This window comes from Notolepis coatsorum, assembly GCF_963971535.1.
Source record: "Notolepis coatsorum genome assembly, chromosome: 13".
Taxonomy (NCBI): Eukaryota; Metazoa; Chordata; class Actinopteri; order Aulopiformes; family Paralepididae; genus Notolepis; species Notolepis coatsorum.
In genome coordinates, this window is record NC_140177.1 from 67319828 (window position 1) to 67464006 (window position 144179).

The 144179-nt window shown below is 42.5% G+C and overlaps 3 protein-coding genes and 1 long non-coding RNA gene across 5 annotated transcripts; 2 read left to right on the top strand and 2 right to left on the bottom strand.

The window, feature by feature from the left end:
- Window positions 1-5867: 5867 nt before the first annotated feature.
- Window positions 5868-101864, bottom strand: LOC311238924 (cilia- and flagella-associated protein 20). Of its 2 annotated transcripts, none has more exons than XM_084327123.1 (6): window positions 101720-101864; window positions 80253-80332; window positions 77902-78013; window positions 64840-65028; window positions 52509-52619; window positions 5868-6005 (listed from the first exon to the last, which is right to left on the bottom strand). In XM_084327123.1, exons 1-6 carry the CDS (start codon window positions 101801-101803, stop codon window positions 6003-6005), a joined length of 579 nt encoding a protein of 192 aa, XP_084183249.1. In that variant the 5' UTR covers window positions 101804-101864; the 3' UTR covers window positions 5868-6002. The 2 variants fall into 2 exon arrangements, with proteins under 2 accessions (XP_084183249.1, XP_084183248.1); XM_084327122.1 differs by having other exon boundaries at window positions 5868-6008.
- Window positions 66557-69390, top strand: LOC311238835 (uncharacterized protein; the record flags this gene model as incomplete). Its single annotated transcript, XM_084327036.1, has 4 exons — window positions 66557-66561; window positions 68279-68462; window positions 68662-68794; window positions 69014-69390. 4 exons carry the CDS (start codon window positions 66557-66559, stop codon window positions 69388-69390), a joined length of 699 nt encoding a protein of 232 aa, XP_084183162.1.
- LOC311239016 lies at window positions 80744-83400 on the top strand. Its single transcript, XR_014620408.1, has 4 exons — window positions 80744-80867; window positions 81099-81168; window positions 81512-81666; window positions 83261-83400. It is a non-coding gene; the product is annotated as an uncharacterized lncRNA (long non-coding RNA).
- On the bottom strand, window positions 83292-87049 carry LOC311239015 (uncharacterized protein). Its single transcript, XM_084327237.1, has 8 exons — window positions 86984-87049; window positions 86807-86883; window positions 85321-85501; window positions 84906-85154; window positions 84605-84776; window positions 84329-84477; window positions 83598-83818; window positions 83292-83422 (listed from the first exon to the last, which is right to left on the bottom strand). Exons 1-7 carry the CDS (start codon window positions 87000-87002, stop codon window positions 83640-83642), a joined length of 1026 nt encoding a protein of 341 aa, XP_084183363.1. The 5' UTR covers window positions 87003-87049; the 3' UTR covers window positions 83292-83422; window positions 83598-83639.
- Window positions 101865-144179: the final 42315 nt, after the last annotated feature.

The following is a 144179-nucleotide window of genomic DNA, read 5'->3' on the forward strand; positions in this document are numbered from 1 at the left end:
TCTTAAAACCGTGATTTCTGTCTTTTCTTTACCAAGTTTTCTTTTTCTTTTAAATGGGTTTTTGTATGAGACAATGACAGCCACAAGGGATACTGGCCACCTCCCATGGTCACTTTACCCCCTTCTGACCATTATTACCTGTTGAATGCTATATAATGATGTAACACCTGCCCAAGATGAGCTAAACCCAGGCAAATGGAGTTCAGTAGATAGAGATAGATAGATACTTTATTAATCCCCTTGGGGAAATTCAGGTATCCAGTAGCAGCTCAGGCAGACAATAGAGAGCGATAAAAAAGGACAACCAATACAACAAACAAACAATGAAGGTCAGCGCTGATGTACAAAGTTACAATGAATTAAAATAATAAATGGTGAGCACTATTGCAGTGTTAAGTCAAATAAAATCAAATTGCTATATAAAATTACAGTATACAATTTTTTTATAAATTGCACATTGTCCCAATGGGGGGGGGGGGGGGCGCCCAGGTCATGAGAGAGAGAGAGAGAGAGAGAGAGAGAGAGAGAGCGTGGGGGGGTCATATGGTGTTGAACAGCTTTCCAAGCAAGGACTCTAAAATATGACCACTTCACTCTACACTCTCTTAAAAAACTGTCTTAGGGACATAAAAAGCTGGATGGCCCTCAACTTCCTACAGCTAAATGAAAATAAAACAGAGATCATTTTGTTTGGCCCCCCCTCTTCCACCAAAACACTCTCCAACAGCCTAGGACAACTCTCCACCCACCTCAAACCCCACGTCAAGAGCCTGGGTGTAATCTTTGACCCAGAGCTCAAATTCGACCGGCAGGTAAATGCCGTAGTCAAGTCATGCTTCTTCCAACTCTGCAACATCAGTAAAATAAAAACAATCCTTTCACCTGTCGACCTCGAAACAGTAGTCAATGCATTCATCACATCACGCCTTGACTACTGCAATGCCCTCTACACCGGCATCAGTCAGGCAGCCATGTCCCGCCTCAAAATGGTCCAGCACTCTGCAGCTAGGTTCCTTACCGGCACCAGAAAAAGAGAGCACATCACACCAGTCCTAGCCTCCCTACACTGGCTCCCAGTCCCACTTAGAATAGATTTCAAAATCCTCCTCCTCACCTTCAATGCACTATCGGGTGCAGCACCCCTATACATCACCGAGCTCATCACCCCCTACGCAGCACCAAGGTCACTAAGATCCTCCAACCAGGCTCGGCTGGTCCCCCCCGCACCAGACTAAAAAAGAGAGGCGATCGCTCCTTCAAGGCCGTAGCCCCCAAACTATGGAACCAGCTTCCCCTGGAGATTCGATCTGCCCCTACGCTGGAGACATTTAAGGCCCGTTTAAAAACCCACTTTTATTCCCTAGCCTTCGATTAATCCTGATTCTCCCACACCCTAACCCACACACTCCCATGCAATTTTATCCTGCCCCCTCCTTCTTGTATCTCTTCTTGTGCTCCTCTGTCCCCGGTGTGCTATACTGTACTTTGTGCTCCCCTATCCGCTTGTCCTATTTTTTTAATGTACTGTCCTGTCCTTTTGTGCCTTTTTGTATTTGTGTATTTTATAGGACATTGATTTTATGCTTTGACTGTACTGTACAGCACTTTGGTTGGCTCTCGAGCTTTTAAATGTGCTCTATAAATAAATTACTTGACTTGTTTTGTACGTCCATGTGAGAAATAGTTCCTTTCATTTCATTTGAAAATGGCAACATTAGCTAAAATAAACCTAGTCAAAGTACCTTTGACAAAGAAAAATATAATACATGGAATAATATTGGTGCATAGTTTTGTTTATCAGAAGTATTGTATTTAGACTTTAAAGTCCTCAAAATGAATGGAAGTGAATGAGGAGCCTGACACCTGGGAGGACTGGTGGTGAGAGTAGACCACAGGGATAGTGGTTGCTAGCTTACTGTAGATTACTTTATAGATGACCTTAGATAGAGGTAAAGAGGAGGGATATCAGTGTTTACCAGGTCTCAGTTTTGAGTAGAGAACTTAAAGTTGTGCATGACTGGGTAGTATGTAATAGACTTGTCCTTAATATCTCCAAGACTAAATGTATTGTGCTGGGAACAAAGCACAGGTTATCTACAAATCAAAAGCTTAATTTAAACTTGTGTAATTCGGCAGTTCAACAAGTTGAAAGTACTAAACTCCTTGGAGTGATGCTGGATTGCACTCTGTCTTGGTCTCAGCATATTAATTATATTGTTTTAAAAATGGGAAGAGCAATTGGTATTTCCAGGAAATGTGCTTCTTTTGTTGCCCGTCCCCTTTTATGTCAGATAGTGCAAAGTTTAGTTTTATGTCATCTTGACTATTGCTCTGCGATGTGGTCATCTGCTGCCAGTGGTGACCTCAGGAAGCTCCAGGTGGTCCAGAACAGGGCAGCACGGTTGGTACTGGGCTGCTCACTAAGGTCTAATGTGAGCCGTATGCATGCCCGCCTCTCTTGGCTTAACGTTGAAAATAGATTGTCTTTTAATATACTTGTGCTGTTCAAGTTGGTCATGAGCAGTAAAACTCCTGTTTTTATACATAATCAGATTGTTTTTGGTAATACTGTGCACGAGCATTACACTAGACGCAGGGCTATTCAACTGGCGGCCCGCGGGCCAGATCCGGCCCGCGGGATGATTCTGACCGGCCTGCCAAAGATTACATGATAATACATTTTTTTTTTTTTTTTTTTACTTTTTTCTTTTCATGTCAACGTTAACACGCACAATTGAGCAAAAAGTCACTCAATTAATGACATATTTCATTGATAAATTGAGGGAAAACTTTGCAAGTCGATTTGATGAATTTGACATGTCCAGAGAATTGATGCATTTTGTGAGCAACCCATTTGCCAATGTAGCTGCTATTTCCACAAAAGGACAAGAGTTCCTTGCATCACTTCACATTGATGAAGGTCTCCTGCAACTTGAAATAATTGACATGCAAGCATCATCTGCTCTGAAGCAGGCAATTGAGAATGAATCCACCACAACATTTTGGATAAAGTGTATTCATGTCAAGACATTCCCCAAAATAAAAACGCTGGCAATATCTGTGCTAACAATGTTTGGCTCAACATACACCTGTGAATCCAGTTTCTCTCACATGAATGCCATTAAAACAAGCAACGTGCCTCCTTGACAAATGAGCATTTGCATCACTGTTTGCGGGTAGCCCTCACTTCCTATGAACCCTCTTTCTCTGCCATTGCCCAGTCAAATAAGTGCAATCGCTCTCATTAGATGTGTGTATAGGCTAGGCCTGTCTGCCCCCCACCCCCCTGATGTTTGAGAGTTAAGAGTGGACAATAAGTGCTAATAAGATGCTGTGATTTGCTGTTGTTGCACAGACATGAAGCACTTTTTCATAAGCTCAGCTGCACTATAAATGTGTTTTTTTGTTCAAGTGTTGATGTTAGAATGTTCAGATGCACATCATGCACTTGTTTGTTTTTTATTTTATTTTTATATTGAAATGTTGAAGAGGAGATGTTGCAGTTGTTGCACAGTCATAAATGAAGCACTTTCTGCAGGAGATGTTGCAGATGTGGCACATAAATGAAGCCCTTTTTTTGAAAAGTATACTACTTTTGCAATGTAGTTAAATAAAAGTTGTTAAAATGTGGTTGCGTGTTGTGTCAAGTGTACATATATTCATAGCACGGGGAGGCGCCGTGGCAGTCCGGCCCCTGGCGCCTTGGGTTTCTGACAATGTGGCCCCCTGAACAATTTAGTTGAATAGCCCTGCACTAGAGGTTCCAGTAGTGGGCAGCTTGAATTGCCAGGTCCTAGAACCAGCGCTTTGGGGAGATATTTTATTTTTAGAGCATTAACTCTTTGGAATGGCCTGCCTCGGAACCTCTGCTGCATTTACAGTAGATTCACCTTTAAAAAGATTCTTAAATAGTTTTTAACACTGTAAAGTAATTTTTTGTTTTTGTTTTACACTAATGTAATTTTAACTATCTTAATTGTTACAGTAGGTTCATTATGCATTGTGTGTACTGACTTTTAATCATTTTGATTTTGCAATAGTGATAGTTTTTGTATGTTTTTTTGTGTGTGGACCCCAGTAAGACTAGCTGGTTGCTATCACACCAGCTAATGGGGATCCCTAATAAAATAAAATCAGACAGGGATATCGGTGTTTATCAGGTCTCATACAGGGATATAGAGGGATATCGGTGTTTATCAGGTCTCAGACAGGGATATAGAGGGATATCAGTGTTTACCAGGTCTCAGAGACAGGAATGAGGAGGGATATCAGTGTTTATCAGGTCTCAGAGACAGGAATGAGGAGGGATATCAGTGTTTATCAGGTCTCAGAGACAGGAATGAGGAGGGATATCAGTGTTTATCAGGTCCCAGACGCGTGAATACTTTACCCAAGGCAGTTGTCCTTCCGCGTTCGGTCCTGATTGGCCTCTCAGCGCCCAATCGCGTTAGCCCTACTACTCGCTCAATATCACTTCCGTTCCACAGCCCCATTTCCTCGTATTGTCGCTCCGCCGTGCATCATAATAGTAAAACTAACTATCACTCAACTCCTCGTATTGTTGCAAACTAACTATCACTCAACTTCCTCGTATTGTTTTCGCCTCCGCCGTGCATCATATACTAAAACTACCGCCGTGCATCATATACTAAAACTAACTATCACTCAACTAACTATCGCCTAACGCGCTACCGCTGAAGAGTCTTGATTGATTGAAAAGTTTATTAACAGATTGCAGAATGGGTACAAAATAGTACAGTACAGCTCAATACATACAATTGTTAAGGCGATGCAGACCAGAGAAAGACTTTCGTCTTGTTTACATCAGGGTCCCCCATTTTCAATTCATCATAACATATATGACACACACGACATACAGATAGACAGTACTGCTACATCTATACATTTATGACATACCAGATTTGCAAACACAGTACTGTTTGTGATACAAAGTGTCCAGAAAAAGAGTGTATATACATTTGACGTAGAAACTGTACATTGGAGGAGGCTGGGTTGATGTGATGTCGATTGATATGAATAGCACGTTACGTTAATAGAGAGATGAAAACAATACGTTATTTATATTGATGTGAGAGATAATACGACGTTAACTGAAAGCTGATGCACGGCGCTTGAGTGATAGTAGTATATTGAGCGAGTAGTTAGGCGATAGTAAACAATGATGCATATATTAACGTTACTGTGTGTTGTTGTAGCTATGTTAATATAATAGCGATTTTGTATTGGTTTGTCATGACAAACCAATTACATAATCCAACATATTCCAGTTAACGGTATATTTTTTTAATGATTCGTTACGGCAAAATCAATACTTCCATTTGTATAAATTAGGATAGTATTCCTCCGTGCTGCGATAGTAGGGCTAACGCGATTGGGCGCTGAGAGGCCAATCAGGGCGCGCAAACCGAACGCGGAAGGACAACTGCCTTGGGTAAAGTATTCACGCGTCCCAGACAGGGATATAGAGGGATATCAGTGTTTTATCAGGTCTCAGACAGGGATATCAGGGTTTACCAGGTCTCAGACAGGAATGAGGAGGGATATCAGTGTTTATCAGGTCTCAGAGACAGGAATGAGGAGGGATATCAGTGTTTATCAGGTCTCAGAGACAGGAATGAGGAGGGATATCAGTGTTTATCAGGTCTCAGAGACAGGAATGAGGAGGGATATCAGTGTTTATCAGGTCTCAGAGACAGGAATGAGGAGGGATATCAGTGTTTATCAGGTCTCAGAGACAGGAATGAGGAGGGATATCAGTGTTTATCAGGTCTCAGAGACAGGAATGAGGAGGGATATCAGTGTTTATCAGGTCTCAGACAGGAATGAGAAAGGATATCAGTGCATACACATTTTTATTGGGCAGAAAGAAGAAACAAAGTCAATGTTCAAACAGAACAATGTTAACAGAACAACAATGGTATGACATTTTAACATCATCTTCCTCTTCGACATAGAAATGTCTGGAATGGTGGTGGGAGGGGCTACTGCTGCAGGAAGACACACACACACATGCACACACACACACAACGCACACACACACACGTGCACACACAGAAGTTATTAACAGCTTATTCACATTAACAGTAAGATAAAATAGCTAAATAAACAGTTACAACAACATAAAAATGAACAATATTCCTCTTTGACGGTAGAACAGTATTTTACTGTATTTAGTTTCCAGTACCCATGGCATGAAGTAACCCTTCTATCTGTCTCTATGAAGTAACTCTTCTATCTGTGTCTCTATGAAGTAACTCTTCTATCTGTGTCTCTATGAAGTAACTCTTCTATCTGTGTCTCTATGAAGTAACTCTTCTATCTGTGTCTCTATGAAGTAACTCTTCTATCTGTGTCTCTGTGAAGTAACTCTTCTATCTGTGTCTCTATGAAGTAACTCTTCTATCTGTGTCTCTATGAAGTAACTCTTCTATCTGTGTCTCTATGAAGTAACTCTTCTATCTGTGTCTCTGTGAAGTAACTCTTCTATCTGTGTCTCTGTGAAGTAACTCTTCTATCTGTGTCTCTGTGAAGTAACTCTTCTATCTGTGTATCTGTGAAGTAACTCTTCTATCTGTGTCTCTGTGAAGTAACTCTTCTATCTGTGTTGTGAAGGGCCAGATTAAACCGAATATATATATTTATTTATATATATATATTTAATTGTATTTGTATATTCTCTAATATTCCCTGATATCCCTTGTATATTCCTTGTACAATATGCATTGAATATCCATTCTAGCCTACTGAACATCCCATAATAGTCTCCATTCTACTATTGGTCGAGACCTTGGTGCCAGGCTGCCATACCCCTCAGACCCAGTTCAAACGTACCGCTCGACATGTACGAACAAGTCCTAGTTCCGCGTAGGAATTTGGCTACCGCACCACTAATGGGACTATTTGTTCATAGTGCGTATATATACTGCGCTACTAAAGTAGGACTTTCTTTTCAGTCCAGTTTCTTACCCTCCAATAGAGTCACAGACGTAAAGCCTCCCCGCGACGCCACGTGTGGGAGTAAGGCCAAGTTCGCCTACCATCGGTATTGAGACATCGTGTATATTAATATTTGAATAGTCATATTTGGCACTATATCGTCGAGTTGGACGTAGTCTATTAAGCTAATAATAGTCTGTTAATATATAGTGCTTCGTGCGGTGAGAATACTACCGTAGTCAGTACCCCATCGTTTCGGGCAGAGAACTGGCTGCTTACCCAGGGTGGTTGACCCTACGTGAAGCTGCACCCGAGGAGCCCCAGAGCCGACGAGCGAGTGGACCTGTATACCGGATTATTCTACCGACGACAGCCCGCCTTCCCAGGCACGGATTATGCTTTGGATACTTTGATTATTCCATGGATAAAGACCCCCGACACTGCCGTGTGTTGGAACCCCCCCCCCTGGAGAGGACGCAAGGTGAGGAGACGCTCTGCAAGACGAGGTCTCTTCACGTCTCTCCCCCGTGGACCGGAGAGAGCCGGCCCACAAAGAGTCCACCTGCTTTCATCTGTGGTCCAAGGATCGCCGGCGCATTGAACAGCACTACAGTGGGTTCACCTGGGATACCCTTGGCCAGACGAGGCAGCCGGATTCTACCCCCCCCGCCCTCCTACTCCTGTCGGCTTACAAGCGACCGGATTAACCCCCTCTAGTGTATCTAGTATAATCATTAAAGTATCATTGCTGTTATTCCTTAACTATTCCAGGTCGTATATTTACCACCTACGCCTTCAGAGATTGGACATTCTCTATTGATATACCGACGAATACTCCTTGCCATAAAAGTGCATACTATTTCAATTCATAAATGTAATTAAGTGATTAAGTGTTTATTCTACACACCATCGCTGTGTAGGAAATAAAGACCTGTTTCTAATTCGTACATTTGTGTTGGATCCGTTTCATCTACGTGAGAGTGTTCATGATAATATATTTATGCCGTGTACTGGGTGGCCGAATATTAAGTACAAAGGTAGTGGTAGTAAGTATCATATCTAGTAATACAGTCAGGGAATTGTACCCCTCAGTTACAATTGGTCCTTCGAGCCGGATGGTAATTAGTGTAATATTAATATAGTGTTATTAATATTGAAATGGCCTATGATGAACACTCCACAAAACGATCCTCCTAACCAACGCCCGCAGCGCGAACGACGGCTCCCTCAGTACTTAGAGGCTTACGCTGTCAGTCAACAACCTAGTCTTCTACTAACAGTAAACGCGGTAAAACTAGAAAGTAAAAGTATGTCTAACCCCAACGCCCAGACTACCCCGACCATAGAGGCCCCTACGGGCTCTAATGTAACTGACCAAGTTCACGGTGGGGACCAGTGGGAACCAGACATGACTTCACACCCCGCCAGTACTGAAGAAGTAGTCCCCGATGAGTCCCGGGAGGAATACAACGCTACCGAGAGAGAACTCGGCACGGAAGAAGACGGGGAGAGCACCGTGGAGATAGAGCTCCAAGGCTCCGCAAGGAGTACCCCGAGGGAAGGCTCCCCTATACAACCGCCTTCTCCCAGCGAGGCAGAGAGGACCCTACAGCAGGCATTCCTCGTCAGCCTGAAAGCCTCTACTGAACGCGATAGACTCCAGGGTGAACGCGATTGATTGCAGCTACAGCAACGGAGCGAAGAAGAGCACATACGCCTGGAAATAAGACGCATTCAGATGGAAGAGAATGTGGCCCGAGACCGAGCAGACAGCCAGCGAGCAGCTGCTGGTGCTCAACGGGACGCAGCGCGCGACAGACAGCAGTCGCAACTAATAGAACAGCTGATCAGACGGACAACACCCTCTCCCTCCGCCAGAGGCTCCAGGAACTCGTCTAGACACACCTCCAGGGCGGCATCCCCTAGCCGAGTAAACAACCCTGAACTTGACCAACAGACGAGGTCTATACCCCCCACAGACCACCTCCCCCCACCGGTCCAAGCGAGACCTAGCAACCGGGAAGGAGCAGCATATCCTGTGGAGAGGCTAAACCAGAGACTACAAGCACTGGATGACCTAACTGAAGACGAAGAGGAAGAGGAGGAGAACCACGCCCGAAGACAGCACAGTACTCTACCGGACCAGGAGGTCCGGTACAGCCCAGGCTATACTCCCGCGGAGCTGCGCTACAGACCCCCGACTCTATACACGGGTGAGCACGACGCACGACCCGCACCGAGGAACAGCACCTGGACAAGCGGGCCATGGTACACTGCCGGTACCAGCCCATACCAAGGAGAGGGAGGAGACTCGCCTAGGAGGCCTCTCCCCCAACGCTCGCCGATGTATCCACAGTCAGCGTCATACATTGGCACGCCTATGGTACCCCACTTCACCCAAGAGAACCGGGCCCAGTATACAGAACTCCGCATGTGTCTGGAGACCATGTTGGTGGATGTATTGGATGAACGCCACAAATACGCCATCCTACTGCAGCACTTAAAGGTGCCCCGCGCACATAATATAGCGCTCGCCTACGCGACTTCCACCACCCCATACACAGCAGCGCTGGTAGCACTGGACCAGAGGTATGGGCGCATATGGGATTACGTGATCCAGGAGATCCGACACATCGACCGCTTACCCCCAGCAATAGACAATCGAGCACTGGACGACCTGTCCATCAGAGTGCAGTCCCTGGTAGGGATGTTGGGAGCGCAAAGAGAGAAGGGGAAGTATGAACTTTACGCCAACTCAAATGTGGAAAGGATTCTGGAGAAGCTGCCGCCCGCTCGTCAGGAGCGCTTTAGGCGGCAGAGGGACCACAGAGACCCGAATGGCCCCGAACCGAACCTCCTCGATCTAGCAGACTTCCTGGCGAAAGAAGTCAGCAGCCTACGGCTAGATACATTCGGACGGAGCACCCCTGGCTCCAGAGAAGGAACCAGACGACTAAATGATGGAAGAAGATCGGTGACTGTGATGCACCAATCGGAGTCAGTACCGAGCAGCAGGAGCCACAGTACCCCCTCCAGAACGGAGAAGTGGAAGATAGTGTGCCCCTACTGTGAGAAAGAACACTGGCTAGCGCAATGTGACTCCTTCCCCAAGCTGAACGCGGAGGAAGCAGGTCAATGGATAAAGTCCAACAAGCGCTGTTTTCGCTGTGCGCGCTCACACATGGCAGCCGAATGCCGCTTAAAGAAAAGGTGCACCAAGTGCGATGGAGCCCATCTGGACATACTTCACGACAGTAACAGACGGCGCCCTTCACCTGCACCATCCAGCCGCAAAGCGAGCGTCATGTACATCGATCCCGCCAGCAGCAGTGGAGCCCGAGTACTCCTAAAAGTAGTGCGTGTGACACTAAGCTACCAGAATAAAGTCCTGGACACTTACGCCGTCCTCGATGACGGGTCAGAGAAGACCCTGCTGCTCGCCTCCGCTGCGGCCCAGCTAGGGCTGCGGGGAAGCGAAACCCAAATGACAATTCGGACAATAAGACGAGATTTGAAGACGATAAAGGGCGAGAATGTCTCATTCTCTATCGCAGCAAGCGGCCAGCCTGAGCGACGGTACCAGATTGCAGACGCTTTCACCAGCCAAGAAATAGGACTGTCGCGGTACACATACCCCGTCGCCAAGCTGATGGAGAAATATGCACATCTGCGCAAGTTACCGATCCCGCTCATAGACAATGCTATGCCGACCCTGTTGATAGGCTCCGACCATGCAGACCTCATTGTCCCGATAGACCGGGTTCATACCGGACCCCGAGGCTGCCCTGCAGCAGTCGAGACCCGTTTGGGATGGACTCTCCAAGGCCCGCTCGCCAAATCTCTCAACCGAAGTACAGCCACTAGATGTCTCCACTCCCGAGTCACAGAGGGAGAAACCGCACTCCTGCAACACGTAGAGCGGCTATGGACCCTAGAACAAATGCCCTTTAAGAACGGAAAGAAAGACATTGGCTCTAAAGATGACATTTACGCAATTCACCTCCTCGAGACAGGGACCAAGAGAGTCCCGGTCAACGGCGTGTTGAGATACGCCACGCCACTCCTGCGGCGAGAAGGAATGCCTACTTTCCACGCCAAGACAGACGCCACAGAACGGTACCTGCTGAACACGGAGCGGCGCTTAGCCAAGAACCCCGCCCAAGAGAGTGTATACCGCGCTGAGATTGAGAAGCTCATCACAGCGGGACACGTCACAAAGATGGACATTAAAGAGGCTGACCAGACCACTGAATCGTGGTACGTGCCCCACCACAAGGTCCATCACAACGGTAAAGACCGCATAGTATTTAACTGCAGCTACCAGATCGGATCCCAAAATCTGAATAAAGAGTTACTGCCCGGTCCCACACTCGGCCCCTCCCTACTCGGCGTTCTACTCCGCTTCCGCCAGGAAAAGGTGGCCATCAGCGGGGACATTAAAGGAATGTTCCTGCAGGTGAGATTAGTAGAGGCGGACAAGCCCCTGTTACGGTTCCTATGGAGAGAGAAGCCAGGAGATGAGCACCCAGCCATCTACCAATGAGAAGTCCTCCCCTTCGGAACAACGTGCAGCCCCTGCTGTGCGACATTTGCACTACAGAAACATGTAGCAGAGGACCCAGCAGCGGACGAAGAGGTCCGACACAGCGTAAAGAACAGCTTCTACGTAGACAACTGTCTACAAAGCCTTTCAACCCAGGAAGAAGCCGAGGCTCTCCTGATTAAACTCCGCGCCTCATTGATCAAAGGCGGCTTTGATCTCAGGCAGTGGGCCAGCAGCGATCCGCAAGTACTGCGCAGCCTCTCCTCCGAGGACAAGGCAGCCAGCAGCGAGACCTGGATGGCTACAATCCCGGGAGAAGCCCAGGAGATGACCCTGGGATTGGTGTGGCGATTCAAAACAGATTCGCTTCACTACAGACACAAGCCCCTGACTACGGAGCAGGGAAGGCCGGCGGCGGCGCCGACCACCAGACGGAGTGTGTACACAACACTCGCCCGACAATATGACCCGCTAGGATGTATTCTACCGTACACCACCAGGGCAAAAATGATTGTACGAGCATTGTGGGACAAGGACCAGGGCTGGGACGACCCCATTCCCGCACACTTGCATCCACCTGGAGAGAGTGGGAGATGGAGCTCCACTCACTCCCAGGCGTTAATATGCGCCGAAGCTACTTCCCACCCACGGTGAGGCCAGAGACATGTAAAATGGACTTACACGTCTTCAGTGACGCCTCAGAGGTCGCATACGGATCAGTAGCCTACTTGCGGGCCCAAGACCAGGGGGGAGAGATCTACACAGCATTTGTCCTCGCCCGCTCGAGAATAGCCCCACGCAAGCAACAATCTATCCCACGTCTAGAGCTCTGCGCAGCCCTAGCCGGAGCGCACCTAGCCACGCTCATCCAACGTGAGCTCACCATACCGGTGTCTAGAACAATCCTGTGGTCAGATTCCACGACGGTACTCGCCTGGATCAAATCGGACTCATGCAAGTACAAAGTCTTCGTGGGAGTCAGAGTCACCGAGATTCAAGACTTAACCGAAGAGTTAACCGGAGAAACAGAGTGGCGCTACGTTGATACAAAACAGAACCCAGCTGACGTCATCACCCGGGGGATGCCCCTGGATGACCTCACCCGTCGCAATGTCTACAGTGACGGCCCCGCATTCCTAAGACTCCCGGAAGGACAGTGGCCCATGCCTATCCCGAGGGAAGCAAGTCCAGAGGAGGTGGAAATTAAGAAGTCTGTGTTCTGTGGATTGAGCACCGTAGCCTCCACCGACCCTAACATAAACGATTGCACGTCCATAGAGAGTGCACAACAAAGAACATTCCTGCGGTACCACCCGGAGTGCAAGTCCCCCGCTGATATGTCAGCAGCTAACTACGAGGAAGCAGAATTGCTTCTACTGCAGCGAGCCCAGAGAGACTCGTTCCCCGATGAATTGGCCTGTCTACAGGGAGGAAAGCCCGTCCCATCCGACAGCAGATTAATTCATCTGGCCCCCGAGAGCGACGCTCATACCCTCATCAGAGTGGGTGGTCGCCTACGCAGAGCCCCCAATCTACCGGATGACATTAAATACCCGATCGTATTGAACAGCCGACACAAGGTCACAGAGCTGATTATAAAGAAATACGATGAGGATGTACATCACGCAGGAGCAGAAAGAGTCTTCGCGGAAATCAGACGTCGTTACTGGATCCTACAAGGAAGAGAGGCGGTACGACGCTTCCAACGAACATGTCTAGACTGCCGCAAGTGGCGCGCGCAGCCCAGCATACCAAGGATGGCTGACCTTCCTCCATGTCGCCTCCGAATCGGTGACAAGCCATTCCACTCAACGGGTATGGACTGCTTTGGCCCGCTGCACATAAAGAAAGGAAGAGGAACCGAGAAGCGGTGGGGTATTGTATTCAAATGCATGACCACCAGAGCGATACACATCGAGCTTCTCCCGACCATGAGCACAGACTCATTCCTTATGGCCTTCCGTAGATTCACATCACGGAAGGGAAGACCGTCTACCCTATTGTCCGATCATGGGACAAACTTCAAAGGCGGCGAAAGAGAGCTGAGAGAGAGCTTCCAAGCTATGGGCCCAGAACTTAAGACCCACCTCGCTCCAGCACAGGTTGATTTCCAATTCAACCCCCCAAACGCACCCCACTTCGGTGGCACTTGGGAACGAGAAGTGCGCTCCATAAAGACAGCCCTGTACGCAGTACTTGGGGCCCAGACTGTGGCGGAAGAAGTCCTACTGACAGTCCTCACGGAGATTGAGGGAGTACTTAACTCGAAGCCCCTCGGATATGTCTCCAGTGATGTGGCGGATATCGACCCAGTTACCCCCAACACACTCCTGATGAGGCGGCTAGATCCTGCATTACCACAGACAATGTACCGGCCTGAAGAAGCGAACGGCCGACGAATGTGGAGGTACAGCCAAGTATTAGCCGACAAGTTTTGGAACAGTTTCCTACTGCACTACCTACCGTCTCTACAGACCCGCCAGAAGTGGGTAAAGGAGAGAGACAATTTGACAGAAGGAACAGTCGTCATGATTATTGATCAATCACTGCCCAGAGCTATGTGGCCGGCCGGCCGCGTAAGCAAAGTGATCACCGGTGCCGACGGCAAGGTCCGAGCAGCTGAAGTGCTCGTCCAGGGTCGCACTTACACCCGTCCCGTGGCAAGGCTCATAGAACTGCCTCGACTCCCAGACACAATCGATGATGACCATGACCCTACAACCCTATGACTTTGTGAAGTTGACTGACCCCTACAGCAAACCCTTATGTGTAAATAGACAACGCGATTAATCTGTCTCTGTTTAACTGATTAGGTCTGGGACCTATTCAGGGGGTGGCTGTTGTGAAGGGCCAGATTAAACCGAATATATATATTTATTTATATATATATATTTAATTGTATTTGTATATTCTCTAATATTCCCTGATATCCCTTGTATATTCCTTGTACAATATGCATTGAATATCCATTCTAGCCTACTGAACATCCCATAATAGTCTCCATTCTACTATTGGTCGAGACCTTGGTGCCAGGCTGCCATACCCCTCAGACCCAGTTCAAACGTACCGCTCGACATGTACGAACAAGTCCTAGTTCCGCGTAGGAATTCGGCTACCGCACCACTAATGGGACTATTTGTTCATAGTGCGTATATATACTGCGCTACTAAAGTAGGACTTTCTTTTCAGTCCAGTTTCTTACCCTCCAATAGAGTCACAGACGTAAAGCCTCCCCGCGACGCCACGTGTGGGAGTAAGGCCAAGTTCGCCTACCATCGGTATTGAGACATCGTGTATATTAATATTTGAATAGTCATATTTGGCACTATATCGTCGAGTTGGACGTAGTCTATTAAGCTAATAATAGTCTGTTAATATATAGTGCTTCGTGCGGTGAGAATACTACCGTAGTCAGTACCCCATCGTTTCGGGCAGAGAACTGGCTGCTTACCCAGGGTGGTTGACCCTACGTGAAGCTGCACCCGAGGAGCCCCAGAGCCGACGAGCGAGTGGACCTGTATACCGGATTATTCTACCGACGACAGCCCGCCTTCCCAGGCACGGATTATGCTTTGGATACTTTGATTATTCCATGGATAAAGACCCCCGACACTGCCGTGTGTTGGAACCCCCCCCCCCTGGAGAGGACGCAAGGTGAGGAGACGCTCTGCAAGACGAGGTCTCTTCACGTCTCTCCCCCGTGGACCGGAGAGAGCCGGCCCACAAAGAGTCCACCTGCTTTCATCTGTGGTCCAAGGATCGCCGGCGCATTGAACAGCACTACAGTGGGTTCACCTGGGATACCCTTGGCCAGACGAGGCAGCCGGATTCTACCCCCCCCCCCCCTCCTACTCCTGTCGGCTTACAAGCGACCGGATTAACCCCCTCTAGTGTATCTAGTATAATCATTAAAGTATCATTGCTGTTATTCCTTAACTATTCCAGGTCGTATATTTACCACCTACGCCTTCAGAGATTGGACATTCTCTATTGATATACCGACGAATACTCCTTGCCATAAAAGTGCATACTATTTCAATTCATAAATGTAATTAAGTGATTAAGTGTTTATTCTACACACCATCGCTGTGTAGGAAATAAAGACCTGTTTCTAATTCGTACATTTGTGTTGGATCCGTTTCATCTACGTGAGAGTGTTCATGATAATATATGTATGCCGTGTACTGGGTGGCCGAATATTAAGTACAAAGGTAGTGGTAGTAAGTATCATATCTAGTAATACAGTCAGGGAATTGTACCCCTCAGTTACAATCTGTGTCTCTATGAAGTAACTATTCTATCTGTGTCTCTGTGAAGTAACTCTTCTATCTGTGTCTCTATGAAGTAACTCTTCTATCTGTGTCTCTGTGAAGTAACTCTTCTATCTGTGTCTCTGTGAAGTAACTCTTCTATCTGTGTCTCTGTGAAGTAACTCTTCTATCTGTGTCTCTATGAAGTAACTCTTCTATCTGTGTCTCTATGAAGTAACTCTTCTATCTGTGTCTCTGTGAAGTAACTCTTCTATCTGTGTCTCTATGAAGTAACTCTTCTATCTGTGTCTCTATGAAGTAACTCTTCTATCTGTGTCTCTATGAAGTAACTCTTCTATCTGTGTATCTGTGAAGTAACCCTTCTATCTGTGTATCTATGAAGTAACTCTTCTATCTGTCTCTATGAAGTAACTCTTCTATCTGTCTCTGTGAAGTAACTCTTCTATCTGTGTCTCTGTGAAGTAACTCTTCTATCTGTGTCTCTATGAAGTAACTCTTCTATCTGTGTCTCTATGAAGTAACTCTTCTATCTGTGTCTCTGTGAAGTAACTCTTCTATCTGTGTCTCTGTGAAGTAACTCTTCTATCTGTGTCTCTATGAAGTAACTCTTCTATCTGTGTCTCTATGAAGTAACTCTTCTATCTGTGTCTCTGTGAAGTAACTCTTCTATCTGTGTCTCTGTGAAGTAACTCTTCTATCTGTGTCTCTGTGAAGTAACCCTTCTATCTGTGTATCTGTGAAGTAACCCTTCTATCTGTGTCTCTATGAAGTAACTCTTCTATCTGTGTCTCTATGAAGTAACTCTTCTATCTGTGTCTCTATGAAGTAACTCTTCTATCTGTGTCTCTATGAAGTAACTCTTCTATCTGTGTCTCTATGAAGTAACTCTTCTATCTGTGTCTCTATGAAGTAACTCTTCTATCTGTGTCTCTATGAAGTAACTCTTCTATCTGTGTATCTGTGAAGTAACTCTTCTATCTGTGTCTCTATGAAGTAACTCTTCTATCTGTGTCTCTGTGAAGTAACTCTTCTATCTGTGTCTCTATGAAGTAACTCTTCTATCTGTGTCTCTATGAAGTAACTCTTCTATCTGTGTCTCTGTGAAGTAACTCTTCTATCTGTGTCTCTGTGAAGTAACTCTTCTATCTGTGTCTCTGTGAAGTAACTCTTCTATCTGTGTCTCTGTGAAGTAACTCTTCTATCTGTGTATCTGTGAAGTAACTCTTCTATCTGTGTCTCTGTGAAGTAACTATTCTATCTGTGTCTCTGTGAAGTAACTCTTCTATCTGTGTATCTGTGAAGTAACTCTTCTATCTGTGTCTCTATGAAGTAACTCTTCTATCTGTGTCTCTATGAAGTAACTCTTCTATCTGTGTATCTGTGAAGTAACTCTTCTATCTGTGTCTCTGTGAAGTAACTCTTCTATCTGTGTCTCTGTGAAGTAACTCTTCTATCTGTGTCTCTGTGAAGTAACTCTTCTATCTGTGTCTCTGTGAAGTAACTCTTCTATCTGTGTCTCTATGAAGTAACTCTTCTATCTGTGTCTCTATGAAGTAACTCTTCTATCTGTGTCTCTGTGAAGTAACTCTTCTATCTGTGTCTCTATGAAGTAACTCTTCTATCTGTGTATCTGTGAAGTAACTCTTCTATCTGTGTCTCTATGAAGTAACTCTTCTATCTGTGTCTCTGTGAAGTAACTCTTCTATCTGTGTCTCTATGAAGTAACTCTTCTATCTGTGTCTCTATGAAGTAACTCTTCTATCTGTGTCTCTGTGAAGTAACTCTTCTATCTGTGTCTCTGTGAAGTAACTCTTCTATCTGTGTCTCTGTGAAGTAACTCTTCTATCTGTGTCTCTGTGAAGTAACTCTTCTATCTGTGTATCTGTGAAGTAACTCTTCTATCTGTGTCTCTGTGAAGTAACTATTCTATCTGTGTCTCTGTGAAGTAACTCTTCTATCTGTGTATCTGTGAAGTAACTCTTCTATCTGTGTCTCTATGAAGTAACTCTTCTATCTGTGTCTCTATGAAGTAACTCTTCTATCTGTGTATCTGTGAAGTAACTCTTCTATCTGTGTCTCTGTGAAGTAACTCTTCTATCTGTGTCTCTGTGAAGTAACTCTTCTATCTGTGTCTCTGTGAAGTAACTCTTCTATCTGTGTCTCTGTGAAGTAACTCTTCTATCTGTGTCTCTATGAAGTAACTCTTCTATCTGTGTCTCTATGAAGTAACTCTTCTATCTGTGTCTCTGTGAAGTAACTCTTCTATCTGTGTCTCTATGAAGTAACTCTTCTATCTGTGTCTCTATGAAGTAACTCTTCTATCTGTGTCTCTGTGAAGTAACTCTTCTATCTGTGTCTCTGTGAAGTAACTCTTCTATCTGTGTCTCTGTGAAGTAACTCTTCTATCTGTGTCTCTGTGAAGTAACTCTTCTATCTGTGTATCTGTGAAGTAACTCTTCTATCTGTGTCTCTGTGAAGTAACTATTCTATCTGTGTCTCTGTGAAGTAACTCTTCTATCTGTGTATCTGTGAAGTAACTCTTCTATCTGTGTCTCTATGAAGTAACTCTTCTATCTGTGTCTCTATGAAGTAACTCTTCTATCTGTGTATCTGTGAAGTAACTCTTCTATCTGTGTCTCTGTGAAGTAACTCTTCTATCTGTGTCTCTGTGAAGTAACTCTTCTATCTGTGTCTCTGTGAAGTAACTCTTCTATCTGTGTCTCTGTGAAGTAACTCTTCTATATGTGTCTCTATGAAGTAACTCTTCTATCTGTGTCTCTATGAAGTAACTCTTCTATCTGTGTCTCTGTGAAGTAACTCTTCTATCTGTGTCTCTATGAAGTAACTCTTCTATCTGTGTCTCTATGAAGTAACTCTTCTATCTGTGTCTCTGTGAAGTAACTCTTCTATCTGTGTCTCTATGAAGTAACTCTTCTATCTGTGTCTCTATGAAGTAACTCTTCTATCTGTGTCTCTATGAAGTAACTCTTCTATCTGTGTCTCTATGAAGTAACTCTTCTATCTGTGTCTCTATGAAGTAACTCTTCTATCTGTGTCTCTATGAAGTAACTCTTCTATCTGTGTATCTGTGAAGTAACTCTTCTATCTGTGTCTCTGTGAAGTAACTCTTCTATCTGTGTCTCTGTGAAGTAACTCTTCTGTCTGTGTCTCTATGAAGTAACTCTTCTATCTGTGTCTCTGTGAAGTAACTCTTCTATCTGTGTCTCTGTGAAGTAACTCTTCTATCTGTGTCTCTATGAAGTAACTATTCTATCTGTGTCTCTGTGAAGTAACTCTTCTATCTGTGTCTCTATGAAGTAACTCTTCTATCTGTCTCTATGAAGTAACTCTTCTATCTGTGTCTCTGTGAAGTAACTCTTCTATCTGTGTCTCTATGAAGTAACTCTTCTATCTGTGTCTCTGTGAAGTAACTCTTCTATCTGTGTCTCTATGAAGTAACTCTTCTATCTGTGTCTCTGTGAAGTAACTCTTCTATCTGTGTCTCTATGAAGTAACTTTTCTATCTGTGTCTCTATGAAGTAACTCTTCTATCTGTGTCTCTGTGAAGTAACTCTTCTATCTGTGTCTCTATGAAGTAACTCTTCTCTCTTCTATCTGTGTCTCTATGAAGTAACTCTTCTATCTGTCTCTATGAAGTAACTCTTCTATCTGTGTCTCTATGAAGTAACTCTTCTATCTGTGTCTCTGTGAAGTAACTCTTCTATCTGTGTCTCTATGAAGTAACTCTTCTATCTGTGTCTCTATGAAGTAACTCTTCTATCTGTGTATCTGTGAAGTAACTCTTCTATCTGTGTCTCTATGAAGTAACTCTTCTATCTGTGTCTCTGTGAAGTAACTCTTCTATCTGTGTCTCTATGAAGTAACTCTTCTATCTGTGTCTCTGTGAAGTAACTCTTCTATCTGTGTATCTGTGAAGTAACTCTTCTATCTGTGTCTCTGTGAAGTAACTCTTCTATCTGTGTCTCTGTGAAGTAACTCTTCTATCTGTGTATCTGTGAAGTAACTCTTCTATCTGTGTCTCTATGAAGTAACTCTTCTATCTGTGTCTCTGTGAAGTAACTCTTCTATCTGTGTCTCTATGAAGTAACTCTTCTATCTGTGTCTCTATGAAGTAACTCTTCTATCTGTGTCTCTGTGAAGTAACTCTTCTATCTGTGTCTCTATGAAGTAACTATTCTATCTGTGTCTCTATGAAGTAACTCTTCTATCTGTGTATCTGTGACGTAACTCTTCTATCTGTGTCTCTGTGAAGTAACTCTTCTATCTGTGTCTCTGTGAAGTAACCCTTCTATCTGTGTCTCTGTGAAGTAACTCTTCTATCTGTGTCTCTGTGAAGTAACCCTTCTATCTGTGTATCTGTGAAGTAACTCTTCTATCTGTGTCTCTATGAAGTAACTCTTCTATCTGTGTCTCTGTGAAGTAACTCTTCTATCTGTGTCTCTATGAAGTAACTCTTCTATCTGTGTCTCTATGAAGTAACTCTTCTATCTGTGTCTCTGAAGTAACTCTTCTATCTGTGTCTCTATGAAGTAACTCTTCTATCTGTGTCTCTATGAAGTAACTCTTCTATCTGTGTCTCTATGAAGTAACTCTTCTATCTGTGTCTCTATGAAGTAACTCTTCTATCTGTGTCTCTATGAAGTAACTCTTCTATCTGTGTCTCTATGAAGTAACTCTTCTATCTGTGTATCTGTGAAGTAACTCTTCTATCTGTGTCTCTATGAAGTAACTCTTCTATCTGTGTCTCTATGAAGTAACTCTTCTATCTGTGTCTCTATGAAGTAACTCTTCTATCTGTGTCTCTATGAAGTAACTCTTCTATCTGTGTCTCTGTGAAGTAACTCTTCTATCTGTGTCTCTATGAAGTAACTATTCTATCTGTGTCTCTATGAAGTAACTCTTCTATCTGTGTCTCTATGAAGTAACTCTTCTATCTGTGTCTCTGTGAAGTAACTATTCTATCTGTGTCTCTATGAAGTAACTCTTCTATCTGTGTCTCTATGAAGTAACTCTTCTATCTGTGTCTCTGTGAAGTAACTCTTCTATCTGTGTCTCTATGAAGTAACTCTTCTATCTGTGTCTCTATGAAGTAACTCTTCTATCTGTGTCTCTGTGAAGTAACTCTTCTATCTGTGTCTCTATGAAGTAACTCTTCTATCTGTGTCTCTATGAAGTAACTCTTCTATCTGTGTCTCTATGAAGTAACTCTTCTATCTGTGTCTCTATGAAGTAACTCTTCTATCTGTGTCTCTGTGAAGTAACTCTTCTATCTGTGTCTCTATGAAGTAACTATTCTATCTGTGTCTCTATGAAGTAACTCTTCTATCTGTGTCTCTATGAAGTAACTCTTCTATCTGTGTCTCTGTGAAGTAACTATTCTATCTCTGTCTCTATGAAGTAACTCTTCTATCTGTGTCTCTATGAAGTAACTCTTCTATCTGTGTCTCTGTGAAGTAACTCTTCTATCTGTGTCTCTATGAAGTAACTCTTCTGTGTCTCTATGAAGTAACTCTTCTATCTGTGTCTCTGTGAAGTAACTCTTCTATCTGTGTCTCTATGAAGTAACTCTTCTATCTGTGTCTCTATGAAGTAACTCTTCTATCTGTGTCTCTATGAAGTAACTCATCTATCTGTGTCTCTGTGAAGTAACTCTTCTATCTGTGTATATGTGAAGTAACTCTTCTATCTGTGTATCTATGAAGTAACTCTTCTATCTGTCTCTATGAAGTAACTCTTCTATCTGTGTCTCTGTGAAGTAACTCTTCTATCTGTGTCTCTATGAAGTAACCCTTCTATCTGTGTCTCTATGAAGTAACTCTTCTATCTGTGTCTCTGTGAAGTAACTATTCTATCTGTGTCTCTATGAAGTAACTCTTCTATCTGTGTCTCTATGAAGTAACTCTTCTATATGTGTCTCTGTGAAGTAACTCTTCTATCTGTGTCTCTGTGAAGTAACTCTTCTATCTGTGTCTCTATGAAGTAACTCTTCTATCTGTGTCTCTGTGAAGTAACTCTTATATCTGTGTCTCTGTGAAGTAACTCTTCTATCTGTGTCTCTATGAAGTAACTCTTCTATCTGTGTCTCTATGAAGTAACTCTTCTATCTGTGTCTCTATGAAGTAACTCTTCTATCTGTGTATCTGTGAAGTAACTCTTCTATCTGTCTCTATGAAGTAACTCTTCTATCTGTCTCTGTGAAGTAACTCTTCTATCTGTGTCTCTGTGAAGTAACTCTTCTATCTGTGTCTCTATGAAGTAACTCTTCTATCTGTCTCTATGAAGTAACTCTTCTATCTGTCTCTGTGAAGTAACTCTTCTATCTGTGTCTCTGTGAAGTAACTCTTCTATCTGTGTCTCTATGAAGTAACTCTTCTATCTGTGTCTCTATGAAGTAACTCTTCTATCTGTGTCTCTGTGAAGTAACTCTTCTATCTGTGTCTCTGTGAAGTAACTCTTCTATCTGTGTCTCTATGAAGTAACTCTTCTATCTGTGTCTCTATGAAGTAACTCTTCTATCTGTGTCTCTATGAAGTAACTCTTCTATCTGTGTCTCTGTGAAGTAACTCTTCTATCTGTGTCTCTGTGAAGTAACTCTTCTATCTGTGTATCTGTGAAGTAACCCTTCTATCTGTGTCTCTATGAAGTAACCCTTCTATCTGTGTCTCTATGAAGTAACTCTTCTATCTGTGTCTCTATGAAGTAACTCTTCTATCTGTGTCTCTATGAAGTAACTCTTCTATCTGTGTATCTGTGAAGTAACTCTTCTATCTGTGTCTCTATGAAGTAACTCTTCTATCTGTGTCTCTGTGAAGTAACTCTTCTATCTGTGTCTCTATGAAGTAACTCTTCTATCTGTGTCTCTATGAAGTAACTCTTCTATCTGTGTCTCTGTGAAGTAACTCTTCTATCTGTGTCTCTATGAAGTAACTCTTCTATCTGTGTCTCTATGAAGTAACTCTTCTATCTGTGTATCTGTGAAGTAACTCTTCTATCTGTGTCTCTATGAAGTAACTCTTCTATCTGTGTCTCTGTGAAGTAACTCTTCTATCTGTGTCTCTATGAAGTAACTCTTCTATCTGTGTCTCTGTGAAGTAACTCTTCTATCTGTGTATCTGTGAAGTAACTCTTCTATCTGTGTCTCTGTGAAGTAACTCTTCTATCTGTGTCTCTGTGAAGTAACTCTTCTATCTGTGTATCTGTGAAGTAACTCTTCTATCTGTGTCTCTATGAAGTAACTCTTCTATCTGTGTCTCTGTGAAGTAACTCTTCTATCTGTGTCTCTATGAAGTAACTCTTCTATCTGTGTCTCTATGAAGTAACTCTTCTATCTGTGTCTCTGTGAAGTAACTCTTCTATCTGTGTCTCTATGAAGTAACTATTCTATCTGTGTCTCTATGAAGTAACTCTTCTATCTGTGTATCTGTGACGTAACTCTTCTATCTGTGTCTCTGTGAAGTAACTCTTCTATCTGTGTCTCTGTGAAGTAACCCTTCTATCTGTGTCTCTGTGAAGTAACTCTTCTATCTGTGTCTCTGTGAAGTAACCCTTCTATCTGTGTATCTGTGAAGTAACTCTTCTATCTGTGTCTCTATGAAGTAACTCTTCTATCTGTGTCTCTGTGAAGTAACTCTTCTATCTGTGTCTCTATGAAGTAACTCTTCTATCTGTGTCTCTATGAAGTAACTCTTCTATCTGTGTCTCTGAAGTAACTCTTCTATCTGTGTCTCTATGAAGTAACTCTTCTATCTGTGTCTCTATGAAGTAACTCTTCTATCTGTGTCTCTATGAAGTAACTCTTCTATCTGTGTCTCTATGAAGTAACTCTTCTATCTGTGTCTCTATGAAGTAACTCTTCTATCTGTGTCTCTATGAAGTAACTCTTCTATCTGTGTATCTGTGAAGTAACTCTTCTATCTGTGTCTCTATGAAGTAACTCTTCTATCTGTGTCTCTATGAAGTAACTCTTCTATCTGTGTCTCTATGAAGTAACTCTTATATCTGTGTCTCTATGAAGTAACTCTTCTATCTGTGTCTCTGTGAAGTAACTCTTCTATCTGTGTCTCTATGAAGTAACTATTCTATCTGTGTCTCTATGAAGTAACTCTTCTATCTGTGTCTCTATGAAGTAACTCTTCTATCTGTGTCTCTGTGAAGTAACTATTCTATCTGTGTCTCTATGAAGTAACTCTTCTATCTGTGTCTCTATGAAGTAACTCTTCTATCTGTGTCTCTGTGAAGTAACTCTTCTATCTGTGTCTCTATGAAGTAACTCTTCTATCTGTGTCTCTATGAAGTAACTCTTCTATCTGTGTCTCTGTGAAGTAACTCTTCTATCTGTGTCTCTATGAAGTAACTCTTCTATCTGTGTCTCTATGAAGTAACTCTTCTATCTGTGTCTCTATGAAGTAACTCTTCTATCTGTGTCTCTATGAAGTAACTCTTCTATCTGTGTCTCTGTGAAGTAACTCTTCTATCTGTGTCTCTATGAAGTAACTATTCTATCTGTGTCTCTATGAAGTAACTCTTCTATCTGTGTCTCTATGAAGTAACTCTTCTATCTGTGTCTCTGTGAAGTAACTATTCTATCTCTGTCTCTATGAAGTAACTCTTCTATCTGTGTCTCTATGAAGTAACTCTTCTATCTGTGTCTCTGTGAAGTAACTCTTCTATCTGTGTCTCTATGAAGTAACTCTTCTGTGTCTCTATGAAGTAACTCTTCTATCTGTGTCTCTGTGAAGTAACTCTTCTATCTGTGTCTCTATGAAGTAACTCTTCTATCTGTGTCTCTATGAAGTAACTCTTCTATCTGTGTCTCTATGAAGTAACTCTTCTATCTGTGTCTCTGTGAAGTAACTCTTCTATCTGTGTATATGTGAAGTAACTCTTCTATCTGTGTATCTATGAAGTAACTCTTCTATCTGTCTCTATGAAGTAACTCTTCTATCTGTGTCTCTGTGAAGTAACTCTTCTATCTGTGTCTCTATGAAGTAACCCTTCTATCTGTGTCTCTATGAAGTAACTCTTCTATCTGTGTCTCTGTGAAGTAACTATTCTATCTGTGTCTCTATGAAGTAACTCTTCTATCTGTGTCTCTATGAAGTAACTCTTCTATATGTGTCTCTGTGAAGTAACTCTTCTATCTGTGTCTCTGTGAAGTAACTCTTCTATCTGTGTCTCTATGAAGTAACTCTTCTATCTGTGTCTCTGTGAAGTAACTCTTATATCTGTGTCTCTGTGAAGTAACTCTTCTATCTGTGTCTCTATGAAGTAACTCTTCTATCTGTGTCTCTATGAAGTAACTCTTCTATCTGTGTCTCTATGAAGTAACTCTTCTATCTGTGTATCTGTGAAGTAACTCTTCTATCTGTGTATCTATGAAGTAACTCTTCTATCTGTCTCTATGAAGTAACTCTTCTATCTGTCTCTGTGAAGTAACTCTTCTATCTGTGTCTCTGTGAAGTAACTCTTCTATCTGTGTCTCTATTAAGTAACTCTTCTATCTGTCTCTATGAAGTAACTCTTCTATCTGTCTCTGTGAAGTAACTCTTCTATCTGTGTCTCTGTGAAGTAACTCTTCTATCTGTGTCTCTATGAAGTAACTCTTCTATCTGTGTCTCTATGAAGTAACTCTTCTATCTGTGTCTCTGTGAAGTAACTCTTCTATCTGTGTCTCTGTGAAGTAACTCTTCTATCTGTGTCTCTATGAAGTAACTCTTCTATCTGTGTCTCTATGAAGTAACTCTTCTATCTGTGTCTCTATGAAGTAACTCTTCTATCTGTGTCTCTATGAAGTAACTCTTCTATCTGTGTCTCTATGAAGTAACTCTTCTATCTGTGTCTCTATGAAGTAACTCTTCTATCTGTGTCTCTATGAAGTAACTCTTCTATCTGTGTCTCTGTGAAGTAACTCTTCTATCTGTGTCTCTATGAAGTAACTATTCTATCTGTGTCTCTATGAAGTAACTCTTCTATCTGTGTCTCTATGAAGTAACTCTTCTATCTGTGTCTCTGTGAAGTAACTATTCTATCTGTGTCTCTATGAAGTAACTCTTCTATCTGTGTCTCTATGAAGTAACTCTTCTATCTGTGTCTCTGTGAAGTAACTCTTCTATCTGTGTCTCTATGAAGTAACTCTTCTATCTGTGTCTCTATGAAGTAACTCTTCTATCTGTGTCTCTGTGAAGTAACTCTTCTATCTGTGTCTCTATGAAGTAACTCTTCTATCTGTGTCTCTATGAAGTAACTCTTCTATCTGTGTCTCTATGAAGTAACTCTTCTATCTGTGTCTCTATGAAGTAACTCTTCTATCTGTGTCTCTGTGAAGTAACTCTTCTATCTGTGTCTCTATGAAGTAACTATTCTATCTGTGTCTCTATGAAGTAACTCTTCTATCTGTGTCTCTATGAAGTAACTCTTCTATCTGTGTCTCTGTGAAGTAACTATTCTATCTCTGTCTCTATGAAGTAACTCTTCTATCTGTGTCTCTATGAAGTAACTCTTCTATCTGTGTCTCTGTGAAGTAACTCTTCTATCTGTGTCTCTATGAAGTAACTCTTCTGTGTCTCTATGAAGTAACTCTTCTATCTGTGTCTCTGTGAAGTAACTCTTCTATCTGTGTCTCTATGAAGTAACTCTTCTATCTGTGTCTCTATGAAGTAACTCTTCTATCTGTGTCTCTATGAAGTAACTCTTCTATCTGTGTCTCTGTGAAGTAACTCTTCTATCTGTGTATATGTGAAGTAACTCTTCTATCTGTGTATCTATGAAGTAACTCTTCTATCTGTCTCTATGAAGTAACTCTTCTATCTGTGTCTCTGTGAAGTAACTCTTCTATCTGTGTCTCTATGAAGTAACCCTTCTATCTGTGTCTCTATGAAGTAACTCTTCTATCTGTGTCTCTGTGAAGTAACTATTCTATCTGTGTCTCTATGAAGTAACTCTTCTATCTGTGTCTCTATGAAGTAACTCTTCTATATGTGTCTCTGTGAAGTAACTCTTCTATCTGTGTCTCTGTGAAGTAACTCTTCTATCTGTGTCTCTATGAAGTAACTCTTCTATCTGTGTCTCTGTGAAGTAACTCTTATATCTGTGTCTCTGTGAAGTAACTCTTCTATCTGTGTCTCTATGAAGTAACTCTTCTATCTGTGTCTCTATGAAGTAACTCTTCTATCTGTGTCTCTATGAAGTAACTCTTCTATCTGTGTATCTGTGAAGTAACTCTTCTATCTGTGTATCTATGAAGTAACTCTTCTATCTGTCTCTATGAAGTAACTCTTCTATCTGTCTCTGTGAAGTAACTCTTCTATCTGTGTCTCTGTGAAGTAACTCTTCTATCTGTGTCTCTATGAAGTAACTCTTCTATCTGTCTCTATGAAGTAACTCTTCTATCTGTCTCTGTGAAGTAACTCTTCTATCTGTGTCTCTGTGAAGTAACTCTTCTATCTGTGTCTCTATGAAGTAACTCTTCTATCTGTGTCTCTATGAAGTAACTCTTCTATCTGTGTCTCTGTGAAGTAACTCTTCTATCTGTGTCTCTGTGAAGTAACTCTTCTATCTGTGTCTCTATGAAGTAACTCTTCTATCTGTGTCTCTATGAAGTAACTCTTCTATCTGTGTCTCTATGAAGTAACTCTTCTATCTGTGTCTCTGTGAAGTAACTCTTCTATCTGTGTCTCTGTGAAGTAACTCTTCTATCTGTGTATCTGTGAAGTAACCCTTCTATCTGTGTCTCTATGAAGTAACCCTTCTATCTGTGTCTCTATGAAGTAACTCTTCTATCTGTGTCTCTATGAAGTAACTCTTCTATCTGTGTCTCTATGAAGTAACTCTTCTATCTGTGTATCTGTGAAGTAACTCTTCTATCTGTGTCTCTATGAAGTAACTCTTCTATCTGTGTCTCTGTGAAGTAACTCTTCTATCTGTGTCTCTATGAAGTAACTCTTCTATCTGTGTCTCTATGAAGTAACTCTTCTATCTGTGTCTCTGTGAAGTAACTCTTCTATCTGTGTCTCTATGAAGTAACTCTTCTATCTGTGTCTCTATGAAGTAACTCTTCTATCTGTGTATCTGTGAAGTAACTCTTCTATCTGTGTCTCTATGAAGTAACTCTTCTATCTGTGTCTCTGTGAAGTAACTCTTCTATCTGTGTCTCTATGAAGTAACTCTTCTATCTGTGTCTCTGTGAAGTAACTCTTCTATCTGTGTATCTGTGAAGTAACTCTTCTATCTGTGTCTCTGTGAAGTAACTCTTCTATCTGTGTCTCTGTGAAGTAACTCTTCTATCTGTGTATCTGTGAAGTAACTCTTCTATCTGTGTCTCTATGAAGTAACTCTTCTATCTGTGTCTCTGTGAAGTAACTCTTCTATCTGTGTCTCTATGAAGTAACTCTTCTATCTGTGTCTCTATGAAGTAACTCTTCTATCTGTGTCTCTGTGAAGTAACTCTTCTATCTGTGTCTCTATGAAGTAACTATTCTATCTGTGTCTCTATGAAGTAACTCTTCTATCTGTGTATCTGTGACGTAACTCTTCTATCTGTGTCTCTGTGAAGTAACTCTTCTATCTGTGTCTCTGTGAAGTAACCCTTCTATCTGTGTCTCTGTGAAGTAACTCTTCTATCTGTGTCTCTGTGAAGTAACCCTTCTATCTGTGTATCTGTGAAGTAACTCTTCTATCTGTGTCTCTATGAAGTAACTCTTCTATCTGTGTCTCTGTGAAGTAACTCTTCTATCTGTGTCTCTATGAAGTAACTCTTCTATCTGTGTCTCTATGAAGTAACTCTTCTATCTGTGTCTCTGAAGTAACTCTTCTATCTGTGTCTCTATGAAGTAACTCTTCTATCTGTGTCTCTATGAAGTAACTCTTCTATCTGTGTCTCTATGAAGTAACTCTTCTATCTGTGTCTCTATGAAGTAACTCTTCTATCTGTGTCTCTATGAAGTAACTCTTCTATCTGTGTCTCTATGAAGTAACTCTTCTATCTGTGTATCTGTGAAGTAACTCTTCTATCTGTGTCTCTATGAAGCAACTCTTCTATCTGTGTCTCTATGAAGTAACTCTTCTATCTGTGTCTCTATGAAGTAACTCTTATATCTGTGTCTCTATGAAGTAACTCTTCTATCTGTGTCTCTGTGAAGTAACTCTTCTATCTGTGTCTCTATGAAGTAACTATTCTATCTGTGTCTCTATGAAGTAACTCTTCTATCTGTGTCTCTATGAAGTAACTCTTCTATCTGTGTCTCTGTGAAGTAACTATTCTATCTGTGTCTCTATGAAGTAACTCTTCTATCTGTGTCTCTATGAAGTAACTCTTCTATCTGTGTCTCTGTGAAGTAACTCTTCTATCTGTGTCTCTATGAAGTAACTCTTCTATCTGTGTCTCTATGAAGTAACTCTTCTATCTGTGTCTCTGTGAAGTAACTCTTCTATCTGTGTCTCTATGAAGTAACTCTTCTATCTGTGTCTCTATGAAGTAACTCTTCTATCTGTGTCTCTATGAAGTAACTCTTCTATCTGTGTCTCTATGAAGTAACTCTTCTATCTGTGTCTCTGTGAAGTAACTCTTCTATCTGTGTCTCTATGAAGTAACTATTCTATCTGTGTCTCTATGAAGTAACTCTTCTATCTGTGTCTCTATGAAGTAACTCTTCTATCTGTGTCTCTGTGAAGTAACTATTCTATCTCTGTCTCTATGAAGTAACTCTTCTATCTGTGTCTCTATGAAGTAACTCTTCTATCTGTGTCTCTGTGAAGTAACTCTTCTATCTGTGTCTCTATGAAGTAACTCTTCTGTGTCTCTATGAAGTAACTCTTCTATCTGTGTCTCTGTGAAGTAACTCTTCTATCTGTGTCTCTATGAAGTAACTCTTCTATCTGTGTCTCTATGAAGTAACTCTTCTATCTGTGTCTCTATGAAGTAACTCTTCTATCTGTGTCTCTATGAAGTAACTCTTCTATCTGTGTCTCTATGAAGTAACTCTTCTATCTGTGTCTCTGTGAAGTAACTCTTCTATCTGTGTATATGTGAAGTAACTCTTCTATCTGTGTATCTATGAAGTAACTCTTCTATCTGTCTCTATGAAGTAACTCTTCTATCTGTGTCTCTGTGAAGTAACTCTTCTATCTGTGTCTCTATGAAGTAACCCTTCTATCTGTGTCTCTATGAAGTAACTCTTCTATCTGTGTCTCTGTGAAGTAACTATTCTATCTGTGTCTCTATGAAGTAACTCTTCTATCTGTGTCTCTATGAAGTAACTCTTCTATATGTGTCTCTGTGAAGTAACTCTTCTATCTGTGTCTCTGTGAAGTAACTCTTCTATCTGTGTCTCTATGAAGTAACTCTTCTATCTGTGTCTCTGTGAAGTAACTCTTATATCTGTGTCTCTGTGAAGTAACTCTTCTATCTGTGTCTCTATGAAGTAACTCTTCTATCTGTGTCTCTATGAAGTAACTCTTCTATCTGTGTCTCTATGAAGTAACTCTTCTATCTGTGTATCTGTGAAGTAACTCTTCTATCTGTGTATCTATGAAGTAACTCTTCTATCTGTCTCTATGAAGTAACTCTTCTATCTGTCTCTGTGAAGTAACTCTTCTATCTGTGTCTCTGTGAAGTAACTCTTCTATCTGTGTCTCTATTAAGTAACTCTTCTATCTGTCTCTATGAAGTAACTCTTCTATCTGTCTCTGTGAAGTAACTCTTCTATCTGTGTCTCTGTGAAGTAACTCTTCTATCTGTGTCTCTATGAAGTAACTCTTCTATCTGTGTCTCTATGAAGTAACTCTTCTATCTGTGTCTCTGTGAAGTAACTCTTCTATCTGTGTCTCTGTGAAGTAACTCTTCTATCTGTGTCTCTATGAAGTAACTCTTCTATCTGTGTCTCTATGAAGTAACTCTTCTATCTGTGTCTCTATGAAGTAACTCTTCTATCTGTGTCTCTATGAAGTAACTCTTCTATCTGTGTCTCTATGAAGTAACTCTTCTATCTGTGTCTCTATGAAGTAACTCTTCTATCTGTGTCTCTATGAAGTAACTCTTCTATCTGTGTCTCTGTGAAGTAACTCTTCTATCTGTGTCTCTATGAAGTAACTATTCTATCTGTGTCTCTATGAAGTAACTCTTCTATCTGTGTCTCTATGAAGTAACTCTTCTATCTGTGTCTCTGTGAAGTAACTATTCTATCTGTGTCTCTATGAAGTAACTCTTCTATCTGTGTCTCTATGAAGTAACTCTTCTATCTGTGTCTCTGTGAAGTAACTCTTCTATCTGTGTCTCTATGAAGTAACTCTTCTATCTGTGTCTCTATGAAGTAACTCTTCTATCTGTGTCTCTGTGAAGTAACTCTTCTATCTGTGTCTCTATGAAGTAACTCTTCTATCTGTGTCTCTATGAAGTAACTCTTCTATCTGTGTCTCTATGAAGTAACTCTTCTATCTGTGTCTCTATGAAGTAACTCTTCTATCTGTGTCTCTGTGAAGTAACTCTTCTATCTGTGTCTCTATGAAGTAACTATTCTATCTGTGTCTCTATGAAGTAACTCTTCTATCTGTGTCTCTATGAAGTAACTCTTCTATCTGTGTCTCTGTGAAGTAACTATTCTATCTCTGTCTCTATGAAGTAACTCTTCTATCTGTGTCTCTATGAAGTAACTCTTCTATCTGTGTCTCTGTGAAGTAACTCTTCTATCTGTGTCTCTATGAAGTAACTCTTCTGTGTCTCTATGAAGTAACTCTTCTATCTGTGTCTCTGTGAAGTAACTCTTCTATCTGTGTCTCTATGAAGTAACTCTTCTATCTGTGTCTCTATGAAGTAACTCTTCTATCTGTGTCTCTATGAAGTAACTCTTCTATCTGTGTCTCTGTGAAGTAACTCTTCTATCTGTGTATATGTGAAGTAACTCTTCTATCTGTGTATCTATGAAGTAACTCTTCTATCTGTCTCTATGAAGTAACTCTTCTATCTGTGTCTCTGTGAAGTAACTCTTCTATCTGTGTCTCTATGAAGTAACCCTTCTATCTGTGTCTCTATGAAGTAACTCTTCTATCTGTGTCTCTGTGAAGTAACTATTCTATCTGTGTCTCTATGAAGTAACTCTTCTATCTGTGTCTCTATGAAGTAACTCTTCTATATGTGTCTCTGTGAAGTAACTCTTCTATCTGTGTCTCTGTGAAGTAACTCTTCTATCTGTGTCTCTATGAAGTAACTCTTCTATCTGTGTCTCTGTGAAGTAACTCTTATATCTGTGTCTCTGTGAAGTAACTCTTCTATCTGTGTCTCTATGAAGTAACTCTTCTATCTGTGTCTCTATGAAGTAACTCTTCTATCTGTGTCTCTATGAAGTAACTCTTCTATCTGTGTATCTGTGAAGTAACTCTTCTATCTGTGTATCTATGAAGTAACTCTTCTATCTGTCTCTATGAAGTAACTCTTCTATCTGTCTCTGTGAAGTAACTCTTCTATCTGTGTCTCTGTGAAGTAACTCTTCTATCTGTGTCTCTATGAAGTAACTCTTCTATCTGTCTCTATGAAGTAACTCTTCTATCTGTCTCTGTGAAGTAACTCTTCTATCTGTGTCTCTGTGAAGTAACTCTTCTATCTGTGTCTCTATGAAGTAACTCTTCTATCTGTGTCTCTATGAAGTAACTCTTCTATCTGTGTCTCTGTGAAGTAACTCTTCTATCTGTGTCTCTGTGAAGTAACTCTTCTATCTGTGTCTCTATGAAGTAACTCTTCTATCTGTGTCTCTATGAAGTAACTCTTCTATCTGTGTCTCTATGAAGTAACTCTTCTATCTGTGTCTCTGTGAAGTAACTCTTCTATCTGTGTCTCTGTGAAGTAACTCTTCTATCTGTGTATCTGTGAAGTAACCCTTCTATCTGTGTCTCTATGAAGTAACCCTTCTATCTGTGTCTCTATGAAGTAACTCTTCTATCTGTGTCTCTATGAAGTAACTCTTCTATCTGTGTCTCTATGAAGTAACTCTTCTATCTGTGTATCTGTGAAGTAACTCTTCTATCTGTGTCTCTATGAAGTAACTCTTCTATCTGTGTCTCTGTGAAGTAACTCTTCTATCTGTGTCTCTATGAAGTAACTCTTCTATCTGTGTCTCTATGAAGTAACTCTTCTATCTGTGTCTCTGTGAAGTAACTCTTCTATCTGTGTCTCTATGAAGTAACTCTTCTATCTGTGTCTCTATGAAGTAACTCTTCTATCTGTGTATCTGTGAAGTAACTCTTCTATCTGTGTCTCTATGAAGTAACTCTTCTATCTGTGTCTCTGTGAAGTAACTCTTCTATCTGTGTCTCTATGAAGTAACTCTTCTATCTGTGTCTCTGTGAAGTAACTCTTCTATCTGTGTATCTGTGAAGTAACTCTTCTATCTGTGTCTCTGTGAAGTAACTCTTCTATCTGTGTCTCTGTGAAGTAACTCTTCTATCTGTGTATCTGTGAAGTAACTCTTCTATCTGTGTCTCTATGAAGTAACTCTTCTATCTGTGTCTCTGTGAAGTAACTCTTCTATCTGTGTCTCTATGAAGTAACTCTTCTATCTGTGTCTCTATGAAGTAACTCTTCTATCTGTGTCTCTGTGAAGTAACTCTTCTATCTGTGTCTCTATGAAGTAACTATTCTATCTGTGTCTCTATGAAGTAACTCTTCTATCTGTGTATCTGTGACGTAACTCTTCTATCTGTGTCTCTGTGAAGTAACTCTTCTATCTGTGTCTCTGTGAAGTAACCCTTCTATCTGTGTCTCTGTGAAGTAACTCTTCTATCTGTGTCTCTGTGAAGTAACCCTTCTATCTGTGTATCTGTGAAGTAACTCTTCTATCTGTGTCTCTATGAAGTAACTCTTCTATCTGTGTCTCTGTGAAGTAACTCTTCTATCTGTGTCTCTATGAAGTAACTCTTCTATCTGTGTCTCTATGAAGTAACTCTTCTATCTGTGTCTCTGAAGTAACTCTTCTATCTGTGTCTCTATGAAGTAACTCTTCTATCTGTGTCTCTATGAAGTAACTCTTCTATCTGTGTCTCTATGAAGTAACTCTTCTATCTGTGTCTCTATGAAGTAACTCTTCTATCTGTGTCTCTATGAAGTAACTCTTCTATCTGTGTCTCTATGAAGTAACTCTTCTATCTGTGTATCTGTGAAGTAACTCTTCTATCTGTGTCTCTATGAAGCAACTCTTCTATCTGTGTCTCTATGAAGTAACTCTTCTATCTGTGTCTCTATGAAGTAACTCTTATATCTGTGTCTCTATGAAGTAACTCTTCTATCTGTGTCTCTGTGAAGTAACTCTTCTATCTGTGTCTCTATGAAGTAACTATTCTATCTGTGTCTCTATGAAGTAACTCTTCTATCTGTGTCTCTATGAAGTAACTCTTCTATCTGTGTCTCTGTGAAGTAACTATTCTATCTGTGTCTCTATGAAGTAACTCTTCTATCTGTGTCTCTATGAAGTAACTCTTCTATCTGTGTCTCTGTGAAGTAACTCTTCTATCTGTGTCTCTATGAAGTAACTCTTCTATCTGTGTCTCTATGAAGTAACTCTTCTATCTGTGTCTCTGTGAAGTAACTCTTCTATCTGTGTCTCTATGAAGTAACTCTTCTATCTGTGTCTCTATGAAGTAACTCTTCTATCTGTGTCTCTATGAAGTAACTCTTCTATCTGTGTCTCTATGAAGTAACTCTTCTATCTGTGTCTCTGTGAAGTAACTCTTCTATCTGTGTCTCTATGAAGTAACTATTCTATCTGTGTCTCTATGAAGTAACTCTTCTATCTGTGTCTCTATGAAGTAACTCTTCTATCTGTGTCTCTGTGAAGTAACTATTCTATCTCTGTCTCTATGAAGTAACTCTTCTATCTGTGTCTCTATGAAGTAACTCTTCTATCTGTGTCTCTGTGAAGTAACTCTTCTATCTGTGTCTCTATGAAGTAACTCTTCTGTGTCTCTATGAAGTAACTCTTCTATCTGTGTCTCTGTGAAGTAACTCTTCTATCTGTGTCTCTATGAAGTAACTCTTCTATCTGTGTCTCTATGAAGTAACTCTTCTATCTGTGTCTCTATGAAGTAACTCTTCTATCTGTGTCTCTGTGAAGTAACTCTTCTATCTGTGTATATGTGAAGTAACTCTTCTATCTGTGTATCTATGAAGTAACTCTTCTATCTGTCTCTATGAAGTAACTCTTCTATCTGTGTCTCTGTGAAGTAACTCTTCTATCTGTGTCTCTATGAAGTAACCCTTCTATCTGTGTCTCTATGAAGTAACTCTTCTATCTGTGTCTCTGTGAAGTAACTATTCTATCTGTGTCTCTATGAAGTAACTCTTCTATCTGTGTCTCTATGAAGTAACTCTTCTATATGTGTCTCTGTGAAGTAACTCTTCTATCTGTGTCTCTGTGAAGTAACTCTTCTATCTGTGTCTCTATGAAGTAACTCTTCTATCTGTGTCTCTGTGAAGTAACTCTTATATCTGTGTCTCTGTGAAGTAACTCTTCTATCTGTGTCTCTATGAAGTAACTCTTCTATCTGTGTCTCTATGAAGTAACTCTTCTATCTGTGTCTCTATGAAGTAACTCTTCTATCTGTGTATCTGTGAAGTAACTCTTCTATCTGTGTATCTATGAAGTAACTCTTCTATCTGTCTCTATGAAGTAACTCTTCTATCTGTCTCTGTGAAGTAACTCTTCTATCTGTGTCTCTGTGAAGTAACTCTTCTATCTGTGTCTCTATGAAGTAACTCTTCTATCTGTCTCTATGAAGTAACTCTTCTATCTGTCTCTGTGAAGTAACTCTTCTATCTGTGTCTCTGTGAAGTAACTCTTCTATCTGTGTCTCTATGAAGTAACTCTTCTATCTGTGTCTCTATGAAGTAACTCTTCTATCTGTGTCTCTGTGAAGTAACTCTTCTATCTGTGTCTCTGTGAAGTAACTCTTCTATCTGTGTCTCTATGAAGTAACTCTTCTATCTGTGTCTCTATGAAGTAACTCTTCTATCTGTGTCTCTATGAAGTAACTCTTCTATCTGTGTCTCTGTGAAGTAACTCTTCTATCTGTGTCTCTGTGAAGTAACTCTTCTATCTGTGTATCTGTGAAGTAACCCTTCTATCTGTGTCTCTATGAAGTAACCCTTCTATCTGTGTCTCTATGAAGTAACTCTTCTATCTGTGTCTCTATGAAGTAACTCTTCTATCTGTGTCTCTATGAAGTAACTCTTCTATCTGTGTATCTGTGAAGTAACTCTTCTATCTGTGTCTCTATGAAGTAACTCTTCTATCTGTGTCTCTGTGAAGTAACTCTTCTATCTGTGTCTCTATGAAGTAACTCTTCTATCTGTGTCTCTATGAAGTAACTCTTCTATCTGTGTATCTGTGAAGTAACTCTTCTATCTGTGTCTCTGTGAAGTAACTCTTCTATCTGTGTCTCTATGAAGTAACTCTTCTATCTGTGTCTCTGTGAAGTAACTCTTCTATCTGTGTATCTGTGAAGTAACTCTTCTATCTGTGTCTCTGTGAAGTAACTCTTCTATCTGTGTCTCTGTGAAGTAACTCTTCTATCTGTGTATCTGTGAAGTAACTCTTCTATCTGTGTCTCTATGAAGTAACTCTTCTATCTGTGTCTCTATGAAGTAACTCTTCTATCTGTGTATCTGTGAAGTAACTCTTCTATCTGTGTATCTGTGAAGTAACTCTTCTATCTGTGTCTCTGTGAAGTAACTCTTCTATCTGTGTCTCTGTGAAGTAACTCTTCTATCTGTGTCTCTGTGAAGTAACACTTCTATCTGTGTCTCTGTGAAGTAACTCTTCTATCTGTGTCTCTATGAAGTAACTCTTCTATCTGTGTCTCTATGAAGTAACTCTTCTATCTGTGTCTCTGTGAAGTAACTCTTCTATCTGTGTCTCTATGAAGTAACTCTTCTATCTGTGTCTCTATGAAGTAACTCTTCTATCTGTGTCTCTATGAAGTAACTCTTCTATCTGTGTCTCTATGAAGTAACTCTTCTATCTGTGTCTTTATGAAGTAACTTTTCTATCTGTGTCTCTGTGAAGTAACTCTTCTATCTGTGTCTCTATGAAGTAACTCTTCTATCTGTGTCTCTGTGAAGTAACTCTTCTATCTGTGTCTCTATGAAGTAACTCTTCTATCTGTGTCTCTATGAAGTAACTCTTCTATCTGTGTCTCTATGAAGTAACTCTTCTATCTGTGTCTCTATGAAGTAACTCTTCTATCTGTGTCTCTGTGAAGTAACTCTTCTATCTGTGTCTCTGTGAAGTAACTCTTCTATCTGTGTCTCTATGAAGTAACTCTTCTATCTGTGTCTCTATGAAGTAACTCTTCTATCTGTGTCTCTGTGAAGTAACTCTTCTATCTGTGTATCTGTGAAGTAACTCTTCTATCTGTGTCTCTGTGAAGTAACTCTTCTATCTGTGTCTCTGTGAAGTAACTCTTCTATCTGTGTCTCTATGAAGTAACTCTTCTATCTGTGTCTCTATGAAGTAACTATTCTATCTGTGTCTCTATGAAGTAACTCTTCTATCTGTGTCTCTGTGAAGTAACTCTTCTATCTGTGTCTCTGTGAAGTAACTCTTCTATCTGTGTCTCTATGAAGTAACTCTTCTATCTGTGTCTCTATGAAGTAACTCTTCTATATGTGTCTCTATGAAGTAACTCTTCTATCTGTGTCTCTGTGAAGTAACTCTTCTATCTGTGTCTCTATGAAGTAACTCTTCTATCTGTGTCTCTGTGAAGTAACTCTTCTATCTGTGTCTCTATGAAGTAACTCTTCTATCTGTCTCTATGAAGTAACTCTTCTATCTGTGTCTCTGTGAAGTAACTCTTCTATCTGTGTCTCTATGAAGTAACTCTTCTATCTGTGTCTCTGTGAAGTAACTCTTCTATCTGTGTCTCTATGAAGTAACTCTTCTATCTGTGTATCTGTGAAGTAACTCTTCTATCTGTGTCTCTATGAAGTAACTATTCTATCTGTGTCTCTATGAAGTAACTCTTCTATCTGTGTCTCTGTGAAGTAACTCTTCTATCTGTGTCTCTATGAAGTAACCCTTCTATCTGTGTCTCTATGAAGTAACTCTTCTATCTGTGTCTCTATGAAGTAACTCTTCTATCTGTGTCTCTATGAAGTAACTCTTCTATCTGTGTCTCTATGAAGTAACTCTTCTATCTGTGTCTCTATGAAGTAACTCTTCTATCTGTGTATCTGTGAAGTAACTCTTCTATCTGTGTCTCTGTGAAGTAACTCTTCTATCTGTGTCTCTGTGAAGTAACTCTTCTATCTGTGTCTCTATGAAGTAACTCTTCTATCTGTGTCTCTGTGAAGTAACTCTTCTATCTGTGTATCTGTGAAGTAACTCTTCTATCTGTGTCTCTGTGAAGTAACTCTTCTATCTGTGTCTCTGTGAAGTAACTCTTCTATCTGTGTATCTGTGAAGTAACTCTTCTATCTGTGTCTCTATGAAGTAACTCTTCTATCTGTGTCTCTATGAAGTAACTCTTCTATCTGTGTCTCTGTGAAGTAACTCTTCTATCTGTGTATCTGTGAAGTAACTCTTCTATCTGTGTCTCTGTGAAGTAACTCTTCTATCCGTGTCTCTGTGAAGTAACTCTTCTATCTGTGTCTCTGTGAAGTAACTCTTCTATCTGTGTCTCTATGAAGTAACTCTTCTATCTGTGTCTCTATGAAGTAACTCTTCTATCTGTGTCTCTGTGAAGTAACTCTTCTATCTGTGTCTCTGTGAAGTAACTCTTCTATCTGTGTCTCTATGAAGTAACTCTTCTATCTGTGTCTCTATGAAGTAACTCTTCTATCTGTGTCTCTGTGAAGTAACCCTTCTAGCTGTGTCTCTATGAAGTAACTCTTCTATCTGTGTCTCTATGAAGTAACTCTTCTATCTGTGTCTCTATGAAGTAACTCTTCTATCTGTGTCTCTATGAAGTAACTATTCTATCTGTGTCTCTATGAAGTAACTCTTCTATCTGTGTCTCTGTGAAGTAACTCTTCTATCTGTGTCTCTGTGAAGTAACTCTTCTATCTGTGTCTCTATGAAGTAACTCTTCTATCTGTGTCTCTATGAAGTAACTTTTCTATCTGTGTCTCTATGAAGTAACTCTTCTATCTGTGTCTCTATGAAGTAACTCTTCTATCTGTGTCTCTGTGAAGTAACTCTTCTATCTGTGTCTCTATGAAGTAACTCTTCTATCTGTGTCTCTATGAAGTAACTCTTCTATCTGTGTCTCTGTGAAGTAACTCTTCTATCTGTGTCTCTATGAAGTAACTCTTCTATCTGTGTCTCTGTGAAGTAACTCTTCTATCTGTGTCTCTATGAAGTAACTCTTCTATCTGTGTCTCTATGAAGTAACTCTTCTATCTGTGTCTCTATGAAGTAACTCTTCTATCTGTGTCTCTATGAAGTAACTCTTCTATCTGTGTCTCTGTGAAGTAACTCTTCTATCTGTGTCTCTATGAAGTAACTATTCTATCTGTGTCTCTATGAAGTAACTCTTCTATCTGTGTCTCTATGAAGTAACTCTTCTATCTGTGTCTCTGTGAAGTAACTATTCTATCTCTGTCTCTATGAAGTAACTCTTCTATCTGTGTCTCTATGAAGTAACTCTTCTATCTGTGTCTCTGTGAAGTAACTCTTCTATCTGTGTCTCTATGAAGTAACTCTTCTGTGTCTCTATGAAGTAACTCTTCTATCTGTGTCTCTGTGAAGTAACTCTTCTATCTGTGTCTCTATGAAGTAACTCTTCTATCTGTGTCTCTATGAAGTAACTCTTCTATCTGTGTCTCTATGAAGTAACTCTTCTATCTGTGTCTCTGTGAAGTAACTCTTCTATCTGTGTATATGTGAAGTAACTCTTCTATCTGTGTATCTATGAAGTAACTCTTCTATCTGTCTCTATGAAGTAACTCTTCTATCTGTGTCTCTGTGAAGTAACTCTTCTATCTGTGTCTCTATGAAGTAACCCTTCTATCTGTGTCTCTATGAAGTAACTCTTCTATCTGTGTCTCTGTGAAGTAACTCTTCTATCTGTGTCTCTATGAAGTAACTCTTCTATCTGTGTCTCTATGAAGTAACTCTTCTATATGTGTCTCTGTGAAGTAACTCTTCTATCTGTGTCTCTGTGAAGTAACTCTTCTATCTGTGTCTCTATGAAGTAACTCTTCTATCTGTGTCTCTGTGAAGTAACTCTTATATCTGTGTCTCTGTGAAGTAACTCTTCTATCTGTGTCTCTATGAAGTAACTCTTCTATCTGTGTCTCTATGAAGTAACTCTTCTATCTGTGTCTCTATGAAGTAACTCTTCTATCTGTGTATCTGTGAAGTAACTCTTCTATCTGTGTATCTATGAAGTAACTCTTCTATCTGTCTCTATGAAGTAACTCTTCTATCTGTCTCTGTGAAGTAACTCTTCTATCTGTGTCTCTGTGAAGTAACTCTTCTATCTGTGTCTCTATGAAGTAACTCTTCTATCTGTCTCTATGAAGTAACTCTTCTATCTGTCTCTGTGAAGTAACTCTTCTATCTGTGTCTCTGTGAAGTAACTCTTCTATCTGTGTCTCTATGAAGTAACTCTTCTATCTGTGTCTCTATGAAGTAACTCTTCTATCTGTGTCTCTGTGAAGTAACTCTTCTATCTGTGTCTCTGTGAAGTAACTCTTCTATCTGTGTCTCTATGAAGTAACTCTTCTATCTGTGTCTCTATGAAGTAACTCTTCTATCTGTGTCTCTATGAAGTAACTCTTCTATCTGTGTCTCTGTGAAGTAACTCTTCTATCTGTGTCTCTGTGAAGTAACTCTTCTATCTGTGTATCTGTGAAGTAACCCTTCTATCTGTGTCTCTATGAAGTAACCCTTCTATCTGTGTCTCTATGAAGTAACTCTTCTATCTGTGTCTCTATGAAGTAACTCTTCTATCTGTGTCTCTATGAAGTAACTCTTCTATCTGTGTATCTGTGAAGTAACTCTTCTATCTGTGTCTCTATGAAGTAACTCTTCTATCTGTGTCTCTGTGAAGTAACTCTTCTATCTGTGTCTCTATGAAGTAACTCTTCTATCTGTGTCTCTATGAAGTAACTCTTCTATCTGTGTCTCTGTGAAGTAACTCTTCTATCTGTGTCTCTATGAAGTAACTCTTCTATCTGTGTCTCTATGAAGTAACTCTTCTATCTGTGTATCTGTGAAGTAACTCTTCTATCTGTGTCTCTATGAAGTAACTCTTCTATCTGTGTCTCTGTGAAGTAACTCTTCTATCTGTGTCTCTATGAAGTAACTCTTCTATCTGTGTCTCTGTGAAGTAACTCTTCTATCTGTGTATCTGTGAAGTAACTCTTCTATCTGTGTCTCTGTGAAGTAACTCTTCTATCTGTGTCTCTGTGAAGTAACTCTTCTATCTGTGTATCTGTGAAGTAACTCTTCTATCTGTGTCTCTATGAAGTAACTCTTCTATCTGTGTCTCTGTGAAGTAACTCTTCTATCTGTGTCTCTATGAAGTAACTCTTCTATCTGTGTCTCTATGAAGTAACTCTTCTATCTGTGTCTCTGTGAAGTAACTCTTCTATCTGTGTCTCTATGAAGTAACTATTCTATCTGTGTCTCTATGAAGTAACTCTTCTATCTGTGTATCTGTGACGTAACTCTTCTATCTGTGTCTCTGTGAAGTAACTCTTCTATCTGTGTCTCTGTGAAGTAACCCTTCTATCTGTGTCTCTGTGAAGTAACTCTTCTATCTGTGTCTCTGTGAAGTAACCCTTCTATCTGTGTATCTGTGAAGTAACTCTTCTATCTGTGTCTCTATGAAGTAACTCTTCTATCTGTGTCTCTGTGAAGTAACTCTTCTATCTGTGTCTCTATGAAGTAACTCTTCTATCTGTGTCTCTATGAAGTAACTCTTCTATCTGTGTCTCTGAAGTAACTCTTCTATCTGTGTCTCTATGAAGTAACTCTTCTATCTGTGTCTCTATGAAGTAACTCTTCTATCTGTGTCTCTATGAAGTAACTCTTCTATCTGTGTCTCTATGAAGTAACTCTTCTATCTGTGTCTCTATGAAGTAACTCTTCTATCTGTGTCTCTATGAAGTAACTCTTCTATCTGTGTATCTGTGAAGTAACTCTTCTATCTGTGTCTCTATGAAGTAACTCTTCTATCTGTGTCTCTATGAAGTAACTCTTCTATCTGTGTCTCTATGAAGTAACTCTTATATCTGTGTCTCTATGAAGTAACTCTTCTATCTGTGTCTCTGTGAAGTAACTCTTCTATCTGTGTCTCTATGAAGTAACTATTCTATCTGTGTCTCTATGAAGTAACTCTTCTATCTGTGTCTCTATGAAGTAACTCTTCTATCTGTGTCTCTGTGAAGTAACTATTCTATCTGTGTCTCTATGAAGTAACTCTTCTATCTGTGTCTCTATGAAGTAACTCTTCTATCTGTGTCTCTGTGAAGTAACTCTTCTATCTGTGTCTCTATGAAGTAACTCTTCTATCTGTGTCTCTATGAAGTAACTCTTCTATCTGTGTCTCTGTGAAGTAACTCTTCTATCTGTGTCTCTATGAAGTAACTCTTCTATCTGTGTCTCTATGAAGTAACTCTTCTATCTGTGTCTCTATGAAGTAACTCTTCTATCTGTGTCTCTATGAAGTAACTCTTCTATCTGTGTCTCTGTGAAGTAACTCTTCTATCTGTGTCTCTATGAAGTAACTATTCTATCTGTGTCTCTATGAAGTAACTCTTCTATCTGTGTCTCTATGAAGTAACTCTTCTATCTGTGTCTCTGTGAAGTAACTATTCTATCTCTGTCTCTATGAAGTAACTCTTCTATCTGTGTCTCTATGAAGTAACTCTTCTATCTGTGTCTCTGTGAAGTAACTCTTCTATCTGTGTCTCTATGAAGTAACTCTTCTGTGTCTCTATGAAGTAACTCTTCTATCTGTGTCTCTGTGAAGTAACTCTTCTATCTGTGTCTCTATGAAGTAACTCTTCTATCTGTGTCTCTATGAAGTAACTCTTCTATCTGTGTCTCTATGAAGTAACTCTTCTATCTGTGTCTCTGTGAAGTAACTCTTCTATCTGTGTATATGTGAAGTAACTCTTCTATCTGTGTATCTATGAAGTAACTCTTCTATCTGTCTCTATGAAGTAACTCTTCTATCTGTGTCTCTGTGAAGTAACTCTTCTATCTGTGTCTCTATGAAGTAACCCTTCTATCTGTGTCTCTATGAAGTAACTCTTCTATCTGTGTCTCTGTGAAGTAACTATTCTATCTGTGTCTCTATGAAGTAACTCTTCTATCTGTGTCTCTATGAAGTAACTCTTCTATATGTGTCTCTGTGAAGTAACTCTTCTATCTGTGTCTCTGTGAAGTAACTCTTCTATCTGTGTCTCTATGAAGTAACTCTTCTATCTGTGTCTCTGTGAAGTAACTCTTATATCTGTGTCTCTGTGAAGTAACTCTTCTATCTGTGTCTCTATGAAGTAACTCTTCTATCTGTGTCTCTATGAAGTAACTCTTCTATCTGTGTCTCTATGAAGTAACTCTTCTATCTGTGTATCTGTGAAGTAACTCTTCTATCTGTGTATCTATGAAGTAACTCTTCTATCTGTCTCTATGAAGTAACTCTTCTATCTGTCTCTGTGAAGTAACTCTTCTATCTGTGTCTCTGTGAAGTAACTCTTCTATCTGTGTCTCTATGAAGTAACTCTTCTATCTGTCTCTATGAAGTAACTCTTCTATCTGTCTCTGTGAAGTAACTCTTCTATCTGTGTCTCTGTGAAGTAACTCTTCTATCTGTGTCTCTATGAAGTAACTCTTCTATCTGTGTCTCTATGAAGTAACTCTTCTATCTGTGTCTCTGTGAAGTAACTCTTCTATCTGTGTCTCTGTGAAGTAACTCTTCTATCTGTGTCTCTATGAAGTAACTCTTCTATCTGTGTCTCTATGAAGTAACTCTTCTATCTGTGTCTCTATGAAGTAACTCTTCTATCTGTGTCTCTGTGAAGTAACTCTTCTATCTGTGTCTCTGTGAAGTAACTCTTCTATCTGTGTATCTGTGAAGTAACCCTTCTATCTGTGTCTCTATGAAGTAACCCTTCTATCTGTGTCTCTATGAAGTAACTCTTCTATCTGTGTCTCTATGAAGTAACTCTTCTATCTGTGTCTCTATGAAGTAACTCTTCTATCTGTGTATCTGTGAAGTAACTCTTCTATCTGTGTCTCTATGAAGTAACTCTTCTATCTGTGTCTCTGTGAAGTAACTCTTCTATCTGTGTCTCTATGAAGTAACTCTTCTATCTGTGTCTCTATGAAGTAACTCTTCTATCTGTGTATCTGTGAAGTAACTCTTCTATCTGTGTCTCTGTGAAGTAACTCTTCTATCTGTGTCTCTATGAAGTAACTCTTCTATCTGTGTCTCTGTGAAGTAACTCTTCTATCTGTGTATCTGTGAAGTAACTCTTCTATCTGTGTCTCTGTGAAGTAACTCTTCTATCTGTGTCTCTGTGAAGTAACTCTTCTATCTGTGTATCTGTGAAGTAACTCTTCTATCTGTGTCTCTATGAAGTAACTCTTCTATCTGTGTCTCTATGAAGTAACTCTTCTATCTGTGTATCTGTGAAGTAACTCTTCTATCTGTGTATCTGTGAAGTAACTCTTCTATCTGTGTCTCTGTGAAGTAACTCTTCTATCTGTGTCTCTGTGAAGTAACTCTTCTATCTGTGTCTCTGTGAAGTAACACTTCTATCTGTGTCTCTGTGAAGTAACTCTTCTATCTGTGTCTCTATGAAGTAACTCTTCTATCTGTGTCTCTATGAAGTAACTCTTCTATCTGTGTCTCTGTGAAGTAACTCTTCTATCTGTGTCTCTATGAAGTAACTCTTCTATCTGTGTCTCTATGAAGTAACTCTTCTATCTGTGTCTCTATGAAGTAACTCTTCTATCTGTGTCTCTATGAAGTAACTCTTCTATCTGTGTCTTTATGAAGTAACTTTTCTATCTGTGTCTCTGTGAAGTAACTCTTCTATCTGTGTCTCTATGAAGTAACTCTTCTATCTGTGTCTCTGTGAAGTAACTCTTCTATCTGTGTCTCTATGAAGTAACTCTTCTATCTGTGTCTCTATGAAGTAACTCTTCTATCTGTGTCTCTATGAAGTAACTCTTCTATCTGTGTCTCTATGAAGTAACTCTTCTATCTGTGTCTCTGTGAAGTAACTCTTCTATCTGTGTCTCTGTGAAGTAACTCTTCTATCTGTGTCTCTATGAAGTAACTCTTCTATCTGTGTCTCTATGAAGTAACTCTTCTATCTGTGTCTCTGTGAAGTAACTCTTCTATCTGTGTATCTGTGAAGTAACTCTTCTATCTGTGTCTCTGTGAAGTAACTCTTCTATCTGTGTCTCTGTGAAGTAACTCTTCTATCTGTGTCTCTATGAAGTAACTCTTCTATCTGTGTCTCTATGAAGTAACTATTCTATCTGTGTCTCTATGAAGTAACTCTTCTATCTGTGTCTCTGTGAAGTAACTCTTCTATCTGTGTCTCTGTGAAGTAACTCTTCTATCTGTGTCTCTATGAAGTAACTCTTCTATCTGTGTCTCTATGAAGTAACTCTTCTATATGTGTCTCTATGAAGTAACTCTTCTATCTGTGTCTCTGTGAAGTAACTCTTCTATCTGTGTCTCTATGAAGTAACTCTTCTATCTGTGTCTCTGTGAAGTAACTCTTCTATCTGTGTCTCTATGAAGTAACTCTTCTATCTGTCTCTATGAAGTAACTCTTCTATCTGTGTCTCTGTGAAGTAACTCTTCTATCTGTGTCTCTATGAAGTAACTCTTCTATCTGTGTCTCTGTGAAGTAACTCTTCTATCTGTGTCTCTATGAAGTAACTCTTCTATCTGTGTATCTGTGAAGTAACTCTTCTATCTGTGTCTCTATGAAGTAACTATTCTATCTGTGTCTCTATGAAGTAACTCTTCTATCTGTGTCTCTGTGAAGTAACTCTTCTATCTGTGTCTCTATGAAGTAACCCTTCTATCTGTGTCTCTATGAAGTAACTCTTCTATCTGTGTCTCTATGAAGTAACTCTTCTATCTGTGTCTCTATGAAGTAACTCTTCTATCTGTGTCTCTATGAAGTAACTCTTCTATCTGTGTCTCTATGAAGTAACTCTTCTATCTGTGTATCTGTGAAGTAACTCTTCTATCTGTGTCTCTGTGAAGTAACTCTTCTATCTGTGTCTCTGTGAAGTAACTCTTCTATCTGTGTCTCTATGAAGTAACTCTTCTATCTGTGTCTCTGTGAAGTAACTCTTCTATCTGTGTATCTGTGAAGTAACTCTTCTATCTGTGTCTCTGTGAAGTAACTCTTCTATCTGTGTCTCTGTGAAGTAACTCTTCTATCTGTGTATCTGTGAAGTAACTCTTCTATCTGTGTCTCTATGAAGTAACTCTTCTATCTGTGTCTCTATGAAGTAACTCTTCTATCTGTGTCTCTGTGAAGTAACTCTTCTATCCGTGTATCTGTGAAGTAACTCTTCTATCTGTGTCTCTGTGAAGTAACTCTTCTATCCGTGTCTCTGTGAAGTAACTCTTCTATCTGTGTCTCTATGAAGTAACTCTTCTATCTGTGTCTCTGTGAAGTAACTCTTCTATCTGTGTCTCTATGAAGTAACTCTTCTATCTGTGTCTCTGTGAAGTAACTCTTCTATCTGTGTCTCTGTGAAGTAACTCTTCTATCTGTGTCTCTATGAAGTAACTCTTCTATCTGTGTCTCTATGAAGTAACTCTTCTATCTGTGTCTCTGTGAAGTAACCCTTCTAGCTGTGTCTCTATGAAGTAACTCTTCTATCTGTGTCTCTATGAAGTAACTCTTCTATCTGTGTCTCTATGAAGTAACTCTTCTATCTGTGTCTCTATGAAGTAACTATTCTATCTGTGTCTCTATGAAGTAACTCTTCTATCTGTGTCTCTGTGAAGTAACTCTTCTATCTGTGTCTCTGTGAAGTAACTCTTCTATCTGTGTCTCTATGAAGTAACTCTTCTATCTGTGTCTCTATGAAGTAACTTTTCTATCTGTGTCTCTATGAAGTAACTCTTCTATCTGTGTCTCTATGAAGTAACTCTTCTATCTGTGTCTCTGTGAAGTAACTCTTCTATCTGTGTCTCTGTGAAGTAACTCTTCTATCTGTGTCTCTGTGAAGTAACTCTTCTATCTGTGTCTCTGTGAAGTAACTCTTCTATCTGTGTCTCTGTGAAGTAACTCTTCTATCTGTGTCTCTGTGAAGTAACTCTTCTATCTGTGTCTCTATGAAGTAACTCTTCTATCTGTGTCTCTGTGAAGTAACTCTTCTATCTGTGTATCTGTGAAGTAACTCTTCTATCTGTGTCTCTGTGAAGTAACTCTTCTATCTGTGTCTCTGTGAAGTAACTCTTCTATCTGTGTCTCTATGAAGTAACTCTTCTATCTGTGTCTCTATGAAGTAACTATTCTATCTGTGTCTCTATGAAGTAACTCTTCTATCTGTGTCTCTGTGAAGTAACTCTTCTATCTGTGTCTCTGTGAAGTAACTCTTCTATCTGTGTCTCTATGAAGTAACTCTTCTATCTGTGTCTCTATGAAGTAACTCTTCTATCTGTGTCTCTATGAAGTAACTCTTCTATCTGTGTCTCTGTGAAGTAACTCTTCTATCTGTGTCTCTATGAAGTAACTCTTCTATCTGTGTCTCTGTGAAGTAACTCTTCTATCTGTGTCTCTATGAAGTAACTCTTCTATCTGTCTCTATGAAGTAACTCTTCTATCTGTGTCTCTGTGAAGTAACTCTTCTATCTGTGTCTCTATGAAGTAACTCTTCTATCTGTGTCTCTGTGAAGTAACTCTTCTATCTGTGTCTCTATGAAGTAACTCTTCTATCTGTGTATCTGTGAAGTAACTCTTCTATCTGTGTCTCTATGAAGTAACTATTCTATCTGTGTCTCTATGAAGTAACTCTTCTATCTGTGTCTCTGTGAAGTAACTCTTCTATCTGTGTCTCTATGAAGTAACCCTTCTATCTGTGTCTCTATGAAGTAACTCTTCTATCTGTGTCTCTATGAAGTAACTCTTCTATCTGTGTCTCTATGAAGTAACTCTTCTATCTGTGTCTCTATGAAGTAACTCTTCTATCTGTGTCTCTATGAAGTAACTCTTCTATCTGTGTATCTGTGAAGTAACTCTTCTATCTGTGTCTCTGTGAAGTAACTCTTCTATCTGTGTCTCTGTGAAGTAACTCTTCTATCTGTGTCTCTATGAAGTAACTCTTCTATCTGTGTCTCTGTGAAGTAACTCTTCTATCTGTGTATCTGTGAAGTAACTCTTCTATCTGTGTCTCTGTGAAGTAACTCTTCTATCTGTGTCTCTGTGAAGTAACTCTTCTATCTGTGTATCTGTGAAGTAACTCTTCTATCTGTGTCTCTATGAAGTAACTCTTCTATCTGTGTCTCTATGAAGTAACTCTTCTATCTGTGTCTCTGTGAAGTAACTCTTCTATCTGTGTATCTGTGAAGTAACTCTTCTATCTGTGTCTCTGTGAAGTAACTCTTCTATCCGTGTCTCTGTGAAGTAACTCTTCTATCTGTGTCTCTGTGAAGTAACTCTTCTATCTGTGTCTCTATGAAGTAACTCTTCTATCTGTGTCTCTATGAAGTAACTCTTCTATCTGTGTCTCTGTGAAGTAACTCTTCTATCTGTGTCTCTGTGAAGTAACTCTTCTATCTGTGTCTCTATGAAGTAACTCTTCTATCTGTGTCTCTATGAAGTAACTCTTCTATCTGTGTCTCTGTGAAGTAACCCTTCTAGCTGTGTCTCTATGAAGTAACTCTTCTATCTGTGTCTCTATGAAGTAACTCTTCTATCTGTGTCTCTATGAAGTAACTCTTCTATCTGTGTCTCTATGAAGTAACTCTTCTATCTGTGTATCTGTGAAGTAACTCTTCTATCTGTGTCTCTATGAAGTAACTCTTCTATATGTGTCTCTGTGAAGTAACGCTTCTGTCTGTGTCTCTATGAAGTAACTCTTCTATCTGTGTCTCTATGAAGTAACCCTTCTATCTGTGTCTCTGTGAAGTAACTCTTCTATCTGTGTCTCTATGAAGTAACTCTTCTATCTGTGTCTCTGTGAAGTAACTCTTCTATCTGTGTCTCTATGAAGTAACTCTTCTATCTGTCTCTATGAAGTAACTCTTCTATCTGTGTCTCTGTGAAGTAACTCTTCTATCTGTGTCTCTGTGAAGTAACTCTTCTATCTGTGTCTCTATGAAGTAACTCTTCTATCTGTGTCTCTATGAAGTAACTCTTCTATCTGTGTCTCTATGAAGTAACTCTTCTATCTGTGTCTTTATGAAGTAACTTTTCTATCTGTGTCTCTGTGAAGTAACTCTTCTATCTGTGTCTCTATGAAGTAACTCTTCTATCTGTGTCTCTGTGAAGTAACTCTTCTATCTGTGTCTCTATGAAGTAACTCTTCTATCTGTGTCTCTATGAAGTAACTCTTCTATCTGTGTCTCTATGAAGTAACTCTTCTATCTGTGTCTCTGTGAAGTAACTCTTCTATCTGTGTCTCTGTGAAGTAACTCTTCTATCTGTGTCTCTATGAAGTAACTCTTCTATCTGTGTCTCTATGAAGTAACTCTTCTATCTGTGTCTCTGTGAAGTAACTCTTCTATCTGTGTATCTGTGAAGTAACTCTTCTATCTGTGTCTCTGTGAAGTAACTCTTCTATCTGTGTCTCTATGAAGTAACTCTTCTATCTGTGTCTCTATGAAGTAACTATTCTATCTGTGTCTCTATGAAGTAACTCTTCTATCTGTGTCTCTGTGAAGTAACTCTTCTATCTGTGTCTCTGTGAAGTAACTCTTCTATCTGTGTCTCTATGAAGTAACTCTTCTATCTGTGTCTCTATGAAGTAACTTTTCTATCTGTGTCTCTATGAAGTAACTCTTCTATCTGTGTCTCTATGAAGTAACTCTTCTATCTGTGTCTCTGTGAAGTAACTCTTCTATCTGTGTCTCTGTGAAGTAACTCTTCTATCTGTGTCTCTGTGAAGTAACTCTTCTATCTGTGTCTCTGTGAAGTAACTCTTCTATCTGTGTCTCTGTGAAGTAACTCTTCTATCTGTGTCTCTATGAAGTAACTCTTCTATCTGTGTCTCTATGAAGTAACTATTCTATCTGTGTCTCTATGAAGTAACTCTTCTATCTGTGTCTCTGTGAAGTAACTCTTCTATCTGTGTCTCTGTGAAGTAACTCTTCTATCTGTGTCTCTATGAAGTAACTCTTCTATCTGTGTCTCTATGAAGTAACTCTTCTATCTGTGTCTCTATGAAGTAACTCTTCTATCTGTGTCTCTATGAAGTAACTCTTCTATCTGTGTCTCTATGAAGTAACTCTTCTATCTGTGTCTCTGTGAAGTAACTCTTCTATCTGTGTCTCTGTGAAGTAACTCTTCTATCTGTGTACATGTGTCTGTACGTGTATGTGTGTATGTGTGTGTATGTGGGTATAATAATAATAATAATAATAATAATAATAATAATAATAATAATAATAATAATAATAATATATTTATATATATGTAAGGGATAATGTATAGCTACGAGGTCATTGTCGCAAAATAATTGACCGACACAGAGTTTAGAACACAGAGGCGCAGAGGTGTTTTAAACGTAGTGAAGGTCAATTATTTTGCGACAATGACCGAGTATAGCTATACATTATCCCGCTTATTACATGGCTAACTTACTAACAATATACCTAATTCATTTTACACCATCGACAAGACGAGATCAAATGCAGACGCAGTTCTGTTCTGTTCTGCGCTGTCATCGCCGGCAGGTCTGTGGTCTGATTGCACTGATGACTGAGTGCAGCTGTGCATATGCTGAGCAGCTTTCACGACTGCACTGATGCAGTGTTTCAAGTTTCAAGTTTCAAGTTTCTTTAATAGTTGTCATACAGAAGTACAGAATACTTTTATACAAAATGCTTCTTACTGTTGCGCTCCAGAGACTGTGCAAGACAAGATAAGTATGAAATAAAATAACATAGCAAAATTAGAAGCAAAAAAAGATGAGGTCACAGTGTTCAGTTTAGACATATGTACAATGTTCGATGCAGAATAGACGTAGTTACCATACAATATACAATACTGTGCAGTGTACTAATATACAATACTATATAGTGCAAGGCAGAAATGGAGAATGGGACGAGGTGCAATTTAGGTACAATTCACAGTAGGTGTACGAGTTGTAGTGCAAATCCCCCATCAATAAATATAAAGTGTAAGTGTGTTTGTGTGATCTAAAGTGTGGAGAGTGGGTGCTGCAGTGTGTTGTTTGTTTGAGTGAGTGTGTGCGTGTGGGTGTGTGTGCTGTGTGCATGTGTGCATTTGATGGTTGCCGCATAGTGATTATTGTTCGTTTAGCAGCCTGATGGCCTGGGGATAGAAGCTTCTTCTGAGTCTTTCTGTGCTCGCCTTAAGACTCCGGTATCGCTTGCCTGACCGCAGCAGTTCAAAGAGGCAGTTGTTCGGGTGGCTCGAGTCCTTAATAATTCTCTTAGCCTTCCCCTTGCACCGCTTGTTGTAAATGTTCTGGAGGGTGGGAAGCCCCCCTCCAATTGTGCGTTCGGCTGAACGTGTCACTCTTTGTAGTCTGCTACGGTCTTGTGCAGTGCTATTCCCAAACCAGGAGGTGATGTTGCCGGTCAGGATGCTCTCTATTGTACATGAGTAGAAGTTCCTAAGGATCTTCTGACTGACTTGGAACTTCCTTAGGCGCCTGAGGAAGTAGAGGCATTGTCGTGCCTTCTTCACAACACTGTCAATGTGTGGCTATAGGCTAACGTTAGTGTACTGGTCCCGAGTGTAGCAGGGACGGCGGAGCTATAGGCTAACGTTAGTGTACTGGTCCCGAGTGTAGCAGGGACGGCGGAGCTATAGGCTAACGTTAGTGTAGTGGTCCCGAGTGTAGCAGGGACGGCGGAGCTATAGGCTAACGTTAGTGTACTGGTCCCGAGTGTAGCAGGGACGGTGGAGCTATAGGCTAACGTTAGTGTACTGGTCCCGAGTGTAGCAGGGACGGCGGAGCTATAGGCTAACGTTAGTGTACTGGTCCCGAGTGTAGCAGGGACGGCGGAGCTATAGGCTAACGTTAGTGTACTGGTCCCGAGTGTAGCAGGGACGGCGGAGCTATAGGCTAACGTTAGTGTACTGGTCCCGAGTGTAGCAGGGACGGCGGAGCTATAGGCTAACGTTAGTGTACTGGTCCCGACTGTAGCAGGGACGGCGGAGCTATAGGCTAACGTTAGTGTACTGGTCCCGAGTGTAGCAGGGACGGCGGAGCTATAGGCTAACGTTAGTGTAGTGGTCCCGAGTGTAGCAGGGACGGCGGAGCTATAGGCTAACGTTAGTGTACTGGTCCCGAGTGCAGCAGGGACGGCGGAGCTATAGGCTAACGTTAGTGTAGTGGTCCCGAGTGTAGCAGGGATGGCGGAAAAGCGTTCAAAGCGGACTAAAGGGTTAAATCAAGCATTTTTAAGTGCTTTAGAGGAAATGTCAAAATATATATAGCCAAAAAATATCGTGATATCATTTAGAGGCCATATCGCCCAGCCCTAGTGTGTATGTATATATATATGTGTGTGTGTGTGTGTGTGTGTGTGTGTGTGTGTGTGTATCCCACCTTGGTTTTGTTCTGAACTGGCAGGTAGAGTTTGAACTCAGCAGGAAGCTCGTCCTCTGAATACAACCGGTCTGAGAAATACACTCTCCTGATGCGACAGTTGGCATGGATCTGTGGGAGAGAGACATAGAGAGAGTGAGGGAGGGGGAGAGTGAGAGAGACAGAGACACACACAGAGACAGACAGACTGGGGGAGGGAGGGAGGGAGGGACACACACACAGACAGACACACACACACACACACACACACACACACACAGAGACAGACACACACACAGAGACAGACAGACAGACAGACAGACTGAGGGAGGGAGGGAGAGAGGGAGAGACACACACACACAGACAGAGAGAGAGAGGAGAGAGGACAGAGAGAGAGAGAGAGGAGAGACAGAGATACATACATAGAGAGAGTGAGGGAAGGAGAGAGACACACACACACACAGACAGACAGACAGACAGACAGACAGACAGACAGACAGACAGACAGACAGACAGACAGACAGACAGACAGACAGACAGACAGACAGACAGACAGACAGACAGACAGACAGAGAGAGAGGGAGAGACACTTCCCAAAATGGGAAAAACATCCATTAGAAGTACTGCATGCAGAATACTTAGGGTTCACAGACACACTGGCAATAATGCATGCACGGCAGAATTTGGCCAATACCCTCTAATTATTAAAATTCAAAAGCGAGCCATCAAATTGTATACACACCTCCAATCAAGTGACCCCCACTCCTACCACTACAAAGCCATTCAGAGCCAAGAGATGAACCCAGATAAGAGCATCCTCTGCCAAGCTGGTCCTAAATCTCTGCCCACACACACCAGGGCTTCAGGACAGACACCAAGCAACCTGGCCCAACCAAATCATCTCAGAACTAAAATAAAATCATGATATAGAATATTGGAACAAATCAACCAAATTACAAAGTAATTTCTATTTGACCCTAAACAGAGAGTACACGGTGGCAGAACACCTGACCACCGTGAAGGATATAAAATTAAGAAAAACATTGACACACGGTACAGACTGAGTGTTCACTTTGTCCTCAGCCGAAAATAAACTAAAATGTTGAGTGTTCAGGCTGTGATGACAGCTGTGATGACAGCGCTCTGTGATGACAGCTGTGATGACAGCGCTCTGTGATGACAGCTGTGATGACATCGCTCTGTGATGACAGCGCTCTGTGATGACAGCGCTCTGTGATGACAGCGCTCTGTGATGACAGCGCTCTGTGATGACAGCGCTCTGTGATGACAGCGCTCTGTGATGACAGCTGTGATGACAGCGCTCTGTGATGACAGCGCTCTGTGATGACAGCGCTCTGTGATGACAGCTGTGGTGATGACAGCTGTGATGACAGCGCTCTGTGATGACAGCGCTCTGTGATGACAGCTGTGATGACAGCGTGATGACAGCTGTGATGACAGCGCTCTGTGATGACAGCACTCGTGATGACAGCGCTCTGTGATGACAGCTGTGATGACAGCGTGATGACAGCTGTGATGACAGCGCTCTGTGATGACAGCACTCGTGATGACAGCGCTCTGTGATGACAGCTGTGATGACAGCGCTCTGTGATGACAGCTGTGATGACAGCTGTGATGACAGCGCTCTGTGAAGACAGCTGTGATGACAGCGCTCTGTGATGACAGCTGTGATGACAGCTGTGATGACAGCGCTCTGTGATGACAGCCCTATGATGACAGCACTCTGTGATGACAGCTGTGCTGACAGCTGTGATGACAGCGCTCTGTGATGACAGCGCTCTGTGATGACAGCGTGATGACAGCTGTGATGACAGCTGTGATGACAGCGTGATGACAGCTGTGATGACAGCTGTGATGACAGCGTGATGACAGCTGTGATGACAGCGTGATGACAGCGTGATAACAGCTGTGATGACAGCTGTGATGACAGCTGTGATGACAGCTGTGATGACAGCGTGATGACAGCGTGATGACAGCTGTGATGACAGCTGTGATGGCAGCGTGATGACAGCTGTGATGACAGCGCTTGGCGGTTATGGAGGCTTGGCTTTCTCAACGGCCTGCGAAATCCTCATCAGGGATTTTAGCGATATCTATCCCGAGTGGGCCGAACTGGCCAAGGTAGCCCGCCTGATCCCCGTCTCCAGTGTGCCAGCAGAGAGAGGGTTCTCTCTGCAGAACCCAATCAAAACAGCGCAGCGAAGTTGCCTTAGGGAGGACAAGGTCACACGGCTTATGCGCATTGCAAGTTGAGGAGAGACACTTGGCACGTTTGATTTTAATTCGGTAGCTGCACGCTTCACTGCTGCGAAAACGTGTAAGAAGTAAAACGTTATGAGCCAGCAATAGGTTCTGGTTATTTTTTAGTTTTTTTATTCTATTTTATTTTACCTATAGCAAACGGAAATTCGCCTATTTGATTTCAAGTTAGCAGCAGCATGCCATAATTAAAATGTTATGAGCCATGTAATTTTTTGTTAGTTTGCAAATAGTTTTTATTCTATTTTATTTTATCCGAGAATATGTAGGCCTAAACCTGAAGAAAATGATTTGTGTTCGTGTTGCCCCAACGAACGTAGGCTAGCGTAATATTTATTTAATTATTTATTTTTAAAATGGCATTATGCACGCGAGTCTATCGACGGGACGTATTTTATTTGGAATATAATGTGTCACTGATTCTTGAGAGTCGGGACAAAACACTTTTTAATATTATATTTTGAGAATGCACACTATATTGATTAGAGTTGTATATTCATGTGTAGATAAAGGTCTGAGCTATTTAACCATGTAAAGGTGCGGGCTCTACATAGAAAAACATTTTCAACAAATTCACATGTTTCCCTTTGAAACTTGATTTGTGTTAACTCCGTCAGACACACAAAAAAGTATATAATTCTAATTATTCCAGTCCAACAAGAATCTAAAGTTCTGAAGTATGTTGTAATAGTGTTTAGTTACTCTGGTATGCAATCAAATATAATATATAAACCTCAGGTGTAATTTCACACTATTCTGAAAACCCAGATTTAGAAATATTTGCATTTTCAAACTTTGTTTTTAATTTTGATATGATAAAAAAAAGATCATTAAGTAAATAAGACAAGAGGATGAAGATCTGATGCTCCTTTATTACTTAAACAACATAAACTGAAGAAGGAATTTGTATTTTCCTCAAAATGAACAAAAACAAACATCTGACGGTGTTGACAAAGATCTGACTGTGTTGACGAGAAACTGACAGAGTTGACAAAATTGTATATGCATCTCTTTTAAACAGATGGAAGTAAGTAAGTAAGTAAGTAAGTAAGTAAGTATTTATAAAGCACCTTTCATACATGTCATGTAGCTCAAAGTGCTGTACACAATTATAGGCATATATAACGATAAAAGCAATAAAGTCACAGTGATCAGTTAAGGTCAATGTTTAAAAAAAATAATAGTAATAATAGTAACGTAAAAATGAAAATAACGTAAAAACAGTCATTTGCTTACCAGTTTGGGAGAACAGGTCCGCACAAACATTTCCGCTCAGTAGCAACCGGAAGTGCACTAAACCAATGCACTTGTATGGTAGGTAGCAATGTTTAGCTCTTATAACGCTAGTGTAGTTACGTTTTTATCAGTGGTCATAGTTGGGTCCATAGTGCTTTACCAAGTCCCATGGATCCATCAGTGGCCATGTATTGTGGTAGAAAGAAAGAAAAAGAAAAACGTATAAAGAAAACAGTCTAAAGTTTGAAAGTTTGGGAGGTCCGCAAAAACACGACCGTTCAGCTCAGAAGCTGAGGCGTGTCAAAAACTTTTGAAAAACTGGAGGCGTGTCTCCTATGTACCCGTTCCTTCATCTAAAAAGTTTGAAAGTTTGGGAGGTCCGCAAAAACACGACCGTTCAGCTCAGAAGCTGAGGCGTGTCAAAAACTTTTGAAAAACTGGAGGCGTGTCTCCTATGTACCCGTTCCTTCATCTAAAAAGTTGGGTCCACAACGTCCACAATGATAAGAACTAATAACTCCTTTTCTTATACTGAACTATTACAAAATGCACTGTTTCCAACAACAAAAACAGTAATGGAGACCAGGACACCTTCTTCTCGTCCCTGTTTTCATCTACCTCTTCTACCCAACTTCCTGATCTCCACTTTCTCACCCTGCACTTCTCCTCTTCGTTTCCTTCTGCATTTCCGATTAGTTTCACTATGATGTCTTGAACTGGGCAGAAACAGAACCTTTTCTGTTGGACCATGGGGATGCAGAAATTCCACTTTCACATCTTGTTGATCAGTATCCACATCGATGATCTTGGCTAGCCACCATAGAGGGGAGGCCGAGTCAGTCTAAAGTGAACTTGATTGATCCATGTTGGCAGACTACACAATTCTTTGTGTGTAATATCTAGTTATTATGTTGAGTCAAAATACGTTTGTTGGCCAGCCGTCTGTTGGTCATCGGTGTTCGTAATCTTACATTTAGATTCAATGTTTGCTCATGCATATCTTGGGACACCTCTAGCTGATAAACCAATCAGGATACAGAAACGGGAAGTACGGACCCCAAAATTGTCAACAAGAACGGAGAATCTGACTGGAACGCTAGCTGTATTATACATCGCAACATGAGACAGTAAATACTATTGTAATAAAACGTTCAAAACTATGTTCAATTTGTGTATTGTTTTGTTACTATATAAGATTGTATTTCGCACTGTATTAACCATAACGACGTCACCGATGAGCTTTAGATGGTTAACGTGATATTAACGTTAGATCCGACGGTCCGACCTAAATACTATTGTAATAAAACGTTCAAAACTATGTTCAACTTGTGTTTTGTTTCTTACTATAAGATTGTATTTCGCACTGTATTAAGCCATATCGACGTCAGGTGAGCTTTCTAGCCATTAGATTGTTAACGTGATATTAACGTTAGATCTACGACCACAATTTGATTCCAAGTTTTTACATACCTCACTTTGTTGGTCTCTCACGAAAGTCTTTCTCTGGACTGCAAATATACTGTCTCATAAATATACTCTTCCAATATATAAATATACATATAAATATATTGTTTTAGATGCTGTTGTCACTATGAATTACAAATGAGGGACCCTGATGTAAACAAGACAAACTTCTTTCTCTGGTCTGCATCCCATCTGCAATTGTTTTATACTTTTCTGGACTCTTTGTATCATAAACAGTACTGTATTTGCAAATCTGGTATGCCATAATTAAATGTATAGATGTAGCAGTAGGCCTACTGTATCTGTATGTCATGTATGTCATATATGTTATGATGAATTGAAAATGGGGGACCCTGATGTAAACAAGATGAAAGTCTTTCTCTGGTCTGCATACCCTTAACAATTGTGTGTATTGAGCTGTACTGTATTGTACCCATTCTGCAATCTGTTAATACAGTTTTCAATTAATGTCAGACGTCCTCTCCATAAAAAAAACGATCGAATTGCTCAGAATTTTTAATTATGTCCCCAATAGGACATAATAATATTAATATTATTCCCCAGTATGACACAATAAACACAGAATGAATGCTACCAAAGAGAATGCTATATGCAATTTGTGTATAAAGTGTGTATTAATCCTGTAACATGAGTCAAGGTCAGATCTAGCCTGGCATAGAGAACAGAATGTTGATTTTTTGATGTTCAAGTTTCTTTATTAGTTGTCATACAGAAGTACAGAATACTTTTATATAAAATGCTTCTTTCTGTTTTGCTCCAGAGATTGTGCTAGATAAAAATAGATAAGTATAAAATAGAAGTCAAGTACGTAGACAATTGTTCAATATATACATACAATGTACAATGCAGAGTAGAAAAGTAACTGAGTTACAATACAATATACTATACAGTACAATGCAGAAATGGGATGAGGTACAATTTACAGTAAGGTGTAATGAGGTATGGGTTGTAGTGCAAATTCTTTGCCAATAAATATAAAGTGTGTTTAGGTGTTCTAAAGTGGGTGCTGCAGTCAGTTGTTTGTTTAATAGTGAGTTTGTGCGTGTGGATGTGTGTGCTGTGAGTGCATTTGATGGTTGTTACATAGTGTTATTGTCATTTGTATGTGTGTAATGTGTAACTAGTACAGTGGAGGGGTGTCCAGTCCAGGGCCCAGAGAGTAGAGAGCTGTGTGAGTCGTCCCCGGACAGCTTATGTGAGACCATCCTTGTTCAAAAGTTGAGCTCTTGCAGTAGTTGCAGATTAGCCTGGCCCCACTTCTATCCAGAACAATATATAAAGGGACTGCACATTGTTTATTCACTGTGCTGTTTACCATGGCCTCTCATTCAATCATGATATTCATTGTTTTGGGAAATACAGGTCCTGCAGTTGCCACTCTGATAATGGTTCTTGATATAGAGCAGTCACCTCAAGAGCTCAATCTTTGAGCTTGCATGATTGATTACTATAGAACCCTCAGGCTAGGTTTAATTAGGCCTAGAATATATCTGTCGTGTGGTCCAGGGTTGAGCATCTGGGGAAACAGAAAAACAATCAATACATTTTGGAACATTGTTACTACAATAGATAACGTTATTCATCATATTAACAGATTGCAGAATGGGTACAGTACAGTACAGCTCAATACACACAATTGTTAATGGGATGCAGACCAGAGAAAGACTTTCATCTTGTTTACATCAGGGTCCCCCATTTTCAATTCATCATAACATATTACATACATGACATACAGATAGACAGTAAACAACAGCACAGGGACCATCCAATATCAAACTATTGTTAAGGGGATGCAGACCAGAGAAAGACGTTTGTCTTGTTTACATCAGGGCCCCCCATTTGTAATTCATAGTGACAACAGCATCTAAAACAATATATTTATATGTATATTTATATATTGGAAGAGTATATTTATGAGACAGTATATTTTGTACATATGTAACTGTTGTGACAACGTCTTGTGACAAACAGTACTGTATTTACAAATCTGGTATGTCATAAATAGATGTAGCAGTACAACGTCACAGGCAACAACACATACCGCTATACCATAGTGTAACACACAGCAAGAATGTGAAACAAGTTACTATTATTAGTATTGGGTTAGAGTTGTTTGATTTACACTAACGTAATGTTAGATTGCTATCTGAGAAAGTTAAAATGCTAACGTAACGTTAGTCTGTGAGCTGGCTACAATATTTTCCAATGTGTAATCGGAAGTCAAAACGGATGCATATAAACAGCTGATGACTCATAACTTCCTATTACGTTTGAATAATGCTGTAGAGTTAAGTAAAAATGCATTTCAATAGTAATGTATATGAGTATTGAGAGCTTACCGATGCAGAGCTAAATCCAGTGTTGTCAACAGACGAGTCGCAAATTTACTTCCTAGTTTCCGGAGCTTGAGGAATGTCATTGGGAGAAATCAAGTCACCTGACGTTGTAACGCGTTTTGATTGGTTCCGCAGCAACGCCCCTTTTCACAAACGTAGGTAGTTTTTATCTTATCAACACATTAATTTCATAAAGATATGACCCAACAACCGTTGCCAACAAACGGAAATGTGTTATTATAGTATATTATGTAGTTCATATTACAATAACATATAGTCTGTTTAACCAGATCAATCATTTCATTAACGGAAGCCTCTAGAGACCTTCGGCCCACCGTCTACCAGTGGTCATCATATTAGGGCGGGCCATACTTTTGTGCAAACATGAATTTGAAAGAAATCTTAACATGAGGGGTGTCTAAAATATGTGTTTCTTGTGGGGAGTTCAAATATAGGAAAATTTTTCGGATATGATAACTCTAACCTACATCATTGGATTTCAAAATGGCAGATTTGACAATTTTTCACCCCTTCGCAGGGCCGGACTGGGGGAATTATTCAGGCCAGGAAATATAGTGCGAAATATAGCCCAAGTCAGGCCAATTTTTAAGCGGGGGGTCTGGGGGTCCCCCACCGGAAGATTTTTGTTACAAAGACTTAATTCCCTGCATGCTGGTGCAGGACTTTTAAAATGTTTACCCTTTAAATGCCATTGTTTGTGATGGCATCACAAATTATTGTTAAAAAAAACACACATTTAAATATTTTCAATATATCAAATGCAAAGTGGATTTTTCTGGGGGGGATTATTACAGGCTAATAATTGTTATAATCATCATGTGTCAATTATTAGCAACAACACTGATTTTGATGGATTTTTTGTTTTTGTAATGTCAGACTTAACAACTCTTATCAGAAAAGTTTGAGTATTTCATTTTTAATCTGACATTACAAGAAAAATGAAAAATAAAAATGGTTATGATCAGGACTGAAGTTGAATAAAAGATGTATGGAAAAAAAAGTGACAGGGGATGATGATGATGATGATGATGCATGGTAACATTAGCTATGTTAGCTAGCTAGCATGTTTATTTTTTATCACTGACTAACCCGGTGGTCCCGTGGTGCAAAAAACATTTGGTCAATGTTGCCACATTTAGCGGCATCTCCTGCAAGGGCCTTTAAAAAATGTATCTCCCTCTCTGCTCTATGCTTCATCTTTTTTTCACTGTTGAAGTGTTGAAACATTTCATTTCCAGTAATTCCCATCTGACTGTTCTGTGAAATACAAGCAGTCAGCAGTATGTATTTTTCTCTCCCTCTCTCTCTGCTCTATGCTTCCTCTTTTTTCCACTGTTGAAACATTTCATTTCCAGTAATTCCCATCCGACTGTTCTGTGAAATACAAGCACTAAGCAGAATGTATTTTTCTCTCTTTCCCTCTCTGCTCGACTCTTCATCTTTTTTCACTGTCCATTTTCAAGTGCAGGTTATGCTTGACATTTTTTGTCTTTCGCTGTCTCTCCCTGTCATTTTGCAGAAGTGCCATATGCCACTCCATTCGCCATCTCCACTGTCAATCAGTTGTATGGCCTGGTCCCGCCTCCACCAATCACATGCCGCTCCCTTTGTGTGTGTGTGACAGACAGAGCTCCCGATGGCTAGTCCGGGCCTTCGCCATACATGGATGCCAACATGAATCTGAAGGAAATCCTAACATGCAAGGTGTCTAAATGATGTGTTTCTTAATGGGGAATTTAAATATGAGTAAATTTTTGGGATATGATAACTCTAACCTACATCATTTTGTATTGCAAAATGTCCAAATGTACCCATCCCCTTTCGAAGATTTAAAAAGATATGGGAAATCATTTATAATGACAAAGCCATCATTAGCACTATCCATCGTCACACGTGCAGAGTTCAGGAAGAAATCCTGGACATGGACAGTCTGTGTTATACCCTGTATGAATGTTGGCTTTTTCTGAGGATGCTCCCTTTCTCTCATTAACTTGTAGGTTAACCCAAAGTCTTTAATTTGTTGAAGAAGGCGATACTTTTAAAGAATCGTGCCTGATGACACACTCGGTGCTGGTTTTTGGCACCGTGGGCCAGGAGTTTGTTTGTTTGTCTTCAGCTCTCTTCTGAGGATGTGGTGGAATAGCAGGGCCTTTTGGATTTTCTGATTCCTTACTTTGCTTCCTGATAGCATATTCTTTGTTTCCGTGCCTGAGAGTCCAGTGGTGATGAATTTGTAGCCTTTTTTCAGCACATTATTGTTTTTCTCAGGTTGTTTTGTTGCTTTGTTACATTTGTAATCTTCTCTTTTAAAGTTTGTATTTCTCTTGAATGCCTTTTTCACGTTTTACTTTGTTTCTGTTCCTGTCTGAGAGACTCTCTGCGCTGTCTGGCATTGTTATCTAGAATATCCTGATCTGGGGGGTGTTTGCCTCCAGCACCGCACCTTCACGGGACCTTTTCTTTCTGCACCTTTTCTGGACCTCTCTCTAATATTTTCTCCGATACCTCTTCTCTTTCATTGGTACTCTCTATTTCTTCTCCTTCGCTCCTCAACTGACAATTTTTGTCTAGCCATGCTTTCCTATAATACAAAAGTCATGAAAATGTATTAGAATAAGACTATAAAATCAGGTGTCTATTTACTAAACATGATTGATTGATTGATTGACGTTAAAGCTGCAGTGTGTAGTTTCTACAACTAGATGTTGCAAACATCTTCACACTGGCTTGTGCAGACAAAATCCATGTTCAGTGGAAGCAGTGGGAGAAAATTCAAGAAGACAGTCATTCCAATAATCCTAGGGTATATTACAACTAGTGCTGTCAATCGATTAAAATATTTAATTGTGATTAATCGCATGATTGTCCATAGTTAACTCGCGATTAATCGTGAATTAATCGCATTTTTTTATATATCTTTTTTTGTATCTACCTTAAACAGATCTTTTTCAAGTTCCAAGTTTTAATAATCTTATCAACATGAGTCAACAAATGCTTGCTTTGTGCAGCCATTTAACACAAAAGGATGACCCTCATGCATTGCAAATTTGCATCAAATTCAAAACAGAGTGATGCACAAAATAACTTAAAAGAAAATAATAATTTAAAACAATGAATAAAGTGTGCATGAAATAATAGGGGAAAGAAACGTTAGGAACTTGTTACATTCACCCACACATGGCATGAGTAATCACACACCCCCCCCCTCTCTCTCTCTCTCTCTCTCTCTCAGACACACACTCTCCCAGCTCTCTTTCTCTCTTGCCCCTTCCTCATCTCTCTCACCCCCCTCTCTCTCTATATATATATCGCACACACACACACACACACACACACACACACACACACACACACACTTCAGAAACAAACATAATATCAATGAGAGCATCAATAATACACCTGAGTGAAGTCTAGTAAAAAAAAGAAAGGAAAAAAATTGTAAAAGTTCATTGTGAGTTAAAAAAAATTGTGGCGTTAATAGAATCGGGCGATAACGCATTAATACCGCGTTAACTTTGACAGCCTTAATTACAACTGATAAGATTGTGACAACTGACTAGCAAAGAATTATCCTGTTGATCACTCCATACCATAATGTATTATACTATGGATGGAAAGTCAGAGAAAGGATGATGCAGCAATCTAGACACGCATGAACCAGTCCTATATTAAGAATTATTATAAAGATATTAAGATGAAATATCCACAGTTTACCACCGTGCACCTTTGCTCTGATGATCTAAGTAAACAGTATAATAACAAGAATAACTGTTTTCTTCTGTTTTGTATCCCTTCTGGGATATGAAAGGGCAACATGGAACTCCTTCCCCGCTCTATAAGAGGCAAGAGTGTAGATGTTTGGTAGTGAAAACTACACACTGCACCATATTTTACAATCAATCAATCAATCAATGTAGACAAGTGATATATTTATATTTATTTATTAACACATGTGCTGGGAAAGTAAGACAATTATTCAATAAGCAGACCACAGCCTGCCCATGCTCTAAAAGTCAGAAGTGTATTGTAATGCATGCTATTATATGCACACTTCTGTGCAGATAAAACTCTGAAATAACATTTAAATCCTTTACCATGTTCAAAAATAGTATAATAATAGCATATTATGAGGTTATTGATGGATTTGTCAACTCCGTCAGCTTACACGTCAACTCCGTCAGACACAAAATCTGATGGAGTTGACGTCTGACGGAGTTGACAAAAGGGCACACATTTTCCCTCCAAGCCTGTATTGTGCACTGCAGCTAACTAGTTTTTTGGCAGTTGCTAGCTGTCTTAATAATCTCACTGAAACACTTGAATTCAATCCACTATTGTTTTTTAAAAGTATAATAACGGAGAGACAGTGTTGACATGTTCCAGCTGTGACCATCGGAATATTGACATTGTTTGTATAAAAAAATCAAAAAGTGTAAAACTTACCAGACCATGTGTGGTAGTGTTGCATTCACCACATTCAGGGGAAGGAAAAGGAGTCCTCAGGGATAGAGCTGGCCATGCTATTGCCTGATTTAATTAGGTTTATGAAAAGGTCTGACAGAGTTGACATAAACTGAGGACACAACTTTGATAGGTAGATTTCTATGGACAATATTATTTGAGTTTCATGGCATGCATTGTTTTATACATGTATAACCCTTATCTTTGATTTGATATGTATGTTTTCACAAGTGGAGAGGTCTTTCAAGCTTTTTTGGGCTTGATGATGTCATTCTTTATATAGCCTGCCTATCAATTGTTTTTAAGATCAATAAACTCTGACCGGAATTTCTCCCATTTGTCCGGGAGATTGAAGTCTTCCAGGACATGGAGACTGGCACCAATTCTTTCTAACGGAAACTCTGATGTGTGCATGTGCCTGTGTGTCTGTGTGTGTATGCACTCTGACCTGTACTTGTGTTCTGTGTGTGTGTGTGTGTGTGTGTGTGTGTGTGTGTGTGTGTGTGTGTGTGTGTGTGTGTGTGTGTTCTGACCTGTACTCGTAGTGTCTCTATGTAGTTGGTACCGTAGGCTCGCCTGGTGAAGTCCGACAGGTTGAACTGGATCTGGTTCCAGCTGTCGTCGAGACGCATCGGCATCGTGCAGATGAACGGCTTCACGCGCGTCGTAGACTGATAGTTAGACGCTCTGAAGCGACGACGCACGTTCTTATCATCCAGAACCTAGAGAGAGAGACAGAGAGAGGGAGAGGAGAGAGATAGAGAGAGGGAGACAGAGAGAGGGAGACAGAGAGACAGAGACAGAGAGAGGGAGACAGAAAGAGGGAGACAGAGAGAGAGAGAGACAGAGAGAGAGTGAGACAGAGAGGAGACAGAAGAGAGAGAGAGAGAGAGAGGGAGACAGAGAGAGACAGACAGATATAACCAGTCTACATGATCACCAATCTACTGTACATGATAAGCGATCTACATCATAACCCGTCTACATCATAACCGGTGAAAGATATGGTTTTCATTATGATTATACCATGATAATTACGTAAAGTACGTAGGTAAACACCTTTTAATTCTGGCAAAGTGGTGTTCAGTCTTTTAGACTGAATCTGTATTAGACACATTTCACTCCATTTCTGTATGAGCCCAGGGCCTGTGCCTGTGAGAGATAGCGACATCACAACAATAGATAGCAACGCAGGAGAGAAAGATAGTGGTGCGGGTCGCCTAGGCAACAAGGCGAATGGAATGAATAATCGAATGAGATCTTGCTAGCGAAAATAATTTGTTCAACTATTTCAGAATAAGTAGATAAAAAACAAGCCCAAAGAGTATCTAATTGATACAAATTAATAGATACTTATGAGGATATCTGTACTGTATGCGCTTAGGTATCATGTACTATATAAATACATGGTTCCCAAAGTTTTCAAGGCGCGACCCCCGAAATAACGTGTCAGAGAGGCTTGGAAGCTATACAGTTTCACTATTAATCAGGTTTTAATCTGTTTCGGACATCATCCATACATGCATTGAATTGAGTAACCTTTGGTTTATACGAGTGACACCTCATGTTCAACACCCTCTTGTTCATCATCAGATTACAGTGCTTGAACAGATAAATGCATTTTCTCAAAACGTCAAAGGCTCGGGGAGCTCCAGTAGCTCACCGGGTACCTCGAGCGCTATTTCGGCGCCGGGGACAACCGTGCTCGTCACGGATCTGGGGTTAGCGAGTTCGATTCCCGGACTGCAGCCGTATCTTTCTCAGAGTGTCTTCCCCCCATCTGTACCCCATTCAAACCTGTTTCTGTCGGTCATTCTTGACCAGAGAAAAATGCGATAAACGCAAAAAAGAGCCAGCGGAATGGCCAAAGTTAAAAAAAAAAAAAACATCAAAGGCTCATTCGATTTCTCAAGTCACGTCCATGTCATCAAATCCGTCAAACAGCGCATCTCCTCAGACATTTTAATCCCAGTTACAATATCACAATAACGTGTGAGTGACAGTGATACAATTCAACAATCCACAGATTCAGATTCCTCGCAATTCATATCCACAATCCACACATAAAGACGCTTCAATTTATGCTTGAATGAAACACAATTCGGGCGCTCCGTTGGAGAATAATCACAGCCAAGCGCCCGATAGGTTTCATTCATAAAAAATATCCCTGCGGAATCACATTTGCAATGCTCCGTTATTAAAATAACCACAGTGTGTGTCACGACTCGCGAGCGCCATATCCGTATAACTATGACGTGCATTATTTAGGACAAAGTAAATCCATAGGCTGAATATGATTTATTATCAGCATTTTAGGTCTATTCTTTTACATTTCAAAAGCCCCCTCTAGAAAAACGAAGAGGGTCGATAAGACGGAGGTGATGATAGATGAGGTGGCGGAGTGGTTAAGGCGATGGACTGCTAATCCATTGTGCTCTGCACGCGGGGGTTCAAATCCCATCCTCGAGTTTTCCTGATTTTCCCGAAGGGGATCAATAAAGGAATATCTTATCTTATCTTATAAAAGCTGATAACGATCAACAAAAACACTGTAATCTAACACTGGTCTACATCATAACCGGTCTACACCATAAGCAGTCTACACCATAACCGGTCTACACCATAAGCAGTCTACACCATAAGCAGTCTACACCATAACCAGTCTACATCATAACCGGTCAACATCATAACCGGTCTACACCATAAGCAGTCTACCTCATAACCAGTCTACACCATAATTAGTCTACATCATAATCAGTCTACATCATAACCAGTCTACATCATAACCGGTCTACACCATAACCAGTCTACATCCTAACCAGTCTACATGATGAATAGTTTTTATTTTCGGTCTTTGTTTACAGATCAATCAAAAACATGTGTGGACTTTCAAAAGGAAAAGAAAAAAATCACAAATGTACATATTCAAAGTAAGCTCACACACAAAATCCAAACTCAATGACCGAAAAAAGGAATAGGCTGAAGCACATGCTTATTTGTGCCTATCCTTTACAATTCTTAAAAACTAAATATACTTTAATATAAGAAAGAACATTTTTAAATATGTTGCAAGATATCATTTTTTTTCTTTTTCTTTAAGAGAAAAAAGAAAACAAATGTTTGATGTTTGACTCAAAACTGTACTGAATTATTTTATCCTTCAGGGCCTTCATAACCAGTCTACACCATAACCAGTCTACATCAGTCTACACCAGTGGTTCTCAACCTTTTTACACCAAGTACCACCTGAGAATGTAGCTGGCTTTCCAAGTACCACCATATGACCGAAGTTAAAATACAGTCTCTTCAGCTATGCACAGTTCACGCAGGAGGCACATTTATTCCTAATAACATTATTTATTATTAACTTTTGTCAGACACAGCCACAATTGAGAACATAATAACTCTCACGTAGCAAGTGAGACAATTAAGAACAACTGTATTTCAGCAAATGTACTAAATATGTCAAACTTAAATGTAAAAATGTCACATACTGTTTGAACACAACAAAGCCACAGCCTGGATTACAATATTTACAGTGCAATGACGATATACTTTTTTCTTTTTCAAATGACAGTGTAGCCAAGACACCAGGGCCCTCATGCATCAACGTGGACTTTGAACTTGACCTACTTCCACACGTAAGCACGGAATGTAGAACTAGCGTACGCACAGGGAAGTCGACATTCATCACACGTGCGTACGCAGGCTCTACGCACATCTGTCATGATGAATCCCACCTTGGCCCTGCGCCGCAGCTCGTGCACGCTTTCACGTATTTGCATACCAAAACCGCCCCGACCAACCAAATATGGTCAGGCCCTCCCCTTCAAATACCATGAGGGAATCCCTGTGCGTGGAATGTTGGAGGATGGCAAAGCGAACGAAGAAAAGAAACTACACAGACACCGAGGTGGAGGTCCTCGTAACGGAGGTGGATGCCAGGGCGGGGGTACTCTTTGGGTCCCTCAGCCTTGGCATCACCACCAAGAGGAAGACTGCTGCGTGGGAGGCGGTCACCGACGCCGTAAATTCCATCTCCCCGCAACAGAGAACCATAGCGGAGACCCGCAAAAAGTGGTTCGATGTAAAACTGACGGCCAAGAGGCGCCTGGCCGAACACAGGCGGAATGCCAGTGCGACTGGCGGGGGGCAGGTATGTCGTATGCCAATCATTATATTATCATTATCATGATATATCTGTTATGATGGATTGAAAATGGGGGACCCTGATGTAAACAAGACGAAAGTATTTATCGGGTCTGCATCCCCTTAACAATTGTGTGTATCGAGCCGTACTGCATTGTACCCATTCTGCAACCTGTTAATACAGTCTTTCAATCAATTCAATTCAGAGTCAGAGTGAGCTGTCCCCACTGGACCTGAAAATCGCCAGCATCATCGGGGACGAGGCGGTGGGAGGAATTGAAGGCACCACCGACACCGACTCATACGAAGTGGCTGGGCCATCCAGCCAACAGGTGGAAGGTAATAATATAATATACACTTCATTTGTATAGCACCTTTCATACAGGAATTGTCACATCAGTAAGGAAGACTGGCATAGAAATCACTTTGTCGTCAACGATTTTATTGAGGAACATGACAAGAATCTCTTAATTTATTTGAAACAATATTCAACCGTATGGTTCCGAACCTTGCTAGCAAACAAATAAAACGTTATTAAATTGCCTATTCATTCCACAGGCAACTCGGCCGAGTTCACCATCAATCTCATCCCCGACCCCGTCGACACCCAGGAGGAGCAGGAGGCGTCCTGCAGCCGACCCCCTTCGGCGCGCAGGGAGCAGAGGGCCCACCCGGTCCCGGACCCGGTCGTCCTTACGGAGGCCGTCCTCAACAACCAGTTGACCACCATCGCCCTCCTGAGCGACATGCGGGACGAGCAGAGGCTCACCCGCCAGACCCTGGCCCAGCTGGTCGCGGTCCAGACCCAGCTGGTCGCGGTCCAGACTGGCATCGCAGCCAGTCTGGAGGGCATCCTCCTGGAATTGACGGAAAAACAGGGACCAATAAATACCATAACCACCTTTGGCGTTGGTGTCATTATTATAATCAGATAATCATTAGCTGGATGAATGCCTTTTCTCGTTCCGTTCTTTTGAAGTTTGATTGATACCCTGCATCCAGTGTCATCTGGTCACCTTTAAACTGTCAGCTACTTCCATTCAACTATAACTGTACAATGCAATTCAAAAATGGTTCCAATTCATTAATGAGCTCAATTCGATTTCAAACAACAGTATTTTCCTTTTATGTACAGGTTACTAATGATTACTTAATTAATATGAATTGACACAAATCGCAGTTCTTCCAGTGCATGGGGTAGACTCACTCAAAACTGCGCTATGATCCCAGCTCTTGCCAGCATTCCAGTGGCGTTTGGAGGTGGCTCTTCCACGTCTGGCATGGGGTCGTCGGGTAGTTCTGGGTTTGGCAGCGGGATGCCATGCCTGATGGCCATGTTATGGAGCACACTGCAGGCCACGATGATGTTGCAGACCTTCACAGGCCGGTACTGCAGTGTGCCCCCCGTGCCAGACAGGCAGAGCCACCGACCCTTCAGGAGACCAATTGCACGCTCCACGGTGACTCGTGTGCGTGCGTGCGCCCGGTTATAGGCGCCCTCCTGTTGGGTGGTGGGGTTGGTCAGCGGCGTCATCAGCCACGGCTTTAGTGGATAGCCACGATCCCCTGCATTGAAAGATATATAATTTAATTACAGATACCAGTAATAACATTACGATTTGATTCAATATGGGCCTAAATGTGTAACACTCACCAATAAGCCACCCGTCTTCAACGACCCCAGCCTGGAGACGAATGCCCACAGAGCTGTTCTGCACCACAAACGAGTCGTGGGTTCCTCCTGGCCACTGGGCAACGACATTTAGGAGTGCCAAACGGGCATCGCAGATCACTTGGACATTTACCGAGTGGAACCCCTTCCTGTTAACGTAATTGAATTCATTTTGTGATGGTGTTTTGATGGCTATGTGTGTGCAGTCTATTGCTCCAATTACGTTGGGGAAACCGGCGATGGCGTGGAAAGCCCTCTTGACCTCGACCTGCTGTGCGTGTGTGTATGGGAATTTGATGTGGTCGGGGATTAGGGACATGATGGCATCCAACACTGTGGGCATGATCCTGCTGAGTGAGGGTTGGGAGATGCCCGAGCGATCTGCGATCTCCCGCTGAAATGTCCCGGTGGCCAAGAATCCCAGGGTGGCGAGGACTTGGGTGTGGACGGGGATGGCATGTGTGCGCCTTGTTCGGCGCTCCAATAAGGGTCCCAGATCCCGGCACAGGTCGAGCAGGATTGCCCTGGGGAAGCGGAACCTGCTAATGAGCCACTCTGTGCTCTCGGCAAACAGGTCTGCCCTGTCCCTGAAGACGCGCTCCCTGTGGAGCGCACCATGGGCATGGCCCATTCCCAAATCGTGCAACACTGCGATGCCTGTGTTATCCATGGTGAATAGGATCTGAAATCCATGTTCCAGATGTAATTTATAGGGTTTGCCGACGATTACACTCATGTCGCCAATTTAATTAATTACGGGTCATACAGAACACCTGGGTATATTGTAACTGTTGATTGATTCCCCTTCGATCTGCGCTCCAATTGGGTCGTTGTTGGTCAGGGACGATTCTAGCCACGCATGGCTTCAGTGGATAACCGTGATCACCTGCATTTAAGTGGTATCTTGATGACAGATATAATAACATTACAATTTAATTAAATGAGATTAGGCCTGGGTCATGCGTTCCTTATCAGCCAACAACGTATCGGCCACATAATGCAACGTTAACCATCCTACATCCTACATTCAGGAGTTGATGCTGTTTAGGGTTTGACAATAATTACACTAATATCGCTGTTTCACAATGAACTATGATGAATCACGGGGGTCATACAGAACACGCGCCAGTGACTTTATTTCCGCCTTGGAACTAATGCAGGACTGAGGAGTGCTTATGCGTAGTAACGATATTCTACCACTGGGAGCTAGGTACGCCAGGTCTGAAATGTGCGTAGATGTACGCACGAAGTCAAGTTCAAATCGAAATTGATGAATCCCACTCTTTGCTTAGAAATGATCGTACGCACGGGTTACGCACAGATCTGTGCGTAGAACACGTTGATGCATGAGGGCCCAGGTGTAGGTCTCTTACTGAACAATCAGTGATCCTTAAAGTTCTGTGAAGCTGAGAAACATCCCATGTAGGCTAGGGCTGTCGCTGTATGACATTTTCTCACCGCGGTTGTGTGTGTGGCTAATCACCGCGGGATGCGGTGGTACCGCACTTCTATTAAAAAATTATTAAATACATTTTTTTATTTTTTTATTATTATTATACTTTTTTTTATATACCTGTATATATTTATTTTATTAAGGCTACGTTTAGACGGAGAGAGTCTGAACAGAAACCGCAAAAGTCGTCTTGCGGTCTCACTTTTAATTTTGCGTTTAGACTAGCGTTTTGGGATGGAATTCTCCGTGCAGACGAGGCTGTAATGACTCGAGACGACTGAGCCCCACTGTCACACGATTGGCGCATATGTCACATGACGTGCTGTGAAAAACCACCCTACTCTGCCTCTGATTCGCAGACTGTGGGTGGGGAATGTGATTGGACCAAAGCAGAGTCACTCACAGACAGTGGGTCCAGTCACGCGCGGGACAGATTCTTGTGTATTTAAAAGTACTGCCAATGTAGCCTTCAGGTGATCGCCATGGATAGAATCAGACATGCTTTATTTGCCTTGACAACACTTTCGTCATCGTTTTATGCGGTTTGACAGTTTAGATGATAGCGCAAAGGTTTATCGTTTCTAGGAATTCCACCCTGGAAGGTAGTCTCACTTTTTTGCGGTTTCACCCCGTAAAAACACCGTTTCCGTATAAACGAAAGGCACATCCGAAAAAATATTTTTGCGGATTCACCTGCTAGCGTTTCCGTCTAAACAGGGCCTAAGACATGCAAGTTTACCCGCGATCGTGATTAGAAAAAATCCTAAGGTCGTAGGAGTCCCGAAACTATTTTAAACATGTTTGATAAACTATCCATTTGTCCCTCAACGTTCTGAAATGTGATAACAGTAGATTAGGGTGTTGCCTGCTCCTTTAACACTTTGGCGACCACACTCGTGCGGCGATTTATGCCTCAGAGGACAGAGGTTTGTTTACAAACCGATGTACTTTCTAAGAGCTATATATATAATTTATAGTATTGCTATCTGTCCATTCTCATTGTCACTTGAGTGCATAAACCGTGCCTTCATAATGGCTTAAAGAAAATAAAAATCCATCGGTTGGTTGTCATTTTATAGCGTCGTGAATATAAGGTTTATCGCGCTTTTCATCTCATCTTTTTTCCAGGAAGCTAGATAATAGGCTAAACGTTGGCGCCGTTATATCAAACGCCATTTCTGCTGTATATATACGAATGAAATAAAACAAACTGCGTAGCATCCGGACTATTACAGAGCATCTATGGATGAAATGGGGACGGCGGGGAACGCCGATTAGTATTATTTATTAGCAATATAGTGTGCACTTCGGCCTGTGAGTGTTAGGAGAACACTCCCCTGTACTCTACTGCGGTTCAGTTTAATACAGGAAAAGGTATACATCGAGTCCAGGATATGAAAATAAATCCTGATTTTATCTGTGAGTTGTAAACTGTATGGAAACGTGAAGTTAGCTCATGCTACTGGAAAACGGACGCCTCGTCATTAAATTAAGTTAAAAATTATGACGCCCCTTTTATTTTACCCGCGGTTGTCTGTTCTACACCCGCGGGTGCCTTGACACACCGCAGGATTGCGGTGATGCGGTTACAGCCCTAATGTAGGCTTCAGTTTACTCACTCATATCACGCAGAAACTACAAATGATCAATTTCACATGAGCAAGACAAGAGACAAGCAACTTACTGAAACTAATGAGAGTGGTGAAACTGAGATCTGGACTGCAGTACACAACATGCACGGTCTGGTTTGAGAGCAGTGGTTGAGATGTGTAAAATATCGAGCAGGTGGGAGTCAGTAGGCGTGTTCGAGATTGGCGAGGCGGACGCAGATCTGCGCAGGTTTTACTACGGCCTTGCCAAGCGTGTTGCATGATGGTTAGAATGTTGTCCGACTTGCTCTGGAAATCTGACGAGGCGAGCTGCGGAAATCTCACGGGAGCGAGCCACGCACAGCCTTCAGAGCCAGGCGCCACAGTACCTCTCACCCGGCTGCTCCACGCAAATCCATGATGGGAAACAACTTGCTATCGTTGCGCAAAGCGCCTATTGGCTCAGAAAAGTTGTCAAGTCACCAGCTACAAGAGGAAGTTATGAGAGGTTTGATTGATTGATTGAAATCTTTATTAACCGATTGCAGAATAGGTACAATACAGTACGGTCCCGTCTACCTGTGGATCCCCTCTATCAGATAGATTTATTATTATTATTATTGGATACAGGAGTTTGGGTACCAAGTGCTTCTTCAAGTCGATTCTACAGACGGACTGTTTCTATCATCGGAATTAAATAATTATAATGATAATAAATATAAGATAAGATAAGATAAGATATTCCTTTATTGATCCCCTTGGGGAAATATGACAATTACGTTTTGCATTTATAGTCATGACTCATGACTATAATAGATTAACGAATTCCATATAAATCTATAGTTCATTAACGATGCAGCAGCTGATACTGTAGGCCTATACACACACACAGCTGAATAATTCTGTTTTGCCTCAATATATGTATATAAAATTCTGTTTTGCCTCAATATATACTGTATATATAATTCTGTTTTGCCTCAATATATAATTCTGTTTTGCCTCAATATACAGTATATATAATATATTGATGCAAAACTGAATTATTCAGCAGTGTGTTGTGTGTGCGTGCGTGCGTGCGCTGCGGTGGGCAGGAGCCCGCAACAAGATGGTATATAAATATGGTATATTAATACCTAGTGTGCTGTGTTTGATTGATTGAAAACTTTATTAACAGATTGCAGAATGGGTACAGTACAGTACAGCTCAATACATACAATTGTTAAGGGGATGCAGACCAGAGAAAGACTTTCGTCTTGTCATCAGGGTCCCCCAATTTCAATTCATCATAATTGCAAATACAGTACTGTTTTGTGATACATTTTGTGATACATTTGACGTAGAAACTGTACATTGGAGGAGGTTGGGTGGGTGGGGTGGGGGTTGGGTAGGGTGGGGGACACTGTACAAGCAAAACTGTGCATTGGAATATTGACAAAGCCATACATGGTCATTTACTGTACATTGGAGGGGGTTGGGTTAGGACATTTACAGGGGCCAGTTTCGAATTGCAGTCTCCCGTAGGTGTTCTTTGAGAGTGGTTTTGAAAGTGGGTAGTGATTCACATTCCTTTACAGCTTTGGGTAGGGCGTTCCACATTGATGTGGCATAATTGCAAAACGTGTTTAGTCCCTTGTTTGAGCCGAATCTGGGTTTAACATGATTTGTGGAGCTCCCTCTGGTGTTGTGATCGTGGTATTCACTGACCTTTGGGAAGTATTTTGACATGTACATGCAGTACCTTGGTCGTATAGTGTATCTTGTAGACCAGGCCCATTGCAAGTTGCTGTACTCTGTCGTCTACTCTAAGCCATCCTAGGTTGTCAAAGTGGGCAGGGGTGAGGTGGGTTCTAGGAGTAAGGTCAGGGGTGCAGTCGTAATATCAGAACTGCCTGACGCCACGTGCACGCGCGCATACATGTTCCCTCGCGTGTGCACAGACCAGCTCAAGCAAACCCCCCACAGGGCTTGTATTTTGGTCTTGCACTTCTCTTTCTTTGTTATGCTATGCAAAGACTAGGTGATAAGTGCCGGGTACTTGGCGCACGGTGCGACAGTAGCGTGAAAGTTGTGAACGAATGTTTGTGTGTGCGCGCGTGCACGTCCGTGCGCGCACTTCTGCTCAGCGAACTGCTAGGACAGCCATCACTGAGTAAGGTCAAGTAGAAGTCTGACCAGTTTGTTTTGAGATGTTTGTAATTTTGTTTTTAGCGCCTGTGATGACAATACATTTGAATCTAATCTAATTGTGCACGCGGCCCTCGCATTATAATGAGCTGGACAGGTGTGTATGTGGTAACGTGAACGCGATATCTGCCATGGGAGACTAGGCGAGAGGTTGTCGTCAAATCTGAAGTGTCCGACGTTCTGACTCCTCCCCCGGCTGCACTCGTCTATTTTCGAGGCGAGCCGAAATCAATATCGAACACGCCCAGTCTGTAGTCTGGACCTCACGCGACTCTTGTTCAGGTTCATAACAGAGAATGTCTGCTCACAGATTATATGTAGAGCCGAACAAGCTCAGCATTATCTTTGCAAATGTTCGCATTTCTTGGTATTTACCTTTTATCCAGCTGTCTGTAAAAGTCAGAATCCGGCTCCAGTCCGCTGATAATTCTTCAACTCTCCTGGCCACTGTTTCGAGCAAGACACATATTAGCAAACTCTTGCTTCTTTTCGGGGCAAATGCTATCCACTGCCTTCATCAGTCTTCAATAAACTCGCCTTCTGTAAAAGGTTTGCACTGTTTTGCCATTAACATCACCACTTCATAGCTTGCTTTGGTGCCGTTTTCCTTTGAACAGCAACGCTCTGTTCGCAAATTAGGCACACACACATGCTTCTGTATTTAGTGAAAAAAACATTCTAATCTCTACCACTCCTGGAAGCGGCGGCCCTCTTCATCAACTTTTCTTTTTTTAGGTGCATTCGCCATGGCTATTATTGCAGGATACATGGCCTCGCTGATGAAATTAAATTAGTTGTAATCCAGTATTATGTGCGCAGTTGTACAGTTGGCGCGCAGGATTCCTTGCCAGCATTCCGGACATAGTATGGGGGTCACGTGGAGACAGCTATTGCTAGAGAAGGTGCTGCTACCCTGAGGTCAGGGCCGCGGGAAGTCAGTCAGCAGTGGGGGTGCTGAGATAAGTGATATAATAATAACGTCATAGGTTTACCACTCTGGTAAACCAACACTCTCGTTCACTAGAGACCACTGCCCAACTCCGCGCTCTCACGCTCAGCTCTGCGGAGCGTGCGAGACAAACAATGTAACCGTCTTGATGCATACATCTCTGCCCAGCCTACCCCACCTGTTGCGTCCCCGCACAGAGAGCCCCATGTCCCCGCACCAGAACACTATGACGGGGACGTCTCTAAATGTCGTGCCTTTATTTTTCAATGTTTACTAGTATTCGCAGCCGCACACTTCCAAAGTGATACATCTAAAATCGCTTACCTGTCGGGTCTGCTCAAGGGTCCAGGACTCCTGCGTTAGAATGGGCGACAGGCAGCTCTCCACTTCAGTCAGTCCTCCCTCTGCAATTCGTTCCCCGCATACATCGCCGACATGCAAAAGGTCTTCGACCACCCTCCCGGGGGCTCGGATAGTTCTGCTGGCTTGTTCGCCATCCGCCAGGGAAACCGCAGATATATTCCTTTACTGCGAATTGAGCGTCCCAAAAACTATTCCAGGCCGCTATTTTTTTACCAACGGATTTCCAGTTCCGCATTGACGCTTCCAGGCCGCGTCTATTCGAATCCCAACTGGTTCATGCGTCGGCTACATGCTGCTTTAATAACACTGCATTATCGAGACAGCGCCCCTATGAGGATCTGGCAATGAATTCCAAGAGTAGGGTAAATCTGCAGTGCCGCTCCGCTCTGTGACATTGAGTAGCCTCGGTATTACAATGGAATAAAAGCCAAAACAACCTTGCAGTTGCAGTTACACTCCCCGCCAGCAGGGGGTGCTGCAGCCCCCGCACTTGCCGCGTCCCTGCCTGAGGTGAAGAAAGAAATTGCAACTTGAACTTTTATGAATAATTCATTCAGGTTTGACGTGCTGGCGGGCCATTCATAATACTATTTAGGTTTAGGAATGAAGTCACGGGCCGTATAAAATCCTCAGAGTACCACCAGCAGGGGGCCCGCTACCACAGGTTGAGAACCACTGGTCTAAACCATAAGCAGTCTACAGAACAAGATGATGAAAGGGTGATAAAGAGAAACGTATAGGCGGCTGGGTGGTGCAGCGGACTAAGCGCTCGTCACCAACGCGAGAGACACTGGTATCGAATCCGGCTGTCAGCGTTGCCTCCAGCTTAGCCGGCCGTCATACTGGCTCAATTGGCAGAGTCAGCGGGAGGGAAGCCGGTGGGGTGGTATTGTGGTCGTTGTAAACAGCGACTCCTACAGGTCGGTCAGGGCGCCTGCACAGCGAGGGAGGGAGATGGCGAGGGTAGTATGACCTCCCACGTGTTACACCTCAGCAATGAGAGTCCACGCTGGCAGGTGAAAAGATGCTGCTGGCTGTCTCCTATGTCTTGGAGGAAGCATCTGATAGACTTCAGGGCTCCCTAGACCGACCAGTGGGGGGCACATGCGAGCACCGACCAGGAAGGGGAGGGGGGAATTGGCATAACGACTAAATTGGGATGGGAGAAAAACAGGAGGAGAAAAAGTGGATCAAAATAAATAAATAAAGAGAAACGTATTTCTCTGTATTTCTCACCTGGACCTCAAAGGTGAAGTATTTCTTCAGGTTCTTGATGATCATGACCAAATATGGAAGTTTAATTCCCAACGTCTTCTTAGGGTCCGCCGGACATGTGATATATGTAGTACTGAAGAGAGGAGAGAGTTTGTTCTGTTTGTTATTCCGTTTCTGATGTTGTTACTGTTTACCATACGGTACAGCAGCGACTACATTATATTCATGTTGAATTGGCTCCAAGCCCTACAATGTGATACAGTACACCCTGGTAATACAGGACACCCTGGTAATACAGTACACCCTAGTAATACAGGACACCCTGGTAATACAGTACACCCTAGTAATACAGGACACCCTGGTAATACAGTGAGTACACCCTGGTAATACAGTGAGTACACCCTGGTAATACAGTACACCCTGGTAATACAGGACACCCTGGTAATACAGGACACCCTGGTAATACAGTACAGCCTGGTAATACAGCACACCCTGGTAATACAGTACACCCTGGTAATACAGTACAGTACACCCTGGTAATACAGTACAGTACACCCTGGTAATACAGTACACCCTGGTAATACAGTACAGTACACCCTGGTAATACAGTACAGTACACCCTGGTAATACAGTACACCCTGGTAATACAGTACAGTACACCCTGGTAATACAGTATACCCTGGTAATACAGTACAGTACACCCTGGTAATACAGTACACCCTGGTAATGGGTCAAGCGCAGAGACGAATCGCATCGGCGATCCTACAAAAAACAATGCATGTGTGTGTGTTCCGGTGTGTGTGTGTGCTAACCGTGTGTGCTAACCGCTAACATTGAGGATAATTGCATGCCAATTAAAGACCTCTGAACAGGTCCTGCATTATTATTATTATTAATACAGTACAGTACACCCTGGTAATACAGTACACCCTGGTAATACAGTACAGTACACCCTGGTAATACAGTACACCCTGGTAATACAGTACAGTACACCCTGGTAATACAGTACACCCTGGTAATACAGTACAGTACACCCTGGTAATACAGTACACCCTGGTAATACAGTACAGTACACCCTGGTAATACAGTACAGTACACCCTGGTAATACAGTACAGTACACCCTGGTAATACAGTACACCCTGGTAATACAGTACAGTACACCCTGGTAATACAGTACACCCTGGTAATACAGTACAGTACACCCTGGTAATACAGTACACCCTGGTAATACAGTACAGTACACCCTGGTAATACAGTACACCCTGGTAATACAGCGGAAGGTGGAAGGTTTAGCGATGTCAAAATGTGGATACCGCCTAACTGTACACACACAAACAACATACAGTACACGTTTAGGGCCCACATACACACACTGCACTTTAAACACACTATACATATATCATTGTACTGTATATGCTTAGTACTATTTTTTACTTATTATTACTTACATATAACTTGTGTTATTTCTATTGTAGCTTACACACAAACATGCAAACAACTACATACACACACACACTACCCTTTACACACACTATACATATACAACATATATGTATATATATATATATTAGGGCTGACCCCTATTAGTCGAATAGTCGACTAATCGGTCGAAAGGAGCCGTAGTCGACTGCCAGCCTCTTAGTCGAATACAAAAAAAATACAAAAAATATAAATTTATTTTTATTTTGTATCATTCTTTCCAAAAGAAAGAGGCCTACAAACGTGGCTAATGCTAATGGCACGCATACCAGAGGCTAACTGCCTAAGAAAACAGGCACAGAGGCACTGAAAGAGGATTTCACCCATCTAATGAACACACTAGACTAGACAAATATCAAGATGTATCCTGGACCAATTGCATGCTTTTGCAGAGGACAAGAAGCCTTCCGTCGCCTCCTTCAGACATTAAGCACCCCCACAGCCCAAATGGAATGATAAAACAATTAAAATAAAAAAAGATTATAAAAAAAATAAAAAAAATATTTCAATTTTTTTTCATGGTCGACTAATAGTAGTCAACTATCTGCAAATTTCGGCCAATCATAGTCGACTATCCAAATCCTTAGTCGGGGACAGCCCTAATATATATATATATATATATATATATATATATATATATATATATATATATATATATATATAGCTGAAACCCAAACAGTCTACTCTCTTATACTTGTATAATGGGATGTAACAATGAAGGAATCTTGAATCTTGAACATACAGACACCTACTTGACGTTGGCTCCCTCCACCTCAAGGACCAACCTAATGTTGGTTGGCTACCTCCACCTCAAGGACCAACCTAATGTTGGTTGGCTACCTCCACCTCAAGGACCTACCTAACATTGACTACCTTCATCACAAGGACCTACCTGACGTTGACTCCCTCCACCTCAAGGACCAGGGATTGGATCTCGTTGTCTGTGACTCTCTTGATGTGACCGTTCCTCACCTGGAGACAAACAGCAGAAGGATGGAGGGTACAGATCAAATCAAATTTCAAATCAAATGTATTTGTAAGGCCCGATAACACACGTTAATGTCCCCATGGGCCGGACATACATGTTCTTTAAGAACACGGAGCACAACAGTCTGTCAAGTTAAAGGGGAACTATTTTACTATTTCTTTCACTATTTGGGCACTTTTACACAATTCCTGTGAGTTTATGGAACACATGTGTAAGGTTTATTTAAAAAAAATATATTTTTTTTCCTTTCTAATCGAGTACTCAAAAGCAGCATTTGTCTACCTCAAAATGTTAAGCCGTTTTGAGGCTTGGCCACGCCCATACTCTGAATGCGATTTGAGTGACAGGGAGAGAGAGAGAGACCCCCACCTGTAGCTCCGCCCATACGCGTGCGAAAGTGAACTCGTAAACAAACATGGCGCACGCATATATTTTTGATCCGGAGAGTGACCCCGACTGCGACTCCGAGGAGGAGGAGGACGAGATTGAACGACGAGGGCTTCAAGTTGTTTCTGAGTGGTGGGTAATGTATACTGTCTAACAACAGTCAGTAACAGTAACGTTAGTTAGTAGTTATTTATGACGTTATAGCGAGGTATAACGTTAGTTTTCTTTGGGTAAATTAGGTAGCATGCCCAACGAAAAGAGAAGCATAATGTTATATATTGCATCCACGTCTTACAAGTACAGTAGGAATTGTGTTGAATCTGTTCACTTTACAGTATATGCACTTTCGTTTATGCACTGCAGGTGTGTCTGTGGCAACTGTGCTCGAATGCCTACCGCGGTGGAGAATCTTTGTTGCCTGGAAATACCTCAGGTATTGATTGATTGAAAACTTTAGATTGCAGAATGGGTACAGTACAGCTCAATTACATAAGGGGATGCAGACCAGAGAAAGACTTTCGTCTTGTTTACATCAGGGTCCCCCATTTTCAATTCATCATAACATAAATGACATACAGGTAGACAGTACTGTTGCATCTAGACATTCATGACATACCAGATCTACAAAATATACAGTACTGTTTATGAGTAACATAAACTGGCTAACAGTTACAGAAAACATGCATCTGGCTAATGTCACATTCTTTAGATTGACCTTGAAGGATGAGGACAGGGTTTAGGGTGAATAAATGGACTAACTGTGTTGTTTTATATAGGTCAGGAGAAGATGTGACCAAGCACCGGAACCCCCGTTGTGCATGGTAGACCACCCAGGTTTGGAACCGGTCTGCCTAAACCGATATTCGCTGCAAATGGCAAACAACATTTACAGGGCAGATTATGGGTGTCTGCCAATCCGGGGCGTAAACAAGTATGTATAATGTAATAACAGTACAGCTGTATAATGTATTTGAATACTGTGTTGTGCATGAAGGAATGTCACTGTGTTGTACAGCACAAAACACAATTTATTTTACATTATAATACCAGCGAATATTACTTGTACATCATACAATTGTGTAATTGTAAATGAACAAAGGCAGTTGTGCAAATAGTGACAATTCAAGTATATACGTTGGCTTCCATAAACACATACTAATACTGGGAGGAATAAATCCACTACTATAAGAGGAGTAAATAGCACTGACTTGCCAAACACTTTTAATTATTAAATGGGGTAGTGTTTACAGTGTTCACGAGAATAGTCCACATGAAGGACCCAGTGTTGTGGCTTCAAGACGCATTGCCCAGTTGCCTCTGAACTCTGAGACAAGCTCACAAATTCCAACAGCATCTTCCATACACCACTAGCTTAGCTATATACATTACTCTACATGCTAATGTTACAACAAGTAAAAATATCTAGTTAGCAAAATATTTACCACAAAATAGTACAAATGCTATTTACTAAGGTTAGGTCATTGAAAATCAGCCTATGATTATTTAGAAAGCTTTACATCGGTTAACTGAGAGCTTATGATAAGGTGATGGAGGTAGCCGTTGTGTAATGCACATAGGATGTACAGTTTACAGGACAGGGTGAATTGAAGTCCACATCATTTGCTCGTATAACAAAATGCAGTTGTTTCAATGTAGGGAGTAAATGAGCCGGGGCTTTCCCTAAACAATGATGTGGGGTGCAGAGCGCCACCATGTGTTTATATACACACACAGCTCAATAAATTAGAACAGTGTAAAAGTCTATATATTTTGCAGTAATTTGTGCAAAAGGAGCCCCACCCAAGTACTGAGTGAACATACTTTTCAGAAGGCCGACATTTCTATATTACATTTCTCTTCAAACTCTCAAGATATTGAATTTTGGGCTTTAAGCCATAATCATCCAAATTAAAACAAATAAAGGCTTGAAATATTTCACTTTGTATGTAATGAATCTATAACCGAGTTTTGCTCGAATTACTGAAATAAAATAACTTTTCCACGATATTCAAATTTATTGAATATATACCGTATATATAAAAATCTTGGGGTTAGACAGACACATCATTGGGCAATAGTGATTGGAGCCCAAAGCATGCGTCTCAATTTCTTTTATAGACTTAGCTGGCACGGCCGGGTATCACCGGCCACTGGGAATTCAAACAGACCTATATCAGTGGAATGCAAAATATCCCAACGCTGATAATAATAATAATAATAATAATACACTTTAGTTGTATAGCACCTTTCATACAAGGATTTGGACATTTACGGTGGCCAGTTTAGAATTGCAGCCTCCCGTAGGTGCTCTTTGAGAGCGGTTTTGAAGGTGGGTAGGGATTCACATTTTTTGTAATCTAGTGAAAGATTAAATCTCTATTCATTATGTACACGGACAGCTGCAGATCGCTTGATGACCAAAGGCATCTGGTTAAGTTTTCAGATGACACTGTCCTTGTATCCCTACTGCAGCGCTCCTTTTCATGGACCTTTTCATAAATAAAATACTTCTTTTTCTTCTTTAGTCGTTTCAGATATGTAGCTTATCGAAGCTTTGTCAGCTGGTGCTGGGGTTTTCTGGGCCGCCACGTGAGGGTCGTCATTCCCTCTTGTGTGGTCCTTCGCATCCATGCAGAATACCCAGACGAGGAGGGGGTATACACTGGCTTCAGACCGCCGCCCCTTGACTAAAGAAAATAAAAACATTAAAAAAAACTCTAAAACCTTTGTGTTACTACTGTATAATGAGTCTTGGTTGGTATGAGTGTGTATAATGAATATAAGTATGGGTTGGTAATAGTGTATACAGTACTCATTGTTTTATGGTTGAAATGTTCGAGATAAATAAAGAACATTACTGACTATGAGGGAGCAGGTTCATTGGACCAGTAGCCTGGTCTGGCTTCAGACCGCCCCTTCATTAAAGCGTGACTCATATCCCGCAATGGCATCCTCCATCGAAGGCCTGTCAAAATGCGCAGACAGATGTTCAGGGATGGGAATCTCAAGCACCTGCTCCATGTAACGCTCCGGTTCAAGGATGACGCTGTCAAACAAGAACTCCATGAGCTCGTTCACATAGTCTGTAAATAAAAAATGCCATGTCATGTTATAAATGTTATTTAAATGTATTTGTATTCTTATAACTTTATTGTTATCGTTGCTGTTTTAGTCTTTCAATAATATAGTTTATGCAGAAAATGACAATCAAATGGGAAATAAGATAAACTAATAAGATGAAAATAAATATGCAGTGCCTTTATAACCCTATACGCTCTATACAAGCCCACTTTATCATATATAAATATCATATTGATAAGCCTTGTGTACTTGGCTTTATACAATTAGTCAAATGTGTATAAATACCAGTACATGGCCATTTAAAAGGGAAGAGGGATATGGCCTGTTGAGAAATGTTACCCCCAATAGCCAGTGCCTCTGTTTTGTCTGTTAATTTTATATCCAGAGTAATAACCAAATGTTTTAATTTTACTCATACGGCATGGAATCGACCTCGAAATAGAAATGGAACAATCTAAACCCAAGTGCCCAAGAATAAGTTAACATTCCAAGAAATTGCATGTTTTACTCACTGAATGTTGCCGCAGCCCTTATGGGTTTCAGAGTGTAGCCCCCCTTCTTTGCCTTGGGAAAATTTAACTTGAAGGCAGGCTCTCCGGTGGAACTTGTAGCTTGTGGGCGTTTGGCATTTTCATTGAAATGCATTGCAGATAGGTAGAGTCTGAAAGAACAAAAATATATATAAGCAATATATTTTTAATAGATCTAGTAGGTAATCTATTTTCTACATAATGAGTGATTACACATCAGGTGTTCATAATTAGTCATCTGTACACAATCTAAATTACCTGCAAAGCATTCCTAGAAATGGAAACACAACGTTCTTTGGTGCGAACCGTAAGATGACACTGTGATAAGACTCCAATGGAGACGTTTGGTGGTGTGGACTGAGTTTAGCGACATCCTTCAGGATTCTCTTGTTTAGAAGCACTTTTTCAAGTCTGAAGGCAGCCTTTGATTCTAAAGGTAAAAAGAAATTGCATTCAGAAAAAAATATGTTAAATATATACTCATCATGAAAGATGGACAGACATACATAGGTCTTTTGACAATATCAACTTCTGACACATAACCATAGTGTGTACATACGAGGCTTCAACCACTTGCTCTTATCTCTTGAGAGATGGTCCGCATGAAGACACTTTTTAAACAGTGGGTCTTTATGTGTATGGACATCATGCATGTGGTTGAACAGTGACGTCCACTTTGCCACTTTCTCAGGGCCTGTCTGCGATGAAGATGCAGTCCAGTAGAGGTGGTTTGTTATGGCTTGCCTCCACTTCTTCACCACCAGACAGTCCTTGTCCTTGGCCACTTGGTCCACCTTCTTAGACAACCCTTGTAATAGGATTTTGCAGAACATAAGTCATCATCCAGTCTATTACATAATTGATTTACTTACCAAGCTATACATTGTTTACACAGCTTAATTTTAGACCTTTGATATCATGCATATTTAAACAGAACAGGATAACAACAGCATAAGAGATTGAATGTGTCATACCCTTTGCTAGATGCCAGACATCATAGAAGTGATTGATGCCCTGATCTCTCAGGAACTTCTGAATCTGGGGGTGACGGTCTGTGACAATGCAATCCAATGTCACACCACTGTCCTTCAGAAGAGCTAGGCTTCGCTGCAATCCTTCTTTTTCCATATGGTAACTGCCACCAACCTCATTGCTCTGTTGAACAGAACAGAGGCAGAACAGTATTTTTTTTTTTCTAGATTTTTTTTTGTATTTTTTTTTTTTTATTATTTTTTTAAACAGACATATAAACAAACATGACAACACACGATAAGATATACAAGCATTAAGGCGGCTAGGTGGTGTAGTGGGCAAGGCACTCGCCACCAGTGTGGAGACGCTAGGATTCGCGTGTTCGAATCCAGCTCTCCACATTGTTTTCAGTTTAGCTGGTCGTCCGCAGTAATACACATTGGCCGTATTACGGGGAGGGAAAACTGAAGGGTGGGGATCGAACGTTGTGGACAGCGACTCCTACAAGTCGGTTGGTGCGCCTGCGCAGTAGAATCAGGAAGTGTCGGGGGCAGCGTGAGCCTCCCACGCGTTACTCCGCGCCACTGAGAGATCGAGCTGCGCAGGTGAAAAGATGCGACTGCTGTTACCTCAAGTACCGGAGGGGACTTGTGCTATGTATGACTTAGTCCACATTGCAGCCGGCTTGTGGGAGGCAAGAAACAGCGTTCGTGACAGGGGAGGGTTGAATTGGATGATACGAAATTGGGATGGGAGAAAATATAGAAAAATGGGAGAAAAAGTGGATAAAAAAAAAAAAAGATATACAAGCATTAATTCACAGTGCATATCCAATGAAATTACCATTTAGTCATGTCTTATACAGGATATACCCCTAATACCCGTTATGTGATTATGCCATTTATATAATAATAATAATAATAATTTAGGATCGCATTGCTTAATTGGTAATTTGGTGTATACTATGCCCTTCAGCCTATGTGGAGCTACTATATTTTCTTCTAAATTTCTCCTTGGATACTAATGCTTGGGGATCAAACCATGTTGTTAGTGGTCGCCTTAAAGTAGTGGTCGAAATCTGGAAATGCCATACCTCCGTCTGCTTTGTTTCTCTGTGCGGTGGATCTTTTTATACGTGGTGGTTTGTTATTCCAAATAAATTTGTATGTGGAGGAGTGTAATTCTTTCCAGTAACCGTTTGGAGGGGGTAACGGTAGAACAGTATTTATGTTTGGACACTAGGGGGCACACCAGCTCTATTATAAGAGGCTCTGTATTCAGAGCTAGTACATGCACCTGTGAGGATTCACTCTCAAACCTGGAACTGCTTATCTGCAACAAACAATTGACAACTGCTCTGTTCAACTTCATCATCATTCATCTTTTCCTTTGGACAATAAAACCCTGCAAACTACATCGGCTGCATCTTGGACATTCAAGTCATTCAATGAGACAAGCGGCCACTACAAGTAGTATACCGGTATTCACCTGCACTAGCTGGATGTCTATGACAGTGTTGGAGTCTAGTTCCATGACGGAGTAGCTGCCGTACTTTGCGCAGTGGCCTGTGGACATACAGGAGTAGAATAACAATTTCATCAATGTAGTGCAATACTCTGAATTAAATCATAAAGTAGAAATCTGACATTGGGAAATGCTTCTAACCTGGGGAGTCTGCACGCATGTCGCCGCCAACGATGACCTTATTCTTCTGGCTCAAAGTTGCAAGAGTCACCTGAATGAATGAATGAAAACTTTATTAACAGATTGCAGAATGGGTACAATACAGTACGGCTCAATACACACAATATCGCCATACTACTACTGTTACAAAGGGTCAGATTAAACCGAATATATATATTTATTGCTTGAGATCCCTTGTATAATATTTGTATATCGTTTGATATCCCTTGTATATTCTTTATATACACGGAATATCCCTTTACCTGGGTACAAACCAGACCATAATACTCGCTCTCCTATTGGACAGCGACCCCTAGGCGCCAACGACCATACACCCAATGGCAAGTTCAAAGGCAACGCCAAGGCATGTCTCAACATGTCCAAGTCTGCGCAGTAATACGAGACAGAACTGAGGTTGGCACTAGATAATTCACCTTACGTATAAATACGGCGCAGGTGGAAACAGCAGCAATTCGTTCATTACTAGTAAAGCCTTCACCACGAGACAACGTGTAGTGAAGTGGGCAACTTTGCCTCTGAATAGAGCCTTGAGAACCGCGTGCGAATAGATTGCTAAAGTGTCAGAGTTTAACGCAGTACCGTTGAGTTCGACTTATTCTAATGTGAAGTAATAGTCTATCATTTATAGTGTATCGTGCGGCTACCGTTCTTCAGTGACCAGCATTACCACTGGTTCGTTGTGTATATAGCTAGTGCACTTATCCAGGCTGGGCGGCCTAAACTCGTGCCCCCACCCGAGGAGTCCTAGACGAGAACCGTTGGATATGTACACCGGAGAACCTACACCGGCGACTGCAGAACCTTTTCTGGTTGGATTATATTGCTTCACAGGCTGCCGACATGTCATTTGCATAAATTAGGAAGAGTAGCGGTCCTAGTATGCTTCCTTGTGGAAACCACACAGCTCACTGTGAGGGGGGGGGGGGGGGGTAGAGTACCGTTTACCTCCTGTTGTGTCTTCCATTTGTTAATAATGGCAGGTTCCAAGTACATCCTGGCGTGTCTCCGAAACGCGCTGTACTTCATCGTCTTGACGCGGAATGCATTGAGAACCTAATATTTTTTAAGACAAGAAAATAATAAATTAATAACGCTAAACACAAACAAAATGGAAACATAATGGATACATGACTTATGCAATCAATACCTTCTCCATTTGGTTGAAAGATGCCCCTGTGAAGTAGACAGCAGCAGAAAGTTGTAGGTTCCCTGCAGGTGTGGTTCCAATCAATGGCTGACTCGCCCACTTTCTGCTAAACTGGCAATGGGGGCACCGTTGATTGACAGCCAAGAAGGTTCCTCGCGTTGTCTTCTGGACATCACATGCAGCACTGCACACCGGACACTTTTGGAATAACTGGAGGAGACAGTCTTCGTATACGATGTATTTAGGTACATCGTATATGGGTGGTGAGGCTTGCCTGCTCAAGGGATATGAGCGTAAGAATAAAGAAAAAAGAAACACAATGACGTAAATAAATGACGTCATCTACATCAGAACTGGCACATTACTATTAGAACAGCATTACTATTTACTGGCTAAGAACTTACGCTAGAATCGAGGACTCGGTCGTCGCTGAGTCAGGGGTGTAGGTGGAGTCATGAGGCTCTTGGTCCTCAAAGGGGGAGCTGAAGAAGTCATCGTCATCCAAATCCAGCCGTGGTCGTTTACCGGATCGAACCGCCTTCACTGGTGTTGAGGTGGAGGGAGCAGGTTCATTGAACCAGCAGCCTGGGGTTCCAACTCCAACCTCTACAGACGCCACTTTTGCCTGAACAGCTATTTAGAAAACATACAGTAGTTTAGTCAAAGAAGGCAGACTTTAGTTCAATGTGTACAGATTATGGCCTGTGGATGATATTACAGTAGATAGATTGATATCTAAAGGCTATTATAGCTACCAAAACTACATGTGTGCATTACATGTGCAATAGCTACAGAATTGATATTCTAAGCAACACATCACAGCACTAACTGGAATACATAATTTGCTAATTGATCAGAAATGTTACAAACCTTGACTTTTGACATGCGTCTGTAAAGTTCTTATAGAGAGCTGAGTGCCAATAGATATTCTATTTGGGGGGTCGGTCTGGCAACAGATGTCCCGGGAGCGTGTTGCGTCCCGCGTAGCTGGGCGCTGCAAAGGCCTGCTTACATTTACATTGCCCTAAGGATAAAAACAATTACATATATAATACAATACAATGCATAATCTGTCTGTAACATATTTTGATTCACTACTTGGAATAAAACCATTGAAGGTAGGGTAAGAATAGTGCAGGTAAAGTTTAGATATTGAATATAGTCAGGCCCGACTGGATTATCTGATCATTTATTTCACAATTAGGATGGAATACCTTACACTCGTCACACACCTACACACACAGCGTGTACTAACGTTAGATTTCCTTGGCGCAATAAACAGCTGAGATAAACCTAGCTATTCCCCCCCAAACACACACAAGGAACACAATCATTCATTCGCAATACACACAACTAGGTCTACATATATATAATGAAGCACAGAGCTAAAATAACGTTAGCTAAGCTAGCAACAATTATTTAGTTAGCTGACTAATTACATTTGTACTTACGGATTCGTTCGGGTCCCGAATACACGGTACAGCACCCTTCTTTAGTGTAATCCTGGAACTCATCCCAGCATCATAAAGTCCTTTGTTATCAATGTCATCCTCGCAAAAATGTGCGGTACAGACGCGACTACGATGAGTTGGAAAACCATTCGGCGGGTCGCCGAAAATAAACTTTGTCCATTGATGACGGGTCACGCTATCGTCAGGGAATAAATGCAAGGTCACATTCGTTGCACGGCAGCTAGGAACAGCACAACGTAGCCCCGATCTGTTCATAACGATAATCCAATGCTAAGTAACTCACTTCAATTCAATTTGCTTGCGGTTGCGTCCTGCAATAAATACTGTTCAACTGTGTTTACCTGCGCTGGCTCGTGGCTGCCTGGCAGATAGAGGGGGGCGGGTGTTATTATGCAAATTCACCATATGACGTCCCATATAGGCAAATTTTCAGATGACTCACTTGAGGGAGGGACATTATTGTGAGGGGAGAATTGGAAGAATGCGCCAAATCGAGAATTAGAGACATAGATTCTATTACTATAAGTCCACATAGCTATAAAATAACCCGAAACACTGGAAAAGGTCATTTATAAGATAGTTCCCCTTTAAGACTGCTCTTCAGCGCTCCTAAATCCTAAGTCTTAAATGGCCCTAAGAGCAAGTTTGTTGTCTTAAGTCCGTTGGTGAATGAGACCCAAGGTGATTTGACAATACCACTATCAGCAACCACACTACTTGTAACTGAGGGGTACAATTCCCTGACTGTATTGTTAAGTATGGTATTATTAAACCACTACCTCTTGTACTTTAACTTCTGGCCATCCAGTACATGATATAAATATGATGAACACTTTCCCACCTGATGAAACGAAGTCCACACAAATGTACAAATCGAATATTTAATATAGCAAAAGGTATATACAACGTTCACTTGTTTACACTTATGATTTGAAATGCACTTGTATGGCAAATGAGTATTCGTAGGTAAATCAACATTGAATGTCCAATCTCTGGTTACGCAGGGAGTAAGTATACAACCTGGTTCTCTAGGAAACTATAGCGATGGTACTTAAATGATTATAGCTGGATACACTAAGGGGGGGGGGGGGGTCCCGCTGGTTGTAAGACAGTAGGAGGGGGGGGTTAGAGAAGCCGCTGGCGGTATCCCATCTGGCCGACGATTTCTTGGGAGAATTCAAAGTCTTGAACACGGTGCCCACAGAACCTCGGTCCGCAGACGAATACAGCTGGACCCTCTGGTGGACGGTAGCTGCCGGTCCACAACGGAGAGACGTGAGGCGACCTCACTGGTGTAGAGCGCCGTCTCACCTGGAGTCCTCTCCGGGGGGTAGTTCCAACACTCCGCAGTGTTGGCCGTTATCCATGGAATAATCAAAGCACCCAAAGCATAATCCAAGCCGTGGAAGGCTCGCCGTCGTCCGGGTAGAGTAATCCAATATACAGGTCCAGTCGCCCTGGCCCGGAGCTCCTCGGATGCAAGCACCACTAGTGGTCTGCCCAGCCTGGTTAAGACTCCAGATAACGTCAGGAACGATGGGGGTACTGATAACTTTATAGCTCTAACCGAACGATGCACCATACATAAATAGACTATTATTAGCTTAATAGAAATACGTCCAACTCGACGGTATAGTGCCAAACTATGACTATTCAACTATTAATCCACACGATATCTCAATGCCTATTCTCAGGCCAAGTAGGCCTTACTGCACCACACGTGCGTCGTGGGTGAGGCTTCGCGTCTGTTACTCGGTTGGAGGGTAAAGAACTGGACTAAAAAGAAAGTTCTACTTTACTTGCGCCATATATATATGCGCTGTGAACAAATAGTACCATTCATATTTCGCCAGACGTATTCCTACGCGGAACCGGGCTTGCCACGACATGTTGGGCGGCACGATTGAACTTGAACCTAGGGGTATGGCTGCTGGCGCCAGGTTCTCGTCCAATGGTAGAATGAAACTATTATGGGCTGTTTAGTAGACTAAAGGGATATTCAGTGCATATTGTACAAGGAATATACAGGGGATATCAAACGATATACAAATACTATTTAAATATATATATATAAATAAATATATATATTCGGTTTAATCTGATCCTTCACAACAGCCGCCCCCTAATTAGTCCCACCTAATTAGCTAAGCAGAGACAGATTAACCGCACTGTCTACCACTCAAGGTCCGCTGTAAGGGTCAGTCAACTCACAAAGTCATGGGGTCATGGTCATCATCGATAGTGTCTGGGAGTCGGGGCAGTTCTATTAGCCTCGCCACGGGTCGTGTGTAAGTGCGCCCTTGGACGAGTACTTCAGCTGCTCGGACCTTGCCATCGGCACCGGTGATCACTTTGCTTACGCGGCCAGCCGGCCACATAGCTCTGGGTAGTGACTGGTCGATAATCATGACGACTGTTCCTTCTGTCAAATTGTCTCTCTCTTTTACCCACTTCTGGCGGGTCTGTAGAGACGGTAGGTAGTGGAGTAGGAAGCTGCTCCAAAACTTGTCAGCTAGTACTTGACTGTACCTCCACATTCTTCGGCCGTTCGCTTCTTCAGGCCTGTACATTGTCTGGGGTAGCACGGGGTCCAGCCACCCCATTAAGAGTGTGTTGGGGGTGACTGGGTCGACATCTGCTACATCACTGGAGACGTAACCGAGGGGCTTTGAGTTCAATACTCCCTCGATCTCCGTGAGGACTGTCATTAGGACTTCCTCCGCCACAGTCTGGGCCCCAAGCACGGCGTACAGGGCTGTCTTTATGGAACGTACTTCTCGTTCCCAGGTTCCACCGAAGTGGGGTGCGTTCGGGGGATTAAACTGGAAGTCAATCTGGGATGGAGCGAGGTGGGTCTTAAGTTCTGGGCCCATAGCTTGGAAGCTCTCTCTCAGCTCTCTTTCTCCGCCTTTGAAGTTTGTCCCGTGATCAGACAACAATGTAGACGGTTTTCCTTTCCGCGATGTGAATCTTCGGAAGGCCATAAGGAATGAGTCTGTGCTCATGGTTGGAAGGAGCTCGATATGTATCGCTCTGGTGGTCATGCATTTGAATACAATACCCCACCGCTTCTCGGTTCCTCTTCCTCTCTTTATATACAACGGGCCAAAGCAGTCCATGCCTGTGGAGTGGAATGGCTTGTCGCCGAGTCGGAGGCGACAGGGGGGTAAGTCAGCCATCCGTGGTATGCTGGGCTGCGCGCGCCACTTACGGCAGTCTAGACAGGTTCGCTGGAAGCGCCGCACTGCTTCTCTCCCTTGCAGTATCCAATAACAACGTCTGATCTCCGCGAAGACTCTCTCTGCTCCTGCGTGGTGTACATCCTCGTCGTATTTCTTTATGATCAGCTCTGTGACCTTGTGTCGGCTGTTCAAGACTATCGGGTACTTAATGTCATCCGGTAGATCGGGGGCTCTCCGCAGGCGACCACCCACTCTGATGAGGTTATGGGCGTCACTCTCGGGTGCCAGGTGGAGCAATCTGCTGTCTGATGGGACGGGCTTTCCTCCCTGTAGACAGTCTAGCTCATCGGGGAACGAGTCTCTCTGGGCTCGTTGTAGTAGAAGAAGTTCTGCTTCTTCGTAGTCAGCTGCTGAAATGTCAGTGGTGGACTGAATCTCTGGGTGGTGCCACAGGAATGTCCTCTGCTGCGCACTCTCTAGGGTAATGCAGTCATCTATGTTGGGGTCTGTGGAGGCGACTGTGCTCAGTCCACAGAACATAGGTTTCTTGTTCTCAGCCTCCTCGTTACTTGCTTCCCGTGGGGTGGGCGTAGGCCACTCTCCTTCCGGGAGCTTGAGGAATTCTGGTCCGTCACTGTAGATGTTGCGACGGGTGAGGTCATCCAGAGACATTCCCCGGGTGATGACGTCAGCTGGGTTGTGTTTGGTGTCCACATACCGCCAGCTCGCTGCTTCTGTTAACTCTTGAATCTCGGTGACTCTGACTCCCACGAAGACTTTGTATCTGCATGAATCAGACTTGATCCATGTGAGTACTGTCGTGGAATCTGACCACAAGATTGTTCTGTGCACCGGAATGGTGAGTTCACGTTGGATTAACGTGGCTAGATGCGCTCCTGCTAGGGCTGCGCAGAGCTCTAGACGTGGGATAGATTGTTGCTTACGTGGGGCTATTCTTGATCGGGCCAGGATGAAAGCAGTGTGTATCTTTCCTCCCTTCTCTTGGGCACGCAAGTAGGCCACCGATCCATAGGCTACTTCGGAGGCGTCGCTGAAGACGTGTAGATCAATCTCGCATGTCTCTGGCCTCACTGTGGATGGGAAGTAGCTGCGGCGTATATTGACGCCTGGGAGTGAGCGGAGTTCCGTCTCCCACTCTCTCCATGTTGAGGCAAGGTGTGCAGGTATTGGGTCGTCCCAGCCCTGGTCCTTGTCCCATAGTGCTCGTACAATCATCTTTGCCCTGGTGGTGTAAGGTAGAATACATCCCAACGGGTCATATTGTCTGGCGAGTGTTCTGTACACACTCCGTCTGGTGGTCGGTGTAGCCGTCGACCTTCCCTGCTCTGGAGTCAAGGGTTTGTGTCTATAGTGGAGCGAGTCTGTTTTGAAGCGCCAGACTAGTCCTAGTGTCATTTCTTGGGCTTCTCCTGGGATGGTCGCCATCCAGGTCTCGCTGCTGGCAGCCTTGTCCGCGGGGGAGAGGCTGCGCAATACGTGCGGGTCACTGCTGGCCCACTGCCTGAGATCAAAGCCGCCTTTGATCAGGGAGGCGCGTAGCTTGATTAGGAGAGCCTCGGCTTCTTGTTGAGTCGAAACGCTTTGTAAACAGTTGTCCACGTAGAAACTGTTCTTCACACTGTGTCGGACCTCTTCATCTGCTGTTGGGTCCTCTGCGACGTGTTTCTGTAGTGCAAATGTAGCACAGCACGGGCTGCATGTGGTTCCGAAGGGGAGTACTTCCCACTGGTAGATGGCTGGGTTCTCATCTCCGATCCTCTCTCTCCATAGGAACCGCAGCAGGGGCTTGTCCTCCTCTACTAGTCTCACCTGCAGGAACATCCCTTTGATATCCCCGCTGATAGCCACCTTGTCCTGGCGGAAGCGCAGTAGCACGCCTAGTAGGGAGGGGCCGAGTGTGGGGCCGGGCAAGAGCTCTTTATTCAGATTTTGGGATCCGATCTGGTAGCTGCAGTTAAACACAATGCGATCCTTGCCGTTGTGATGGACCTTGTGATGCGGCACGTACCATGATTCGGTCGTCTGATCGGCCTCTTTAATGTCAATCTTTGTCACGTGTCCCGCTGTGATTAGCTTCTCAATCTCAGCGCGGTACACACTCTCTTGAGCGGGGTCTTTGGCTAGGCGCCGCTCTGTGTTCAGTAGATAGCGCTCCGTGGCGTCTTTCTTTGCGTGAAAGGTGGGCATTCCCTCTCGCCTCAGGAGTGGAGTTGCGTATCTCATCACTCCGCCGACTGTGACTCTCTTTGTCCCCTGCTCGAGTAGGTTGATGGCGTAAATGTCTTCTTTAGAACGAATATCTTTCTTTTCGTTCTTAAAGGGCATTGTCTCTAGTGTCCATAGCCTCTCGACATGCTGCAGGAGAGTGGTGTCTTCTTCTGTCGTTCTGGAGTGGATAGGTCACATTGTGACAGCCAGTGTTCTTTCTCACAGTAGGGGCAAACCATCTTCCACTTCTCCTTTCTCGAGGGGGTACTGTGGCTCTTACTGCTCGGTACTGACTCTGATTGGTGCATGACAGTCACCGATCTTCTTCCATCATTTATTCTCCTGGGTCCCTCTCTGGAGCTTGGCGTGCTCCGCCCGAACGTATCCAGTCGTAAGCTGCTGACTTCTCTCGCCAGGAAGTCGGCTAGATCAAGGAGGGATGGTTCGGGGCCGTTGGGATCCCGGTAGTCTCTCTGCCGCCTAAAACGCTCTTGTCTTGCGGGTGGCAGCTTCTCCAAAATCCTCTCGACGTTAGAGTTGGCGTATAGCTCATGCATGCCCTTTTCCCGTTGCGCTCCCAGCATCCCTACCAGGGACTGCACTTTGATTGACAGGTCGTCTAATGAGCGATTGTCTGTTGCTGGGGGTAGGCGATCAATATGCCTTATCTCTTGGATTACGTAATCCCATATACGTCCATATCTCTGATCCAGCGCTGCAAGGGCCGCTGTGTATGGGGTCGAAGAGGTGGCATAGGCTAGCGCTATATTGTGCGCTCGCGGTACTTTCAGGTGCTTCAGTAATATTGCATACTTGTGGCGTTCATCAGCGACATCCACCATCATTGTCTCTAAGCACATCCGGAGCTCCGTGTACTGTGCTCGAAGTCTGGAAATGACGGCGTGGCAATGTATGACGCCGTGGATGGCTGATACATCGGCGAGCGTTGGGGGAGAGACCTCCTAGGCGAGTCCCCTCTTGCGCCTCTCTGTGGGCTGGTACTGACAGGGCACCATGGCCCGCTGGTCCAGGTGCTATTCCTCGGGGCTGGTCGTGCGTCGTGCTCACCCGTGAATAGAGTCGGGGGTCTGTAGCGCAGCGCCGCGGGGGTATAGCCTGGGCTGTACTGGACCTCCTGGTCCGGTGAAGTACTGTGCTGTCGTCGGGCTTGGTTCTCCTCCTCTCCCTCTTCTTCCTCTATCAGATCTTCCAGATCCTGTAATCGTTTATTTAGCTTCTCCGCAGTGTATGCCGCTCCTTCCTTGTAGCTGGGTCTCGCTTGGACCGGTCTGGGAAGGGGGTCTGCGGGGGGTATAGGCTCGGTCTGTTGGTCAAGTTCAGGGTCGCTTGCTCGTTGAGGAGACGCTGCCCTTGACTGTTGTCTCGACGAGTTCCTTGAACCCCTGGCGGAGGGAGAGGGTGTTGCCTTGCGGATCAGCTGCTCCATTAGCTGCGCTTGTAACTTGTCGCGCTCGACTTCGCGCTTGGTGAGATCTGCTTCTCTTTGGGCACCGGCAGCGGCGCGCTGGGCGTCGGCCCGGTCTCTTGCCATATTCTCTTCCGTCCCGCTTCCGTGTTCGCGCTCGCTGAGCGCCTGTGCTTGGAGTTGTTCGCGCTCGCTAAGCGCCTGTGCTTGGAGACGATCGCGTTCACCCTGAAGTCGATCGCGTTCGGTAGAGGCTGTCAGGCTGACGAGGAACGCCTGATGTAGCATCCTCTCCGCTTCGCTGGGGGAAGGCGGTTGTGGAGGTGAGCCGCTCCTGCGTGAGCCGCTCCTGGGGGTACTCGTTGGGGAGTCCTGGAGCTCTATTTCCTCTGCGCTCTCCTCCTCTTCTTCCGTGCAGAGTTCTCTCTCTGTAGGGTTGTCTTCCTCCCGGGGCTGGTCGGGGACTACTTCTTCGGTAGTGGCGGGGGGTAAAGGCATGTCAGCTCCCTCCTGGTCCCCACCGTGAGCTTGGTCAGTTACATTAGGACCTACTAGGGCCTCTGTGGTCGGGGAAACCTGGTCGTTAAGGTCAGACATAATTTTACTTTCTACTTTTACCGCGTTTACCGTTTGTCGAAGGCTAGGTAGTTGACTGACAGTGTAATCCTCTAAGTACTGAGGTGGCTGTCGTCTGCGCCGCGGGCGTTCTAGGTTAGGAGGACCGTTTCGTGGAGTGTTCATCATAGGCCATTTCAATATTAATAACACTATATTAATATTACACTAGTTACCCTCCGGCTCGAAGGACCAATTGTAACTGAGGGGTACAATTCCCTGACTGTATTGTTAAGTATGGTATTATTAAACCACTACCTCTTGTACTTTAACTTCTGGCCATCCAGTACATGATATAAATATGATGAACACTTTCCCACCTGATGAAACGAAGTCCACACAAATGTACAAATCGAATATTTAATATAGCAAAAGGTATATACAACGTTCACTTGTTTACACTTATGATTTGAAATGCACTTGTATGGCAAATGAGTATTCATAGGTAAATCAACATTGAATGTCCAATCTCTGGTTACGCAGGGAGTAAGTATACAACCTGGTTCTCTAGGAAACTATAGCGATGGTACTTAAATGATTATAGCTGGATACACTAAGGGGGGGGGGTCCCGCTGGTTGTAAGACAGTAGGAGGGGGGGGTTAGAGAAGCCGCTGGCGGTATCCCATCTGGCCGACGATTTCTTGGGAGAATTCAAAGTCTTGAACACGGTGCCCACAGAACCTCGGTCCGCAGACGAATACAGCTGGACCCTCTGGTGGACGGTAGCTGCCGGTCCACAACGGAGAGACGTGAGGCGACCTCACTGGTGTAGAGCGCCGTCTCACCTGGAGTCCTCTCCGGGGGGTAGTTCCAACACTCCGCAGTGTTGGCCGTTATCCATGGAATAATCAAAGCACCCAAAGCATAATCCAAGCCGTGGAAGGCTAGCCGTCGTCCGGGTAGAGTAATCCAATATACAGGTCCAGTCGCCCTGGCCCGGAGCTCCTCGGATGCAAGCACCACTAGTGGTCTGCCCAGCCTGGTTAAGACTCCAGATAACGTCAGGAACGATGGGGGTACTTATAACTTTATAGCTCTAACCGAACGATGCACCATACATAAATAGACTATTATTAGCTTAATAGAAATACGTCCAACTCGACGGTATAGTGCCAAACTATGACTATTCAACTATTAATCCACACGATATCTCAATGCCTATTCTGAGGCCAAGTAGGCCTTACTGCACCACACGTGCGTCGTGGGTGAGGCTTCGCGTCTGTTACTCGGTTGGAGGGTAAAGAACTGGACTAAAAAGAAAGTTCTACTTTACTTGCGCCATATATATATGCGCTGTGAACAAATAGTACCATTCGTATTTCGCCAGACGTATTCCTACGCGGAACCGGGCTTGCCACGACATGTTGGGCGGCACGATTGAACTTGAACCTAGGGGTATGGCTGCTGGCGCCAGGTTCTCGTCCAATGGTAGAATGAAACTATTATGGGCTGTTTAGTAGACTAAAGGGATATTCAGTGCATATTGTATGTACAAGGAATATACAGGGGATATCAAACGATATACAAATACTATTTAAATATATATATATAAATAAATATATATATTCGGTTTAATCTGATCCTTCACAACACTACTACTGAATGACATATCTCAGCTGCCGGCTCCTATACGGCAAAAAAGCGGGACTTACAGCAGCCAAATAATTTATGGCCATGAGATGGAAACAACCCGACAAACTAACAATAATTAATTACATTCTTAGATGTAATTTATTTAGAGATCTCCACAGCTCTGGTAATTGGAGTCAAATAATCTAATATTAGGTTGGGACATCGGCAGCTGAGAGAGTAAAATCCATGATCTAGCGGCAAGTAAGGCTGGGGTGTTCGGTCCTGAGAGGTCCTGGGGTGGGGGTGGGATTGGGGGAAGAAATGTCTTTAGCAATATAATTGTATTTTTATAATTTATTTATTTATTTCTATTTTATTTCTATATGGGGTGGATGTTTTGGGCCCTTGATGTTGTGGGTTTGGTAGTCGCGGTCTCGGGCTGGTGGGGGCCCCTGGTTCGGGATCTTGGGGAGTCAGAGTTTCTGATTCGCTGGGATGCCGGAGTCGGTGTCCTGATGGGGTGGGGACCGTGGCTGTCGGGACTGGGGCTCGGGATGTTTCACTTTATAGAGTAATATGTATCCATCGTTTGGGCGGGTGCGGCTTGATGGGGTGGTGTTCTGCAGAGGACAAGAATCCTTCAGTCGACTCCTTCAGACATTAACACTATGCCGTCCGTCCACGTATACGTGTTACAAAAAAGAGCGATGTGGACCAGAGCCACGAGTATATACGTGACGAGTTGTTATTGTTTTATTCCATATTTATAGCGCTTCTTAGGTACCCGATCCACTACCAGCATCTTTTCAGATATTTGATTTTCGAAACATGCAGTACCGGCCAAACCCGCTTAGGGGCGCCATCGCTCCACTGCAGTATCAATGTGAATTAAAAAAAAACAAAAAAGTACAATTCTGTGGGCGGATCATAGTTCCTTGATCCCAGCCGAACATCCTCCATCTTGGATCAGTTTGGCGAGCGGTTTTTTCAGCGTGGAATAATGGGATTTATGATTAGCCAATGTGCATATCGATCTACCAGAATCCGATGAGTGGTGAGCAAATGCTGCCGGCGATCACATGGCCTGATGGTAGGATAATATTACCCCAAATTACAGCTGGATTGTTTTATAACGTAACGTGATTAGTCAATGAAAATGCTATATTGAACGCACACTGTATTGCGGATCAATAATAGTAATCAGCGTTCCCCGCCACCCCCATTTCATCCATAGATGCTCTGTAATAGTCCGGATGCTACGCAGTTTGTTTTATTTCATTCGTATATACAGCAGAAATGGCGTTTGATATAACGGCGCCAACGTTTAGCCTATTATCTAGCTCCCGGGAAAAAAGACGAGACGAAAAGTGGGATAAACCTTATATTCACGACGCTATAAAATGACAACCAACCGATGGATTTTTATTTTCTTTAAGCCATTATGAAGGCACGGTTTATGCACTCAAGTGACAATGAGAATGGACAGATAGCAATACTATAAATTATATATAAAGCTCTTTGAAAGTACATCGGTTTGTTTACTTTCTGCTGTCCTCTGAGGCCTAAATCCGTGGGCCGCGCCGGTCGTCATAGTGTTAAGCACCCCCCACAGCCCAAATGGAATGATATATATATTTTTTTTATGTACATTTTTTTTTTATTATACTTTTTTTTTTTTACGTCGACCAATAGTCGACTAATGGCCAATTTTGGCCAATCCTAGTCGACCATCCAAACCCTTAGTCGGGGACAGCCGTACTACTATGATACCCATTAAAACAAGTAATTCAAATAATAGAAGCCTACTTTGCTGGAACGATTCATTTCAAACATATACAGCGTGTGTGCGTATATGTTCTTGTGTGTGCGCTCGCGCGCTGACTCGCTAAGCCTTGAATGAATGAATGAAAACTTTATTTAACAGATTGCAGAATGGGTACAATACAGTATGGCTCAATACACACAATTGTTAAGGGGATGCAGACCTGAGAAAGACGTTTGTCTTGTTTCCATCAGGGTCCCCCATTTTCAATTCATATAGACATTTATGACATACACAACATACATGACATTTATGGCATTGGGACATATAGGTATTTAGTACTGATACATTTGTGACATAAACGGTATTCAAATATACAGTACTGTTACCCCTAGATCCTGACAGAGTATATACATATGCTGGGGAGGGGACTGTACATTAGGAGGGGGTGGGTGGGTGGGAGAGAAATATACATACGGCGGGGAGGGAATATATACATGCGGTGGGGAGGAGACAGTCTATTAGGAGGTGGTGGGGGTTTTGGGCATTTACGGTGGCCAGTTTCGAATTGCAGCCTCCCGTACATCACAACACTGTTGGAATCTATTCTACACGTTCAAATAACTGGTTGGTTCTTAGGCTCATACAGAACTAAGCATTTCACTGTAATGTACTTTATACGTGACAAATAAAAGCAAACTTCAACTCAAGTTTGCTCTGAACTCTGAAAAACGTTTTTCTTTGATGCTTCCAACACCTGGAATGCCCTCCAACTGACTCTGAAGCTGAAGGTTCTTCCTTCTCTTGCTACATTTAAAAGTATGATATCTCTTTTTGTTTATTCTTATTTGTTGTGCCTATGTGTGAATCTACTGACAACTGTGTCTTGTTTTGTAAGCTTGTTGTCGCTGTAAATGAGATGATGAGGGTAACCTCAGTTGAAATAAAAAGTTTCAAATTAAATGACTGCTAATGGCGAGAAGTCAAAGTTAGACTGGTATGGACCTCCTTTAAAATCAAAGCATATTTAGCAGAATGGTTTTACATCCAAGATATATCACTAACACCCAACTCCTACTGCCCAGCAGAGTCGCAACAAACCGCCAGAGACAGCTTTGTTGTTATAATAATGGGGGACCCTGATGTAAACAAGACAAACGTCTTTCTGGTCTTGCATCCCCAATTGTGTGTATTGAGCCGTACTGTATTGTACCCATTCTGCAATCTGCTAATAAAGTTTTCATTCATTCATTCATTCATAGTTCGCATGCCTTGACTAACGTCTGCTTACCTTCTTGTCCCATATCTGCAGCGGTTTGCTGCCGACGCTGTAGAGAATAGAGAGGAAGCCGCTCTGAAACGTGTTTTTAAACATCTTGTGTGTGTGGTCATGTGCAACACAGGTTTCTTTCTTCAACGACGTGTGTTTTGGTTTTGGTCGCTCAGATGTTGCTAACGTTACGGCCACTTCCGGATCCGGTTTGTGCTGCCAAAAGATTCCGTGTCAAACTAAATATCCCCCTACAATCTTTCCGTCGCCTGTAATCGAAAACAGTTTGCGGCTGTATATGATATATAACCTAATATAACCTAGCTGTGTATATATGTGTAATATTATTACTTATTAGTTATTACTAATACTACTCCTAAGTCCTATCCTATTAAATAATGTGAGTATTGCCCCCCCAGTCTGTGACGTATATAGAAAGAAACCATTGCATTTGGTAATACATTTTTAAAATAATTGAATGGCTCTGATAGCGATAGCTCCGCAAGGGAGTGTTCCGTTTCCTAGCAACGACAAAACACAGAGGACTGAGAGGAGCAAGGGGCACGAGTTTCCTCATTGTATTCCTGCCTTTTGTCGAACGACATAACGTTAACATACAGCTATAATATATATAGCTGTATGTTAACGTTATATGTCGTTTGTAGTGCCGAGAGATGGGAGTCGGAGACGGTAGCTCGAGGTAGAGCGAACAGCATTTATTTGTGAGACAAACACAACATGCTACTGCTACGTTGCTTGCAGTCGACTGACTTGTGGTGGCAGGTAGTGCCACCTCATATAATGTTCGGGCGGAACTCTTGTTCCTAACAATAGTTCCGTGGGTGAATTATGTACAATTAACAATCACTACACAAGCCCCCCCAGAATTCATCCATGGTCAAAATCTCCACGGCGGGGAGAGACAACGACCCGGCCGCGGCGTGAGCGGACAACCGGGGGCGCGGTGCAAGCGATTGCGCCCTCCACGGCGCCCGGGGGCATGAACCGGCCACGGTGAGTGCGGAAAGCCAGGGGCGGGGAGGTAGGGGCGGCGCAAGCGCCCGCATCCTCCCCGACACCCGGGGGCACAGACGTCGACGAGGCCAACGGCGGCTCCGTCGTTGGCGGGTCCCGGGGTAGCGGCGGACGGCCTCGGCGGGGGGAGAGGGTCAGCTCTAAGGGCTGGGAAATGTCTACGTGGGCGGGTTCAATCTTGTGGTGGTTGTACCCCACCTCAAAGGCGAGCCTTCGCCAGTCCTCAGGGGCCTGTGGGCTAGGGTGTCCGGTGAATAGGTCATTCAGCAGCGTCGGACCCGAGTGACCAATCGCGACGTCCTCCAGGCGTAGACTGGAATCTGCAGTCCCGAGGGCCTGGATGTCGTGGTCGGAGGCCTGTTCCGAGCCCCTGTTGACGTAGTCGAGGTCCGGCTGTACAGCTCCGATGACGACGTTGGGCTTCTCGGCGACGTGTCTCGCGGCGCACTCGGAATCGTACGTGAGCTGTTGTCGTGCCGACCATGGCTCCGCTACCCTTGACTCAGAAAACGTGAGGGGTTTGTGGTCGGTGAAAGCTGTAAGAAGGCCGCCGTATGTCGCCTCATCGCGGACACATGCCAACGAAGCCTGTGTCTGCGCGTTTATTAGGCGGCCATGTCTAATGTCCACGAGGAGCCCGTGTGCACCCAGGAAATCTGCCCCGAGTAGTGGGAACGAAATGTCGGCCGTGATGCAGTCCCACGTGAACTGCTGGCCCCCAAAACACAGTTCCACGGTCCTTGTACCGTAGGTGCGGATAGGGGTATCGTTGGCGGTCGTCAGGCGTGGACCTCTATCATCGCCGGCGGTGTCCTCTTTTGTAGCTGGCAGGACGCTCCTTTGAGCTCCGGTGTCGCAGAGGAATTTGCAACCGGAGAGTGTGTCTCTAATGAAAAGCAGCCGGTTCGACATACCTGCGCTCACCGCTGCTACTGGGCGCAGGTGTCTGCGTTTATGCGTTATGACGAAAGTGCAAGGGGAACGGCATCTTGTCGCCCTCGCGCCGAAACGTGCGTAGTAATAACACAGGCCTGCGGCAGCGCTGCTCCTGTTCTTCCTCGCCCCCCCCCCCCTGCAGCGTGTAACCGCGAGTCGAGGCTATTAGCCCTGGGGCAAAGTGTCGAGTGGCCAGGTAGAAGCGGTCTGCCTCTTCTGCCAAAGCACAGGGATCAGTAGTCGCTGTATTGGCAAGTGCCGTCTGCACGTGTGGCGGCATGTGCCTGAGAAACAGCTCGATAAACAGGAAATCAGGCCGTTCTGCACCCAGCAGGTTTAACATCATCTCCATGTGCTCCGAAGGTTTGCTGTCCCCCAAGCCTCGTATAGCCAGCAAGCGTCGGGCCCGCTCTGACTGTGACAACTCGAATATTCTGAGTAGGTGCGTCTTAAACGCCTCATATTTATTCCGGGCAGGCGGAGCTGTTATGAAGCCTACCGTCCTCACTGCTGTAGTGCTCCCGAGGCTCGAGACGACGTGGTAATATCTCGCGGCGTCGTCGTCAACCCCTCGTAGGGCGAACTGCGCCTCTGTTTGAGCGAACCACGCCGCCGCAGAATGCTCCCAAAACTCCGGCAATCGAAGAATAGCGGCATCGTTTGCCATGTTCGGTTCGGTCCCTGATACTTCAGCGAGACCAATGTCGGGGTCACCAGTGTAGTGCCGAGAGATGGGAGTCGGAGACGGTAGCTCGAGGTAGAGCGAACAGCATTTATTTGTGAGACAAACACAACATGCTACTGCTACGTTGCTTGCAGTCGACTGACTTGTGGTGGCAGGTAGTGCCACCTCATATAATGTTCGGGCGGAACTCTTGTTCCTAACAATAGTTCCGTGGGTGAATTATGTACAATTAACAATCACTACACGTTCGACAAAAGGCAGGAATACAATGAGGAAACTTGTGCCCCTTGCTCCTCTGCGTCTCTACAATTCGTAGCCGCATTTCTGCAGACCCCTCTCTGATTGGTTGAGCTCCATTTCTGCAGACCCCTCTCTGATTGGTTGAGCTCCATTTCTGCAGACCCCTCTCTGATTGGTTGAGCGAAGCCCCTCTCTGATTGGAAATGTACTACCAGATTCGCTTATAACATTATTTCGCGTGACTTCGCGGTTTATTCATAACGTTATGCACATTTCACAACACAGCCAGCTGTCAGAAACTGTACATTGTAACGTTATTCCGTAGCAATTGACCACCAGACTCTTTCTCTTAAGGCATTAACTGGGTTAATTAATATAAATGTTATATTGTAACTGTCTAGTTACACATTGGTTCCGAAACATGTATGTTCCAGGCTGCAATTAAAACTTTGAATCTGAGAGAGCTCTGGTCAGCGAAGCCGGCGAGCGATTATTATTGGTTTTTAATGACAAACCAATTACATAATCCTATCCAACATATGTGTAAAGGCACACACAACATATTCCAGTTAACGGTATATTTTTTTAATGATTCGTTATGGCGTAATCAATACTTCCATGCGTATAAATTGCGTTTGCAACCTCCATGTTTTGGGGCTATTCATCAGAAAACTCGGATCCGGGATTCGGCTCCCTTTCGTCGGGCAACAACTGTGGGTTTTCAGCCTCTCTCTCTGGAGCTTAACGGAGTTTCGACTCCTGGCTAGAGGAGCTTGTTGCGGCTCATGCGCATGCGCGCGCTCGGCCAATCAGAGAGGGGTCTGCAGAAATGGGCTACGAATTGTAGAGACGCTCCGTGTCCCCTGTCAGGAAGAACCAGCCTATCAGAGGCTCTCCTCTCTCCTGAGCCCGGTCCCCAGCTACCAGTCACACTCCACGCCGGTGTTCTGCAAAATCCTACTCCCTGCAGAATTCTACTGCCGAGCGCTCCTGCGCTTGCGCACGCATGCGCTGACCCACAATCCCTTTCCACTCGTTTTCAGCTACAAAATTCTGCTGCCGAACGTCTTGTTTGACTTGTTGATGGTGAGCAACAGGCACGTGCACACATAGAGGCCAAGGGGTGCCTGAGCACCTGCCTTTTTGAGCCTCATCAAAAAAGTGCCCTTTTAATTTTTTTTTTTTTTTTTTTTTTTTTTACGTTACGCATATAGACTGCCCTTCCAACTGAAAAATGTCAGGATAGAATCAAAATATTAGGGACAGAGAGAGAGATGCCCCATATTCCATTGCAGTTTGCACGGCCTCCTCCGCGGACCTATATATTTTATGCATAGCGTGGGTGGTGATGATGATGATGATAGAAACCGCTGTGGCGCATACAGTTGAATGCTGGTATTACACTCATTGAGGGACACGAAGAAGTCAAGTCCGATGGGATTTGGGAATCTCAAATACAAATCGGGATTGGAATAAAAAATGCATTTATATTAAACAATACAGAATATACAGCACTTCTTGGGGCTGTAGGGTAAGCACTTATTCCCTCCCCCCTGGACATTTATGGAGATGTATGGGCCTTTTAAGTCAGTGATAAAAGTGTCTTTCAAGGATAAGTGAGCTCCTGCACTGATTATTATAGTTCAATATTCAATATTTGATCACCAAAAACCCCCAAAAAAGCATAAAAAGGGGGCCCCCCGCCCGAAAAGGGCCCTTAAAAATCGTGCTCGCGCGCTACGCTCGCTCGGTTAGTATATACACACAAGTGTAGTGCCCTTTTCAGCCTTTGAGCACCTGCCCCTCTAAAGTCCTGTGCACGTCCCTGGTGAGCAATATCTTAAAACATATTTGTACATACATAACTTATTACTGTATAAGAATGTAAATATTTGCATGTAATTGGCTTTGCAGCAGAATGTATAAAGCATGTATAAAGTAGATGATAAAATGTCGTACACCAAAATGTGACGATGTGACTCCCAGCTGACGACATCCAGCTGTAACACGCAGCTGTAAAAAGATATAGGCCTGAGTTTAGCGTTATCTTGTTTTAAAATCACTTTTGTATGCATCAAAAATCACTTGTGTGTTAATAATATCACTTTTTATGCATCAAAAATCACTTGTGTGTTAATAATACTTATCCCGACCCTGGTCTGTATAGCAATGGAGAACAGGTGGACCGCATATTTGTACATACATAACTTATTACTGTATAAGCATGTAAATATTTGCATGCAATTGGCTTTGCAGCAGAATGTATAAAGCATGTATAAAGTAGATGATAAAATGTCGTACACCAAAATGTGACGATGACGACATCCAGCTGTAATACCCAGCTGTAGTGCGCATGATGACCCACAATCCCTTTCCACTCGCTGTCTCCACTCTCTCACACACGCTTTTTGGCCCTCAGAAGAAAAAAAACTCGCTGACTTCTCTGGGAATTACGTTCGATCGGGAGGTTTTCTGGAATACTTTGTGGACGATTTTTCTGAGCAGAAGAGAGCAGGTAAAGAAGCTTAGCTACTTAGCTTAGCCAGGTCTATCCGTTTTCCTTTTAACGTAGCCTTTGTTCCAGCTTTACAACTTGGCCTTCTCTCCCCCCGCCGTGTTCTTCTCTATAGAAGAGTAGTCATGCCGTAAAGGTTGCCAGGAACGGGAATGTGTTTTTTTTAATATCATTTATACTCTGAATGGAACCTCTTGTGTGGATCTCTATCCTAGGAAGAGAGGAGAGAGATCGCAAGACATTTCAATGTTCTTTGCGACTGACTTTATGAAACGCATTGGTGAAAGACCAGCTCTGCTTCAACTTGAAGGAATGAGCTATCGTTCCATTTTCTTTATTATTTATTTAGATGTGCATGCTACTTGGCCTATGTCATTATTTATCTTCCAGAATTAGAGCGATTATACGACTTGAATGATAATAATTAACCTGTTGTTGACTTTTATATATTATAGGGCGAAAGCTGCGCATTTCATGTGTAACATTTCCATCTGCGAGCGGACTTCCCCTGTGTGTGTGTGTGTGTGTGTGTGTGTGTGTGCGCGTGTAGCTGGGGTGAGGTTGAGAAGTGTAGGTGACTGTTGAGAGGATATGTTGATTGTTGCCCCCAGCCATCCGACTACCTATCTGAGTTAACCCTATCTGAGTTAACCAACTCTTTCACTGCGACAATAGAGCATGTTAACCCTTTCACTGCCACACTACAGAAGGTTAACCTTTCACTACCACACTACAGAAGGTTAACCTTTCACTACCACACTACAGAAGGTTAACCTTTCACTACCACACTAGTACACTACAGAAGGTTAACCGTACCGTCTGTAGTGTGGTAGTGAAAGGGTTAACCTTCTGTAGTGTGGCAGTGAAAGGGTTAACCTTCTGTAGTGTGGTAGTGAAAGGGTTGAAACACTGTTATAAAGTACAGTAATCCAACATGAATAATGACAAGCTGCTATCCACTGGGCCACACTACAAACCAAACAAAGTCATTTCATAATACCGATAATAATAATAAACTTAATTTGTGTAACACCTTTCATACAATATCTGCAGCCCAAAGTGCTTCACAGTATGTAGATATAAAATAATAATCATACAAATATACATACAATTTGGATAAAATAGTGCAGTTCAATAAAATAGCTCATTTACAGTACAATAATCACAGTGTGGATGTAATGAGTCTTAAGACGTGGCAGTCTGGCATAGTGTATTAAAAGGCTACGGTGAAGAGGTACGTTTTTAGCTTGCTTTTGAAAATATCTAGTGATCTAGCCTCCCTCCATAGGTACTGGTAGAGTGATCCATAGCTTTGGTTTGATTTAACAATTAAAACAAATAAAAGTATAGGTTTTTAGTATAAACTGGATATACCATACTGATTTGATTTGATTTGATATTTTTTATTTTCGTGTCTTACATACAGATGTATGCCCAGCCCATATGGGCTTACAAGACACATAACAATAAGTATATAATAATATACTTTACCAATTACTTAACAAATGACATAGACCAAGATGGCCATAAAAAAAAAGAAAAATACAAGAAAATACAATAAAACGTAATATAACACAAGCTGTACTCAATGTAAATAAATAAACAGAAAAACAAGGTGAATTCAAATACAATTATATAGGATACAGTGTGTTTTGTCTCAGGTGCCATGCCTTCTCCAAAAATCCTGCAAAACCGAAGATGTCCTCCACAAAAAAACAACTCAACATACAGCTCTCAGACTGCCAAAACAAATCTGGGTTTGCAATTTGAATTTTTTCAAATAAAGCCCTCCTCAAAGTGGTGTACAAAGGGCAATAAAAAACAAAATGATATTCATCCTCCACCACTCCCAGATCACACAGAACACACAACCGCTCCTCCTCAGGTTTACCCTGGAATCTACCCACTTCCACAGCCAATGGCAGGGTGCCAGACCTCAACTGTTTTCAGTGTATCCAGTCTCAGGCCCTTATTAAAGTCAGACCACAAAGCTGTTGCATTAATCTGATTTCTAAGTGATCAGATTACTCATAGTTGATTTCATTTAGTAGGTTAGGCTGAGCCTTTCCTCCGCTGTGCATCGCAGCAGAAACCTCCCCTCAAGGGCTCCTCCTGTTATTGCTACGCTATTGGATGGTTTGTCTGGAGATGCACAAACAAGTCTCTCTCAAAGCCAGAGCCAAGAGTGCAACAGAACTAAGTACAAGACTTACATCAACAAGTCAAGTGATACTTTCCAAGCTGCCGGTCCATTGAGTAAATTGGAGACCAACTTTGTGGACAGATTACCCAGGGTGATTGTCCGGTGATATAGGTACATTTTATGATTCAGACCTTTCAGCAAAACTATGAAACACACCTAATTTCGGTGTGAAAGCTCAAGCAATCTTTCTGTGAGTTCCACAAATATTGGTGAGCTGTTAACTGGAGAAGCTTGAGATGACATCTGATAAGATCAGAGCCCTGCGTCTCTGGTTACTGGCTTTGGGAGAGATAATAAATAATTAATAATAAATAATAAATAAATAATAAATAATAGGCTGACTGGGTTCTTCATAGGAACGATAATGTAAAACATTTTCTTTGGATTCGCACTTTCTAACAGTTTTGGCACCTAGGCCACAGTACTAGTGACTACTGACGACACAATTTACTAGTCTTTTACGAGGGTCGTCATGGGCATATGAGGTTATCACAGCATCATAAAGTCCCGCTGTGTCTTGGCTGGAACAACGGGCCAATTGTGTGCACCATGTGTCTGTCCCAGACAGATCGCCGCATGCCGTCTTCTCCGGGGAGCGTCGGAGGAGGGGTTTGGTTTGGACATCTCGTTTTTGTCCAAAGTCAAAGAACACATGGCAGGAATTGTTGCACTAGGAGAAAAAAAGGCAATACATTCTAAGACGCTAGACTTTTTGTCGTCGCCACATCGCTGTTCTTGGATTGCGTCACGCTACAAAGGGGTAAAGACGCCTGCCCGTCGTTCTCGACGTTCATAATCGGGTACAATGCTGTCGGCCACGTAAAAATCTGGTTGAATTTGTATAGTCTGATCCCGACATAAGGTGTAACAACCTTGTACCAGTGATGTTGTAGGTTTGAGTCCAACTCACAACCTTTATCACATATATCATCCTTTCCCTTCTCTCTAGTCAAATTAAACAGAAATGTCTTACAAGTAACAGTAATGGATTCAGTCTGGCAGGTTGGCCTCTGCTTTAGGGTTGGGTACCGTTCACATTTGAACCGATACCGGTACCGGTACCTGTGAATCGATACCGGTACCCAACCAACGGTACCTTTTTTCTGTACTTTGGTCTCTAAAAATGTAATCTACCTACAGTACCTCAGTTGTAAAAAATTTGTCCAAACTTCAAATAATTTATTATCATTATTATTTATTTAGAACAATTAGTTAACATATATAATATTGCAGCAAGCGTTGTCTGCATCTAGCTTTGTAAAGTGTAACCACACTTGCGACCATTCTAAATGAGGTATCTGTGGTGCTGCAGAGATGTCCAGGCCTACAAGCACATTATTAAGACCTGCAGACATCACACCATGATCATTTTCACATGTTTGTCAAAGAAAAGGAGAATAATGAATCGCAATTAGATGATTTATCCCAAATCGTCGAGCCCTGTGCGGTTGTTGACATTCATTCCACATGGTGTTGAAAAAAGTACTGTCTGTATCGAGATACTTCCAACAATATTGTCTTCATGGCCTGGTTTTTGCCATTGAAGTGTCTCCCAGGAGACATGTATCTGGAGTCAGCGGAATATCGCTTGACCTAACGACCTCCCTGTGCCTGGCGCCTTCGGCCCTAGGTCACAGACCGGTCACTGAAGGCTCTCTCACAGCTCCTGATCCTCTATCATACATGCATGATATCATGTGAGCGCATGATGTCAGCTCACATGATATCATGCGCAAGTGAAGTAAACACAAAGGACTGATGATATGAGCATGTGATGACATGTGGATAGACGTATATAGCTCACATATTCCAGACATATAACCATATATAGAAGCGAGCCTGTTTGCCATCAGTCATCAACCAACCAGCCATCGTCTCTAAAAATGGGATTCCTAAACGTATATAAAGCTTGCCTGTACCTAGAGCTGCCGCGGTTACCGCAATATCGCGGTATCGCTGTTACGTCACGCCCACCGCAGCGTTTAACTGAATACCGCATCAACGCTGTTTTTTTATAATAATACTCTCAACCAAAGCAATGCAAGGGAAACATTTTGATTGACAGTCGAATCTGCCAATTACGTCACACCGCTTGCACCCGCCTCTGCTGTTACCACCAATCGGCAAGCCTATTCGGTTTTTACTTCCTGGATGTTAGCCATTGATCACAACAAGGCTAATAACATTAGCTCCCCGCCGGAGTGGACTACCAGAGCTCCAGTCCACAGGAGTACTAAACGAGGCATAATGATTTTACTGCAACGAATGTTATAATAAAAGCCCTTCGTTCTATACACTTGTCTGATTGAAAACTTTATTAACAGACCGCAGAATGTGCACAACTCAGCACGCTCTGAGCAAAGGAAGGAACGGAGATATGAATTGAGTAATGCTTGCCTTGCTATGGTCCGGTAAATACGCTGATGTTATTGAACGTGTAACTATATAACGTTAATGCCACAAAACGAATGCCTTTGTTAATCAAGTAGTAACTTTATAATAATAATTGTGCTGAAGGGTCTGCAATTAGGTAAAATTAGACCTAAAATAATCCCCCTTTAAGTTCACCAACCTGTTTAATATGTGGGAGTTAAGTTATTTATTTACCACATAAAGTTACACTGTCTGCCTAGTGCCTACTTATGGCATCTCAGGTTATATGACGGTGCTGCCATCTAGTGGGCCAGAGGTGGTAGTGTTCCCTCGTAGGTGCGTCACTTCCTCTAGGAGCTTGTTGACGTTAGAACTTGGCCGGACATGTTAGAGAAAAAACGTACATCCAGCGTTGCTCGTTAACGTTATAGTTTGACGGTGACCAAGGATGTAAAGTTGCTTACCAAGCGGACATTATACCACCAAGAGAGAGTGATTTTAGTACCCAGCTAATTCGATGTTTAGTAAACGTCTGGGATTAGCACATTACAGCGGACTATAGTATTCCCCATTTATCGTTAACAGTTAGCCGAAGCTAGCTAGCTCGGTGCTAATACCTGAAGTAGCTTCAGCTCATGCTTTGATAGCTGCTCTATACTGGACATATCAGTCGATATATAACACAGACCAGAGAACATTTAAATAGGGTCTGTGTCGAAGGGACGCTGTAAAAGGACACAACTAGTCCTATGTAGTAGCCACTAGCAGTAGCCTGTGGTACAGAGGGGACCAGCGTGTCTGCAGCAGCTGTCGGCGTGTGCCGTGCAGCACCACGGAGCGGAGCGAGACACTCGGATCCACCACAGCGGAGCATCTGGTCTGCAGGAGCAGACTGGTGGCGCCTATCGGACCGGGCAGCGTCTTCCCGCCCTCATCTCACCACGCAGCGGTCTACTACTCCTCGTTACAGAACCCATCCGGGTTCTTCCTCCCCACCAGGATTATTAACTCTCTCCACCTCTCTCATCCTGCAGAGGGAATTGTTCCTCTGACACAGTGGTAACCGCGGCAACGTTTGGCCAGAACACTTTAATAGAACTATTTGGGCGCCCATCTAAATTTAGTAATAGTATTTAATTAGGCATTGTGTAACGTGATAACAATATTTGTATGTATCTTTTTTCCCCTTTTTTGCTTATATGAAGGCATTATGATTCAAACAGTTTCCTCGCTCTTTCTAGTTTAGGTGACTCCATTTTAAGTTATTCACTCAGTTGTGTATTTGGTACAATTAGTTTAAGAGTTAAGGCATCCTACCACACCCCCTAAGGTGACAATTATATACAGTCCTCTAAGCTCCCGCACAATAATAAGAAGAAGAAAGGGTCGGGGGGGGGGGGGGGTAACCACCGGGCGCTACCAGCCTACCACCCCTGCCCGTGACACCGACCAGAGGGGAGACTTAGAATCCGTGTTTAACTTAATAACGAATGCGTGCTTGCCGAATCCCAAACAATATTCATGCTGCAAAGTCATCCTCTAAAGATAGACATTTAGACTAGAGGCAGGCTATATGCTATAAAGAGTAGACTAATAAAAAAAAAAAAAAAAAATGCATTCCAACTTTTTTTTGTGTGGTTATATTGTGGCGGTATGAAATATTACGCAAATTTGTGCGGTAAAGAAAATATCAATACCGCGGCAGCTCTACCTGTACCATTTGTCTTGACTCACTTTGACAACTGAGCTCTCCTACGTGAGGTTTAAGTCGAGTCAAGATCTGCAATTGGACTTCTCGTGTGAATTCAGAAACTAGTAAACATCCTTTGCTGTTGCTATCAACTAAATTCGACTGACTCCGTCTCAACATCTTTTCAGGCCCGCTGGGATTGACTGATTTCCGTGCCAGCTGATAGACGCCATGCTGTGGTCAAGGACGCCGGTACCCTCTTCGGATGACAAATCAAGCGCTTGATAACAAATACGGTGAGCAGAAAACCACTTGCATCTGAAATGTCTGCCATGGGCTAAATCCAAATTTAGGAATTTGTCATTTTAATGAAGAAAGGTATCTGTGTCTGCTAGCATCTGTAATATCATAAATAAAGGGTGGATGTTGTTTCCGAAACGGACGTAAAAGTCCAAAATCACATAATTAACCATTGTCCAGGGACATTTCAATAAGTGCCTTAGATAGAGAGGCCACATAGAAAAGTTAAAGGTCAGGGACCTCCGATCTGGGAACGCAGTATTAAATTCCTAATGCCAGGGGCTAGGTAGATACATAAACCTAGTCAGGGACCTCCGTTCTGGGGACGGTTAAAAAATAGGATATGTTAGATTAGAACACCTATGGATCAGGGGCTAGGTAACTAAAGTAAATTAGGGTATAACATGTGGTGTTTGTGGTGTTATCATAGTTTAGACCAGAGGGCCGGGCCAAAATTCCAAACTCAATTATGCATAATATAAATTTTATTTCTATATAAAAAGCAGTAATGGCATTGTTTTGACCCCTGGTAAGAGTTTATGTTATTATTTGGCAATTAAAAGGTGAGGTTAGCTTTCAAAAATATAATTTATTCAAATAGAATTTATTTCCAAAATGATGAACAAAATGTGAAACATTAATAACAAAGGGCATGTATGAAAAAGTGCTATACAAATAAAGTTATTATTTTGAGTTTCATATACTATTGAAACAAGGATTTTCTTAGCTTTCTAAAGACATCACATAATCTTATAGCCAAAATAAACAAGACATGTCACTGAACTGTGTAAAGAAAAGTGTCCCAGTAGCCTTTTTTACTTTACATGCCTATATTAAACATTTAATGTTTTCAGAACTGTGCAAAAAAAAGAAAAAAAAATATCAAGTGTCCCATTTCACTTGTTATATTTCCACATTTTAGTGTTCTTCAGCTTTTTTTTTTTTTCATTCAGTGTGATAAATCCAGTCTCTATTGAGCTTTAACAAGTCCATCAAAGTCAGGTTGCATGTCTGAGGTGGAGATGCGAAGCACAGCTGCCAGATGTTCATCAGTGAGAGAGGATCTGTACCTGGACTTGGTAAACGTCATGACTGAGAATGTCTGATCACATATAGGTGGATCCTCCTTGAGAGCAGAGTAGAACTCTAGCAGTGATGCTGACTTAAAGTGCTCTTTCAAGTGAATCAGACTGCAGGTCAATGAGTTCAAGCTGAACATCAGTGGGTGCACTATCAACACTGCAGGTAAAGGGAGAGGAAACCAGCTGCATTTCATCCTCAACCTTTTTGAAATCTTGAAAACGCCTTGAAAATTCATCATGCAGTGCTCCCAACATGGATGAGTACCTGTGCCGGTGATCAGCTGATGGTTTGACTTCTTTCAGGGTTTTCATGTGTTTGAGATTGTTGCTGCATAGTTGCCTTGAAATTAATTGCAACTTTGTCATGAAGGCTTGGCTATGCATTTCATGAGCAAAAATGCCCTTGCCCTGCAGTTGTGTGTTCAGTAGGGATGGGTACTGTTCACATTTGAACCGATACGGTACCGGTACCTGTGAATTGATACCGGTACCCAACGGTACCTTTTTTCTGTACTTTAGTCTCTAAAAATTTAATCTACCTACCTCAGTTGTGAAAAAAGAAATCCAAACTTCAAATAACCACACTTTCGACCGTTTTTGGCTTGCCCCGACTGCTTTGTTGTTGAATCAAGTCAAATCCTAGGTAAGCGTATATATAAGTATAAGCGTGTGAACGTTGACATGAAAAGCGTGTGAACGTTGACATGAAAAGAAAAAAGTAAAAAAAAAAATATATATAAATTTTTTTTTTTTTTTTTTTTTTTTTTTTTATATTATCATGTAATCTTTCGCGGGCCGGTCAGAATCGGGCCGTACAATGCCCAGGTCTGGTTTAGACCATCTATGTGGGCCGGGTCTATTGGTATGACGAACAGGAAGTAAGGTGAGTGCCCGGCCAATAGGAATGGGGCTGGGGACTATGTATAGGAGGGGAGTTCAAGGTAACGGGAGAGTTAACGTACGTGATTGCGATGGTAAATAAATGACCAGATCAGTTCACAGTGGTGGTCTCACGTTATTCCAAGAATACGCGACAGTGTTGAGAGAAATCATATGTATTGGTAATAGTTGTGTATTTTATGTATTGTTAAAAGGTGTGTAGTTCACTTAAATTGACTGTGTATAACTATAAAGCCACAGGAGGGACGCCTCCTGCAGCTGTTTTCCAATCTCTCTCCCTCTCTCTCTTCTCTCTCACTCTCTCCCTCTCTCTCTTACACCCACTCTCTCTCCTAAAAAGGGCCTACACAAGAACACTCCTGACATCTGTTAAACACACACACACACACACACACACACACACACACACACACACACACACACACACACACACACACACACACACACACACACACACACACAGGGACTTACACACACGCACACAGTGTGCCAAGGAGCACAGACTACTGACTCTCTCTCTCTCTCTCTCTCTCTCTCTCTCTCTCTCTCTCTCTCTCTCTCTCTCTCTCTCTCTCTCTCTCACATCTTCCCTCTCTTCTCTCTCTCTACCCTCTTGTTTTTCCTCACTCACATCTCTCCCTCTACCCTGTTGTTTCTCTCTCTCTCTCTCTCTCTCTCTCTCTCTCTCTCTCTCTCTCTCTCTCTCTCTCTCTCTCTCTCTCTCTCTCTCTCTCTCTCTCTCTCTCTCCCTCACTCACATCTAGGGATGGGTACCTTTCACATTTGAATCGATACCGGTACCCAACGGTACCTTTTTTCGGTACTTTAGTCTCAAGAAATTAAATTTACCGGTACCTACCTCAGTCGTAAAAAAAAAAAAAATCCAAACTTCAAATAACTACAATTTCGACAGTTTTCGGCTTGCCATTGCTCCGACTGCTTTGTTGTTGAATCAAGTCAAATCCTAGGTAAGCATATATTGTGCGTGTGAACGTTGACATAAAAAAAAAAAAAAAGTAAAAAAAAAGTAAAAAAAAAAAAATTCGGTATCTTACTTGAATCGATACCCGGTAGTACCGACGTGTGTCGGTTCAGTACCTCAAAAGTACCGAATTCGGTACCCATCCCTACTCACATCGCTCCCTCTCTTGTCTCTCTATCTCTCTTCCTCTCTCCCACTCTCCCCCTCTGTTTTTCTCTCCCCCTCCTCTACTCTGCACAAAGACAAACCATATGCAGAATTGCAGACGCACAGGAAATGCAAAAAAAGATTCCAGATGCCTCTGACAACACCCAAGCCGGCATTTATGGGGCCGTTAGTTGTAGTCAGAGCAGGGCTGTTAGACACCGGACCAACCAGTAGCGATAGAAGGAGGCCAGAGCCCTACAATACCTGGCTGATAGATATGGTGGGGCACAGTAATGCAACCATTCAACCTGACCCCACACCCAGCCCCCACTTAGTAACAAACCAAGCTGGACCAAGAGAAGGAGGTAGATTGCTGGGGCCTGAGCCTGGCCTGGTGGTAGCTTGGCCGCTTCTGCTACTGGAGCTTGGTTCTGGCCCTAAAGTAGCTAGGCTGGTGGTAGCAAGCCAATTTAATTTCATAGAAAAGTATTCTGTATTTCTTTATGACAACTAATAGCTTGTTTGCAGTCACGTGATTTTGATGACGCGCGAAACTCACCTGGGGGGCAGGAAGTCAAGAACAGTGATTCAAAACAATGGAAAGTCAATACGCTAAAGCGTTGGATGAGCCTACACGCACTAGGTATCATCAGAAAATATCAAAACATATTGGATATGATCCGTACACGCTGAGGAAAATCGATTTTTCTCGCGTCTTGACCGATTTGCCTGGCGTTGAGGCGATTGATATAACCAATTACCTCGTCCTCCAGACCTCCTACTACACGGCTAGCCAGATGAAGGCATACAAGAGTCTGGAGGCTTATAACTATTTGGTGTGTGGTTGGGTAAATGACCTCGGATCAAAGGCAGCATTGAATGACTGTCGTCTTGTTTTTGCGCGGGTGAGTAAATCTACTTGAGAATCACTCTTTTATATTGCTATTTCAACTCTAATGTACATGGATACTGGCGTCAGTCAGGCTATGCGCTAAACGCTAGCTACTATTTTCTACCTTGCCACTAGGTCAACCATTCTCAGAGGTCTGGTGCAACACCGCTGAAAACGTGGATCGTGGCAAAACGAAATGGAGAAGTTGTCACAGCACATTGTGATTGTATGGCTGGGTAAGTCATCATAATAATGCAAGGCATGTTTAACTACATATCGCTGTTGTAAAATGATGCTAACTAGATGCCATGAAGGTGTCACTCTGATGGTGGCCAGACTTTCGTCTTGTTTACATCAGGGTCCCCCATTTTCAATTCATCATGACATACAGGTAGACTGTACTGTACTGTTGCATCGCTAGACATTTATGACATACCAGATCTACAAATCTACCAACAGATTGTCAGAATCCTGCTCGCATGTTGGAGCAGTTCTGTTCGCCATTGAAGTGGGTGTTAAAATGAGAGAGACTGAGTCCTGCACCATGGAAAAGTGCAAGTGGTTAATGCCATCACATGTCAAAAAGGTAATCAAATGCACGTAATTTACTTTTGTTTCAGTGTGAGCTGTATGTAGGGGTACATTTAAAACGTTTATATTCTCTATGCCTCTCGCGCTTTCAGATTCCTGCCGCTCCAGTTGCGATGATAGACTTTTCATCTGCAAAATCTAAGAAGCAAAAACTAGATCATGCCATTGCAGGGACAGGTGAGCAGAGGTGTACAGTACTGAATGCAAAATACCTGTGCAATAATATGTTCCAAGTTTCACTTTAAAGCTGTGCAATATCTGTCTTATAGAGAAACAAACACCTGAGAGTTCCACAGTCCAGTGTCCAAGAGTGAAGCAAGGATCAGAAACTTATAGTCAGTTTTTCAAGGCTTTACACCTAAACTCCCCCAAAAGTGCTGCACTGATGTCCAGGTCACCATATTGCAGAGAATTTGTCCCAAAGTCTGTGAGCAAGCTACCTAAACTACTAACTGCATATAGGACACCAGAGACACTGCAGCTACCTCCAACAGAGTTGCAGAAAGCATGCCAGGATTTCAGACTGGAAGAGCTAACACAGTCACAGGTACAGGCAGTAGAGGAGGAGACCAGAAACCAGAGCTCATCAACAATCTGGTTCCGCCAAAGAGCAGGAAGGGTAACAGCCTCTAAACTGAAGCAGGTTCTACACACAAGTATTTCACAGCCGTCAAAGTCCTTGGTCAAGTCCATATGCTACCCAGAGGCACACAAGCTCTCTACAGCTGCAACGAGGTATTTATTAGGGGAAAGTAATTGCAAGACAAGGACATCTGCAATTGACCTATTATGACACATAGGTTAGGGCTGGCTAGAAGTATGTTTAATCTTTGAGGTCTGGAGTAGGATGATGTAAACCAGTGCACTACAATTGTCCCTATAAATGCTGACCTACATCACATTTAGTAAATCAGTTACTAATTATGGTTGTACAACTCTCTCTTCCTATTGCTACTTGTATGCATTACAGGTATGGATGTAAAAATGAGGCAACAGCCAGAAGACAGTATGAACAACTGCAAAGTGTGGACCATGAGGGTTTCTCCTGCATGGACAGTGGACTTTGGCTGAATCAGAAGTGGCCATACATGGGAGCCTCACCAGATGGAATTGTCACATGCGCCTGTCATGGAACTGGGGTTTGTGAGATAAAGGTACCAGCTATTTCTTCAGTATGGATTTGGATATGCATTTACCATTCATGTTTTGACGTCCTCAATAACACAGTAGAGCAGGTGTATTGGCATTGTGACTAATGGAACTGGGATTTGTGAGAAGAGTAACCTAGTACTTTGTAATTCAATGCACAGTTTATGTTCCTACATGTTGTAAAGACATAGAAACATCACGTGGTGCATGAGAGAAATTAACAGATCTTGAAGCTGAACATTTGAAAAGGAGATACTATGCAGAAGAAGTGACTATTTTCATTGTGAACTTTTAGTGCCCACACAGCAAACAGGAGGAGGCCAATCTACGCCTGTGTGCTGGAGACCAGGGCTTCTGTCTCATCTTCGATGGGGACGATGTGAAACTGGACAGGAAGCACGCGTACTACTACCAAGTACAGGCTCAGCTCCACATTGTGGGTGCTGACTATTGTGACTTTGTAGTGTGGAACACAAATGACATCTTTGTAGAGAGGATTTTGCCTGATGCGGAACTCTGGGTCAATGTCATTCCCAAAGTTCAAGAGTTCTTCAGACACTGTGTTCTTCCTGAAGTGTTGGGACAGCACTTCACAAAGTGAACCAAATCATGTTTGAAATGTTTCTTTAATCTGTGCATATTCCTGTAATAAATTGTAAATAAATGGTAGTTTATAGAACATGAATATCACAACAGGTCAAAATCTTATAGCTTTAGTTATATAGGCACAAATAAAACAAATTGATATCTGAAATATATAGGTAGTTTAGGTTAATTAATTGTTTCTTTTGTTTGTGTAATTATTCCTAGGTTGTTATATTTTTGTTGTTAACCACCCTGATCAAAATAAACCTTCTAAAGGGCTTCACATCACTTGTTGCTGGTGGTTCTTGGGAGCTGGGAAGAGGGGTTACATTTCCATGTTGTGCCTCCGTTTCCCCTAGGCCGTTTCCTCTGAAAACTACTACATGAAATGGTCACATGTTGTGAAGAAAGAAAGCGACCAAGTTGGACAATTTTTTCCAGGTGTAAGCTACATCCTACTACAAGACAAAGATAATTTAATAACGGATTCAAACAGTTTAACTACAAACAACCATTCAAATCTAATTAGAACTGATTTAAAAATGACAAAGATTAATTGAATGAAATTAATACATTTTTATTTCAATAAAATAATAATGACAGACAGGTAGAGGGAGACATATACATATATTTGAAATATTATTCAATATTATCATTAAACTATTTGTAGTCCGGGCTAGAACTATGCACCCGTTAGTGGAGGTCTGAGAAAACATCGACCCATTATTTATAATCAAATCTACCTCAAATCATTCAATGCAAAACTATGCAGGACATGCATCTTATTTTCCTATTTGACCTTTAGATGAATAGAATATTGCTTACTCCAGTGGGACAACAGAGTCCGAAAGATTGGATAATGCACAGCAAATGACTCCAATCTTATCAATCAGCGCCAGTGACTGTTTTTACAGCCATGTGTTCAACGGGGAGGGTACTCTGCAGAATTTGGTACTTTCTTCTCACTAATCCTATGACCCTTTCCACGTGAATACGCACATTAGCGAGTTTTCTTGTTTGCTCAACTTCATATGCAGATAGCTGGCTCTTCCCTTTTGTGAAAGCAGGCATCTTCAATGAAGCACAGTAAAACCCCACACTATCCCCGATAGTAAACCCACGGTCTGCCAGAACAATGTCTCCGGGTAACAAATTATTTAGAAGGCTACTCTCTTCAGTTATCTGCTTGTCACTCACTCTCCCTCCCCAAGCACGAGAGATGTATGTGACATATCCTTGAGGAGCAATGCCAATGAGAAATTTAACTGTGTTATGGTGTTTATAATTGGACCAAGTTTGTGCTCTTGCCAGCAAATTAGATGGCCGTTCAAGGAAAACTTCAAAACAGTCCACTATTACGGCAACCTTACACCCAAATGCTTGCCTGAATGACATTGGCATTGTAGCTTGCAGCACCTCTCGCTCTGGCCACTCTATTATAAACTCTAATCTTTCATGAAGTATGCCAATTATCTTGTGCCAAATTCGAGAAACAGTGGAACAGGAAACATTGAACCTGAAGGCCAAATCTTGGAGTGGAAGGTTTAGTCTCAACCGAATTAAGACCAACATGAACTGTTTAAATTTGGAGAGCGCCGACAAAGAGCTATAGTTGATGTGTGGCTCACATAGCTGAAACACTTGCATCAAAACTAAGAAATTGGGCAATCCTGTGTAAAATTTAGTCTTCTCTTCGTTGTTCTGAAAAGCATCTGGACTAAATTCCCTGTCCAGTACTTTTTTCCTGAGGTCACTCAGCTCCACTACGGAGTGATTCAGAACATCCTCCATCTTCTCAAGATCCTCCATAGTCAGGTCTGTCTGGCAGCCTGCATCTACATAGAATATATTTGGCAAAGGGGATAAGAGGGGAAAAGATAGTTTAGTTATATAATTTACAAATTGTATAAAGGTGGTGGTAATTATTTGTTAAATTATGATGTAAACAAGTGACATACATAGTTGTCAAAATACATTTAATTTACTCTTGTCTGTCTCTCTCCCACACACACTCTGTCACACACTCTGTCTCTCCCCCTTTCTGTCTGTCTCTCTCACACACACACTCTGTCTCTCTCTCTCCCACACACACTGTCTCTCTGTCTGTTTGTCTCTCTCCCACACACACTCTCTGTCTGTCTCTCTCCCACACACACTGTCTGTCTGTCTCTCTCCCACACTCTGCCCCTTCTGTCTGTCTCTCTCCCACACACACTCTCTCTCTGTCTGTCTCTCTCCCACACTCTCCCCCTTCTGTCTGTCTCTCTCCCACACATATGATGTAAACAAGTGACATACATAGTTGTCAAAATACTTAATGTAACATTGGCTACATGAAAGCTCCTCCATGCATTATATTTAATTTACCTTTGTGGTATTCCGATGCTGGGCTCTGTGAGCCCTCACCGAGGTCCAGCAATGCCTCTGCTGCATCGGTGCAGGTCTCATCTGCTTTTCTGGACCTCAACCTTTCCTCACGTTGACATGATGCCTCTGTCATTGGTTTACCTTGCTGGTAACCAAGGTTAACTGTAGGAGCCCAGTCTGGAGAGTCTACATCGTTGGCAGCACTGGGGCAGCCTGAATAAAATAAATAGCAAAGTGATAAACACCCAACAATGACAGCAAAGAGGGATAACAGTAGTTTCGGTCCTAAGAGATCGTTGAAAACCATTGGCCGTGATAGCTAGCTAATGTTAGCATTGCTTAAAAACAAAGACACCGGAAGATAGCGTCAGCTATCTAGCTGCGAAACACAAACACACAGGGTGATATCACAGATGTAACGTTAGCTATATGTTTCCAGCAATATTGCCTCCTGGTCTGTATTTTTGTCAGTTTTATCCAGCTATGTAAGTAGCTAAATTACTGCCTTACCTTTCACAAAGTGGTCACTGCATATACGCGCGTTGTCTGATTCGGCTCCTCCAGACCTCAACCGGAGATTTCTGATCCACGCCTGCCGCCGTTTTTCTGTGACTTTTTTAAACTTCTCCCCTTTATGTATAACCACTTTCGGGACTCGAAAGTACCCCTTGTTTTTTTCCCGATTCGATCGGTTGGTACAGCCGTAAACCGCGCAAAACTTTGGCATTTTAATCAGAGAGTCTCACTGACTATGAGTATCTTCGTTATATGCAAATCACTTCCTGCCCCCCAACAACATTCCACTAGAGCGAATGACGTCACCTGCAAACAACCTATAAAGAAACTTGAATCTCTACCAGGCCACGTGAGCGGATCGGCGCGGCCGAGAAATCCGCTCTTCGCTCTTTAAAGCTTGGTCCGCTCCGCTAATCGCCCCCAAGTCGCTCTCCGCTCGCTCCCCACTCACCTTGAATCGAGCGCTCCCCGCGCCAGATCGCTCGGCAGTTTTTCTTTTTCTTTTTTGGAGCATGGTGTAAATGAGCTCAAACAGGAGTGAGTGTGGGCGTCATAGATATCTATGGTGGGCGTCTCTACAGTGACGAAGCCTGAACCCTTCTCATTGGTTGAAAATGGCCTTCATGTTTGTACATCGCCATCTGTTGCTTTGGCATTGTACTGCATGTATATATTACATCAACAGTGTTAAACCACTGTGAGCGGCCTGGAGTGGATTGGAGCGGAGGAGAACTCTCGCTCCGGACGTCGCGCCGACTCATTTTAAAACCCACTCCTCGCTCACGTCAAAACCGCCCGCTCCGCGCCCCGCGCCGCTCACGCTCCGATCCGCTCACATGGCCTGATCTCTACTAGAAAAGTACCCGGCCAGATGCTAGGTGGTCTAGTGACAGCTAGGCTGTTATGGCCCGGGCCTGGTCTGATGTTCTCGCTGGTGGTATTGAGCCTGTTGCTTCTGGGGCCAGACACTTGGCTCATCTCATCCAGTGGCTAAAAAGTGAAGCCACTAATGCTTGGTTGCATCTCAGTAGCCAGCAGTCCCAAGAGGAGATCATCACCTTGTTCAACCCTTCTAATAAAATCATGCCAGGACAAAACATAATTTCTGTCTATATCTATATATTGCTGAGGGATGGGTGTGTCTCTGCTCATGCCAATGATGTTGATGCCGGTTGTTGAATCGGTTACACTGCATGCGCTCCCCCTCCTTTAGAGACATCTCAATGTAGGAATCAAGTATGAGATGGATGGAACTAATTTGAGCAAAACATTCGCTTTTTTTATAGCTAGATATCTGGGTATAGTTGAAGTTGAAGTACTATTCAACTAGAACTCAACATTACAGTAATAGTTTACCGGGCCAAGATTCCAACCAAAAACGACACTGGGCTGAAACACTTTATCCTCTAACTCAGGGGTTCCCAACCTTTTTTCCCCCAGGGACCCCCAAACATCTCTGATGAAATTCCTGGACCCCCCTCCTAATAAAATACCATAAAATACTTTTTTTTGTCATTTTAATACTTTTTTTTGTCATTTTAATAACAAACTGCTTATACACAGGCATATGCATCATAATTAGACCCACTATGCTTCTTTGACTTGTGCCTTCAATCAACAAATCTAATCTTGCACCATATGTATTTCAAAATTTTGGCCAATATTCAAATCCTGTATTCATCCTCTCAAATCAGGCCCTAATGGTGAACGGTTTGCATTTATGTTGAATGAAGTAAGAATCCACTGCAGTAAAAATATCCTCACCTCGAGTGGTGGTAGTAAGGTTGACTGACATGAGAATGTCCTGCTTCAGATCCTCATTTTCGATATATTGCACATAAACGATGAGCACAGCCTCGTCTGCGACAGTTGTAGTTTCATCAAGTTGTATGGCAAATGGACCCTTTCTAAGCTTTTCTGACAGCTGCTGCTCGCAATCACTTGACATCTTATCAATTCGGTCTTTCACTACATTGTTCAAGAGTGGTACTGATTTTAGTTTATCCGCCACCTGTGGGCCGCACAGTTTCTAAACCATTTTGATGCAGGCTGGTTTGATGAGCTGCTCGCCAATATTGTGCGGTTTCTTTGCTTTTGCAATTAAAAGCGAACACTCAAAGGAGGTTTCGGTAGCCTTCTGTAAATCACTGCCACCCCTGCTCCACGCTACTCTAACATCAACAGGCTTGTTCGCCTTGAGAGACTGTTCTTTCCTCCGAAAAAAGTCCGGATCCTTCCCAACGGTTTCTGGGTGCTTAGACGCCTGATGTCTCTTCAGCTTGCTGGGCTTCAGGCTCGAGTTTGCCAACTTTTCTCCACAAATCACACACTCAGGTCGTTTGTCTGGTCCCTCAGTGAAGCCCATGGTGATGTAATTTTCGCGATTGCTGTAGGTCCTAACTTTTTTTGCAGATGAGCTGCCGTCATCTCCTTTTCGTTTGTCACACATTTTCGCGGCTGACTGCAGACGAGCCGAGAAAGTTAACTAGCGTGCTAGGCTAGCTACAGAAAGTGATAGTCAACTGATTCGCGTTTTAGCGGCTACCCGGTAGCCTACTGTTAACGTTCAAAAATCATGTCTAGATGTTTATTTATTTATCTTTATTTTTTATTGTAGTGGAGAGACTATTCATGCTTCTGATGATAAAAATATGCTAATTAAATATTTCTCTGAAAGAAAATTAAAAAAAAAATAAAAAAAAAAGATAAATAAAAAGACCTCAAATCATCTGTGGTCTGGCGGACCCCCTGCGCCCCCTGGCGGACCCCCAGGGGGTCCGCGGACCCCAGGTTGGGAATCACTGCTCTAACTTACCTTGGTGATAAAAGCACCTTTGACTGTAGCTCACTTGTTTTTTTTTATCACATTTTTTAATTTTCTTTCTTTTCTATTACATGAAACAAGACAACACAATACATTAATAATAACAAACAGGACTTCACAGGACATAGCCATAATAATAACTAGGGGTGCACGATATAGATTTTTTGACCCCGATATCGATACAGATAACTTTCTGCTCCTCAAGGTCGATACCGATGCCGATAACCGATATATATATATATTTATTGTATTATAATTATTTATTTTTTTAATGTATATTCCTTTTTTTTTTATCAATTATTTTTTTAATTATTTTTTTACATGAAAATAAGACAACACAATACAGTAACCATAATAATAATAAACAGAACTTCACAGGTAGACAACAGCAACAATAATAATAACAATAGAAATAACGAAAATTATAAAAACGGAGTATAACATTTTAAAATTTAAAGGGGTACTATCTTATAAATGGCCTTTCCCAGTATTCAGCACCGTTTCCCGGCCATGTGGACTTATAGGATCTATGTCTCAAATTCTCATATTGGTGCATTCTTCCAATTCCCCTCACAATATTCACCCTCACTGAACTGAGTCATCTGAAAATGTGCATATCTGTGATGTCAGAGATTTCTCAGCTGCATAATAATGTGGCAGTTGCCACCAGGCCACACAGTGGTTGGAGCCCAGCCTCAAAACGGCTTAGGCCTAACAAAATTAATAGTTGGTTTCCGGTTGCCGACCGACTCTCATAGACTCTCAGGAACCGTGTAAAAGTGCCCAAATAGCGAAAAAATTGTAAAATAGCTCCCCCCCAATAAAATTACCCCAGTTAAAGTTAAGGAGGACAACACAAAAGACAAGACAAACAAGACATTTCCTCCTCCCCCTCCCACAAGACCGCCGGACTCCCCCGGACAAGCACCCCAACCCCGCTCAGACGCACACTGCGGTTCTGACCTTTTCGTCTGCTGCGACCCACAGTTCAATCCAGCCTGTCCCACCCCAATCACCCGCGCTGTGGATATCTCAAGATAAATCACATCCAACAGTGTTAGGGACCACTGTGAGCTTCTCAGGCTCCTTCCATCTCAATGCTATCAGCTTCTTCGCTGCTGTGACGCCTGCTAGGATAACCCTTTTTTGTTGTATGGACGCGGTTAGTGTTGTTATATTGTTCAGGAGTAGTGTAACAGCTGTAAATGGGATTGTTAAGCCACATAGATCCGAAAGTTTGTCTGTTATTGCCCTCCAGAAGCGGGCTACTGGTGGGCAATCCCAATACATATGCATATAAGTGCCAGTGGCCCTTTGAGAGCACAAAGTGCACCGAGAGTCGGTTACCAGTCCCATAGCAAATAGCTTCCTAGGTGTAAGATAGGTCCTATGAATATAATTAAAATAAATTTGCTGGTGATTGGGGTTGCGGGAGGACAATGCCACATTTGTCCAAACCTCTTCCCAGTCAAACTCGGGGTCCAACTCTGGGATATCCCCACGCCAGATTGTATCCAATGATAATTTTTTATATGTGGATTGAATTAAGAGCGTATAAAAGTCTGAGACAAACCCTCTGGAGGTTGTCCTGTCCACTATGAGCCTGAGGAAAGGGTGTGGGTGCAAAGCTTGAGCCCACGGCACGCCATGAGCCCTCAGCGCTGACCTTAGTTGAAGGTAAAGAAAGAAGGACTCGCTGGGAAGATCATAAAATTATTTTAAGTCCTGAAATGCTCGAAGGCCGTTCTTATCATATATATCCCCCAGAGTATGAACTCCCCTCCTTTGCCATTGAGGAATACTAACCGGTTTGTGCCCAACAAGTAGTTGCTGGTTATTAAAAATTGGAGAGTCCAGGTGCCATGGGCATTTAACCACACACGACTTCTGTACATTACGCCATATTTGGATCAGATTTGATCGGTCCATATCTTAGTTGGCATTTTGAAATAGGGATAGTGGAGTATACCACATCCTGTAATCTTTGCGGTGAGACCGCTGCCGCTTCTAAGGAGCGCCAAGATACAGCATCTACAGGGTCTAGCCAGCTCATCAGAGGTCTCAGTGAAAAGGACCAGAAATAAAGCTTAAAATCAGGGATTGCGAGGCCCCCATCTTGTTTCCTATGTTGAGTGGTAGCTCTTTTGATTCTCGGGCGTTTGTTATTCCAGATAAACTTAGATATCATCGATTGTATCTTGCGCTAGTGGTCTATTGGAGGGGGCAGGGGGAGCATTGAGCTAACAAAATGTATCCTAGGTAGGATGTTCATTTTGATTATAGAAGCCCGGGCCTGTAAAGAGTTAGGAAGGGATGACCATCTTTCTAGATCCTGGTGTATTTTATTATAAGTACCAGTGAAGTTGTATTTAGTAGTTTGATTTAGTGTGGGGAATATCTCTATGCCTAAGTATTTAAAATGTTCCACTATGGGGATATCAGCTGGTAGTTGCACCGCTTTGGCCAGCTCATTAAGAGGTAGGCAGGCTGATTTGGTCCAGTTAATCTTAAAGCCTGACAATTTACCAAAGTCGTCGATTATATCCAGTAATTTTGTGGCTGATTGGGAGGGGTCATTCATAAAAATGAGTAGGTCATCCGCATAGAGAGCAATTTAGTGTGGTGTATTATTGATTATTATGGGGACGATTCCCTCTGATTGCCTAATAAATTGGGCCAATGGTTCGAGGGAAAGTGCGAATAGTCCGGGGCTCAGAGGACAAGCCTGTCTAGAAGATCTGGAGACTGGAAAAATGTGGAACAGTTTTTGCCTGTCAGTATCATTGCCGACGGAGAGGCATACAGAACTTTAATCATATGAATAAAACGTTTTCCAAGTCCCATAGCCTCAACTACCTTCCACAGGTATGACCATTCTAGTCTGTCAAATGCCTTCATGGCATCCAAGGACAGAACTGTGGCCGGAGCTGTATTGTCTTTACTGTTATTGATTACATGTAATAGCCTCCTAAGATTATCTGCAGCCAGGCGCCCCGGGATAAAACCAGTTTGATCGCAATGTACCAGTACCGTCATAAACTTCTGCAGGCGGCGGGCTAGTACCTTGGCAAACACTTTTAAATCGGCCAGAGAAGACTCAAGGGCCTATAGCTTCCACAGTCATTGGGATCTTTATCCTTTTTGAGAAGTAAAGAAATCAATGCCATGTTGACATCTCTTGAGAACTCCCCTTGTTCGATAGCGTAATTGATCATATCGAGCATCAATGGACCCAATTGGTCCCAGAATGCTAAATATACCTCGGGTGGAATCCCATCCCAGCCTGGTGCATTACCCCTTTGCATTTCAGCAATCGTCTCCCTAAGTTCTATAAGAGTGATCGGTTTTCCCAGTTATTTAGCCTCTTCCTCAGAAATGTGGGGTATTTCAAGCCCGCCAATGAACGACTCAAATTTAGAATTATCGAAATTTACCTCTGAGCTATATAACTGTGAGTAAAACTCTTGTGTGTCGTTGATCTTTTTCGAATCAGTAGTGACTGTTCCCTGTCGTGTCTTGATCGAAGGAATATCCGAGAAATGATCATTCAAGCTTTTTTTCATTGCCAGTAGATGGCTAGGCCTGGAACCATGGAAGAACGGGGGAACACACCCAGAGTCCCCTGAGACGCTTGCGGAAAGTGAGGAATTCACGGAACCAAGCAAATCACAATACCCAGAGCTGCCGGCTGTACAGCAGGCAGTAATTGGCACAGGAGAGAAACCTTACTGCTGTGACCAGTGTGGAAGGAGCTTCAAGACGAAGGCTCACCTTAAACGTCACTACATGGTACACACAGGAGAGAAACCTTACAGCTGTGCCCAGTGTGGGAAGACCTTCAAGACGAAGGCAGAACTTAAACAACACCACCTGGTACACACAGAAAATAAACCTTACGGTTGCGCCCAGTGTGAGAAGGCCTTCAAGACGAAGGGAGAGCTTAAAATTCACTGTACGGTACACACAGGAGAGAGACCTTACAGCTGTGGCCAGTGTGGAAAGAGCTTCAAGACAAAGACATGTCTTAAACAACACCACATGGTACACACAGAAAATAAACCTTACGGTTGTGACCAGTGTGGGAAGACCTTCAAGGCGAAGGCAGAACTTAAGCGACACCACGTAATACACACAGAAGAGAAACCTTACTGCTGTGACCAGTGTGGGAAGACCTTCAAGACGAAGGCAGAACTTAAACAACACCACACGGTACACACAGAAGAGAAACCTTACTGCTGTGACCAGTGTGGGAAGAGCTTCAAGACGAAGCGTAACCTTACACTACACCACATGGTACACACACGAGAGAAACATTACTGCTGTGGCCAGTGTGGGAAGAGCTTCAAGACAAAGACATGTCTTAAACTACACCACGTGGTACACACAGGAGAGAAACCTTACTGCTGTGGCCAGTGTGGAAAGACCTTCAAGAGGAAGGCAGAACTTAAACAACACCACATGATGCACACACGAGAGAAACCATACTACTGTGACCAGTGTTACATGAGCTTCAGGAACCAGCAAGGGCTTAAGAGACACAGACGGCGGAGGCAGCCATGCAAGGTGCCAACCTGCTTAACGGGGGCAGTAAGGGGTTATGTGTCTCGCTCAAGAACACTGCGACACACTATCATGGACGAGTTTGGAAATGGAAAAAACCAAGAGGACGATGTAGTCATTCTTCCTCTTTATGAGGCGCAAGGCTCCACCTCAAAACGAGTATCTCCCTCCACTGACATAGAGGCGTTCAACTCTCTAGACGAGTTCCTAAAGGCCAAGAATATCAATTATGAGCACTGTTCCATTTTCTATGGCCCAGAAGAGGAGGATGGTGACATTCAGATCAAGGATCAGAACCCGAGGCCACAGATGACACCTTCAGGTGAAACTGAGTCTGAGCCTGAACAGGATGGGGAGCTAAATACCTCTGAAACTGAACACAGTTCTGATTACTCAACATATTGAGTAATAGCTCAAGAGAAGCTAGCACAAGGAGACGCTAGCTCACCAAAGGGGCTTCAATGGCCCAAATGATGGAAAGAGAAATAAGAACCCCCGGTCAAGATCCAGGGGATAACATGGTGGAGAAACTAATCCCACAGGGGTGAGACGGGAGCATGTCTCTCAATGATGCAGCAGGATCAGTCATGAATGGAACACCTATGCAAGGATCATGCTTACTGCTTGAAAAGCTATTCAGAGGAGTCCCAGGGGGTAACCTACTGGCAGCCCGATGCGCAGCATGGTCACAAGACCAGTTACGTATCGAATGTATGCTGTATGACCAAGTCAAAATGCTATCTGACAAAAGGGGGGCCTCCCAGGAGTTCCCCCCGAAAACAACCAAGGACAGAACAGGGAAAAAGAAGTACCAATACCTACCTGCAGACGAGTGGGCCGCACTAACCCCAGAACAGCAAGCAGAGGTGAGGACAAAAAGGGAGGAATTCAAAGCCCGGAAGGAGAATCAATAGTATCCTTACCTTCTGGGGCCCTGACACATGACACTCAAGCAAGTGCAAACTGCACTTGACATACAGCTCATCTGTCAAGAGGAATAATATATAGCGTTATTGTCATTTAGGAAGAAACATGACATAGAATACTACATGCATTTTGTATATATTTTAAGTATAATATGTAAAGATGTCCGTCCTTGCTCTAAACCCAGAGTAAAGTAAAGTGAATTTGTAATCTATTTCATTCAGAAGGGATTTCCTGACAGTAACTATTTGGTAGGTTAGCACACTACCAACCATATCAGCTGCATGAGATGTACACTCACCAGCGCCTATGGATAAAAATTGAGACTCTGCAAACTCTCATCAAGCTTAGCACCTTGACGCGGGGGGACAGAGCGAGCATCAGGGTCTCTGTATCCGACGGGCCTATCAGATTTGTGGGGACTTGGAAGCCTTAGCATACAGGACGCTGTGGTGCTTAGGCGGCCAAGTCACTGGTTTATAGGTCTGTCGAAATGGATCGGAGGTTCTGGGGCTTAGAACATGAGTTCAAGCGAGTTGGGCTGTATACTAATTGAATAGGTATTAACAGCCGAAAGAATATGAACTGAAATAACTGCTGTCAGGTGCCTCTGGAGTAGAATTAATTACAGATTTGAACGAAACCTAAGTAGAAGGTTCTACTCAAAGAAAGAATCACACTTAAAGTATATTTTTGTGATTGCAGTAAAAGTTTACTCACGACTAAAAAGTAACGTAATGTTTACTTAAGGTCAAAAACGTAGAAGGTTCTACTCAAAGAAAGAACCACACTTAAAGTATATTTTTGTGATTGCAGTAAAAGTTTACTCACGACTAAAAAGTAACGTAATGTTTACTTAAAGTCAAAAACGTAGAAGGTTCTACTCAAAGAAAGAATCACAATTAAAGTATATTTTTGTGATTGCAGTAAAAGTTTACTCACGACTAAAAAGTAACGTAATGTTTACTTAAAGTCAAAAACGTAGAAGGTTCTACTCAAAGAAAGAATCACAATTAAAGTATATTTTTGTGATTGCAGTAAAAGTTTACTCACGACTAAAAAAGTAACGTAATGTTTACTTAAAGTCAAAAACCTAACGTAGAAGGATCTACTCAAAGAAAAAATCACACTTAAAGTATATTTTTGTGATTAAAGTAGCGTTTACTCACGACTAAAGGGTAACGTAATGTTTACTTACAGTCGAAACCTAAGTAGAAAAATAGGTACCAGGTCACCTGAACTAGAAGTAACCTAATGTTTACTTAAAGTCAGAATAAGTCCTGCTACTGTGACGGAAGTGGAACCAGTGTAATCATACAGGCTGGTGTTATCAGCAGGAGCTGAGTCTACAAGAGGCTACATAGCCTGGATCTACAAGAGGCTACCTAGCCTGAGTATACAGCGGGCTAACTAGCCGGAGCTAATACCAGACATAACAGTAACTAACTACCCAGTCTGGACCGAGACAAGCACAACACAGGGTAGACCCCCTGTGCAAGAAGGAAGTGGACGGAAACAACAGTCCGAAAGGCCTGTGAACAATGTGCGCTGGTAAGGGGGACAAAACCTGAACCAGTGCCATCGAGACGAATAGCAGTATCTGAGAGCAGGACTGAAACTACTGGAGGAAGCGGGTGTAATGGCCCAATACTCTGTACCCTACCAGCCCAATACGAACGGGGTGGCAGAGAGAGCTGTACGCTATATGAAGGATCAGATGATCAAAGTGGATATGTTGCGATCCTGGAATGAACCGACCTCCCTCCTTAGGATACACCAAGGAGACCGACTACAGTTCGGACCGGAAGGATCAGAACCTGCCCTATTTCGGGCCAGGAGCATTCTTAGCCGGGGGGGGGGGAGGTCCCCCGGAGTCAGTGGACGACGCAGCGAATGGCAAGAAGGAATATACTGACTCAGGTCAGAACTCGGAAATGGAGGAAGACCGGGATAGGTCAAGCTCCAGAGCATCCTCAAGGTCCTCATCTAGACCTCCCAGACCTCCCAGACCTCCCAGACCTCCTAGACCTCCCAGACCTCCCAGACCTCCTAGACCTCCTAGACCGGACAGAGAGACATCGGCCTGGACCCAGGTTACAGGGCGACGAGAGCCCTGAATGGACCTGAAAGAGAGAAAAGAAATGAGTCCTCTGTGGACCGTATCTGTGATGTCCTGCGAGGCCCACGGACAGGGTCACACGACCAGGCCAACCACACTTCAATAGAGGACTGCTGCTACAATTCTCGGGGACCCGTGGGGTCGCCCGAGAAGTGACAATTCAACCTACCTCAAACTATGGGAGAGATCCAAGAGGTCAGAGGGGGTGACCCCAAGATGACCAAGATGACCAAGATGACCAAGATGACCACACGATGACCACCAGGTGTTGTCTTCAGGTGCGTTGGCCGGGAACAACAGATGCAAGTCTTCCCGCCGGATACCAAGCAACAACGTGACCCCTATCCTGTCGAGCCGTCCAGCCAGGGAACAACAGATGCAAGTCTTCCCGCCGGCTACCAGGGTAACAAGGTACCAAGATGGCAGAGGGGGTGTGGAGAATCACAGCCACGTGACCCTGCAGTCGCCATCTCGTCCCCCAGTATAGACGCTACTAAGACAATGGAAAATGACCGACCAGGATGACAGAGGGGGTGTAAAGTGTCACAGCCAACTAAGTGACACTAGTTAATAATGACATCCTGTTCTCTCTGTCAATTATGGAATGTAAAAGGTTTAAGCATATGTTACTGTAGGTGTCTATATGTGAAGATCCGTGGCAGAGGAGACAGCTATATGACGGGTGCACACTTGTATAACTTGTATACACTTGTATCTTATATAAGCTGTATATTCTTTATACACCTTAGGACTATGTACTATATAGCCAGCAGTCTCCCTCGTCTGCATCCCCTTGAGTTGGGATGAGTGAGAACGAAGGGGGCCCCTTCGGAATGCCGGGAGGAGATGGGGCCATCTCTGAGCAGGGTGCTTTCCACAGCAGGTTGTCACACCCTGCGTAGAGTAGACAATGATAGGTACAAGTATGTGCATATATATGTGTACACTGTATACTATATATATGTACTGTATTATACATGTATGTGTATCTGTATATATCTGAAGTATGTGTTGGGCTATGTACTATATACTCATGCTAGAAGTGTGAATTGCTTTCACTTCAATACTGTTTGGCCACTAAGGAATGTAAAAACAACATTGGGGCCTCTGGCCTCTGCTAGTATCAGATAGGTATTTTCCAACACAAGGTAATCTGTTACTTCTCCAGTAGATGTAATGACTAGAAGGGGAGGAGTACATCCTTACTATGTAGTGTATGTTGGTTGGCTAGTGAAATGACATCACAGTGACATCACTGTATTTGGACTAATAAGTGAAGAGATCTGGGGCCCTTTATAAAGGCCAACTTGCCAGATCACAAGCGGATTTTGAGAGATTTTGAAGATTTTACCATTGTGTTACTTTGGAAGACAAGATGCAGGTTTTGGCTTTGGCAGCCACAAGCCGATCTTAAGAGAAGAGATGTTTTTGTTTTATACTTCTTTTAACTGAGTTGGATATTTCCAATGAAGTCTCATTTGTAACTTGCTTTTTCTAAATAAAAACAGCTTTTTATAATATATCTTTTGAGTCCTTGGACTGATTTCCAGTAGCAATGTGCTCCGATGCCAGCCGACGCCCTGAGTTCCAATGGAGGGTGACTATACATGTACTGTAACTTAATACAGATTGAATCAACTGGCTGGTTAATGCTTTTCAGCTAAAATATATATATTATATATATATATATATATATATATATATATATATATATATATATATATATATATATATATATATATATATATATATGTATATGCTATGTACTGTATAAATACTATACATGGAAATGTGTGTTGTTTGCGGGTTCCGGTATCTCTGTGTCCAGACGGACTCTGTCGAGTTATGTGGGACCTCGACCGTCTAAATCACTGCAGGGTTAGACGGTCGGTTCCGCTGACGGAGGAGGAGGGGGAGACAGGAGATGCTGGGGCGTGCAAACAATGATTACGAGTTAGTACAGTGGTAATACTTATTAACAAAGTAGTAATACAACCAAGCTTTCAATTGAGCAGTATTACAAGCCCTTTCGTAAAATAATAATGATGATGATGATAATAACAAAATAATTGTTTTTATATGCTATAAGAGTTCTAAGACATACATTCGGTTTATTTCAAACAAGAAGAGATTAACAACTCTTCATGATTACATTTCATATCAACTGGATATAACTAGACCAGTGACTTGAAGTAATCTAGACAGAAATAGTAATTGACTCGAGAACTTGGCGAGTTTAGCACCTCGCCGGGGGATATCGAGCGGCCACGGGTTTATATCTCGAGTAGGTGATTGAGATATATAGAGACTACCTGTAGCTCTTAACAACTACCCAAAAGTGTTACAATTTGGTCTTCCTCTTCAATTACAGCTCATATTGCTGATAGCTGGTCAGTCAGCTCCTTCATCCGTTTTAAATGTTCAGTTAAACGATCTCCTTCCTTAATTTCAAATCGAAAATACTTTTTCTTCAGAAACAGTTTATTTGCCAAAGTATCTCTCTCAAAATGTCCTTTCAGCGTGGTCCATGGCTCTTTGGGAGTCTGGCAGCTTGTTATCAGGTACAACTGGGGTGTACAACATTCAGCACTAACATAGAGAATGCCTTCTCTCTCCGTTTATCAAACTCAGCCCGTGCTTGAGCATTAGCATCTGCAGCTAATGTATCCATCTCCATTAGCATACCCCATAGTCCTTTAGCTTTTAGCAGGTGCTCCATCTGAAACTTCCATGTTGCCCAGTTCTCTGGTCCGCTCAGCCGGTCAATAAACAGCTTGTCATCCATTGTGAAATCCCACAACACTGTTCATCTCACACAAAACTCTGTGTAGCTTCTTAGCGTTGTTCTGGGCCCATAACCTGTTGTATATTTCCAGAGTTTTATTAGCTTGTTGCACCATACAGCATGGACCAAAACAAAGATACAACTTACAGCATGAACAGGAAGTACTAAGTATCTGTTTACAAGCAGAGGTGGTATTTACTGATAGTGCCATCCAGTGGTAAGGTAAAAGTACTGTATTACAACAGAAGCCAGTGTGACATTAGTCCAAATATCATCCCAGTCAAACTCAGGGTCTAATTCCGGGATGTCCCCTCGCCAGATTATATCTAATGTTACGTTTTTATATGTGGATTTGATTAATAGTGTATACAAATCTGAGACATGTGCTTTAAGCGCCGATCTTAGTTGTAAATAGAGGAAAAAAGACACGCCGGAGATATCATACAATTCTCTTAGGTCTTATCATATATATCCTCCAGAGTGTTAACTCCCTTCCTTTCCCACTGAGGAATGTCAACGGGTTTATGCCCAACAAGTAGTTGTTGGTTATGAAATATTGGAGAGTCGAGGTGCCATGGGCACTTGACAGCACAAGACCTCTGTACATTGCGCCATGTTTGAATCACATGGGATATGATAGGGCCATATCATAATTGTATTGTATACTACATCTTGTAATCTTTGTGGTAAGACTGCTGCTGCCTCCAAGGTACGCCACAACACAGCAATTTCTGGATCAAACCAGTTTATCAGGGGTCTCAGTGAGAAGGACAAGAAGTATAACTTAAAATCAGGGATTGCTAAACCCCCATCCTGTTTCCTACATTGAGTGGTGGTTCTTTTGATTCTTGGACGTTTGTTATTACAAATACATTTAGATATCATAGTTTGTACCTTGCACCAGTGGTCCATTGGAGGGGGTAAGGGGAGCATTGTGCTGACAAAGTTTATCCTGGGCAGTACATTCAGTGCAAAAAAAAAAACACTGTGTCCATTAGGGGTGTAAAGGTACACGTATCCGTACCGAACCAAACTGTTTCAGTGTGTACCTGATGTGTACCTGATTTCATCGGCGAGTTGTAAACTATGGAAACGTGAAGTTAGCTCATGCTACTGGAAAACGGACACACGAGGCAATCTCGTCATTCAATTAACTGAGTTAAAATGATGACGGCCCCATATGGGATATATATATATATTTTTTTACCACAGTTGTCGTGGTTGTCTGTTCTCCATCCGCGGGTGCCTTGATAACCTGCGGTGATGCGGTTACCGCGACAGCCCTACTCATATATGGCTATTTTGTTGCTCCCGTAGAGTAGTTCTCCCCTCCGGGATCTGGCCTCGCAAATAATCATTTCTTTAACTTGTAGTTTGTTGATCCTGGCAATGATGGCCCCACATTCCGGTGGCTCAACAAGCAGATTGTTTCCCAGAATCTTCTGTAAAAGACCGGGGATAAAGTCTGATGGACGGCCTCTTTCACTGCCCTCTGGCACGCCAACAATTCTTATATTAAAATGTCTCTCTCGTGACTGAATCTCATTGAGCCTAGCCTGGATTCTGCTCAATGCAGCTTGTTTGTCGGCCATTTTCCCCTCCATGTATTGCAAACGCCCGCTCTGTCGTGTAACTTCCTCTTGTCAGCTGAACAATCTCTCTATAGTTGCTGGATGTTTCTGCGTGTATTTTCTCCATCTTCTCTCTCACTGGTCCAACCGCCACCTCTATCTCAGCGGCTATTGCTTTTTTTATACTTCTCTAGGTGTGTGTCGAACTGTTTTTCCATCATCTTTCTGATAGCCGACAAGCTAGCCACACTGAGCTCCGCGCCCGTTGCACCCGTGTCTTTGCCCGGCCACCGCGTCTCGCTGAACGACGATGCCGTCCCGCCATGTCCAGCTGCTCACCTGCCTGTCATTCTATGATAAAACAATAATAATAACTTAGTTTTATATAGTGCCTTTCAAAAGACCCAAGGTCGCTTTACATAGGGGGAAAAAACAAACAAAAGTAACAAACATAGTGGACAGAGACAACATACAAAGTGGTAAATTAGGGGTTAAAGGCCAAGTTGAAGAGGTGGGTTTTGAGTTTTTTGAAAGAGTCCAGAGTTGGGGCGTTGCAGAGTTCTGCAGGGAGGGAGTTCCAGAGGGTGGGAGCTGCCACACTGAAAGCTCTGACCCCAAAGGTCCGCAGTCTGGTTCGGGGAATGGAGAGCTGACCAGTGTCTGTGGATCGCAGGGACCGTGACTGAGTGTAGGGGTGGAGGTGCCAGAGCGTGGAGGGATTTGTAAGTGAGCAGGAGGTTTTTGTAGGTGATGCAGGATTTGATGGGGAGCCAAGTCAACAATGTCAAGTTGTTGCTCCTATAAAACCAAAAGCAAAAATAAAAGACTAGTGGGTTAAAGAATGTGTTTTAAAAAAGTCCAGGAGCGACCCAGAAACACGTCTTACTCCATGGCCGACTCCCCCCCCCGCCCCCCCCCAAGGAGGTAACGTTATTGTGAATATCTGAAAATGTTTCCTCTCTGTAGCTCACTTGTTTCTTTGTAAAGTTGACAGCACTGAGGATCAGTGGCGCCCCCAGGTGGACTCCTTGAAGCTCTGCAGAAATCTCCTGATATTTTGTGTGTGCGTACACTGAAATGTAATCCTATGGGTGCCTTTTCTGAGGATACTTCACCAAAAATGCCTATGTTATGGCCATGGTCTTCAGATAAGCAAAATTACTTTCAACATAACCTTTCAAGGTCACAACCAGCTAGAATTAGGGATGCACCGAAATTTCGTCCGAAAGAGTTTTTTCACCGAAAATATATCACCGAAACAGAAACAACCTGTAACCTAACGCGTGTTGTTGTGATGATGTCATCAAAACGCAGCTTCAGTCATTACATGCGCAAACATGAGCTCTTCAGTCCTGCGTTCTGCAGCCTGTGATAACTCCTCTTGGGACTCGGGAGTCGCGCTGCTTCTATGTAAACTCTGCGCGCAACGCGTCCAATAAATGCGTCTTTAACATGCTTTATATCCTTATTTACTATATGCCCGTCGCGGTTAATCACTGAGTGATCTAATATGCATATTCTTCAGAGCGAGAGGGGGAGGGATTGTGTTTCTCACATTGACGCTGTCTGTTGTTGATAATATAATCTGAAGAGCATTATTATTATTATCATTCTAGAGAATACACGTCGCGTGTCTACTGTGCCAAAGTCAAGAGAGCACATTCATCTGGGGACTAGAAAGGTGCGCTCAGTAGAGCGCAGATGTCCGCCATGGCGGCAGCCACACATATATTCTCTCTCTCTATCTACCTCTCTCTCTCTCTCTCTCTCTCTCTCTCTCTCTCTCTCTCTCTCTCTCTCTCTCTCTCTCTCTGATTGATTGATTGAAAACTTTATTAACAGATTGCAGAATGGGTACAATACAGTACAGCTCAATACACACAATTGTTAAGGGGATGGAGACCAGATAAAGACTTTCGTCTTGTTTACATCAGGGTCCCCCATTTTCAATTCATCAGGACATATATGACATACATGACATACAGATAGACAGTACTGCTACATCTATACATTTATGACATACCAGATTTGCAAATACAGTACTGTTTGTGATACAAAAAGAGTCCAGAAAAGGGAGTATATACATTTGACATAGAAACTGTACATTGGAGGAGGTGGGGGGGGGGGGGGTTGGGTAGGAGGGGTGGGGGGGGGGGGGGGGGAAACACTGTACAACTGTACAAGCAAAGCTGTACATTGGAATATTGACAACCAAACTAGGTAATTTACTGTACATTGGAGGGGGTACTTTTATATAAAATGCTTACTGTAGCCACTACAGTAACATCATTAAGTCTGCTATAAGCTATTCTCCCTCTCATGTGTGCAGATCTTTATGCAGTTTTAAAGCACATTGGCTTTGTTCTGAATGCACTTTGTAGTTATCCTACAGAGAAAAGAAAATGCACTTGACTTGGAATGAATGTACTTTATGCATTCAGAAGTGCTGAATAAATGTTTTATGGACCCATAATAGTGATTATTTATTATTTAAGTTAAGTTTAGCCATAATCATATTTTTCCATAATCAGGTAGCTGAACAACATTGGTAAAAAAAAATTCTATTCTATGAATCATTTTCGGCCTTTCGGCATTCGGTTTTCGGCCAACTGTTTCCTATTTTCGGTATCGGTTTCGGCCAAGAATTTCCCAATCAAATCAAAATCTATAATGCCTAATTTGCATGTATAAATATACAATTTCAGAAAACTTGCAATACATTTTGTATTTGTTATGTAAGTAATAAACTGCGGAAGTTTCATAGTGATATCTATTCAATATCTTTTTTTGCCTATTTACCTAGTCCTAGAGAGTAAAGGCATTTTTGATTTGGCGACTGCGGCCATTTGGCCCACTGTGGCGGACAAGCACATCCGTGATTGGTCATGTCCAGGGTAGGGATGGGAATCGAAAACCTAATTGGCCGATGCCTGGAACCGTGTGGCTCCCGTGACATTCGATTCCCTTATCGCTGCCAGGTTTTTCCTACAGTTGCGCAATAACGTTAGCGTTAGCATGTAGCCATGGCAGACTCTATTTGATTCATTAAGGGCTCGAAATTGCCTGGGTTTTGGTAATATGCTCCCGAAATGCTCCCGCTGTTTGGCTACTTCTATGTGCAGTGAAAACTACTTGAATGCTTTAGAACCTAGTCATTGATTTAGTTCAGGGTGAGCTAAAATTAGCCGCGGAGCTAACGCTAGCTAACGTGAGCTAACGCTACTTAATCAAGCTCTCAGAGAGAGATAAACAGCTGACAGCGGATAGTACAGGTACAAATACAATAAAACAGCTGGTGGGGGCTGTTGTGTAAACCTTGTACTCTTTAGTTCACATATAATAAGAGACGGAGTGTTTGTTTACTAGTCTGTACTAAGACAGGAAGTACCGTGGTGCAACATACAAATGTGTCCGTGTAGCAACACAAGCCAATACCTTACAGGACAGGGGCCCGGGGAGGTGTGTGTGTGTGTGTGTGTGTGTGTGTAAGAATACAAAAATAAATACATTTTAAGAGAATCTCAAATACATTATTTTAAGTGTAGGCTATAGTTAATGTTTAATTTTTTACAGTTGTATTTTTCTGACATGGTAAATGGCTGCTTTTTTATATAGCGCTTTTATCCAAAGCGCTTTACAATTTGTTCCTTACATTTTACCCAATCACTCACACATTCACACAACGACGGCGGAGGCAACCATGCAAGGTGCCAACCTGCTCATCGGGAGCAGTTAGGGGTTAAGTGTCTTGCTCAAGGACACATCGACACGCTGCCCGGGAGGAGCGGGAATCGAACCGGGAACCTCCGGATTGCCAGACGACTGCTCTACCTCCCGAGCCACTGTCGCCCCTGACATGGGGGCTCAACAATAAATGACAATCAGAAATGTCAAGTTGCATGTTGTTATTCTAACCAGCTTAGTTCTGTTGCATTTCCAATTTATTTATTTAAATTATAAATTGAGCAGGTATCGATAAGGGAATCGATAAAGAATCGAATCGATAAGCAGAATCGATAATGGAATCGTATCGATAAAATCCTATCAATTCCCATCCCTAGTCCAGGGACCCATTGACTTAGTCCAAGTGAGAAATTGTGTCAACCCCAAATTGCGAGCAGGATGACAGGCTACTCAATTAAGTAGCATGTTGATCATTTGTTTGTAATATGTTTATCAGATCAACATAAGCATAGATCTAAAGAGCTTAATTAGTTCACAGCTTATTTCACATCTATGGGCACAGGGGTAACTACTATGACAGACAGATATGACCAAATCAACAGAAAAAGATAAGTCTTTCAGCCATAGGCCACAACAAGATTAACCAGCAGCATCAAGGCTGCAATGCCAACAGTTGTCTTGGTGCTGGGCAGACTAAAAGGTTATAGGGTGGCAATATGCTGGATACTATAAGCAGGGCTGTACAGTGCGACATATATATCGCACATGCTACAGCAACATCCGTCTGTGCGATGAATGGATTTACTTCAGTAGCACTGGTGCGATAGGCATTCGGTTCATATAGATACTCTTATTTTGAAAATCCTGTCGCGGGTCTCATTTCTGCCCAAGCGCAGCTCCAGCTATAATAACTATGCTCCGACAGCTAGCAACGCTCAGTTCGTTTCGATACTCTTATTTTGGACTCTAGTGGGTCTTGGACTTCGTGACGGGCAGACCCCAGGTGGTGAGAGCAGGCAACTGCACCTCCTCATCCATCACTCTCAACATAGGGGCCCCCCAGGGCTGTGTTCTGAGCCCCCTCCTCTACTCCCTGTACACACATGACTGTGTGGCACAGCGGAACAACAACACAATCATCAAATTTGCTGACGACACAGTAGTGGTGGGCCTGATCTCTGCAAACGACGAGAGAGCCTACCTGTAAGAGGTAAAGGTTCTAGCGGGATGGTGCCAAGAGAACAGCCTCTCCCTGAACGTCAGCAAAAGAGATGATTGTGGACTTTAGGAGGTTGGGGGTCAGGGACTACAGCCCCCTCAGCATCGACGGGGCACCGGTTGAGAGAGTGAACAGTTTTAAGTACCTCGGAGTCCACATATCCGAGGACTTGACATGGACCACGCACATTGACAGTGTTATCAAGAAGGCACAAAAAAAATATATATATATATCTAACCCTAACTAACCGTACTGTCATGCACTTGTCCTAATAAACTAACCTACACTGTAGCACTCAACACTTTGATGAACATTGTTGCTCAGCTGATATAGAGTTGTGCCCTTCGATAGAGTTGTGCCCTTCCTGATGGCTTGTCGTACAGAACTTGTAAGTCGCTTTGGATAAAAGCGTCAGCTAAATGATTAAATGTAAATGTAAATGTAAGGACAGATATAACCACAAAGTCATATTGCAGGCAACTGCCTGTTGGGTTTTATCTCAGTATTTTATTAATGTTTGTCGCCCTTGGAGCAGATTCACTTTTAAATCACATCAACAACTAAATTTAGAGCGTAAAACATTTTGAGAACTTGAGAAATACAAACTGAACGAATGCAAAACACACAAAATCTGAACTCTTCATTGGTGTACTTCTCTCTTCCCCAGGTACAATTGCTGCATTGCTCCCCATCAACAAGCAGAGATATGAATGAGTCAAGGCCTCACTGCTGTGACCAGTGTGAGAAGAGCTTCACCAGCGCATTCATACAGGAGAGAAGCCTTACTACTGTGACCAATGTGGAACACGCTTCAGTAGCAATGGAGGCTTAAAGGATCACCAGCGCATTCATACAGGAGAGAAGCCTTACTGCTGTGACCAATGTGGAACACGCTTCAGTAGATCTGGAAGCTTAAAGAGTCACCAGCGCATTCATACAGGAGAGAAGCCCTACCACTGTGACCAGTGAGAAGAGTTTCAGGAACTCTGGAGACTTAAAGAAACACCAGCGAGTTCATACAGGAGAGAAGCCCTACTACTGTGACCAGTGTGGAACACGCTTCAGAACATCTGACAGCTTAAAGAAACATCAGCGCATTCATACAGGAGAGAAGCCTTTCCACTGTGACCAATGTGAGAAGAGCTTCAGAATATATGACAGCTTAAAGTATCACCAAGGTATTCATACAGGAGAGAAGCCCTACCACTGTGACCAGTGTGAGAAGAGCTTCAGTATATATGGCAATTTAAAGGTACACCAGCGCATTCATACAGGAGAGAAGCCCTACAACTGTGACCAGTGTGAGAAGAGCTTCAGTACCGCTGGAGAATAGACCTTTCCCCGCTGTCAATCACACAGAGAATAATAACCAATAAGATTGCCCGATTTCTTAAGGCCGCGCCCCTTGAAATAGAGCCGCCATGATGTCTCACAGATAGCCAGCCAGTCCTTCATTGTTGTTGTCGAGAAAATGGTTCTTAGATGTGCTTGGGGAACGTGCAATAATGACCAGAGATATCCAGAAAGACTAAAGGGAGCGCGTTTTATAAATTTTCCAAAGCCTAAAACACAGTTGGAAAAATGTTTAAAGTGGATTAAGGCTTGTG

Bases quoted from the DNA above. Each gene is read 5' to 3' on its own strand.
- LOC311239015 (XM_084327237.1), bottom strand. The intron at 85,155-85,320 runs GTATGACACATT...TCCTATTACAAG, and splicing joins TGTCTGGCATCTAGCAAAGG to GGTTGTCTAAGAAGGTGGAC. The intron at 84,777-84,905 runs GTATGTACACAC...TTTTACCTTTAG, and splicing joins GAGCAAGTGGTTGAAGCCTC to AATCAAAGGCTGCCTTCAGA.
- LOC311238924 (XM_084327122.1), bottom strand. From the start codon at position 101,803: ATGTTTAAAAACACGTTTCAGAGCGGCTTCCTCTCTATTCTCTACAGC. The intron at 80,333-101,719 runs GTAAGCAGACGT...GTTTGTCTCCAG, and splicing joins TGCAGATATGGGACAAGAAG to GTGAGGAACGGTCACATCAA. The intron at 52,620-64,839 runs GTCAGAACACAC...TCTCTCCCACAG, and splicing joins TAGAGACACTACGAGTACAG to ATCCATGCCAACTGTCGCAT.